The following is a 133,817-nucleotide window of genomic DNA, read 5'->3' on the forward strand; positions in this document are numbered from 1 at the left end:
GCAGCAGCAGCAGCAGCAGCAACAACAACAACAGCAGCAGCAATATGGCAGGGCTGGGTACGAAGGCGGCATGGGTGGACCCCAGGGATACGAAGGAGCGGGCTACCACCAGCAGGCCCGCGGAGGGTATTCTGCCGGTCCGATGGACGGTGGAAATGGGGGGTACGAGCAGCAGCAGCAGCAGCAGCAGCAGTGGCAGCAGCAAAAGCCCAACCGGCGGCGCGAGAGTGCCATTTTCAACGGCGGCATGATGAACACGAATCAGCAAGCGGCGCGGAGTGGGCTCCGTGAGGAGACACGATTCTAGAGGCAAGGGATGAAACGACACGACACGAACGGCCGAGCCAAGCGACGCGCATGACGGGACTGGCTTGACGCCTCTTTCCGTCTTCCTCTCTCTCTCTCTCTCTCTCTCTCTCTCTCTCTCTATCGATACCTACCGGCGCAACGAAGCCGGCTCCCGAGTTATGACGATTATACCCCAGCATCGACTGTCGACAGGTGAAGAAGATGTAACCAGACGGAGGGGACGTGCCAGGGGTGGCGAGGATGACGGCATGAGGCTATTTTGTTTTCTTCTCTTCTCCTATGTGAGCAAGCCATGGGGGGGATTTTTGTATAGTTACGTGATGCAGGGCTTGGATCCGGCGTCCCTTCTCTTCTACGCAGCACGGCGTTGATGGCGTCTTTCACTCATGGCGGGCTAGGCACGGAGTTACCATTTCTTTTTTGTTTCTTGGTTTTTTTTTTTTTTTTTTTTTTGCAGCGCGCAGATGTCAAGAATGAACGCTAGCTCTGACTGGAGTGATGCCGTGACTGCTTTTGCTGTATGCTAGGTAGTTCAAGAGAGCTCCTTCACTTCAGCAAGCACTCGCCTGGCCCACTGAAGGCCTACAGCAGACCGACTATGTGACAGCGAGGTGCTCCCTCATTTGTAGCAGGCGATGCAGTGTCGACCCCTGGTAAGGACCGAAGGAAGGACCACGTGGTCATGACCATCTGGTGAGGTAGGGAAGGACCACCTGGTGAGGTAGGGAAGGACCACCTGGTGAGGGACCACCGAAGGAAGGACCTCCGAAGCAAGGACAGCAGGAAGGAAGGATGATGACATAAGCAAGGCAACGTCGGCGGTTGCAGCCGCCATGTCCGTCCCAAGGCGTCCCAAGGCGTCCCAAGGCGTCCAAAGGCCCAACACACCAAGCAACGTCGGCATTATCAAACGCCGCTCCTCCGTTCTCCGTCTGCCGACGTTCCCTTCATTCCATCGCATCCCCATCAAAACTGCCTCGCCGAACACTACATTTCCCTATGCCTCCAACGAGCTTGAAGCCCCCTCGTTCGTCCTTCTGCATCTAGACGGCACGTCAGGGTGACCGTCGCCTCGCCGGCTCTACGGCGGCCCGCTCTCACCCCTTCCTCTCCTTGCACCACGCATACAGATCCCACCATGGCCGGCGAAACAAACCCCGCGGCCACCGTTGTCGATCCCGCCCTCCGCAGCGCCCCGACGTCATCGATCGTGACCCCCTCCGATGGCAGCACCGAAGCAGCAGCAGCAGCAGCAGCAGCAGCAGCAGCGGCCGCCGCCCTGTCTGCTGGCTACCGAGCAGCACCTCTTCACCAGCAGCCGAGCCGAGACGGAACCCCGGCGTCCCACGCCTCCGAAGACGAACATGATGACCACGAGCACGAGCACGAGCACGACCGCGACCGCGACCACGAGCATGACCACCACAGCCAACAGCACGCCGACGAGACGAAGCGGCCGCGCGCCTGCGAGGCCTGCCGCGGCCTCAAGGTGCGCTGCGTGCCCGACGCCGCCGCTCCCGAGGGGCCCTGCGCGCGCTGTCGCAAGGCGCGCCGCGCGTGCATCGTGACGGTGCCGACGCGCAAGAGGGCCAAGAAGACGGACAGCCGCGTCGCCGAGCTCGAGAAGAAGATTGACGCCCTGACGGCGAGCCTGCATGCGCGGACAGCCGGCGAGACGGGCATCGGCACAGGTGGTGCGGCGGCCACGCCGCCGGACGCGAGCCTGCGGAGAGAGCCTTCTGAGCCTTCTGCTGTGCCTGCGGCGGTGGGCGAGGCCGAGCCGCCGAGGCTGTACACGCCGAGAGCCGAACGGGGCGCCACGGCTGGCGTCAAGAGGAAGCTCGGCGATCGCGACGCCGCTGTGCCGCTGCTCGAGGCGGCGAGGTCCGGCCCGCCGCCGATACGCATCGACACCAGCTACGACGATGTCATCGACCGAGGGATCCTCTCGCTGGAGAAGGCGACGGCCCTCTTCGCGCGGTACAACGACAAGATGGTGGGGCACCTGCCAGCCGTCCTGTTCCCGCCCGCCATGACGGTCGGCGAGCTGCGGTCCACCAAGCCCGTGCTGTTCCTGGCCGTGCTGGCGGCGGCGTCGAGCGAGACGTCGGCCCTGCAGCGGCAGCTCGTGCGCGAGACGATGCAGGTGCTCGCCGAAAAGGTCGTCATCACGGGCGAGAAGAGCCTCGAGCTCGTGCAGGCCCTGCAGCTCACCACCATCTGGTACTGGCCGCCCGAGCACTACGAGGAGCTCAAGTTCTACCAGCTCGTGCACATGGCCGCCGTCATGGCCATCGACATTGGCCTCGGCAAGCGCTCCGCCGCGCCCCAGGGCATTACGCCCTACGGCGTCTACGGCGTCTACGCCTACCGCCACGCCCAGCACCGCCGGACCCAGCTGCCCGACCCCCAGTCTCTCGAGGCGCGCCGCGCTTGGCTGGCCTGTTACTATCTCTCGAGCAACACGGCCATGGCCCTGCATCGCCCGCTGCTCCTCCGCTGGACAAAGTTCATGGCCGACAGCATGGAGATCCTGCGCACCGCGCCCGACGCGGCGCCGACGGACAAGTACTTTTGCGGTCTCGTCGACACGCATCGCGTGTCCGAGGATGTCGCCGCCCAGTTTGCGACGGCCGAGCCTGAGGATACGATCAATGTTCGCGATCCCGGCATCACGTTTTCCCTGAGGAGGTTAAAGCGTGATCTCGATACGTCGTACAACATGCTGCCTCCTGATCTTCATCAAAGTACGTCTCTCCGTCTCTTTTTCTTTCTTTTTTTTTCTTACTCTCTTTCTCTCCTTTTCCTTCTTCAGACCTCCTTGCTGACCCTTCTAGCCACGCTAACCATATCATACCATGTCGTCAAGATTTACATGCACGAGATGATCATCAATGTCTGCTCGTCACCCGCAGCCAGGACGAACCACCCTGCGGAAATCTCCCTCCAAGACATCGCTGCGACGTCACCGCTGTCCGGGCTGCATCCCCTCCACGTCAACGCCTACTCGGCCTGCCTCGCCTCCTGCCACGCCATCTTCGACACGTTTCTCGCCACCGACGTAGCCACCCTCCGCTGCCTGCCCGTCTTCAACCTCGTCCGCATCTCGTACGCCCTCGTCGTCCTCATCAAAATGTTCTTCTGCGCCGTCGCCCCCGGTAGCGAGCTCGCCGGCATCATGGGACGCGACGACATGAAGGTCCATACCTACGTGAACCAGATCCTCGAGCACTTCCGAGCGGCGGCCGCCGACGACGGGAGCCGCCCCGCGAGCAAGTTCCTCGTCGTCCTCGTCATGCTGCGCAGTTGGTTTCTCAAGCAAGAACGCCAAGTCAGTCATGCCATGCCCGGCGGGCCTTCGCAAGAATCGTCATCTTCATCGTCCGCCGCTGCCGCCGGGCCCCCCAACTCCGCTGAGGACCCAAAGCGCTTCATGGCCAATGGCAACCAGCCCTTTGAGACTCTCGATCAGCAGCAGCAGCAGCAACAGCAACAGCAACAGCGGCAGCATATAGCCCACCTCGCTGCCAACACGCCCCTCCATCTCCTCTCCGAAATAGCCACGAATGACCGCCACCGCGTTCCTTCGACGGACAGCACCCCAACACCCCTCTCGACCGGCACCAGCAGTGCAAACGGCAATGGCAACGGCCACATGGCGTGGCCTCCCCCGAGCGCCCCACAGCCACCGTACATCTACGACCCCGGCTCCGGCACCGGCACCGGCTCCACATCCACCTCGACCGCTGCTCCGCCCTACCCGCCCCAAGACTTTGGCCCTCCCTACCCCGATCCAATCCACAACCTCTCCTTTGAAGAGCTGGCCTACAGCCTCGGCATTACCGGCCCCGTCAACTTCCCCATCCAGCCGTGGCCCCCCGCCTTCTCCTCCTCCTCCTCCCTCGGTCCCCACGCGGACACGAGCATGGCCGAAGACCCCGCCAGCGCCGAGGCCTGCGTGCGCTATGCCCTCGCCATTGACCCGTGGGTCGGCCAATTTGGCGACGTCCTCGATGGCGTGCGCGCGGGCGGAGGCGCGGACGGCGCACGCGTGCCTGCCGGTGGAGGTCCTGGTGGCAGCGGTGGCTGGGCGGGACCGGCGCAGCAGTTCCAGATGTGATTCTACAGTTTTTTTTTTCTTTTCCTTTTTGTGTGTGTGTGTGTGCTCGTCTACATACCCCCTTTTTGTTTTTGTCTTTCGTGTCGGGTCCATGGGCGGAGTTTCGGTCGGCTTTCATGGTCATTCCTTTTTTCCAATCCTCGGCGTCCATTCTTCCGGAACTGTGCACGAAAACCCTCTTCTTCCTCCCGCGTCGAGGTTCGGCACGATGCGCGCCCCCCAAATGCACTAGCCTCTCTCCTCCGCGGCATGGTTTGCACTTGTTCGTCTTCTCGCGACATGGATCAACGCTGGACATGGCCCCGAACACTGAGACGGCAGGAGGAACGGAATTGCATTTCTTCCCTGTCCATCATGTCACTGGACAAAGGCATCCCTTTTCCAGAAGAAGCGTTCTGCACAGGGTGGAGAGGGGGGGGGAAACCCGCTGTTTCATGTATATTTTTATCTCGGGGCGTACAGGGGATGGGATCGGCGGTCGGACGGACGGGCATCAGGACAACGGTTTGGAAGCACAGCAGAAGAAGCGCGGTCGGTGCGGATGGCGTTTATTTTGTTCCTTTCGACAACGACGATCGGTCGAAACATGTACGAATTTGTTCCTAGTTAGAGCGCCGTGTGTCTGGTTATGTGTGTCAATACGAACAGACGCTGCCGTGGCTTTTGTGACTTGTCAATGTGAGACTTGTATTGATTGAGTCGCTATACTCTCTCCCAAGTCTGTCAAACAATGCTCTTGAGCTCGGTTGCGTTCCCCATGGAATACACATCGGCTCAATCGCCAGCCTCCATCAATTTCATCGTGTCCTTCGACAGGTGGATCACCCCCATCTGGTCTTGGCCGCCTGCCCCCTGGTCCTTCAGACTCTTCGTTTGATACATTCTCGTGACACGGCCTTGCACCTCGTCTTCGTCCTCGAGCCCTCTCTGCAAAAGCCACACCATGTATCCATATTCGTACCAGTCCAATTTTGGAGTCCAGTTACAGGTAATATGATAGCCGCTGCCGATCCGTTCCCGCGCTCGTAATAACAATGAACCATGTCTGCCTTGGCATCGCGTCCTGCTCTGCCTCCCCAAGCTGCTCTACCCATAGAGCCCTAGTCCACGCAAGTCTGCAAAAACCAGTGACCAGCGTTCCGTGCTGAAAGGTACATAGCCGTCTAATCTGACGTCAAAACGCCCGCACCTGTCATTCAAATCAAGCAATCAATCTGGCGCAACTCCTGACATGTATGAAATGTCGCCGCTGTTGGTAAGAGGGGGTATTGGTGAAGGAGGAAATCGTAAAAGTGAGACGTCGTGAAGGGGGGTAGGTGGCGGGTGCGTGGCATACGGCATTCCTACCCATGCAATGTACATGTACCATGAGTTTTTGTGACATATTCAGCGCCGCTGAAGTCCCTTCAGTCCATGTAGAAGTCTCCCTTGAGAATACGCTCCTGGAAAGCGTCGGGTTTCTTTCGCTGGGGCTCAGGAGCCTTGGGCTTCATGGCGGCGGCCTGCGCGGGCGGGGCGGGCATGTCAGACACAGATTTGGCGCGGTCGTGCATGGCGCTGCCGTTGCCACGGGGTGGCGAGGTGGACGCAGTCGAGCCAAAGGAGAATGACGGTCGGGGGCCCTGGACAGAGCTCTCAGCTCGCGACTTGAGTTGCTCGGACCAGTTAAATCCTTGATCTGCCAAAAAGAAGAATTGTTAGTCCAGGATCAATCGAGTGGTGCATTGCTTGCCAGGGATATGATCATGTCTTTCGGCATGCGCAGTCGTTGAGGTCCGCCCCCTGCAACGGGTGCAGGTGGACGACGACGAGCTGGTGCGGTTGACGTTGTGGGAATCGCACCTGTTCTCGTCGAGGGAACTCGGGGGTTCACACTGCTTCGTCTGCCGCTCATGGTAGACATTTGATGAAGGGGAGCATTGGAGGGGACAGATGTTGATGCAGATGGGTGATTACCATTTGGCGCTGAGGGGCTTCCGCCACCCGGACGAACATTGCGCATGGCGGGGGCCCCAAAGCTCATACGGCGGGCGAAAGGGGTGGTGGGGGGAGCGCGTACGACCTCCTCTTCGTCAATGGCGTTCTCGTCAAACGAGTCAGAGTTGGTCGACATGCTGCCTCGTCGAAAGCCGGTGAAGGGGCTGGGGTTGGTGGGCGAGGTGCCAGCCAGGCCGATACCCGTGGTGGCAACAGAGAGACGTCGTCGCTGGGCCTCACTGTTCTGATAGTTTTGGCCGACCGAGGTCGAGTTGCTGCGGAAAAGGCCAGCCAGGGCCTGCTGGGTGACTGAGCCGCGGCGTCGGTGGTTCATGTCGGCGTTGTTGTTGGCGTTGTCGTTTGACATGATGGCGGTTGAGGTGTATGGCGAATTGTCTATTTGTAGTTTGGCAGCGTTGCACTATTCGGTGGTGGGTTGGTGGTGCTGAATGGTGTGAGGAGGAACAGAAATCGAAAGACGAGTCGTTCGAGGGGGGTCGAAGGGGTGTAACGGGTAGGTGGAACGTGGGGTTTTATATCGGAGTGGGAAACGGACTGATTGGGTAACACCCCGCAGAGCCGGTGGTGGAGGGTAGGATGGTGGGTGGCTTGTGATGGCACGGGCACAATGCACGAGTCGAGCGAGGAGGTGCTGGCAAGGACAGTGTGGTGCGTGGCCTGATGCTGATCCCGAACGGGGTTTGATCAAGGGGCTTTCCGTCGAAGGCTTTGTGCGGCGAGAGATCGACAAGCCAGCACTGAGGACGATTGGGGGTTTTGATGAAAGTGACGTCGGGGCGCTGCGATTCGAGACAGGGGGACGGCCAGAAAATGCAAATGAATCGAGAGCGATGCAGCGATTGAGGGAAAAAAGGATGGGGATCAGAATACGGACGAGGGTGGCCCTTGAGCAGAAGGGAATTGATTGTCAGGGTGCGGTATGTGGCAGTGTGGGGGAGGAGCCGTAAGGGGGCGAATCCAATCTGTTGGCGAGACACGGGTTGGTGTTGGCTGGGACGTGGTTGTTGGTGTATCTCGTTTGTTTGTCCGATGGTGATTTTCTGTCGTAGGGAGCGGCACCTTTTTTTTTCTTGTTCTTTCTTTCTTGTCGATGAGGATGGAGATGGGTAGGTTGCTAGAACGATGGAGATGAGGAGAAGAAGATGGAGTGACGGACGGAGAAGAAGGAGGAGGAAGAGGAGTGGGGATGAAGAGCAGATGGGAGAGATGGGGGGAGGGGCACAACGAGTTGGTGAGCAGAAGCAGCCGCCGTGGACCACGGACGGAAGTGGTGATAGACTTGAGCTTTCCCTTGTTGGCGGTAGGTAGGCCAGGTAGGTTCGTCTGCGGGAGGAGGGATGTTGGGGAGGGGGTGGGGGGCCCTTTCCGCGCAGCCCGCCGTAGAGTAGTGGGTAGGTACTGCTGCAAGGCAAGCGACAGCAGGCAGCCACCAGCCAGCAGCTAAGAGCCAGCAACCAACACAGGACTGGAGTGGGGAGTGAGCATCTGTCGGGGCTGGGATCTGGGATTGCTCGGAACGCTGAAGCACAGACAGGGCAGGACAGAAGCTCTGCGCAAGCGCATCCGCGGCATCCACGGCAGGTGTCTCTGGGCCCCTCTAGCACCTCCCCCCGGGCAGGGCGTGGGCCACAGCGACCAATCAACAGTGCACGCCACCTTGAAACGCTATCCTGGGGCAGGTGCTTTCGACGACGGATCTGGTCTGTGCTTCAACTTAGCGTGCCACCAACACGGCTGGCGACGTCACCCAATCGCACTATTTTGCGGGGTAACTACACGTACCTCCAGCGTTGGGAAAGCACCAAGAAGCCCACCCGCCTGCACCGTCAGTCTCGAGAGAGAGCGACAACGAATCTCCACCACCTTCTTTGGGGTTCCAACCCAGCAGGTTGCCCCACGATTGGTCCTCTCTGCGTTGAGATGCATCTGTCCCGACCACCTCCTCTTACCATGTTGCAGTCGGACCCCTGGCAATGCACCATCATGAACTCAACCCAAGCGTGACGCACAAGCAAGCCTCCATCCACCATCTGACGCGGACCCATTTTCGCTTGAAGTTGCATTGATGCGCGTCGAGTCAAGGTGACAGGCAACAACAAAGCCAGTCAGGAGTTTTGGTAGGCTATACGCTGTATTACTCTCAATGCGTGGACACGGTCGCTCGTCTGCCGTCTTCTAGCAGCTTGCAACCCCCTGTTCCATACTTCCGATTCGACCATGCTGTTCATTCGTTATCAACATGTCAGTCGATGGTCCATCGTATCGAGGAATGATTCGAGCACATCAGTTCTCTAGCAAGCCTAGGTGGTTCGGCCCCAGAACGGCCGAGGCAAGTCACACTCCGAATCCCCGCCTCTAAGGTTTTCAAATCCCCATTATTTGTTCTGTCGATGAAACAAGAAACATGAAGCGGCCATCGTTCTTTGTACAACTGACACGTTTTAAGGCCCAGATGGTACCGCTCCCCTCCATCATCACCAGGTGTCGAGCACCGTTGCCAAGTACCACTGAACTCTCTTTGCCAGTCTTCCACCCAGCTGCGCCGCATGCAGAAAACAAAAACACCGTATCTGCCAAGGAATCCACCCGTCGCGACTCGTACGCTGCAGCTATCGGCGCTGAATTGGCCTGCAGGCGCCCCCTCAGCCCAGTCCATGCGCACTGCATATGCATATCTTCCAGTCGCTTAGATCTCTCCCAACGTCGTATCCTTTCACCGTTCTCATTCTCTGGCTTGTCGACCCTCACAGCGCGCTCGCTTCATGGGCAACTACGAAGGAAAATAACCCGTACGCAGCATTGCCTTGCAGGTAGCTTGGTAGTACCTCTCAACCTTTCTGGCGGCTTCGGCGAACAATGCTTGTGGAGGTCCCCCTTCTCCAGGAAGTCACGGCAGCCTCAACCGAACTGTAGTCTCCATCCGCCTGCATCACCTCAAGCTCAGACAGACCCCGCGCCACCCACCCTTCCACCTCCGTGCAGACACTTCCAGTGGATTTACTGTAATTTCCAACGTCAAGTACTATCATTAGCTTCTGACTCGTCAGACCAACACATGGAGATGACAAGCGTCCTAGGACGCGCCTATCTCGTCTTTACCCCGCACACAGACGGAGCATATCTCTACGCACAAATAGCACCACCTTCGTCAGCTGCTCCCTGCTAGCTCCCTGTCTGCACCAACTCCACAAGCCCCTAGCGCCACGATAGCCAAGCTCTCCAAGCGTGCGGCTTATGCCACTGCCAAGCTGCACGAGCTACTATAAGAACAGAAGGGACTTTGCAAGCAAATGGGCCACGTGACGATACAGGGTCCTGGACATGCAGTGATGCAGGGATTGTGATTTGAACTAGGTGATTGTGGTACACGATCCAAGAAATTAGCGGGCCCTCACATCAGGACGACCGAGAGGAGCTCATTCAGCCAGCTCGCGTGGAATGAGTCGACTCGAGAGGAGCCATGTTGCGTGCGTCTCAGGTGCATACGTGATTCGCTATTCTTGTTGAGGTAGACTCGATTGCTTATTAAAACACGAGCTGTGGAAACGTAAGCTGTGAGTGTGGATCAAGTTGCTTCCTGAGATCATTGATTGACCTTTCAACGCCCCGGTGCAAGGCGGGACTGGCAAGGCGGAGCGTGACCTGCACACTTCATCTTGATACCACGAACGAGCAAGACGGTCCGACAACCAACTTCATTGAACAGATGCTTGGTTAACCTATGGGTAGCGACGCAAGAGAATCGATAGCGAAATACACGATAGGCCAGACCATCCATCTCGATGTGATATGAAATCCACAGTTGCCGATTGGGAAACCTGCGAGGCAAACGCAAGTCCGTGTCTTGCATGCGCCGCGGTGATCTTCCTACCGTCCGTCTGCAGGGTACTCTTGCTGTTTATACTCCTGCTGGCTATATACCTGCGGTGGCATGAACCCGGCGTTTTGTTGCTGCGTCGGCATCATCTGGAACCCTCCGCTTTGCTGGTAATTTTTCTGCTCCTTGCTTGCCCCCAGAAACGGGAAGAATTTGTAAGGATGCACAACCGACACGAGCCCAATGGAGAGGAGTATCATGGCGCCGTCGAGACCCAGGAAGAGGGGCTCGTTGCGCAAGACTTCAAAGGAAATGGATGGGATTTGTTCAGTGATCCTGCACAAGAGGAAGGGTGATTAGCATGGATGGAGTGGTCTTGACACTTCGGGCCGAGGCTCACCTGTACGCGCAACGGATGATGATGGCGATGTAAGCCACGACGAGGCAATACACAAAGATGCGCACCCTCTTGGCTTCCTTCTCCGTGGCCGTTGCCCGCGACGTCGCTATGCCGAGCCTGGTGCCGTCTGCGTTGAGAACCTCTGGTTCGGGCGCCTGGTTTTCAAGCAGTGTCGGACCGGTTTTGAGCGCTTTCTTCCGCCTTGCTGTGTAGATGAGCATCAGGCTGCCGCAGACGAGCATATTGACTACTTGGAAAACGACGCCGCCGATCACGAGCTTCTCGCCAAGACTGGCGATCGTCTCATTGCCCTCGCCTGCGGCGCTCGCAGCAGTAGCGCCACCGCCGATGACCTGGATGAAGATGGAGAAGAAGTCGGTGCCGACAAAGACCCAGGGGTACAGCGACGGCCGGAGGAGCGACCACTGCTGACCGTACCATATGACGAGGCTCTTGAAGGTGACGGAGATGGCGGCGGCGACGAGGGTCGGTGCCAGCAGGATGGTCAGGAAGTTGATGGCGAAGGCGCTGAACGACCACGGGTTAACCGCGAGACGGGTACGCGCCCAGTACCCGGCGACCTCGAAGGCTGTGCCTAGTCCTAGCCATATGAGGTACGACCAGGTCCTAGCACGGCAACCAAAGTAGATCTGAATGAGAAGACAGATGGCAAAGGCTATTCCGAAAAAGTAGGCTGCGCCGCTGGAAAGCTTTGCGCCGTAGATTGTGGCTTCTACGGGGCACAGGTCTGAGAGCTCGTCACACGAGCTGTATGTCGGGATGAATGTATCGTTGCTTGCCATGATTTTCGATGAAGCTCGACAGCGTGGTCGACGGGACAAGGTGTTGGAAACCAGATAACGAAAACAGGAGGGGAAACCAGATCAGAAGTGTGTTGTAGGACACCTGGTGCAAGAAGGGTAACGATAGGGAGCCGATATGAGAATGAGTTCCTCAGCAGCACATCAGTGATCATCAGCTTGAAGATTCATCCCATAATATGACACCACACATGTCTGTTCGGAGTGGAGTAGGCATTTGACGTGGATCCCTGGCCTGTCGTCTCTGTCTGCCTTGCCGTCAGGAGGAGTCGCCCAGCCTTCAGCCTCCTGTCGCAAGACCCGTACGAGGCATCCAAGCCATCCAAGCATGCGAGGAATCTAAAGGCGGCGTCAAACAACCAATAGCACACTCCTGTGGACTCAATCGCCTTCGATAAACATGTGGAAAGGGGTCAATAAGCTTGGTGCGTCGTCATCCCGCCTATGGCTCTGCCGTGTCTGATCCCCTGTAGAGTGGGCCGCCCGAGCTTCGGGGTTCAAAAATTGCCCGTCCCAAGACTTCGGTTCTTGTAACGCCAAGACCGTTCATCACCGATGACGGCCGATGGCGGAGTCAACGTCGGCGGCCTCATTGCTGTGAACTAATCAATCGATCGCTGGTCCCAGGGGTCGACTTTTCTTCCTTATTCGCGACGACAGGTTCTTCACTGTCACTTTTGGTACGGAGGCGGAAGTTTTTTAACATCCGTCGCCCACCCCGCCAACCACCAGGTCTCACACGTCTTGCCCAGCCCCGCTCCTCGGGACACATCAATACTGAATCCGGAGCCCTGATTTTGTGTCTTGGCATCTGTCTGGCATCAGGAATGAGCGACACGGACGGTGAGAATGACGCCGACGCTGGTTCGAACCAGGGGCCGCCATCAAGCCGCCGAAAGGTCGCCTGCAGTCAATGTCGGCAACGAAAGGTCAAGTGTGACCGCGAGCACCCCTGTCTTGCGTGTTTGACGGTAAGCAAGAATACGATCAATTCAACCCCATGTTTTTGCTTGGTGACACTAATAATCTCGTGGCAGACTGGTCGGGATTGTACCGTTCCCCCTGCCCCGGGTCCGCGACGGCCCAGAAGGCAGAACAACCATGTGCTCCGTGCAAAACTCGAGAGCCTCGAGTCGCTCCTTCAGCAATGTATCGAGTCCCAACGCACAGATGTTGAAAAGCAGGCTCCCGAATCGGCCGGTCCAGTTGACCTTCCCCCAACGGCGCCTCAACCTACAGAGAGCGACGACGAGGCGAAACAGCCGAAGGGTTACCTCGTGCAGACACGTAGTGGCGGCGTTGAATTCCGCAGTGGGAAAATTTCCTCACTCGTCTTTCATGATGTAAGTTGGCTTTCTGCTCGGCACACCATTAGGCTCACGCAAGGTGCCAGTTGCAAACGATCAAAGCTGTCCTCCAGGTCGAGGCCGAACAGGGCGCGTGGTTACCGTTCTTTCCATCGCAGACATCCAGTCAACTCAGTGGTGGCACACTGACAGTGAGAGAATGTATACCGACGCCTAACGAGGTCGTTTTGCTCTGGGGCATCTTTCTCGACAGGGTCGACCCCGTCACAAAAATCATCCATGTCCCGACATTCAGCGCCCGAATCGTCGACGCCGCCGCCAACTTTGGCAAGATGGCTCTGCAGATGCAGGCCCTCATTTTCTCTCTTTTCCTAGTTGCCTCCGGCTCCTTGTCTCGGCAGGAACATCACAATCTCTTAGGAAGAACTAAGAGTGACACCATGGCTACGCTGAGCCGGGGCTTCAAAGCGACAATGACGCAGCTTAACTATGTCAGAAAATACAATTCTGAGGTTCTGAGGGCCCTCATATTCTACTCGGTAAGCTCACCTGAGACACTCGACGCTGGGAAAAAGACATGCGGGGCATCTGCACTAAACATCATCTCTGTCATCAGCTCGCGCGGCAGGGCGCTCAGCGACGGTCTTGCGACCCATGGGTTCTGCATGGCCTCATCGTCAACATTGCCTACAGTCTCGGTCTTCACATTGATGGCGAAGGTACAGGCCTCTCGCCTTTTGAGAGTGAAATGCGGAGGCGCCTGTGGTGGCAGGTGGTGGAACTCGATGTTAAGCACACAGTAGCTGCGGGCGTTGGGACGTTTCTCATGCGGAAACTCTCAAGCACCAAGCTCCCCTCGAATCTCGATGACCGCGAACTCGACCCCGACATGGTTACGCTTCCCCAAAACCACATCGGACCGACTGGCATGAGCTTTTGTCTGACAGCGTATGAACGCTGCTTCTGGATGGCCGGCAAGCTGCAGCAGAACGAAATCAACCTCATCGATGAGCTAATCTTTTCCGACCCCACCCGAGAAGTGGACGAGACGGCTACCAAAAAGCGTAGTGACACGCGAGACTGGGTTCTTGATCTTATGGCCACATCAGCACGAGACCTGGGACCCATGGCGCGGCAGCGATGCCCAGATATGAGCAACCCCTTACATGCTATGATCACGCAAACAATGGCAAGCCTAGAAAGTATATTACTGGCACTGATCATGCCTATACAAGAGACGCCCGAATGGGGAACTGAGGTTCACGGGCCAGCAGATAACCTCTTCCGCATCAGTGTGGTGGCCCTCGAGTTTGCTCAACGTGAACAGCAGGACTTTGGGCATCGCTTTCTCTGGTACGCAAATATTAGTTTCACGCTGGATGGACTGTTCTATGTTATCGCCCAGCTACAAGAGCGCGTGTCCGGTTCACTGGCTGATAGAGCATGGGCGTGCATCGAGAAGGCATATGGATACCACGAGGAACTGTGGGATCTGGAGGATAAGGAGACTATGATGCTGGGCAACCTAGTTATTGCTGCTTGGGATGCGCGACAGACACACTTTGTCCGTAGACGGATACCCTTGCCGGAGCCGCACTTTGTGACGACTTTACGGGAAACGGTGATGATGATGAAGGTGCAGGCAATGAGTCTGCTGGCGGACGTTTAAGGATGTCATGGCACTGTTCACCGCCAGTAAAATGAAGAATTGGGCCCGCACGACATTGGGCCCAAAGCCAAGGGCTATTATCACAAGGGCATCAGCTCGTATATGAGGACTCCCAGCCTAGTTATGCGTAATTGACCACCGGGCCCAACAGGGAGACAAGCATGCATTTTTATCATCGGACCCAGGATCTTTTTCACAATAAATACATCAGTCTCCAATTGCATTTGCCCTCTTCGGTAATTTAACACCCGTGTGAAACCAAGACGGTGGTACATGGCATGCTTTTTTGACTGTTCAACAGATTCGCTGGTGTTGGGACAAACATTGGATGGAGTGTAGCATAGATATTTCAATGATCTTCTAACGTTGGATATTGGCCTCCCTTGAATTCGAGTCGCAGCAACTTTTAGCCAATGTCGTCAAACATCATAACAAGCTTCGGGTGTAGAGCCTCTGCAAACACCTACGTTAACGATAAGAACTCTCTTCATACGAGATAAAGGTAGAGTCTGTTCAATAGGTCTATCGGTCTACAACATGTAAGACTTGCAGAGGAACGCTGCCAAACAATGCAATGGACGGTTGGATTGAGGTGCAAAAATAAGACAGTGAAAAGGAAGCTCCTCAAACGAGGTACGTCAGGAATTGAGCCCAACGGGGGGCTCGAACCCCCAACCTTGAGATTAAGAGTCTCACGCTCTACCGATTGAGCTAGCCGGGCAGGCAGGTTGCTTTGTGTTGGCTGTCGAGCTCGAATGGTGGATACAGATAGTCTGCGACATTTCATGATCGAAGGACAGCGAATCGGAATTCTCAAATCAATCCAAACTATAGATGGCTTATGATTTAAGGAGGCATAAGGCTTGCTACCACAGTTACCGATTGTTAATTGCGCAAAGCTTCCTTTCTCACATGTTTTGCTCGACTCCCTACGCGTCACATCGCAAGACACCCGCATGCCAGGCTACTTTGGGCTACACGGGTGTATGAAAATAAAAAGTCTGTCCCCGTAAATTTCGCAAGCGTCTATGAAAAAGGCCCAAGAACGAGAGCTGCATTCGCTCATAGAGATGCGTCAAAACAAAATCTACTCGTCGACATTGGGGTCAAACTCGGGAACAGCATCACCAGCTGCCTCGCCAAGCTTGCCTGCAAACTCATCATCCAACTTTGGTCCAACTCCGCCGCTGAAAGCTCCAAGCATAGTTTGGCGCAACCCTTCGTTAGGCCAGCTGAGCCATCCGACGAGCGGGCTCTTGTAGAACGAGCCTGAGAAGTTCTCGACGCCGCCAATGTCGGCGTCGTTGGCAAAGCGGAAGCAGTGAGTGCCGGCACTGTCCTTGTGGTAGACCATCTGCGGGCTCGTACCGTCGGCAGGGAACTCATTCGATGCACCGCCGTAGCCGCCGTGGCAAGATGGCGCAACACGTACAATAGTGTCTCCGCGTGCGAAGACGACTACGTTTTCCCAGTCGTGACGGTGACCGCCCGCAAACGACCGCTGACCGACTGGTCCTTTTCAAAGTAATACTCGTACCTACTATTGTCAGTTGTGTTTCAAGAAGGGGCACGTTCGTAGAAAAAGGTGTAGCCTTACATGATAGCGCAGACGCCGTTGTTGCAGCGGCGCCGGGAGTAAACATTGCTGTTCTCGAGCTGAGGAGGGTCGCGGCAGTCACCTTGAGGAGTGCCGGTGGCGCCCTTGCCAGGGTTGGTGTTACCGTCAGGGTCAATGGCCGCCGTGTTGTAGCAGCCGTCTGTATCAAAGTCAAGAATTGGCTGGAACTTGTTCTCGATCTCGTCGGCGTTTCCTGGGAGGGCGGTGATAATGTCACGCCTCAGAATGGGCGCAGGAGAAGCATTGACGGCTGACAGGGCGCCAAGTAGGGCGGCTGTTGAGAAGAAAGTGTGCTGCATATTGTATATTGTAGGTGGGTTATGATAGGGATGTTGGTGTTGTTCAAGTCTGGAAACAGGAGTGAAGAGGATGTCTGTGTTGGATCTTAATTGGAAACTTGTAACAGCGGCGGCATGCTACTTATAGCTTTTTGAACCGATGATGGGAGGTCTGTCCGCATGTCAATTCCAGCTATTGGTGCCTGACATCGTGTCTGTCTACGTACTCTCTACCCATGACGATAGTCAGACAACCTTTGGATGAGCGTTGGTTCTGGTACCCTGCTTGTGTGTACAGCTAGCCTAATTGTCTCCTCCCCGCACCTATTACTCTATCCCTTCGTCTGCCACTACCTCCAATGTGTTTCCGTAACCTCACGATCAGAACGAACCTCATACTATCATGAGATTCCCCCCATACATGCCTTGACAGGCGCACATGGGTGAAAGTGCCTTCATCGAGATGCTTACGAGGATGATGTCAAGATGATCCACATTCAGGCCGGCGTCGAAAATGACCCACGATGAAGGCTGAGGCCGTAAAAATCAAGGCACACAACCCGTTTTCTCCTTGTCTCAGTGATTGTCGCACACGAGACCTCCACCTTCTGCCGCGTGGGGGCGTTTGGAGGAATGAGCGCGGGACGCGCCGATCCCCCTTAACTGAGAAGCCCGAATTAGGCACCCGAGGTAACGTGAGTGGCCATGAATGGACGCTTGGCCATCTCAGTGTCCGGGTGAGCTGCCGATCAACACTGGAAAGGGGTCAGGTCTTGGACCGAAGGATCATGGTTTGGACGGTGCCGATCGTGTAGGAATTGGTTTCTACGCGAAGGAATTAAACCCACGTCATTCGAACTCGGCTTTTGATAAACTGACGTTGCCAAGGCTCATCTCTAGAAAGCATTCGAAGCTGAATTGTCGAGTCTGATCAGCATCATGCCCTACAACCAAACCAACAAGGCGACCATGTGGCAAGGGCACATAGCCCACGCTAGGTTAACAGGTAGAGCTTCCTGGAGTAGGACCTCTCAGGTTACCGAACCGTGAAAAAGCTTGCTGTAAAACAAAACCTAATAAAACAAGATATGGTCGGCGAACTGCCAAGACTACCGCCCGCACCTCCCACCCCTAGCCTGGAGTATTTCACGATGGCGTTGTAGAAGTGAAACCGAAGGATCGAAAGGCAAGCTAGTGACGCGGAGACTTCGGGTGGCATCTATGAAATACTACGGTAGATCGCGTCAAAATGCCTCTAGCAGCTTGGTTGATGTCTAACAAGCCTGGAGATACGGTGCATGCTACCTCAAGCTCTTGCTTTCAAAGGCTCATTGATCCTATATCGTGGTAAGACCTGCATAGACGAACACTGATTACACCAAAAATAGGCATCAGGCCGCTCGGTCCAACACACATGCAGATCTTCGTGGCGGACGATCGGTTTAGTCAAGTGACACTGCGATATCGATGCATTTTCGATCCCTGGGGGCGTGAGGTGAGGGCGGAGACGTGATGCGGCTCGAATTATGCTCAGCAGGCACTCATTGATACTCGAAGAGGACTCGAAGAGGACGGTCAGACGTCATTTCACCTTGAAAGAGCCGATTTCGGGGCCATTCATTGAGATGCAAAGTTCTCTCTTGGAGGATATTCAGTTGTGAACCTGCATGCAGTCCTTCCGTCCTTGCGATGAGGATTTTGCTTTGGATCCTGTGAATCCTTCAATTAGCTTACCTACCTAGCCTTCCCGGCACTTGGACAGCCGGCGGGTATCCGGACCCATAGCGCTCCGTCAAAGTCTGCCGATCATGACGAAGACCCATGCTCCTTTTGATTGTCGTGTGCTCAAGGTCCCTATGCATTCCTTACCTCGGACCCGAACTGGAGGTGTATGCCCACTCACCTGTTCAGCAAGATGTGACACCACGGAGTCGAGGCGATTGGTCAGAGATGCTCAAAAGTCTTCCTCGTGATGTACTCTTGGCTCCTAAATTGACTAAATACTCAGGAATTCGGTCAGTAATATTGGCAGCTGGCAATCACGGTATTCCAGTACTTCAGTAGTAGTATTCAATCAATTACTAGCGCTGCTGAGGCTGCGGATACGTGCGGGAGAGATAGATGCCAGTGCATCGAGTGCATCAAAAAGCGAATAGAGTGGAGGGTCAAACGAGGAAAAAGGGATCGGAAAGCAGGCCTTAAGAATGAATTCCAATCGTTGGAGTCAACTATTCTCGAATGTGAGGCAAAGTGACAGACACACTTCCACAAGAGCCCCGGCTACCATTCGCGGGGAAGGCTTTCTGCTAACTGCAGCACTTGACCATCCAAAGTGAAAATCGCTTAAGCCTATTTCACGAACATCATTGATCAACCAGGCTACATGGGTGGCTATCAATCGTATTTATCATTATTGCCATCTCTAAAATCTATATCATGCCAAGCAAATCTATGCACAACCGAGCGTCACCCTCAATGAACGCTTCGCAGGGGTCCCTCTACGTGCAGTGAACAAAGCCATCGTCGTGAGTGTGGCACGAAGCATCGGCGGTGGTGGTACCGCTGGCATCGCTGGCGGCAGTAGTAGTCGGAGCAGCGGTGCTGGTGGCGGCGGCGGTGTCAATGATGGGCTTCTCGCCGGGGCAGCCGACGCCGGGGACGGCAATGTCATAGGCATAGGCCTCAATGGCGAAGTACTGAAGGGTGTCGCTGTCAATGATGGAGAGTTCAGGCTCAGTGGCGGCAAGCTTGAGGGCCTCGGCGTAGTCCTCAGCGTAGTGGTCAATGATGCCGTCGCTGATGCCGGGCAGGTGGAAGGCGCGGTGCAGAAGGTCGGTGGCCCAGTAGGTGTTGAGCTTGGACTCGGCCACGGTATAACCTCCACCGCAGAGAGCGGCAAGAGGGCGGCGGATCTCGTAGGAGAGGTCGCAGATGACCGTCTCCTGGGTAGCATTCGAGCCGCGCCAGTGGCCGGCCCAGCCATCCTGGGTAGCGCAGTTACGATCAGGGTCGTCGCAGCGGAAGAGCATCTCGGACTTGTCAGTCGAGACGACCTTGGAGTACCAGCCGATGGGGCCGGCGACGGACTGGTTGCCGAAGAACTTCGTCGCCAGCTCAGACTTGGGGTTGTGGAGAAGATGATCGCGGGCGTGAGCCGCAATGGTCATGGTCTCGGCGAGAGCAGCCTCAAGCTGATTACGCAGGGTGATGTTGCAAGACTGGTGGATGGGGAAGCTGGCCTTCCAGCCTTCAGCCCAGTTGTAGGTGGAGCTGGTAGGGCCGGCAGGGGCAGTGTCCACTGTGACGGTGACACTGGTCTCAGCAGCGCGTGCCACGGGAGAGGCAGCGGCGAGAGGGAGGAGCAGCAGGGCTGCGGTCTGGAGAGAAAGCATCTTGGCGAGAAGTCTGGTGACGGCGGGTCCCGAAGATTGGAGATCGTGGAAGAGTTTGGGCTCAGGTTGACAAGATCTGAGGTTGACCACGAGAAGATGAGCTGTGCTGAGGAACTTGACTGAGCTTGAGCTTCAACACTACCACTCACCACAGAAGCCTCAGAGCTCAAGTCTTTATAGTCCTTGTCAGCTTGATATCTCGGTCTTTTCCGTCGCCTGTTCAACAAGGGCCAGTCAAAGTCTGCACGCCAACGAGCAACACCCCACGCTTTGTGACGACATGACAAGAGGCCACCCCGGCAGAGTCTCCGGATTACGGCGTGGCGGCCATGAGGCGACAGTCGATTCTTTCCTAGACTGGCACTTGAGCGGTGAAAAACGGTCCAGCCAGCAAAGGTCGTCCAATGCTGCGCTGCTACCGAGGCGATGCCAAGGCAAGCGTCACCTTGATGACCTGTTAAGCTTGAATTAAGCACCGCTTCTAGTGGCTTACACCCCACCCCGTTCAGGGATCTGGCTATACGGACTAACGGCTTCGGGTATGATGCGGTGGTTGGGGTCGTGGTTGAACGGGGTGGCGCCGGCCATCCGGGTTCTCAGGACCATCGGACTCGGGGATAAGTGGGGTTTTTCGGTGGGCCCGATGCCGGCCATCAAGGTCCTCGCCGGAAATCCCTCGCTCGACTCCAGCCGACAGACCCTTCACCAGGGTCACGATGGTTCAGGTAGGAACATGTCGTGACTTTTTCGAGTCCGCAAGCGTGGTTGCAGCTGTGAAACTCTCTGCTGAGGTGGATCGAGGGAAGCCCTTCTCGGCTGTCGACTTCAGCCGGCACAACAAAGTACCCGATTTTGCTCAAAAAAAAACGCTTGTTTCTTCGCTGTAATACTGCTTCGTTCCTATTCCCTCGTATTAATATCGTCAAGAGATCTTCAGGACATCTAGTCATTCTCGCTCATCCAAAAGTCTCAATCGCGACACTGCTCGAGTGATGACTTCTAATCGAGACGCCGGAGCCTGTATTGTACTCTTTTATTAGCTACATTCAGTTCTGCGAACAGTGCTCATGTGAAGACGGGGGCGGGGGATTAGCGACACCTTTTCATAACGTTAACCAACGGTCGAAGCCAGCATTCTACTTCGCCACGGACAGGAGTAAATCGAGGCTTCACGAGACCAGGAAGACTTAACAGTCGCAATGGAAGATGAAAGAGATGACTGGGAGGCCAGTGAAAGTGAGGGGCAGTGCCTGTTCAAATAGTAGAAACCAATACAAGCCACATCATCACTGCATGGCCTGACATGCCTCCTGCATGAGTCTATCTTTGGGAAGACGGAACGGGATGTACTCTCCCTTTCAAGTGCATGATTGTTTCAAATCACAGGACTCTTACATTGACAACCAGAGCCACCCCAGGGGTAAGCGGATCATCGGTCTCAGGGGTAATGCGCCACGAGGCTATAAATCGCTGAGAGGCCTTCTTGAGATTGGTCCATCCTTCACCCGACGTTGATAATGCGACGGCATGGTTATGCCACGTTTGTGCGCACTTGGGTGCTGGGCGGTGATCGTCTTGGAAGGCCGGCCAATGTCGCGCTTATCAGGTTTCGAAAATCCTTCCACTAACGTGCAGAATAGCTTGTCCTGGTTGCGAAGACATGCCGGATCCAGCGTCCTTTTGGTCTGAAGGCTATTTGAGTATTCGAAGAAGATTCGAGGAGGAGTGGAGTATTGATCCGAGATCGATATACTGCTCACATTGTAGCTATTGTTTTCTTACCCAGTCCTTTAGGCAGATAATTCCACTTTATGGTTCTCACACCGTGCTCGGCAGTGATTGTACCATGATCTTGATTGCGCGGAGAACCATGAGCTGTATCACATCTTTTATATATGCCTACTGATTTTCATCACAATGAATAATGTCTGCCAGTGTCAGTAAGTGTCATTGGTGTTTAGTAATCTTCTTGATGGTAGTGGATTGCGGTACCCCGCACCACGAAGGTTCAGTAATGTAAATCTTGCGATCTGTATATATTTATAAGCTGTCTGCGTTCTCCTCACAATCACTGAGTCTGCAACTCACTGCTCCCTCGATTATGTTGTCGTGGGCCTACGTGATCACCGACATAGACCACCCCCATATCGGTTCAAGAGGTGATTCGAATGACTTTTGATTGCTTACGCCTTTCTGGTTGAAGAAACGCATATAGGCTTCGTCTAGAAGGTCAATGCTCGCAACCCCAATGCTCGATGGATGTCACGAGCCCTAATACACATTGGACCGCTTCAGAAACCCTGAGTTGCTACATTTATGGCCTCTGAACGTACTATAGCTCCGAGGGTCGCCTCCGTGGCCAAGCAGGAACCCTCAGATAGGGAGTAGGCATCTGTTGAAAGCCCTTCACATCTGTGCTTCTAGTCAATTTGAGCATCCAGTTCTTTCAATGTCTGCCATCATACCAAGCTAAGTTCAAGAGAGTAAGATAACCTGTATTTATGCAGCGAGCAACAGGAGCGTGTTCATTTGAGGTCCTCACGGCATGCTATATACACAGTGCTTGCAGAAGGTCCTACTCCCCCGCTTCTTATCATTTCGGTCTCAAGTAACCATCGCGCCATGTAAGAGCACTCTCGCTCGTGAGGGGCTGGAACTGCTCTATCAGAAGGAGCGACATCAGACCAATGGACCGGTTCGTCGAAGTGAAAATCAGTTTCGTAAAACGGAAGCTGATTGACGGGATATCAGTCGGATCAGACGACTTGAGGCGGACGTAGCTAAGGCGAAAATTTTGGGCTGCATGTGGGCAATTGCGCACACATACTACCTGGGGCCGCAGCAGTTGGGCATGCCAAAGCGGGGACCCAGAGGGCAAAAGCGCCGTATTAGGCATGGATATTGCGGTCTCCTATTTCGGTGGTCGTTCATAGAAGGCCATTCTGGAATACATTGCGGTTGGTATCATCGTTGACAAGTCCAAGAACGCCGGCTTCATAGTTCTCAGTCATGTATTCACCGACTCCAGGGAGATCCTCGATGACCTTTTTGCCGAACTTTCTAATCTCTACAACGGGGCCAATATAAGAGTGCTTGAAGATCTGTGGACTGTTTAAGTACCGCCAGAAGCAGTGACCCCCCGCCTGGCCCTGAAGCGTCGAAGAGTGCCTTTGTTGTCTTTGATCCAGAGAGGATCAGCCTTGTAGACGGCCTCGCCCTTAAGAACCTCGAAAGCACTTGCGACGAGAGTCTTTCCTTAGTGTTAAAGAGAAAATTCGTAACAAGGCTCTGAGGGGGAGTTTTGGGGGGGGGGGGTCATTAAGGATGTCACGAATCTAGCTGTTCGGGCCCGGACGGCGCTCCGCACATTCCACTTGCAGACTCATGGGTCTACTAGTCGCAGTCAGGCTCAGTTCCATTGCCTTCCCAGTAACAGGCTCGGGATTGATATTTGCATCTTGACCAGTAGCATTGACGAGGGCATGCATGAGGCGCAACATGTTGGGCTTGTTGGTCCACGAGTCGTCGCGGGAGCTAATCTCGAGCAAGCCATATAGCTTCGTGCAGAAACCTACCGGCCGGCCGCCGGATGCAGCCCCGCTCATGCTTGTCGGTCGTCATCTGCTACCTTGATATATAGCCCTATCATCGAAGCACGGCGGTGCTTTTTCAGCGCCAGTACGATAGACGTGAACTTTGTACCCATCCACACCGGCTTCGCGTACACCTCTGGCACCACTAGCACCCAGTACGCGCAAGTCCAGGCTACCTCAGCATACTCTACCACTACCAGCTTCGGTAAGAGCACGTATCCAACCATACATCTATCCCATATCTTCCCAGGCATGCAGAAACACGACCTCGACGGTTCAGCGGTCGCCGAAGAACGTTCCGGCCACGTCGTGTAACTTATGTTGGACGAATATATTGCTGCCAATGTGACGTGCGTCATTGAATACGGCAACATCGTCCCAACAATGCGTTGCGCTTCTTGGTGCATCACCCCTCAATCGCCGACGAGTTTAATGCAGACGGACGCGCGTGGATGTTGGCACGTACACATCTCGCGCACTGCTGCCGCCGCCTGCATCGCTCTCGAGATGTAACGTGAGCCCTGGGACTGAAGCCTTGTACCAGCTTCAAGGCCGACTTGGGCCAGCAAAGACTGTGTCATAAAGGAACATGGCATGTGCTCCTAACAACAGAACTACTTATTATGGAGCATAATTGTGCTGCAATTCATTATCTCTTATGGCCGAGAAGGCCAGTGTGTTGCTAAACCTGGCTACGCCATGTAACGCAAGCTCGGCATTCGCGTGCTCCTGACACCTGGGTCTCCGCCGACGAATTCGAAGCTCCAAACAATCCTCGTCGCACATCGCACGTGGACCCCAAGTATAATTCAGATTAAAACGGCTCTTTGACTAAGGGGTGTTTCAACTCCGTACATCCGTACTCCGCTTTGGAGCGCAAGTGAACACGATACGCTGATGCCTACCCGAGTAAGCCGGCATCCCTGCGTCACCCAAGAGTCGCTGATTACAGCGGCAGTGGTCATGCCGTTGTGCAGTACAATTGCCTCTTGCTGACCTGTTCTATTCAATACGCCTTGCATTTTATGGCGATCAAGCATCCAGGGCAATGCGGGAAGACGTTCATCGACCTTTCTTGGCATTTGAAACTTCAGATGACTCGAATCCTCATGATCATTTAATGGGCCCGTGCCCTCACTGATATTCATTCATCTGGACTGCTTCCCGTTGACAATATGCTCGTCGTCTTGTCTGGGCCCTCTTCATTCCATCTCATTGATCTCACAAGACCCTGGTGGTCACTTGCTTCGTTGTGGCCCCTTTTTAACTTTCATCTTCGTCCGGTTACGTGATTCATTCACTTGTCAATTATTCACTTCACAATGTTGTCCTCAATTGCTCTCGCTTCAGCCATCCTGGCCACCACCGTCTCGGGCCACGGCAACCTCGTCACACCTCCTCCTCGTGTTCCTGGCCCAGCCATGGTGGCAGCCTGCGGCCAGCAGAACGTTGACTCTGTGCTGGCGGACTCCGGCATCCCACTAGAGAACTTCCGCAATGTCCCCGCAACCTGTAGGTTCTTAATTAATTGTTCTAGTGGCTCAGGAAGAAGAATAACACCGCAGGCCAACTCGATTTGTGTCGCGGCGCCACATTCGCAGACAATACGGACCGTGTTCAGACGTTCGCCGCCGGTCAGGTCGTACCGATCACGGCCGAGATTCCTATCCCCCACGAGGGACCCTGCAATGTTTCCCTTGTCGACATAGCATCCAACACCGTTATTGGTCTACCTCTCATCTTGTTCCAGAGCTACGCAGACGAGAATCTCGCTCAGCTCCCTCCAAACAACACGGCGTTCGAAGTCACTATTCCTCAGCTGCAGCCTGGGCAGTGCACACAAGCAGGCGAGTGCACGATGCAGTGGTTCTGGTTCGGTACCAACGCTCAGCAGACGTATGAGAGCTGCGTCGACTTTGTGTTGGCTTGAGTTTCGTAGGAGGAAAAGGCTATTGCAATTGTATTGTATAACTCAAAGATATTCATACCCTGGTCATGTGCTAGTGCGGAAAAGATGCTGCTAGATTGTACACATGGAAGATTAGCTAACGAACGAGCGAACAACATCGGACCCATCTGTCACTTGCTAGACTCTTGCCGCCGGATTTTCACCGCAATTGCACTCTAACATTCTTTACATGAAAAAAAAAATATGTTATGCTATCCAATTGTTGCTTTGTCACGAATGTACCAAATCCTGAATTGTCATGAACAGCGCACTCTTTACTACTGTCCAATATCAACCCTCTCTCATTGTCCAAAACAGCTGGTGTGGCCGTTTACAGCCCAATCGAAGCAATCAGTCGAGACAGGATACCGCCGAGCTCGGCAATAACGGTAGAAAGGCCAGTAATGCCAACGGCAAGGCTAGCCCTCGCAGCCTTGGCAGCCTCACCGAAGGTCGTCAGAGGTGTGACGAAGGGCTGGATGGCCGCCTTAACAGCATCGACCTCGCTCTGAATAGCGCTCTTGAGGGCAGGAGTAAGGTCCGTGGCGGTCAGACGCACAGTGGCGCCGATATCGCGGAGGATACGCTGCGCAGCAGCAATGGCATCACGAACTTCGTTGATTTGAGCCTGAGTGAGATCCTTGAGATCCCCGCCGATGGCACCACCGGCGCCTGTGGTCCCCTTAACAATGTCATCGGTGGCCTTCTTCAGTGCGTCGGCGATGCCCTGGATGTTGGTCTTTAGAACAACCTCAACCTGGGCTTCCACATTGTTCTTAACCTCGGCGACGGCATCCTCTGTGATGGCAAGGTCAGTCATCTCTCAAGCTTCAAGAACAATTTTTTACCTACGGATAGCCTGGATGTTGCCCTTTGTGGCGCTATCGAGCGTCGCGACAGCATTCTTCACGGTACCAATCGCCGTGTTCTGGCGGGCCTGCAGAGCAGGTGCAGCCGAAGCGAAAGAGACGAGAGAGAGGATGCTAAGGAACTTCATTTTGAGTAAAGATTTTGGATGGAGCCTGGGAATAGATTGAGATGGTGTTATTGATCTTCGGTGTACGGCTGTGGGAGAGAGATGTGTGAGTGCTGATTCTGCTTAAAGGGGTTTCTGGGGGGGTCGAGGACGCAATATATATACACGAGATGAAGGCCATGTCGCCTCGTCCTTGTCTACATGCTACCTCCAAATCCAACATCTCAAGTCCATTCCACTATGCACAAGCACGCACATTCCGTTTTCGTGCCACGGGACTGTCATGATCCGGCTCTGCTGAACGTCAAGAGGACCGGTCATCATCAAGACCTGAGAATGATCCAGACCTGATCTCAATATGACACGCGAATCATCAGCCACGCTTCGCGGGTGGCTTCCTGTAGAGCAGCCCAAAGGCGCCAAGCTTTGAAATTCAGGAAGAAAAGCCCTGGGCCTAGATTCGGAACGACGAGGAGGCCGCGCGACGGACACGCACTACGTGCTTCCCAAGGGGTGTGTCAGTTTTGAGTTGCGGGGCCGTTGTCTGGTGTTCCAGTTGACGCTCAGCTTGACCAGGCATCTTGAGAGGCATGTTCTCGGTATCTTCCGCATCAGACATATTGCATCAGGCCTTGTTTGTTTCCCAAGGGTTGACCCTCAGTCTGCCGGCGGTGAACTTGTTCGTGACATGTTGAGCACAATGTCTCTGACCAAGCATCATTCCACCAGTCAAAGCCACGCTGTCACGAGGACTTGGGCAAAGCACGATCTTCACGAACGCCTGTCAGATGTGTCTAGGCCCGTGGCAAGGCTGATGAAAGTGGCTTGTGGTTGTTGAGACACTAGAGCATCCCCGCCCGCGACCCGCGACTAGAGTCATGGATGAAAACGGGAGGTCTAGGCTCGATCGTGCATTCATGTCTCATCTGCCTCGCTCGTTCCGTGCCACCTGCGGCCTGCCGTTGAGACTCGTGGAGATGGAAATGAGGAACTGAGGAGCCCAGCGCAACTGGCTGACCGCCACCGTATCGATGCTTGGGCCTCCTCTCGATCTAGCTCGCGAGGTTGACATCGCGGGCAAGCCCGATCCGCGCTACCTCCGCAAGCGGCCGCTGTCAAAGCCATTCACGACTGAAGCCATGCCCGCGCTCATTCCGCCACCTGATTGCAGTGTGTTCGTCGAGGTTTGACAGAGGGGATGCATGGGAGGGACATGTCTCAGCCAGAGCGCGCCGAGAACCTCTTGTTGCGAAGATCGAGAACTTGCTAAGGAGCTCCGTCACCTTGGCAATCCTCGGCCCTCGTCGAGAACACACGGCAACCCGGGCCCAGGCGAGGTTTGAGAGCACGTAAGATATCTTCATGGGTGGAGATCTCGGTCCTGCGGCTAGAGAATTGTAGCCAAGCACTCTACGTCTTAGGCATCCATCAATGGTCGCCACCCACAGCGCCCCGTCACAAGGTCCGGATGGTTCGTTCTCCCTCGAATGCGAGCAATGCTATTGTCATCAGCGTTCCAGGCCCCTATCAGTCATTCTCATGTTCGCATGACGGTAGGTCGACTTGAACTTTGGTGATCGTGAGACCCTGGCAGCCAGGTGAGGAGTGCTTCGGCACGAAGCCATTGGCCATGCCCATGCTCTACGGTGTTCTTCGATATGGAAGATCTGACGCTGGCAAATGAACGTTCCTCCTCTCAAATGTGCAGTCTCTCGATTGCCACGATGAGCACGGAGATCCAGTCCAATGACAGAGGAGGCGCTGAATGTCCGAGCCTGTCGCAGACATTCCTTCGCAAGACAACCCCATGTTGATCAAATGCCGTCTTGAAGATTCTCTCTTCTCGCTCCGCTTTGGAGATCGACAATCACTCGAGCAGCACTTGGCTCAATCCTCAGATGACGCCTCACACTTGTCTGACGTGGGTGAAGAAGTGTCTACATAGTGGCGTGCAACAAGCTTCAACGGCAGACGCCATGGCAACCTCGTAAAGTGTCGTGATAGGTCTTCAAATCATTTTCTAATGGTTCACGGCATGTTCGCTCCGGCTCGAATGCTCCGTTGGCGAAACTTGCGCTTACCGATCAGCCAGGTCATTGCCAAGCATCGACAAAGACGTCTTCAATCAGTCGTAGTATTTCGTAAAGTAATGGGTGCGTGACATCGTTTTCGTGCCTCCATTCTTCCCTCTGCCGAGACGCCAGTGCTGTCATGAGGATTCTGGCGTCGCCACCACTTGTTCCACCTTCTTCACACGTTTCCCCTCAAGACCTCCCATAACGCCAGCAGCAATCGAGACGCCAAAGGCCGAGCAGAGGAACAGAGGCACAGCCCACTGCGGCCGCGTATGTCTGTTGTAACCCCACATGAACCCTGATAGCACAGCCTGGAAGACGGTGTTCATGACGTTCAATCCAATGATGGTTGCCAGCTTCCACAGCGCCGTCGGCGACGCGCGCAGCCCGGAGTAGGGCGCATCCGGGATAGACCGGGCGGGATGGGGTACCACCGCCAGTGCACCGCCCTTGGAGAGCCAATCGTCGACTTCGTCGGGCCCGAGATCGCCGGGGAGCTCCTGCGAGCCGGGCAGGCGAAACCACGAGCGGTAGGAGGCGGCGAGGCGGCGCAGGGCCAAGGGGTCGTGGGCGAAGTGATGTTGGATGAGGCGCCAGGCGTCGCGGGCGCGCTGGGGCGCCAGGCCAAAGGCCATGACGCAGAAGAGGGCGTTCAGAATCTGGGAGTCGATCTCTATCCATATGCGGCGCGGCGAGTTGATGTCGTTGCAAGTCGGGTGGCACATGGCGGGTGCGGCGTTGCAGAGCAGCAAGAAGATCATGCCGCCCCACGCCACAACGTTGAGACAGTAGATTATGATGATGACTTTGACCAGCGTCATGTCGCGCAGCCAGGCGGTCGCCGTCTGCATCATGGTCGGTGGTGGTCGTCGCGAGCCAGATGGTCTGCCGGGCTCAGTTACGGCTGGCTGCAGGGCCTCGTAGGCTGTGTTCTCTTGCCATGGTAGCAGCTCGCTTGGTTTCTGATTCGTCGTCATAGCAGCTGTCTTGTTGGCATTCTGATCGGTCTTCTTTCTACTCGGATTGGGGGGCGCTGGGTACAGCTCTCGTCGTCGGTATTGTGGTTGGTGTTGCAATTGCGTAGGTACACGCGGCTTGGGCCTCTGTTGGCTGGGCAAGTGGCGATCAACTCAAAGTCATACCTTTATGCAGATTGCGGGCGTCACCCGTCTTAAACGATATTTCAGGAGTCGAATCAGCAGGGTTCATGTGATGACCAGCTTTCAAACGCCCCTCGGGCTTGGCCGTCTACTCCAACGCGTACACACTCGCATTCCTCGTACCCCTCGGTCCCCAGCCAGATTAACTCACAGGGATAGATGCGCGGGGTGGCCATAGCGTCGAATTACGACTCGCTAGAACCGAGAGTGAGCGACGGGGCGCCCGAGGAAGCGAGAGTGCGGGTAGCGTACGAGTGAGAGTGCGCGGCACTTGAAGGTCTAGCCAGGGCCAGGGCCGCCGGCCAGCGGTGCAAGTAACCTAGCCCTCTATGTTGCTGGACGCTTTCGAGGCTGCTGGGAGCTGACCATCTGTTCTCTTGGTGGTATCTTGACAACGTCAATGCTTTGCGATAGATCCCACAGCGGAAAACTATTTACGTTCTACATTACCTTCATTCTGTCAAGCAGTCGTTCTGGATACCAGCCCCTCGGGATACTAACGTATTTATATGTCTTGTTCTACATGGGCCTCCGTCTATCGATTGGTTCTCGTGTTGGTCTGTAGTCGTTTTGGTGTGTAGTTGCGCGCTCTACCAAAATCAATTCGGCCCTTAAACGCATGGCCTATTGAAATTTTAATTTCTTCCACACGGAGTACGAGCTCATATAAAAGACACTGATGTCTGAGGGCGGGTTTAAGTCAAGAACATGTATATCGTATGAGTGTTCGCGCGGCATTCTCGGGGCGTCAGCATAGAATGAATGGGACGGACGGCCGTGCTGGTAGGTGAATGACCTACCCCCCTGATTGTGAGTCTGCCTCAGCCCAGCGTCAACTGCCCAGCACCCAGAAGGCCCGCCTGGGAGCAAATCACGAGATCGTTGATCATTCAGTCTCGTGGAGAGATGCAAATCATGAGCATTCAGACTGCCCTAAGGTGTAGGCATCTCGCAATGCCTGCCTCTTGAGGCTAATACATCGGGTGGAAACACATTCTACTGTCTTTGCCGGTCACGCTGATCACCAACGACGAAGACTGACCAGCATCAGCCGAAAATTATAATCCAGGGTGGTGTCAAACCCTCAATCTGGCGCTTACAGGCCCAACGGCCAAACGGCCACGTTGATGGCGCAGGGTGTCATTCGGCTTAGAGTTTTACCTACTATCCGCGAGCCTGAAATCGCGGCGTCTAACCCCTGAGTTGCGCCGGAGCAGGACCACTGAAAATGAAAGGCGAAAAGGCGTGCACCAGCTCAATGTCCGCCTGAAGCAATCCGATGCACGTTGTTTGTGTTGAGGGAGACGACCGAGCCGCGTCGTCGTCGGTCTCGCCAGCATGGAAACAAGCGCACAAACCTTAACTGCTCGGCTTCTTTGACGGCTATTAATTGTTGAAAATCCCATGATTCATCCTCCTGCACATTTGCTGGTGTGCCCCTCTGCCAGGATCGCCAAGATCGTCTGCTTACCGCTCCTCGTTCTCTCGCGATCACTTCACCTTTCGCGCTGCATCCTTGGCAGGACAAGATGCTTGCGGCGTCAGGGCTGCTTAAGCCGATACTTCCGGTCGCGATACTTCTGGCATGCTTTTGGTGGGGTTTCCAGTTATTTCAATGGAGTACTGTAAGCCTTTGCTCAACGAATCCATATCTATTACAGTCATGTGTGAGCGACGGTCGATGGTCTGGGTACTGAAACTGATCCTCGCCCACAGGTGACGGCACCTCCATCTAGCACACGACATCCCGCGAATGATCATACCGCTGCAGCACGCCCAGATCGGCCACTGATCCTGTACGCCTATGCAGAATCCACTACGGCGCGTGAGAACCTTGGTTTCTTCCTCCGCAAAGGTCTTCACGATGCGGCCGACTTTGTATTCATCTTCAATGGCGAGACGAATGCCTCCCAACTCGTGCCCGATGCATCCAACATTGAGATCGTCGAGCGCTCCAACACGTGTTTTGACCTCGGTGCCTACGGGGAGGTCCTACGGAAAGACGACCTCTGGACAAAATACAAGCGCTTCATTCTGCTGAATGCTAGCATACGGGGGCCATTTCTGCCGACGTGGAGCTCGAGCTGCTGGTCGGATCTGTTCCTCGACAGGCTGACTGCGAAGAAGAAGGTATGGAAACCCTCACGTCCGAATGCAGAAACCTGGCGTACTGATGGCCATGCAGCTCATTGGCATGACGTTGAATTGCCAACCGAGAATGCACATTCAGTCCATGATCATGGCCACCGACAAGATTGGCATGTATAACTTGCTCGACCCAATCCTCGCGGCCTCAGCTTCTGTTGCCGATCAATTCGGCACTGCAGATGATCCTATAGGGCTGAGCGGCTGCTATCCCGACTGGAACGCCGCTGTACATGCAGAGGTAGGCACCACAAGCCTCATCACCTCCGCAGGGTATGAAGTTGATGCCCTCATGACGGCGTTGCATTCGGAAAGGAGCGCAGAGGAATACTGCAAGGCCCATCCTGATTCGGGCGACTTGTTATGGGACAAGAAGTACTTCGGGGGTAACATACATCCCTACGAGACAGTCTTTGCCAAGACAAACAGGAACGTTGACAAGGAGTTTATGGCAGCCTTGACGGAGTTTCACCTGCGGTCGGAGATCACGAGCTACACAGCATGTAGTTCATGATTTTTGCCGATGAATTTTGACATACAACTTCCATGATCCATGAGAAAGCCAGTACACCAAGACGAGTTGATCTTCGTTGGCAGCTTGAGATTACTTATTTTACCGTGCAACGCTGCTTTCGTTGTTGTCACAAAGATGACCGAGGCACCTGATTGCCCCATTCGCTCAAGGGAGACAATGGGCCAGCCAAGGCTGGTGTAGTAGCCATTTTCGGCGACAAAGAAACGGAGGCAGGTTGCCACCAGCCTCGAAGACCTTGACTATCGGTATACAATAGCTTTGTGGTCGAGGTCTTTCGTGGTCAAACGTGAGAGAGTGATGCCCTTTATTCCGTATGTGAAAGGCCCGAGGACGGCAAAGCACATCAGAAGTGGAAAACAAACAGTGACTATTCACCTTTGAGGCCTATCATCACCCTTCTCCTTAAATGCCAACACTGACGATCACAATCACCATTTGATACCTAAAGGCACTTCCTTTTTTTCTCGTATCAATACAACGCTGCTTGCCTTTTTGCCAGCTCACTTCATCACCATTTCATCATAATTCTCCAGGGGCTCGATAGTAATGGAGACGACTCACCAATACACAGCAGCCAAAGACAGATGCGTCGACTTTCAGCTTTTTCCACAGCTTCCATCAGAAATTAGAAACATGGTATGGGAATGCGCATACTTTCACGAATCCCCAAGAGTGTTTGAGTGGCGTTCGCAGTACCATCTTGAAAGCGAGGAGCCCCTTTCCTTTTGCCTTTCAATTCGCTGCATCTCTCCCTCGGTGGCCACCCAGCCCAAAGTTCAACAAGCTTGCTTCAGCGCACGTCAGGTTGCTGGGAGGCACCTGCGAGAACTTAGAATACCAGCGGCCTGTGAATCAGTCATAGGCTCCGAGGAGAAGTCTCCAAACGACACCTCGTGCGCTGAGATTCCATGGAAATACGACCCACAGGGATCGATGACTCGCTTGTTCGACATATCGAGGGATCTTATCTTCTTGCGGGAGTCGACGTTGTGTGCAATGGGCAGACTGGCAGCCCCTCCAGTGTCGGGGCTGCAAAATATCCAGCGACAACCTCTTCATGACACCGTTAGACTCGAAGCAATAAGCATGAGCGAGGCACCTCTCGTCGCGGTCGAGATCCCGAAGTCATGGCACACGTATGGAGAAGACGATCTATGGGTTCCCATTCTGACCACTCTACGTGGAGCGTTCAAGGGTTTGAAGAGAATCTACTTTGTAGCATCCGAGACGTTTAATATCTCTTTCTGGAGAGACTTAGACTTGTCTTCGTGTCTATCATCCTGTCCCAGGCTCCTTTCTCAGGCGTATCTTCGATGCCCAGATACTACGCCAAGTCGATGCGGCGATCTAGCAGGTATCGACCATCAGAGTCTGGATGAGAGGCTCGGCAGGGCCAAACACTGCGTCTTCGGGGATGGAGAGGGTATTCAAATGTCTATCTTGATTCCTTTGGAGCGCGGAGATGGCTCGTTGGATTGGGTAGGGTGGAATTCTGGTGACGGCAACGTCGAACAACCAGAGGCCCCTCGAAGGGGATTCTCGGAACCAGAATCACGAACGAGGTTTGCGAGTGGCTCGAAACCCGAATATACATTGTAGATAGAAATATTGCAGTGATGAATATAGATAAAATATCAACAGAAATCTGATACCAACATGATCGTCAGAGTTCTGCCGATCCTTTGTGCGGGAGCTTATATTCCCGACTAGGTGGTGAAACATGGGTTCTTGATCTGCCCACAGCCAATCCAGAGACGTGCTGGCTCCGTGGAAGAGTGAATTGTGTCGGGGCTCAGCACAGGATCGGTGCGTAATACGCGCATATGTGAGGACTATGCAGTCAGCTTACCACAGGACGACACTGCAAAACGCTTGGCAGAGCTAGCTGCATTCAAGAATGAAGGTTCCCCGCGATCTTAAACTTTCTAGTGGTCTGGGACACTCCTGATCTCATTTACCTAGAGGTATAAAAGAAAAAAGCCACTGGCGTCATCTCGGTGGTTTCTCTGTTATTTGCGCTTCCTGTCGAATTTTGTACGATCTATACAACAGAGTTTCAGGCACTCAATCAACAGCTTCGCTATCTAACCACGAGATCTTTACTTCTTTGGAAGATGGGAGGAGTGGCTAAACAAGTACCAGATGGCCTGACGGAGGTGGACATCATCATTGCCGGAGGTACGCATTCTCTCATGTTCAAGATGACACTCGCTAACGAACTAGGTGGTACCGCCGGCTGCGTCGTCGCCTCAAGACTCAGCGATGCAGACCCAAGTCTGTCCATTCTCGTTGTCGAGTGTGGCCAGGATAAGCGCGATGACCCCACGGTCATCCACCCGATCTTTTCCTTTGGCCACATGGCCCCAGGCGGCAAGACGATGCTGAACTATCCGTCAATCAAGGAACCACGGACCGCCGACAGAGTCATCAACACAGCAACTGCCAGTCTCCTCGGTGGCGGGTCGGCAATCAACATGTCGACCTACCAGAGGCCGCAAAGGTTCGATTACGACTCCTGGAAGATGCCTGGTTGGTCCACGGATGAGCTGCTGCCATTCATGAAGAAGGCGAGATTACAAGTGTCCTTCCGCTTTTGGGACCAACATGGCTTACAAAAGGCAGATTGAGTCATATCACGGCCAGGGCTCCTCAGACACCCATGGGTATGACGGGCCTCTTGAAGTCACCAGCCCAGCATTCACCGTCACCAAGACGCAAAATGACTTCATCCAGGCAGCGAACCAGGTTGGGTACCCTGAAGTCAAGGATCTGCAGGACTTTGACTCCTGCAACGGTGTCCAGCGCAATTTGGCATATATCGGAAAGGACGGCAAACGCCAGGACGCAGCGCATAACTACTTGTATCCCCGGCTCGACGACGGAAAGCACCCTAACCTGCACGTTCTTGTAGAGCATCAGGTCTCACGGATCCTGTTCGAAGGCACGGCAGCATCTGGGGTCGAGATTCGTCCAAACCCACTCTTCCAACCTGACGGCAGTATGCAGACCATCAAGGCACGGAAGCTGGTGATCGCAGCTTCTGGTGCCATGGCGACGCCCTTGCTTCTCGAAAGATCCGGGCTCGGTGATCCGGAAATCCTAAGCAAGGTCGGAGTCGATGTTGTCGCTGACCTCCCTGGTGTGGGCACAAACTACCAAGACCATCAGCTGTCCATCTACGCTTACTACACCGGCTTGACGCCGGAAGAGACTGGCGACGCTCTGTTCGGGGGCCGAATCGATGTTGCTGAGGCCATTCAAGCAAAGGCGCCAATCCTCGGATGGCATCTCGCCGATTCAGTCTGCAAGGTCCGCCCGACGGACCAAGAAGTCGCAAGCCTGGGCTCCGAATTCCAGGAGGCGTGGGATAGGGACTTCAAGCCCAACAAGGAGAAGCCGATCGCTGTGTTCATCCCAGTAAACAGGTAAATCTACATACACTACAGCTATTGCATGTCATATTCTTAACACGCAGCAGTTACCCCGGTTTCCCTGAGGGGCTACCTGTTGGTCAATACTTTGGTGTCTCGACGTGGCCCACGTACCCCTATTCACGAGGTCAGGTGCACATTGCCAGCCCCAGCCTCGACGATGCTGTCGACTTCCGCCCTGGTTTTCTCACAGACGATCACGACATTGATCTGAAGAAGTCGATGTGGGCGTACAAGAAGCAGCGTGAGCTAATGAGACGCACGAAGTTGTACAGGGGCGAGGTTCAGAGCGCGCACCCCCCTTTCCCCGCCGGGTCAGCAGCTGCATGTGCGCAGATCGACGAGCCACTGCAAGATGCAGAGAACATAGTCTACTCGGCAGAGGATGATGCCGTCCTCGAGAAGCACATCCGCGAGAATATTGGAGGGTGCTGGCATCAGATGGGTACTTGTAAGATGTCGGCGCGTGAGAAACGTGGCGTCGTAGACGCATCGCTCAACGTGTATGGCGTTCAGAGGTTGAAGATCGCCGACCTGAGCATTGCGCCGGAGAATCTGGCGGCGAACTTGGCTAACACGGCTTTCGTGATTGGAGAGAAGGCAGCAAGTCTCATCATTGCGGAGCTCGGGCTATGAGGTGCATCTGAAGTCGATGCATAGATAGATTAGCAAATGAGAAAAGCGTGGGTCTATGTATCTATCTAAGGCCATCTGCATGGCGTGTGCAGGGGAGCCAGCATGCAATCAATACTGCCTGTTGTGCGCCTGGCTCGAGCCCTCACGCATTGGCCAGGGCTGATGTGCTTCGGGCTTTGTGCTAAGTCGCTGGCTCCGTTGGTGGGTTGTCTCTGAAAAAATGGAAGACGTTTTTCCCTTTCGAAACAAAACCCTCGAGCGAGACCCGGTGGTAGCAAGCGGCGTGACGATCCCTTCATAAGAACGTCACGCAACCAGCTCAACATAACCTTCGAATACAGCGTCTTTGGTCGAAGAATGATACGATTGCTGCTGTTAAAATCCGTCCAAAACTCCATCCCAGGTATCTCGTGTTCTCGCTTCCAATCCTTATTTAAACGCCAACAGTATGGCTGAACACCTTGGCCGCCAGCTGCGTGAGCAGCCTGGCGCGATCTGCCTGCGGCAAGTCCTGTACGTGGAACAAAGAAGAAGTCAGCAAAGAAAGCCCAGCGATGAGACCCTCGCCCGAGTAACGCATTTGGCTGGAGAAAGAGAGAGGCTGACAAGTTTTTGCACGGCCCAATGACTTCGCTTCACCCAATCGACACATCCACGCTCGCACTGACCTGGAAAACAGCATAGACACTCTTCCCCTTGGTGTCGCGGATGGCGCCCAGCCTGTTCCCGGCTACCGCCCCGGCGAGCAAACCCGGTACATTGGCAACGATGAAGCCCAGCGCACCGCCGCTCGCGCCGCCGACCATGCTCCAGAAGGTGCCGGTCGGGCGGTTCGTACCGTCGCCCTCAGCCATGCCCTCCTCGCGCAGCATCTCCTCAAAGACGTCGCCGAACTGCGCCTCTTCGGTCTTCTGCCGCTCCTCGCTGCTGCCGGCCGCGCCATTCTTGCCGGTGAAGTAGTTCCACGCCCAGGAGTAAGCGTTTTGCGCGTTGGCGCCGCCGGCCTGGGGCGGGACCTCCTCGTCAAATTCGTCCGAATCGAACGGGTCGGCGCCGGCGGCGGGAGCCTTGCGCCCGGACGACGCGCCGAAGATCTTTCGCTGGGCGTCGTATTCGCGGCGTCGCGAAGGATCGGAAAGCGTGTAGTAGGCGTCGTTGACGATCTGGAACTTGCGCGTGCGGGATGCTCGTTCGGGCGAGTCGGAGGGGACGCGATCGGGATGTGTCTTCAGAGCGGCTCTGTGATGGGGGTGGTTAGCGCAAAGGCCGAGTTACGAGGATGGAGTTATGCATGTCGCTCACTTCTTGTAGGCGTCACGGATCTGTTGTGTCGTTGCCGACTCCTGGATCTCCAGGATGGCATCTGGGGCACGTCAGCACACATCCGGCTCTGGCCATGGCGGGGTGGTCCTAGTCGCATACAGTAGTTGGGAGGGGGGCCAGAAGAGGCCATCGTGCTCTTTGTCCCTGTGTCTCGAGTAATAATTCGAAACTTCAGGTTGCAAAAGGTTATCCTGGAGTGGTGAAGTATAGGATCAAAGGCGTAGAAAGACTGGAGGAGAGTCTCAAGTTGGTGAGGTAGGCATGAACGTACCCAGGCATCTAGGTAGCGAAGACCATCCCCCCCGCCAAGAAACCAAACCAACGTCATTGTGGCGGAACTCAAGAAACGCCACACAAAGATGACACGTGGGGCGTAAGATAAGCCGCGATAAGTGGGGCTTGTCGAACGCTCTCCTCCGTCACACCTTGAGGAAGATAAGGAATTCAAATGCCTACTAAGGTATCTTGGAATAACTGACATGGCCCGCCCAAAAACACAACATGCTGTCCAGCACCAGGCTTTCCCATCCTTCTCACTCTCTCGTGCTCTTGAGCTGAAACTCGTACACGCTTCCACACACTCCCAAGGTCATTCAAAGAAAATAAAAACAATCCACACATTGTGCGCATGCCTCGAGTCCCATTACTCCGGCTTCCAATTCAGTCGTCGCCGCCCAAAAGGTATCATGTCGCGTTGCAGTGGCTAGTAGAAAAGCAAGCTCGCTGTGACTGCCTCACGTTTCGTCTCCAATCAGTCCGTGTTCTTCTCTTTGTTCTCATATTCTGGAGCTCCTGGCAATAGCAAGGGCTCCGTACTCCGGGTCATCTCAAGTCGAGCTAGGTTCCTCTATCAAAGGAACACATCTCCTCGCTGTGGTGGCATCGGTCCTACGTCGTCCGCTTGAGCGCTAAACGCAACTGGATTTCGAAGCCTTTTGGCCTTGTGAATGGCAATGAGCATATCAATTAGATACTCAGCATCTGCATGTAGGGCCTCGAGCTCCTCAGGTGTGCAGCCACGTGTCTTGCCGTCAGGGCCAGGTTGCCTATAGGCGGCGAAAACAACGCCACGATCGACCTCTGACCGTGGTTCCATCGAGGCGCAGGTAGTTGTGGACAGCTTTCGTGAAAAGCCTGCGTGGAATGCATGGCCGTATCCGCGCGAGAATTCGCCTTCTCTTGCATCAGCGCTGCGGTATTCGATCCAGCTTTCGTGGCGCAGAATCTTAGCGTGGACTGCAGCGGAAATGCGAAAGGGGCTGGCCACTTTGGATAGTCCATAGGCCGCAAGTAGCCGGCCCGTCATTCCGGCTGCGGTTTCCACGACAGTGCCCTCCATGGAGTCAAGCAACGAGCTCCTGGCGCTGCTGGGCCTGGAAGAGGAAGCTGACTCGCAGCCCGAGGTAGGCGTCGATGCAGCTGCAGATGTATAATGAACCTTCTCAGGCCAGAGATTGACAATGTACACGAGGTCAAACTTGTGCTTAGCTGCAATCTTCGCGATCTGCACAGCACCATGAGCGGCAGCGTCTGCGAGAGGGTTTATGACACTGGCTGTTGAGGATCGCTTCGACATGGGTGTCGTAGCACGAACGGATGTTATCGTTTTTGTCGACGGCCTGCGCAGATACGGTGTCATCTCAGGAGTCGTAGGCTCGTCGGCGCTCAGATCCTCTTCGGCGATATCATCGTCGCTCAGGTCGAAGAAATCCTTGACATCCCCGCCTTTGAGTACACTCTTTGGCTGATTGATGGTTTGCGTAGACGCCAAGACGACGTGTGACTGTGCTCTTCGCAATTCTGCAGCTTTTCTTTCCTTGCGGCGACGGAGGGGTGCGAACATGCTTCTCTTGTCAGCCACACCGAGATCAGGCTCTTGGCCAAGGGGGTCTGACAACGCTTTGATCTCTGGCGATGCTGCTGGTGTTGGAGGATTAAGCGGACGAAGGCTGGGCGTGGAACCGCTTTGAGCTTGCTGCCGGTGGTGAAACTTCAAGTCATCCTCATGGTCAGACGCGGGCGGCGTATCAGCCCGCGAGGGCAAGATGACAGAGCTGTGGCGATGCTCGAGGTGACGCTGTCCCACGGAGTTGGCCGTGGTGGGTGAGCAGGAAGGCGAAGTCGGCAGGTCTGATGAGATGGTTGTGGTATCCTTGGGTGGGAGAGGAAACTTGAACTCCTTGAGTTGAGAGGCATGCAGATTCTTTCTGCGGAGTATCAGGGACATGTGGTGAGCGGGAGGGTTGTTCAGGTCTCCTGTGCTGGCGGTACTGAAAGTGGAGGAGTGCATAGACATGCGCTCGGAGCGGGCTTCAGGCAAGCTACTTGCGCGGCTGTCGTGACGTTCGGCTGGCGTCGACTCATCTCGAGCAACCATGCGCTCGCCTTTTCCCTTGGGTCGCAGAAACGACGGCTGAGGGAAGCTGACGTTGTCCAGCTGCGTAGGCTGGACGTCGACAGCAGGCTCGATGCGGTCCGTGGAAAGGTTTGTTCCTGTGGAAGAGTTCTTTCGTTTAGAGAATAGCCTCTCCAGGCGGTCGAGGCCGTTTGGCATGGTCGTCAACGTCCCAAGAATTTCCTCGTACAAAAGTCGTCGACGTTTCAAAGAGTGGTATCAACTAGTTGAAGCTCGATTGAGGTTCACCAGCGAAGGGCACTGGCAACTCAAAAGCGGTTTGGTGATTTTCGGCGTCTTGGGTGTGAGACGAACCAAGAGAGGCGGTGGCAAGACTGATTCCGCAGAGAGGCTCTCTTCGGGTTGTTGAGTGCCAGTATTTGTTCGTACGTCGCAAGGAAGTGGTGCGTGGTCTCCAGGGGGGGGGGGGGGGCTCGTGGGTATCCAAGGGGCGTACCAGGGAGTTTCTGCTGAAGCGATCGAAATGATGAACGAGGAATAGTTCGGTTGTACTGCGGCCACGGGAAGTCACAAGGGTGAATTCGCTGGGCGGCCGGGAGTCTGGTGGAGGGAGGTAAGGAGAGAGGGTGCAATGAGACAAGTGAGGACGATTGTCTCGAGAGATGCTGTATGCCAGACACGCGTGAGGGGCGAATCAGGAACGATGCGACACAGCGACCCGATGAAGGGACGAGAGGCGTCGAGACAATTACACAAGTCGACGGCTCTGGTCTCGGCGTGGTGCGAGTCGAGCGTGAAGGATTCGGCTTTGTGGTGGTTTGTGGCTGCTCTTGTGATGTTGGTGTTGTAAGCCAAGCAGCGTGGTGCAGGCGTCGTCGCCTGGCTTTGCGAGAGACGTGACGTGTTGCGGATTCGGTTACAAAATTCCGAGCGCGGTCGCAAGGAGATTAATGGCAGCTGTGGCGGCTAGCCAGATCCGAGTGTCGAAACAAATAAAAGCCTGAATGTGGTAGAGACGACGCGGCAGAGCCACAACAGCTTTCGGTGCAGGGCGTCGAGATGGGACGGACACGGGGCCGGGCAGTAGCAGGCGGAGGGGCGGGATGGTGGTGTGACGGGACTGGCGTGAAAAATACGGCAGAAGCAGCAGGAACAGTTGAAACAGCAGGGACAACAGGGACAGCAGAAGGGGCGATACATGTACCAACAGCAGCACGACAACGGGTCAACGGGTCAGGTGCAACAGAAGGAAGGCGCGTTCCGATGGGCGCGACTGCCACCCTCGAGCCTCTTAAGAGTTTCGTCAGATCTGTCGAGGAAGTGACGAGCAAGATGGGGTGCTGGAGCTCAAAATGGCAAGAGGGGGGCCCTGATCCTGGCACCCACACACAGTGTCTGCTGGAGTACCCGAGTCCCCCCAAGGCTTACACGTCTCTAGCAACGCAGCAAGTCTCGGCCTGTCGATGTGACAGGACAACAATAGCTGATGAAAAGACTCGACCGCGTCTGTCTGTTTCTCGGTCTAGCCGTTGGCTGTACTTACTTTGCTCGCTTACGGGCGCCAGAAGCATCAAGCGGGCCGGGTTGAGCTGGGCTGGACGCCGGTGCTGAGCCGGTGCAGCTACACCTGCAGGTGATAGAAAACAGAACCGACCCGGCTCCTGCCTCAAGGCTACGACTATGACCCATCATCGCCCTTGCTCCTTCTCACGTTTCCCCAATGAGAGGCTCCACTGCGGTCGTCATATCCACACTGTAAGGTACCTTTTCCAAGCTGGTACCTCTGGTGCTTTCAGGGGCCTGAAGCAGGTAACCGGCAGGGATCACAGTGCCCTGAGCGCGCAGGCGAACGGGCCTGATCCTCCTCCACTTTGTATTTCATTAGGTTCTCGTCGTCGTCTCATGCTCCACCACTGGGCCCTCGACTTCACAGTCTGCTTCCTTTTTCCTCTATCGTTCACAACGAGCATTTTTCAACCTTGAGCTGCTGCAAATATGACAAGTTACAGAATCCGAGGGCCATGACGAGCGAACACACGCAAGAACCTTGCCTCCCCTCCTGATCCTCGCAGGATACACAGTTCTCTGGGATCATCGGATACCCTGCCGCGTTCGAGCAGATTCGACACTGGATCCCCTCCCTCGCTCGCTGGGGTTTCCTTCGATGGTTGGTTCGGGGGAACTGAGTGACCATTGCTGTCTCGTCGATCGAGTCGAGGAGCGTGGTGGAATTGCTCCCTTTCCCTGGCTGATCTTCGCCTTTGCTCCGCGAGCACAGACAAAGAACCACATGTCTGTCATATACCCTCACCTGGCGGGTAGGGGGGGGGCCTGGCGTTGTGCCATTCACAATGCTCTCGCCTTATGAGGCCCGGCCAGTCGTGCCCTGGCTTGGTTGGCGGCGCACTATTACGGGTGGGCTGGTCGGGCGGCGCAGACAATGCAAACGAGGGCCTCGATATGGTCTGTATTACATCGTTCTGCTTTCTCCCCGTCTCCAGGAGCACTGTGCGACGCTGGTTGGTGCCGTCGCCCAATCCCTTCTCCCTCGATGCGTCATGGGGCATTGTTGGAGAGACTGCCTCGACACCAGTCTCAGACAGTAGCTGAAGCGCCTCCATCTATTGCTGGTCTACTGCAGCTAGATCCAGAACCTGTCCGCAGCCATTGATTACTTGCCACGACTCAGAGCTCCGAACCCATTTGGGTCTATGGGAAGGGGGAGGGATGTGTGTTAACCTGGCGCGCAGCGAGTATAGGGAAAAGGAATGCCCACTATTGTCGTGCTCCAAGAAACACTTCGAGGTCGCCTAGACCTACTGTAGGAGCATACACTACTCTGTCAGGGATCATGATGCAACTCCCAGCGCACGGCCTATTGCTTCTCCACCAATTTGCGGGCTCGGTCTTCCCTCTGGCTGGCCAGAGCCCGAAACCAACGTCCGTCCACGCAGAATAACCCTGGCGTTCTTCCGATTCTAAAGTTCACCACGACGATTCGACACGTCGCAAAGCCTTCTTCGTGGTGGCCACAGTTCGTTGATCTCATTGTCAAACCCTATATCGGCCCAGTGCGGTGCCTGTGAACGTTGGCATGAATGACCTGCGACAATCGTCGATGTGACACCGGGGCGGGCCATGCCTTCACTTCACGTCCAATTCCCCAGGCCAGACTTCTACGTGGCGGCGAGCCGACCTTCTGCGGGCTCGACAACACGACTTCTTCCAGCTCGCTTTTCTGTTCCACGGCCTTGGCCTCCAATCGCGGAAGCGGGCATTGCTTACCCGCGAAGAATTCTCTGCCTCTGTTGGAGCCAACGATGCATGTCAATTCGCCTCCTGATCAGCTGCTTGGACGGTTGAAAAAGCAAGTGTTAGTGCTGGAAAACTCTGGAAACGTCGTAGAAAGCAACAGGTGCGCCTTGTTTTCTTCTCCCTGGCGGTCACCCAGGGACCTTGGGAGCAAAACCATCTGCGACCTCTTCGCATTTCAATTCGCCCTCGCCAGTAGACTGGCCTGGTTTCTCCTTGCGTCATGTCTCACGCCAGGCGGACATCGCGAGAATAGCACGAGGCCGAACCCGAGCCTAGCCAGTGCGCACTCGATGCTAGTCCATGGCCAAACGCACGACCTCCCGTTGCGGCCTGCGCCACTTAGCTTACGTCCTGAATAGGCCTTCCCCAGCCGTCGAGTCGACAGCGGCTCTGTCAAACGTAAATGCGGTCAGCGTTCGCTTCGGTGGATAGCAGACGCATCGAGTTGATGCGCGATATCTGCACATGCAGCACTTCTTACTCATCGGTCACATTTTCAACCCGTTCGGACCACAGGCCCCAGAGCTTGGGCCTCGCGGTGCTGCCAGGGCCCGGCACGCGGGGTTGCTGGTATCGGTCCCCGGTACCCCAGCAACCTGGCCAGCCACTGACCTCCGATCACTACGCCGAACACCCACCCACTCGCGTCGTGTCAAGAAAAAAAAAAAGCAATGTCTATCTGCTAGCGGTCCTCATCCCTCGCCAACATGGATGGCGTGAAGCATGACTCGACAGGAACCCTGGTCGTTTTGTCATTTGGACCGACTAAATCCTGAGTTTCGTCACTTATCACCCCCGCGACTACGGTGTAGAGTACGCGAGCCCGAAATGTTGGGGGGCGGTATCGCAAGACGCGCCATAACAGTCGATGCTGCCGGATCTACCGTGAGATCCTGCAGTGTTACATCGACGATAGACGCGCATGGTTGCAATCGGCTGATCCCTTAGCAACGTTGAGCATCCTCTGACTGAGGTGCGTCGTGTCCTGGCCCAGTACAGGAAGGAAGAGGACAGACCAGCAGCAGATGAGTATCAACATGTGGGTTGCTTTTGGGTTCACTCTCTGATGCTATGGTATGCACTGAGCCGGAACCCATCAACCAGTCACCCGACGCATCCAACGATCAACTGAACCGCCGCCGTGATGGGGGTCCTATCTTGCATGTCGACAGTTCGCTCTCGCAGATTCGTGGTGGAGTCAAACTGCCAGGGCACGGGAGAGGGGCACAGTCGTGATGCCCATTGGGCCTGCAGTCGAGAGTGTCCCTCTTGTGATACCGCTCCAGCCAGTTTCATCTAGATTTGAGAAGATAGCGTCTTCACAGCTAGAGATATCTCACGCTGGATTGCCATACCGCATCAGGAGGAGACGGGAACTTGTCCGGGAACTTGTCCCACGCCGGCGCGACGCAGCAATGTCGCCATCCGACGTCGCTGAACCGCCATGCCATGTACTCGGAAAGCGGGTTAGGCGCACGTTGAGCGAAATCACGCGAACCGCCACAGGCGCAACATGATTTTGATCCTGCTTCCCATGTATCGCGCCGTTCGTCGGAAGGTTCGTCGTGACCCCCATGTTTAACTTGAGACTACCGCTTCACGTTGTTGACGTCTTCTACGGCTTGGTTTGCACCACGGGCATTATCCCATGTCTCAGCGCCGCAACATTTTCTTCACTGTGCACTTCGAGACTGAGCAGCAACGCCAATCTTGCAAGTGCGTGGAGTCGGTGCTCCTTGCGTTCAATCCCCACGAATAGTGAAAGTCTTGGCGCAGATGCCGACGCCCTTGCATGGTCTTGATCTGCGAGTGCAGGATCGCGGATAAAAAGATCCTAAGCTCCGTTAGCTACAACAATCAGGCTACGCGAGAGCACCGAGGTTCCGGGCGGCGCCTGGGTCGAGTAGGCTCTCTTCGGGTGCCTGCATCTGGCAGTCCCTGACGTCGGACTTGTGATCCCAAGCCGTGGTGGGACTGTGGTCATCGACTAAACGTGTAGAGGTGGCACTGTACTCGTTCGAATCTATTACTCCGGTCTCGTTCGCTTCTGCTTGGTCATTACTGGCTGCCGCGTCCGCCACCGAGTTTCGATCTCTCACTTTTGTGCTGCCCCCTTTTCACTGATCACGGGCATCGTATCGTCTCGTCTCACAATCCGGCTTCTCCAGAGATCAAAAGCTGAGCAGACGCGGATGAAGAGAGTACGACAACGCCGGGATTGACTTTCTTCTGTCGTCCTTGTAGTGGGTATCCTCCACGTTGCGGTCCCTGAGTCGACATGTTTCTCACCACATGGCGACAGGGCTTTCACGCGATCAGCCATCAGGAGCAAGCCTCTGTTTCGCCGTGAATAACGCATGATTCTCCAAGCACAAGGTGTTTGTGAAAAGTTGATGAAGACTGAGCAAGGTCAGGGTACGGCCCCGGATGGGGACCAAGAAGTGTCGTGGACACTATTGCTTCTGCAGGCATTCATTTGCCCCCGTCTCAGCCACCGAGCCAACACGAGAGCCAGTAGATGACGGTGCACCAATTTGTTTCTTCGAGCTTCCTGAAGCGGCATCGCCAGCTTTCGAAGCCCTTCATTCGCAGGTTCACAGTCAGGAGACAGGGCCATGTCGTGTGTGACGCCTTGCCCGCGTCCGATCAGTGGCGTGTTTCCAAGCCAGCATCAATAGGAACGGAATAGGATGCGCCCGTCTTCGCAGTGGCCGTAGCTTGACAACTGGATAGATCACCAAGTTGAGCCATTTCAACACGCATCAGGTGGTTGGTCGGAGAAGCAGCAGGTGTGTGAGCAGCACAGGCGTTGCTTTACGCCGTTGATCTCAAAACCAGCCGCAACCTTGTTGGCAATCGACATGGTGCTTGCTTTCGGGGGCTGGGTGTGCATTGCAAGCTCTGACATGATTGTTGCTCATGGGTCCGCCCACCTCAATACGAGATCTACTGTTTTGAGACCGGTTTCCGCTCCTTGCCGGGAGCTTGTACGGCCCCCTTGGGCAGAGGGGTGTCTTGCCTTTGTGTTTCTTTGGTAGGGGATGAACAAAAGTGGTGGAGATGACATCAGTTGGTGGGTGGGCAAAACGATGTGCTTGTCGTGGCGGGATACGTCAAGGGTCGTCTTCAAGAGGTCAGCCCGGTCTCAGAGCGGTCAACGAATGGCACGCTCACTAGTCCCAGAGGCGCTCTATTTCTTCTACATGTTAGCGCCTGAGTGCATGTGGCCACTGGTTGGAGCACGCGAAACAGTCAAGCTCCGCTGGCAGCCGAACAATTACCCCGTGGGAGCTTTCGTCACGCCATGCTCATTTCGAGAGCACTCAATGGCGTGTTACGCCCTGCGAGAAATCATCTGAGCCTGCTTTACTTCGTTGAGGGGCTCAGGAAAAGAAGAATGAACTCGCCCACATGTCGTCCCGGTCGTAGTGTGCTCGAGACTCGTGCCAGTATCTCAGGAGCTTATCTGCATCATTGATGCGGCCAGGCCTCGTCAGAACACGAGCGGTTTCTCATGAGAAGTCATCAAGATACATGGTCCAACTTGTCAGCCTCATGAACTGGGCTGCGGCTCCCTCGCGTTCGGTTCGGTTCGGGAACCTAACAGAAATGACCATACTGACCGAGCCAAGGTCTAAATGGTAGAGTATGATGTTGTTTTCCTGCCTACATTTTTGTTTTGTCTATCGTACCAACATGGGCAAGGAAGCTAGGTGGACGTCCCGTGTCGTGGAAAGGTCTTACGATAAGAGATGGGTATTGACCTGGCCAGAAGACGGCAGCATCTCGAGGACAACAAAGCGATGATCAATTGAATCTTCACTCAATCTTGCAGCAACATACTTTCAAAGTAGTGCACCCGCGGGTATTAGTCTCAATGTCATTAGCTTTCGCCATGGCACAAGTGTGTGACGGCTGGCATTGGGAACCAAAAAATGCAGATGGCATATGATGAGGTCTTCGCCTATCGCAGGATTAACACCAATTGATGCGACATTGAAGAATCGCCAAATCGGTGTTTCGATTCTAAATATGGACGTTGGGCCTTTGTTGGCTGTTCATTCTACTTCTGCGAACTCGCTGTTGGGCAAAAGTCGCCGCAGGCAGAAGAAGTCTCCGAGCCCCTAGGTACATATGGAGGAGGGTCAGCCATGGATGGAGTTCGCGAAGAGAGAGATTTACCACTTCGTAAAACCTTCGCTTACATGAACTTCAGGTTAAACATGTCCCATGATATCCTCATCGTTGGTGCCACTGGCAACCAGGGCAGATCAGTTATTGAAGCTCTCGTCGCATCAGCCCCGTCAAACCCCCCTCATCGCATCCTCGCCCTCACGAGGTCGACAACATCACCCAAGGCTCAGGCTCTCAAGTCAGCATTTCCGAGCATAATCCTTGTGCGGGGCGATACGCAAGATCCGGGTCCAATCTTTGCTGCCCATCCAACCATTTCCAGCGTGTTCCTCGTCACCACCCCGCCCAACGACGAAGGGCAAGCTCTGCCACTGATCGAGGCAGCCGTCGCGGCGGACACAAACGTAGACCACTTCGTCTTCACGAGTGTCGACCGCGGCGGCGATATAGCAAGCTGGTCGACTCCGACCGACATTCCTCACTTTGCGGCCAAGCACCGCATCGAGCTGCGACTCCGCGAGGCGTGTGACCACGCCGGGGTAAGGTGGACTATCCTCCGTCCCACAGGGTTCATGGACACGTACAACCCTGGCTTCTTCGGTGCTTTCATGGCGACGCTATGGCGAGAGGGGATGCCAGCCGATCGACGGATGCAACTCGTCAGCACCCGAGACATTGGAATGTTTGCCGCCAGGGCGCTGATGGAGCCTGACGCCTGGACAGGCAAAGCGGTCGCGCTGGCTGGGGATGAGATCAGTTTCCATGAGCTGCAAGAGGTGTTTCGGAAGGCGGTTGGCGAGGAGTTGCCACTGACATATTCTGTGCTCGCGTGGCCGGTGCTGTGGTGGGTGAAGGATGCAGAGAAGAGCTTTGCGTGGTTCAGGACAGCCGGCTACGCGGCGGATTTGGCGAGGTTGCGAGAGCAGGAGCCGAGGTTGCAGACATTCAAGTTGTGGCTTCGGGAATCTAGTCAGTGGAAGAAAGGCATCGAGCTGGAATGATGGTATTAGTACAGCAAGTGTTGGATGAACGTCAGGTGGTGGCAATGTGATGATAACTTGAAGCCAGGTGTACGTCTTGCAAATTTGGAAAGGCCGAGTGTGAGACGTAGAGAGCCGCACAATATGTAGACAAGATGACTAGATATAACCAAGATTAGCTGTCAGCTACCACTCTGCGATCACCTCACTACCATTTTGATATAGGGTTCATTGGGTCTTTTTGCTTTCCGTTCCGAAGACGCCTGGCAGTTTTGGAACGCTGCGTAAGATGCGCATCTATCTTATTTGCCGTGTGTTCGTTCGATGCTCGCAAAACGCCCATGTTCAGCCGAGACTGCGGTACTATCATGGCTTGGAGGTCTCCGCGTCAACATCGACGTCACCAAACAGGTACATAAAAGCGTTGTGGACTTCGTCAGTAAGATCGCTCGCCTGTAGGCTCCGTCCCTTCTTTGCAAAGGCTCGTCGCGAGCATTCCTAAGGAACAGTCAGTTTGACACTCCTTTCCGTGCTCGGGCTTCGAGTGCAAGCGGCACGTACTCTGGTGATTGCACTTCCTCCAAATGCTGCAAGTCCGACTAGCTCGTCCTCAGCTAGTGTAGCATCGCCTCGATCCCAGAGGCCTTCAAGATATGCGTGCCTCCACCCCAGGAACGTAGCGATAGCCCCCGTTAGTGTATCGCCTTGTCCGCCGCTGCGCTTCTTGCCACCTTGGAGATCAACGACAAGCGTTGTCTTGCCGTTCGAGATATAATCATTGGCTCCCTTCTGGATGATGGTCACGCCATCAAGTCCCCTGGCCAGAGCCTCCACCTTGCCAGTCTCGCCGCCTTCAGACGTGACTTTGTCCTCATCGACACCGAGTGCTTTACACAGCCGTGAGAACTCGACTACGTTGGGCGTCAGCACTGCCTTCGCATAACCACGCACGAGGCTAGGATCCTTTTGCACGACCAGAAGCGCGTCAGCATCCAGGATGATAGGAATGTCCCGCTCGCGCGCGGCACGCACAACTCGTGCCACTGTTGCCTGCATCAGCGGATCGCGGCCGAGGCCTGGTCCGATGACGAGCACGTGGAGTCGAGGCAATATGTCGGCCACGCTTGAAGCAATACGTTCCGGGTCAGTCTCGGCGTTCTTCTTGCTAGTGTCAGTCGAGGAGCGCGTGTCTGCGGATGCGGCGGGCGACTGGCGCATCAACGGATGAACCATGAGGTTGGGCGAGTAGGTCTTGATGACGGCGGCGGCGGCCGGTGTGCAAATGACGTGAGACTGCCGAGGGGTTAGCCGACAAGTAATCGAGATGTAGAGCCGATAGGCAAGAAAGAGAAAGGCACCATATCGCATCCTAAGCGAGCGCTGGCCATGGCCGAGAAATACGGCGCGCCGGTATAGTCTTCGCTGCCTCCCAGGACGCCGACGCGGCCGAGCTGTCCTGTCCATGTCCACTGTCAGTGCTGATGCGATCGGTCTTGCGAAGAAGGAAAGCATACCCTTGTGGAAGTGATCCAGCATCGGTGGAATCATGCGCTGCACGCGAGCGAGGGTTTCCTTTGTAGCGGCAGACATATCTGACGCGTCTGCGGGCATGCCTCGAGTCGGTGGTTCGGACGAATGGGTGATGGAGGCGGGGAAAGGAAATGGATGGTGGATGAAGCGACCTCGGATAAAGCGGTGCCCTGGTGTTCCAATCAGGCAGTTACACTGTCATAAGCAAGATCATCTGAAGTATGAATTTCAACAAATGAAGGCAAGACGGAAGAAAGGGTTTGAAGAAGGCAAGCGCAGCTCGGGTGGAAAGCAATGATGTCACGACGATGCAACGGTGCGCCGGACACAAAGGCCCGATGGGCGAATACGACAGAAAAGTACAGCTCCAATACTAAAACGGGCTACAGACGGAACAGAGATCAGCTGTTCAAGGACAAAAGGAATCGAGGGCGTTAATTGAGTCTTGAGCTCTATTTTACAGTGGTTCGACTGGAGAATCGCGCCCCAGATCGCTTCCCCAGGTGCTTCTCCCAGCCCGGTGCACCCTTCGAATCGTCCTCCCGCTTCTACGGAAAAACAGAAATCACTTCGGTATAGACAGCTTCTCCCCCGTGCACCATGTCGGACCGTTATTACACCACGAGTGGCCGCTTAACCGAGGAAGCTCTTGACGAACGTCTGGGTGACGTCCTTGAGCCTGGCCTCGAGGTCCTTGCTGAGGGCGCCCTCCTTGTCGATGGTCGCCAGGAGGTCAGCCTCGTTGGTCTTGAGGTGGTTGAGGAAGTCAGACTCCCACTGGAGGATCTTGTCGACAGGAATGTTGTCGATGTGGCCGTTAACACCAGCGTAGATGATGGGGACCATCTCGTTGACGCCAAGAGGAGAGTACTGCTTCTGCTTGAGGAGCTCGGTCAACTGTGGTGGGATTAGCATACGTTTCCGTTCACACAGGGACTGAGCAAAAACTTACACGCTCACCACGGGCAAGGGTCTGCTTGGTGGCGGCGTCCGAGTCGGAACCGAAACGGGCAAAGGCGGCGACCTCACGGTACTGGGCCAGGAAGAGCTTGAGCGAGCCAGCGACTTGCTTCATGGCCTTGAGCTGGGCAGCGGAACCGACACGCGAGACGGAAAGACCGACGTTGATGGCGGGACGGATACCCTTGTAGAACAGCTCAGCCTCGAGGAAGATCTGGCCGTCAGTGATAGAAATGACGTTGGTGGGAATGTAGGCCGAGACGTCACCACCCTGGGTCTCGATGATGGGCAGAGCAGTCATGGAGCCACCGCCGAGCTTCTTGTTCATCTTGGCGGCACGCTCGAGAAGACGAGAGTGGAGGTAGAAGACGTCACCGGGGTAGGCCTCACGTCCGGGGGGACGGCGGAGAAGAAGAGACATCTGGCGGTAAGCGACGGCCTGCTTCGAGAGATCGTCGTAGATGATCAGAGAGTGCATGCCATTGTCCCTAAAATATTCCGCGATAGCCGCTTTGAGGAGTTTAGCTGTTGTTCAATGCATAGGAATGTTGAAGACTTACCACCAGTGAAAGGAGCGATGTACTGGAGAGGGGCGGCCTCGGAGGCGGTGGCGGCGACGACAATGGAGTACTTCATGGCGTCATTCTCCTCGAGGGTCTTGACGAGCTGAGAAACGGTGGAACGCTTCTGGCCGACGGCGACGTAGACGCAGTAGAGCTTCTTCTCCTCGTCGTTGGAGTTGTTCCAACGCTTCTGGTTGAGCATAGCGTCCAGGGCGACAGCAGTCTTACCGGTCTGGCGATCACCGATAATCAGCTCACGCTGGCCACGACCAATGGGAACCATGGCGTCGATGGACTTCAGACCAGTCTGCACGGGCTGGTTGACGGACTGGCGAGGCAGAATGCCGGGGGCCTTGAGCTGGGCACGGCGCTTCCCGCTGGCGTTGAGGGGACCCTTGCCATCGATGGGGTTGCCGAGAGCGTCGACGACACGGCCGAGCAGCTCGAGGCCGACGGGGACCTCAACCTGGTATGTATTAGCAACTGTTGTTGGGCTGTAAAGAAATGATTGATACTTACGATCTCGCCGGTACGCTTGACAGTCTCACCCTCCTTGACGAGACGGTCGGAACCGAAAAGCACGACACCGACCTGGCCAGCCTCGAGGTTCATGCACATGCCCTTGACGCCAGAGGCGAACCTAGAAATGAGTTAAATGGCGGTGCGAAATTGATCGTGAGATGGATGAACGTACTCGACAAGCTCCTCAGCCTGGACGTTGGCCATACCGTGCACACGGGCGATACCATCACTAAGAGGAAAATTTCGTCAGCGAAACAGTTCGGCGATGCACTTCGTCGCAAAGAGTTCCTGGAGGTTCCGGAGTGCGGTAGACACTAGGAAGTCCTCCAACTACCCTTTGCTGATTGGTGCTCGGGCCAGACGTACCCAACGGAAAGGACACGGCCAGTCTCGGCAAGGTTGGACTCCTCCTGGACGCCACGGATGCGCTGCTCGAGAATCGAAGAGACCTCGGTCGGCGCGGCCTTGGCCTCAGCGTAGGTTCGGACTTGGATCGCGGCGTTGATGGCGGGTGCGGCATTTCGAGTCTGGGCGGTTGAAAATCAAGTTAGCCGAAGCCCCGAAAATGCTGTGGTGTCGCCCCCAACGACAAGGACAACACGGTGTCAAGGGAGCTCATGAAAAGCTTGCCCACGACGCCGCGACCGGCTTCAAGACCCCAATTGAGCTTTCAAAGAACTCGTGGATGACTTCCGACACGGCCGACCATGTTTTTCGATGGATTGGAGATGGTTTTCGGGCTAAGGGGAGGACGACTTACGGCACCGACTCTGCCGGCGGCAGAGACCGCACCGACGGCGCGCGTCGACTGGCGGAGGGCGTTGCGGAACATATTAGGAGGATCGTCGACGCTGTCTAGATCGAGGGAGAATCAATTGCAACAGGTGCAATTGAGTTTGAGGGGAGATTGGGGGTGTTGATGGTGCCTTTGCAGGAGTGCAAATGGAGTCTTTTTTGGAGGAAGACCCGGCAGAGGGAAAAGGTGAGAGGGAGATGGAGCAGGAAAGGATCGAGTGGAGTGGGAGCTGGCTGAACCGGCCAATCAGCAGGTATCCGCGAAGTTTTACCTCAGTCAGCCCGGAAACTCCCTAACAATTCTCATTTAGGCGTGGTCCTGCCCTTCCCGATGGGTGCCTTGGAAGCCTGATCACCTAGCCAGCCTCGTCTCTCAGCGACGTTATGGCCTAAACTCTGACCGTTGGAGGTCGTGATGCCTCGGACTTTCTTTTACTAGATTTGTTCCTTCGCTTCAATGTCTTTTTTCTTCGTGAATCGCCAGGCCAGAGCGGCGATGCCCTTCTCACTGCTTGAGGCCACTCGTTGCCTGCCCGACCGAACGCCCGACCTCGGGCACCGGATCGGATTATGCTCAGCCCCGAGCACTCAAGCTACTCAAACTGCACCGTTGGCCTGAAACCCTTAGGTTGCCCTCAACCTGCCTGACTTCCCAGGCTCCCTTATCACGGCTCTCTCAACGACGGCTCGAGCTTTCGACTAGGACATCGTGGGTCCTCAGTCGTGTTCGGCTTGGTCAAGGATTTTGGGAGATTGACCTTAAATAGGTTCATCTTGATCACGGAGATAAACATGCACGTGGTGAAAGGTCTGAATATTGTGTGTTGTGTGAGCTGTACATGTTCAGCTACATCTCACGATCACGGCTTCCCAATAATGTATTTCGTTCATATGCAGAACCTCAAAAAACAAATTCGTTTATTGAAAAGCTACTCATCCTTTGACGCCACGATTTTTCCATCTTTCCCGCGGTTCATAACAATCAGACGTGGAAGTGAGCGCGTGGACACATAAGGAGATACTGGTGAATGAACAGCGCAGACAGCAGTATCTTGCGAGTAGCATTCACAGTATGCTGTCGCCATGTCAGACATGTGTAGTCCGCAGAAATTAAGCATATGTGGTCCAGGATCCGGAGGACAAACACTGAGGCAGCGCGATGCCTCCACATTGTCAACCCCAACACATAATGCATGTGCGAATGACCTACGCCATATCACAGTGAAGTCGATGATGAGCTTCAATTGACGACGGCGCAGCACCATTGAAGCCACTTCGCGCATCGAAGGATAGACGCACATGGCCATTCGCCGATGATGCTCTGATGTCAAGGTGGTAAATGCTTCCCAGACGAGATGCAGGTCTACAGAGAACCCCTTGGAAAGTGGCAGGAACCAAATCTTTACAGCACAGTCGACAAGCCACTTTCGGACTGTATTGGGCCAATTCGCATTTCACATCACTCTACGCACTGGGACTGCAAGCAGGGTGGAAGCCGGCATTACGCCGGTCGGTCTCTGAGGCCGTAGCTTGTGACGATTACTCGTAAATCAAGCTTGATGAAGTTGCTGCAAGCAGCGGGAAATACACGCCGGTAAGCCCTTTTCCTTTTCGCCCGTGACCCAGAATCCGTTAAGCCATCCCATAAAAAGTGTCATTGTCCATTTGCGCATTTACCGGACAATGCCGTCGAAGCGCTGCTTGAACCACCTGACGGTCTCCTCACGCTTGATCTTGTGGTTGGAGCCGATCTTGGCCTTGCAGCGCCTGCGGGTGGCGACGCGCTCACCCTTGCGGGTCATGCAGGCGTAGAAGTCCATGCCGTAGATACCGATGGAGGGGTCGTACTTGATGCCGAGATCGATGTGCTCAGAGATACCGAAGCCGAAGTTGCCGGTCTCGGAGAAGTTGCGCTTGCGGAGCTCGTACTCCTTGACCTTGAGGCCACGCTCGAGGATCTCCTCAGCCTGTAGACATACCGGTTAGCGACAATTGTGTGCACGAATGTGCGACAGTTGGAAGAAAGGCATACCTTGGGGCCACGGACGGTGACGTGGACAGCAATCTTCTCGTTACGACGGATACCGAAGGTACGGACGGTGTAGCGAGCCTTGCCTATTGATAGTTGTCAGATTCATGCGCACACTGCTGCTCTCGTCGTGGGTGCCTTACTGTAGACGGGGGTTTGACCAGAAAGCTGCTCAAGCACCTTGGCGGCACGGGTGAGCCTGTCACCAGACTCTCCGACGGAAATGTTGAGGACGAGCTTCTGGAGGTGAAGCTCCCTCATGGGGTTGGCGGCCTTCTCGGACATTTTGGCGGTTGGGGTGGTCGACGGTGGTTGATGGTCGGACTTGTCGTGGGCGCTGATCACTGGGCGTGAAGTTGCTGGCAAAAAGTTCGGGAACTTGAGAGTCGTTCGAAATTCAAGAGGGTTTTGCAGCCCCAAAGCCCTTGCGCCCAGGGTGGGCGACGACCCCACTGTGGAGGGGCCCGAAGTGGACTAGTGCACCAGCTGGTGATTGTTACTGCCGGCTGTCAGCACTTCGAGCTCACGTTTGCCCCACCAGCAGCCTGTCGGAGCTTCAGCCTTCTGTCTGTCTTCAGCCTCCCGAGGGAAATTTCCCAACTCTCATTGGAAGCCATATCCACCCACCCTTGACCTCCAACGAGCTCCGCGAAAGCAAAGCACTTGAAGGTCGCAGACGTCACCCGACATCTGCACGCAAAGAACCATTTTTTGAACCTCTTGAGAAGCTGCACTCGCGGCAACTCGCTTTCCAACCGCAACCATGGCGAACAAACAGGGCAAGATGGTGAGTGGTCTTCCCCCACCGACTTCCTTTGAAGCTCGAGGTTGACAATGTAGGCTGACTTGACACGATCTCTCTTTAGGCCGGCTACGTACGTACCCCCCGACGGTGCAAGGCTCCATGAGCATCCTTTCGAAGTCGCGATCGAGACCTACTGACGCCATGCTAGATCAACTACCGGATGAGAGTCACTCTGAACGACGGTCGCCAGATGACCGGTCAGATGCTTGCATTTGACAAGGTCCGCAACTCCGTCCTCCACCGCTTCCCCTGTAGCTCCCGCTGATGACATGACAGCACATGAACCTCGTCCTCGCCGACACGGAAGAGTTCCGACGCGTCAAGCGCAAGCAGAACAAGCCCTCCGCGCCTGGCGCGAGCGGCTCTGGCCAGACTGTCGAGTCGGAGGAGAAGAGGACTTTGGGCCTTACGATTGTCCGAGGCGCTCAGATCGTCTCGCTGTCGGTCGAGTCGGAGCCTCCTGCGGACCCTAGCGCTCGCCTGGGCAAGAGCGCAACCGGCGGCATCGCATCTACTCTCAGTGCTGGCCCTGGCGTTGCCCGCCCTGCTGGTCGCGGCGCTGCTGTGCCGCCGTCATTGGCAGTAAGTTTCGACGTCTCTCACTTCTACTACAATCGCTGATTTGTTTTTTAGGGACCTGCTGCTGGTGTTGGTGGTGGCGCGCCTCCCCCTGGCTTCCCCGGATTCCCTGGCGGTGCTCCTCCTTTTGCCGGACGTGGAGGTAAGTCCTCATCATTCCAGATGGCTCGCCCTCATCCCGCTCACACCTACTCAGCCCCTCCCCCGGGTTTCCCTGGTGGATTCCCCCCTGGATTCCCTCCTCAGGGTGGCGCATTCCCTCCCCAAGGCTTCCCTCCCGGTCCTCCTGGCGGCGGTCCTCCTGGCTTCAACCCTCCGCCTCGGAGGTAATACGTGAGTGTCGCTGACAGGAGGGTCGGGCGTTTGTACGCTCGCGTCAGATTTATGATGACCATTGGCGTTTGGGGATATTGAAGAATACCATGACGGATGGACAAAAACGCGAATCTGTAGAGGAGCGGCTCAACCTTGGAAGGCTGGGTAAATGAACATGATTTCCGCGCCATGACTGACTGAAAATTGCGTGGTTATGGTCCTCGAGCTTTGGGCGTTGTCATGTTCGTGGTGATGAGCTGGGGTGATATGTGACACGGTGCAGGGTAATGCATTGGCCGTTGCTGCGTTAAAAGCCATCCAAATGTGCTTCGTCGTGGCCTTTTTCGTAGACCAGGAAATGACCCTAAGCTTGGTAACAGACTAATTCAAGGCTCTTGCAAACGATCACCTCTCAAGGAATCCTGGTTCTGAGGCTTGCGTGGTCCTCGCTCCTCGTCGCCTACTGGGCAGTGGTTTCACCTGAGTGATATGGTTTCATGAGTGCGTGTCTGAAGCTCTGCTGCATCTTGAGGTGTTTGTAGCTTTGACATGCTAGTCTTTTATTTAAGCCGCCATTGAGTCACTTAGACTTTGACTTGTGACTGCTGGTTAGTACGGTGTCGGACAAAGATGAATACGTTGGTTGCTTTCGATAATTACCTATTTGGTGAACGTCCACATTTTGAGCATCTCCTGTTCATATCAACTTGCGCGAGCAATGATTCGAAGGAACCCCAAATAGAACAAAAAAAAACACGTTGTCTTGGTATGACTTCATCTACATGGAAGGTTGCTAAGTATTGTCTCGACCAAGATGTGCATCTGCTGATTCCGCTCGTGAACGCAGTGCTGTCACTTTGTTGACACTCATTTTCATGCCTTCGGTGCACATATTGTGAATTAAGAATCTCACAACAACTCATGTCATTCTTTAAAATACGAAACAACAACAATTCATAGCTTCAAGATATACCATATGCGGCCATTGAGTCCAGGATTCGCAATGAACGGCAGTACGAAGCCGTTGTATCGTCCCCTATGTCCTCTGACACTGCCTTCAGCAAAGGGCACGTGACGTCCATCTTATCCCCGGATGGACGCTATCTCCGTTGAACCGCAAAAACTCAACGCACGCACCTCCACGAATTGCAGCGCAGCGGTTCCGATCCAAGCTCCGACTCGGAAAGTCAAGCTCCCCAACAAGAAGAACGTCCATTTCCAACCTCAATCTCCCAACCCAAATCCCCAGGTCGTCCGCGTCGACCTCGCCAACATCACGACTGACCGATTGAACGACTTGCCGCTCCCTCCGACCAAACGATTACAATGGCTGCTTTCATCAAGGCTGTCAATGCCAAGATCCGGGCGAACCCGGCACTGAACTACTTCTGCTCTACGCGTACGTTGGGACATTTTCTTGAGTTGGTGTACCTCGCATCGCCGGGTGAAGGACGAGGCCAGGAGATGCGATTGTCATTGGAATGAACGCGATCGATCCATCACTGGCGTTTCTGCTGCTGCTGCTGCTGTTGAGGTGCCCCTGCCTGTGGTTGGCATATCCGGAGGATCCTCATGCGGCTCCGATCGCGCCTTTAAGTTGCGAATGCGACGAGCTTTCTGAAGAAGACGCATATCAGAAGAGCAAGCACTGATGCCTGGGTCTAGATTTCTGGGGTCCTGCCTCCAACTTTGGTATCCCCGTGGCCGCCGTTCTCGACACCCAAAAGTCTCCCGACCTGTGAGTCCCCCTGCCTGGATCGCCTGCAAATCGTGTCTACGACTGTGAATCTTGACTAAACGTAGACTTTGTACAGGATCTCGGGCCAGATGACGGGCGCTCTTGTCATCTACTCCGCCACCTTCATGCGCTACTCGCTCGCCGTCTCACCAAAGAACTACCTCCTGTTCGCGTGCCACTTTGTCAACGAGTGCTCGCAGCTGACGCAGGGCTACCGATACCTGTCATGGCACAAGTGGGGAGGCAAGGAAGCTGCCGCTGCCGCGGGAGGCAACGTCAAGGAGACGGCCGAGGCGATCAAGGACAAGGCCGTGGCTGTCGAGGCCAAGGTCGAGGGCAAGGTCAAGGAGGCCCTGGGCAAATAGATATATACCCCTTTTTGCCTCCTTACCATGAACGAAGGACGAGCGTACTGAACAGATGCGGCTACTGCGGTCTACCTAATACGGGGGTCCGCACAGGATCGATCCGCGTGGGGTGTGGGGGAGAGGGACAGAGAGACCAGCCGCGAAATGGCTTGCGGCAGATGGGCTTGCGGACGCGCTGCAGCCCCGATATCTGGGGCACAAGGGAGAGGCTTGAGATGGACAAATGAGGGATCGAGCTGGATGATCGCAGAAAGGGCACATTGGACAGCATGGGGGGGAGAGAGTGCCATCATGTATTATCACCTCTGACATTACCTCTGCTCGTAGAAATCCTATCTGCCTGGCATGACATACAATGTAGAATGAGGCGTGCCCATCATTCATCATCGAGGACGTGGTCCTTGGCAACACTTTTGTTGGTCTTGTCGGGATATTGCTTTGGGGGAAGTCGGATCCATCTGGACAGGGTGGTGGCTTGGACTGCCGATCTGAGATTAGGATGGAGCGAGCGGCCTACAAGCTGCCGCAGGTCAAGCTGTGGCCCGGAGCAAGGATGAATATCAGACAGTCACCGACCGTGCCAACCCCCACCTGCCTTCGTTGCACGAAACGAAACGGCGGATCTCGCAAGCTCATCGAGCGGGCAAAATCTCGGCTCGCTATTTCGGGCCATTGGCACCTCGAAACGAGAGTTCGGGGGCAAGGCCCGAAGACATGCTTCGTTTCACTGTCACGAGCCAAACAGCAACCTTATCCACCGCGCTACCCAAAGATAGACGTCGCCACATAATCACACCGAAACCCAAGGGGGGTGGGCAGCTCAGGGCCCTTCGGTAACCCCCCACCGAAGTGGACGAGAGGGCGGTACGGCTTGGCGCGCGTTTGCTCGAAAAAGCCACGAACCATCTTGGGGGTGTCGTCGACTCACACACGGACGACGGACGGGTTGCAAATGCCTGTTCTAACCTTGGATATCCGCACAGCCAGGAGTCATACTCACGGGAATAAAACACTCGTGTAACATGACCGAATTAGCCCAGCGTCCCCACCCTGGCTTGAGAGACCATTGGGGGGTAGTGGTGAAAGAAAGTCATCTCTCATTCACGTATCTGCAGCGGACGAGCGGCTATGGCGTCGTCACGGCTCTGCCGAGGTCGGCGGCGGAAGAATTACAGCGACGTAACGGTGTGCTCCTCACCCTGACTAACGAGACAATGACCTGGGGGTCGGGCCAATCGACGTGCGGCGACAGGGCCGGCGTGGGAGGACGGTGGTTTATCCCGCACCCTGAGCCATCTGACGAAGGCCCTTCGTGGAGGTTTGGCGGGCTCCGGTTTCGACGCGACCGGTGATGAGAGAGGGGTTTAGCAACAACAATGAACAATCAGAAATCAAAAGTCCGATGGCAGAAAACAGCGCAGCGTCTTGAAAGGTACGTACCTTATCGAAAAGGTGGGAGGCTGCGACGGACACAAGAAAGGGCAAAAGAGAAAACGGCGGTACGAAACGGTCGTGGGCCCTCCTCCGTCGTGAATCACCTCCCGCCCGGGACTGGCGATGGCGATGGAGGTCGACAACATTGGACCATGATGGATGTCCCGGCCGGCTTCATCCTCCGCCGAAAGAGGCATCTAATTCTCGGTCCAACACGGAAAACTGGAGGCATCTCCCGTGTTGACAGGGCCTGGCACCGGGCGGACGAGAAGCACATCGGAGCAACACGGAAGGGCAAGCATCGGCTTGACGACCGACAGGCTGGCAGCGTGGGAGAGCAGCCCACACCCCGCATTTCAGCAGGCCGCAGGGCGAAAATAGTCAGGAACAGGACTATCGCGTCGAGTTCTCCCGAGTCGTCGTCTTCGACCTGTTCGCTGCTCATGAGCCTCTCTCTCTGAATGGATGCTTTCCCCAGACCCGACCCCGGGAAGGCGGGAGAGCACGCAAGCACGCGACAGGTAAAGCCGTCTTATCCTCGGTACCGAGGGATTGTTGCTTGGGGTATTCTCTTGGATCCCGCGATCTGGATGCACGATCTCGTCCGGGGTTCGTCGTGGTTTAGTTTTGCATGTGCCGACATTTGCCTGCCCTCACGCACCCTCAGATGTGGCAGTAAGTGCCCATTTCGATGGAGGAGAGCTGTGTCGTGCCACACTCCGTTTGCGCTAGGTGACCGTTTTCCTACGTCCTTCCGTTTAGGTCGTGCAACCGACTTGATTGTCATGTTGTGTTCAGCCTTTTGTGCTGATTGACTCAACAATCTCGCAAGAGCCAAAAGCTGTTTGTCAATGGGGCCAGCAATAGAGTGGTGAGCTTCGTGATCAGTGCACTGTGGTTGGCCAATGGCCGGCGCGGGGCAGTCTCATTTGTTCCATGTGCTGGCGGCATGTGTCTTGTCTCATCATCACCAGCAGCAGCAGCAGCAGCATAAGCCCGAGACTTTAGAGTCTGGGCGAGGCTCAGATCTTTGCCAAGAAGCTCTGAGAGCAGAGGGAATGCGTTAATTGACTCGCGCTCTCGTCGCCATGGGCAGAACTGTAGAAGGGCGCACAGAAGAAAAAAAAATAGAGACGGCAGCGGTCAGCAGAAAGGGGGGGTGGGTGTTTGCGTGGAGATGGACCGTGGCTTGGACTCGATGGCGGGACAACCTTCTTTCTTGCCATCGAGCTGGCGCTTCACACCAGGGAGCTTGAGCTTGGACACGGACGCCATCTCAACACCAGTACCAGCACTAACACTGGGCCGGGCAGTGCCAGCAGGTCCCCTGGGCCTTGCTGGGGCACAATCACCGTCGACGGACTGTTTCCAGTGACAGCTGCAAGTGCATGCACGGGCGGGCGGTATCTCCCCCTGGCCTCTCCAGTTCGAGTTGAGATGAGGTGAGGATCAATCGAAGGGCAGGGAGGGGGCGGGCTGGTTCACGTTGCAGGTGCGTGTCGACATGTCCTGCCCGTCCGCAGGCCCCTCCACTCCACCGCCAGCCAACCCAAAGATAGGTACTCTGGTACATGGTGATACGGTTCAAGTTTACGGTGTCGACGAGGTGCCCTGGGAAAGAACCATCCATCCCAACGTTGCGCTCGCACTGCACTGGCTTGGGAAGGGGGCGTCAACAGGACGCAGAGGAGAAGTACCTCGGAACGAACGAGAGTCGTGCTTTCCTCTACTGGTGCCTATCTACCTACCTACACGCAACGGGCTCGGGCTCCTCAGGATCGTACAAGAGAGCCCCTCATTCCTCGTTCTCTTGCTGCTTTTCTTCCTTTCCGACTCCCATCTACTCTCCTCCAAAACCTACGCCCCTCCACCCCGCGTCGTCCACACCCACCACTTTGACGTCTTGCTCCTCGTCAGCGCTTCTGCCCTTGACGCATACTAATTACTCCTCATCCTTTCTATTGGCATCGATAAGAAGCAGTCCTATTATTTCGTCTTTCGAAATCGTATACGGTCTTGGATCACGACTCGACGTCGTGTCGCCCTCGTTGCTTTCCATCGACACTGTCTCTACGCCGTGATAACTCGGGCCGAGCTACACTCCTGGATCTCTTATCGGCGACTTGACAGCGCGTCTCCACCACCCGCCACCACCACCACCGGTTCGACCTAGGTCTTCGGTGCACCAGCAAGCTCCAGGTCCGCGTCTAGCTCTCTGGTTCCAGCAAGGCGGGCATCCAACCCCCACCATCGACCACCGATCCCCCCTGCAAGAAGGCCCCGGCACCCAGTCCAGCCCAGACCTCCCCCCCCCCTGCTCCCCTGCATCACTTGTGACGGTGTGACCCCGCCGAGGTCGATCTCACATTCTCCGGCCGTCCCTCTCTCGACCGTCGCCGCCAGCAGAAAGTAGCGAGCTCTCTTCTCCTGGTCTTCAAAACCACGCTCCTCGCCCGCCTCAGACCTTCTACTCCCCCCCCTCCGACCTCTTCGCTCCAACCTTCTCGCACTTGCGAACCCGGAATTTCATCTATTCCACCCCTCACAGCCCTCGAAATGGCGCAGACCGCCGTGACATTTAGCGATGTCTTCGACGACAGCGATGGCGACGTCCCCAAGGGTCAGAGCATCCACCACATTCGCGCCAACTCGAGCATCATGCAATTGAAGAAGATTCTTGGTGAGTCACCCTCCTCAAAAAAACCACACCATGCCCATGAAGAATGCTTTGCTGACTTGTGGCCTTTTCGCCGTCTGACAGTGGCCAACCGTGGTGAAATTCGTAAGTCTTTGCCCTGACTTGATCTGCCCCTCCCCCGCGCCACAGGCACTAACTGTGAACAGCTATCAGGGTATGTCGATCTACTGATCAGAGGCAATCACGCATTGTACGAACGGACCTGCTTACACGAAGTTCTCTTTCAGATCTTTAGAACCGTAAGTCAACATCTGCGGAATCGTCTCAGACATTTGCTCACTATGCATAGGCTCATGAGCTTTCACTGCACACCATTGCTGTCTTCAGTTATGAGGACCGTCTCAGCATGCACAGGCAAAGTAATCACCCCTCTGAGGCCCCGAAACCTCACTGTTTTCACCGCGACTAACGAGCGCTCACAGAGGCCGACGAGGCGTACGTCATTGGCAAGCGTGGCCAGTACACCCCCGTCGGAGCCTACCTCGCCGGCGACGAGATCATCAAGATCGCGGTTGAGCACGGCGCGCAAATGATCCACCCTGGTTTGTCTGCCCACTCTCAAATTCTTTGCAATTCGCTCTGACCCGCTGTGCAGGCTACGGTTTCCTCTCCGAGAACGCCGGGTTCGCTCGCAATGTCGAGAAAGCTGGTCTTATCGTACGTACACCAATCTCCACCCAAACCTGTGAGACCCGCCGAAGCTAACCTGTTCACTCACACAGTTCATTGGTCCCTCTCCCGATGTCATCGACTCGCTCGGCGACAAGGTGTCTGCTCGCAAGCTCGCCATCGCCGCCGATGTCCCCGTCGTTCCTGGTACCGAGGGTGCCGTAGCAACCTTCGAGGAGGTCAAGACCTTCACCGATCAATATGGCTTCCCCATCATCATCAAGGCTGCCTACGGCGGTGGTGGTCGTGGCATGCGTGTCGTTCGCGAGCAGGAGAGCCTGAAGGAGTCTTTCGAGCGAGCTACCTCCGAGGCCAAGTCCGCTTTCGGCAACGGAACCGTCTTTGTCGAGCGCTTCCTCGACAAGCCCAAGCACATCGAGGTTCAGCTGCTTGGTGACAACCATGGCAACATTGTCCACCTGTACGAGCGTGACTGCTCGGTCCAGCGCCGCCACCAGAAGGTCGTCGAGATTGCTCCCGCCAAGGACCTCCCCGTTGAGACCCGCGACGCCATCCTGGCTGACGCCGTCAAGCTGGCCAAGTCGGTCAACTACCGCAACGCCGGTACCGCTGAGTTCCTTGTCGACCAGCAGAACCGCTACTACTTCATCGAGATCAACCCCCGTATCCAGGTTGAGCACACCATCACCGAGGAGATCACTGGCATCGACATTGTCGCCGCTCAGATCCAGATCGCCGCCGGCGCCACCCTGGAGCAGCTCGGTCTCACCCAGGACCGCATCTCCACCCGCGGCTTTGCCATTCAGTGCCGTATCACCACCGAGGACCCGGCCAAGGGATTCCAGCCCGATACTGGCAAGCTCGAGGTGTACCGCTCTGCCGGTGGCAACGGTGTCCGTCTCGATGGTGGCAACGGTTTTGCCGGCGCCGTCATCACTCCCTACTACGACTCCATGTTGGTCAAGTGCACTTGCCAAGGTTCCACATACGAGATTGCGCGCAGGAAGATGCTGCGTGCCCTGGTCGAGTTCCGCATCCGTGGTGTCAAGACCAATATTCCCTTCCTGGCCTCTCTCCTCACTCACCCCACCTTCATTGACGGCAACTGCTGGACTACCTTCATTGATGACACTCCTCAGCTCTTCGACCTTGTCGGCAGCCAGAACCGTGCTCAGAAGCTTCTGAGCTACCTTGGTGACATCGCCGTCAACGGCAGCAGAATCAAGGGCCAGGTTGGCGAGCCCAAGTTCAAGGGTGACATTATCCAGCCTATTCTCCTCAACCCCGACGGCTCCAAGCTTGACACCTCTGCCCCCGCCACCAAGGGCTGGAGGCAGATTCTTCTTGACCAGGGCCCCAAGGCCTTTGCCAAGGCTGTCCGCGAGTACAAGGGCTGCCTGCTCATGGACACCACCTGGCGTGATGCCCACCAGTCTCTGCTGGCCACTCGCGTCCGCACTGTCGATCTCCTGAACATTGCCCACGAGACCAGCCATGCTCTCTCCAACCTCTACTCGCTTGAGTGCTGGGGTGGTGCCACCTTTGATGTGGCCATGCGCTTCCTCTACGAGGACCCTTGGGACAGGCTGCGCCGCATGAGGAAGCTCGTGCCCAACATCCCCTTCCAAATGTTGCTTCGCGGTGCCAACGGTGTCGCCTACTCTTCTCTTCCCGACAATGCCATCGAGCAGTTTGTCGACCAGGCCAAGAAGTGCGGTGTTGACATCTTCCGCGTCTTCGACGCTCTCAACGACGTCAGCCAGATCGAGGTTGGTGTCAAGGCCGTTCATAAGGCTGGTGGTGTTGTTGAAGCTGTGGCTTGCTACTCAGGAGACAGTGAGTTTCCCCTTCCCGCCTGACTGTTGTATCACACCTGCTGACATTTCTCACCACAGTGCTGGTATGTACCTTTTCTTTTTTCGTTCTTGCATTTTTCTTTCTCGGTGTTAGGTCTCCCTCGGGATCTGAACGTCTCTTTTCCTACATTAGCTACTCCAAAGCTGCTGTGCCGGGAATATGGTCTTCTCTTTCTGTCCTCCCCCTGACTCCCATAACATTTCCTCCCTCTCACCTCTCCCCCTCATCTCCATCACCACTCAAGCTATCTCACGACTCACGTTCAACACCCCGGATTGTCTGTCTTTTCTTGTTTTGCCGCATTGCCCATCGCCTCAAGCTTTTCTTCGATTTCTCTGCTCCAAGCTGCTTAAAGGAAACTGCGAAACCCTCGTCGGGGTCATCAGAACACGCGGCAAGGAGCGACACGATGAAAACCTCGCTGGACGCCTGTATCACTGCAGCATATGCGACTAGACCAGCAAAACGCACCAGATGCTGAACGCTCACCTGGCAACGAAGAAGCACCTCAGTAAGGTGGCGGAGTCGAGCGGCTAGCTTGACTTTGATCTTCGGTCTCTTGACTTTTTCAAACTACTGTTCCGCTATCCTCTTGTCGCGGGTCACTTTATTCACCCTACTGGTTCGGTGCTAACTCACGCTTCATCTAGAACCCCAACAAGAAGTACAACCTGCAGTACTACCTTGATCTTGTTGACAAGCTCGTTGCCCTTGACATTCATGTCCTCGGCATCAAGGACATGGCTGGAGTTCTCAAGCCCCATGCGGCTACTCTGCTCATCGGTGCCATCCGCGAGAAATACCCTGACCTTCCCATCCACGTCCACACCCACGACTCGGCCGGTACCGGTGTCGCTTCGATGGTCGCTTGCGCCAAGGCTGGCGCCGATGCTGTTGATGCCGCCACCGACAGTCTGTCAGGCATGACCTCGCAGCCCAGCATCAATGCCATCCTCGCCTCCCTTGAGGGCAGTGACCTCGACCCTGGCCTGAACCCTGCCCACGTTCGCGCCCTTGACACCTACTGGTCTCAGCTTCGTCTCCTGTACTCCCCCTTCGAGGCCCACCTTGCTGGCCCCGATCCCGAGGTGTACGAGCACGAGATCCCCGGCGGTCAACTCACCAACATGATGTTCCAGGCCCAGCAGCTTGGCCTCGGCACTCAGTGGGCCGAGACCAAGAAGGCCTACGAGCACGCCAACGACCTTCTCGGCGACATTGTCAAGGTGACGCCCACCTCCAAGGTTGTCGGTGATCTTGCGCAGTTCATGGTCTCGAACAAACTCTCTCCCGAGGATGTCAAGGCTCGCGCCGGCGAGCTCGATTTCCCTGGCTCCGTGCTTGAGTTCCTCGAAGGCATGATGGGTCAGCCGTTCGGCGGTTTCCCCGAGCCGCTCCGCTCCGATGCTCTGCGTGGTCGCCGAAAGCTTGACGCTCGTCCTGGTCTGTCCCTGGAGCCTGTGGACTTTGTCAAGGTCAAGCGCGAGCTGGGTAAGAAGTTTGGCGGTCCCGTCACGGAGACGGACATTGCGTCCTACGTCATGTACCCCAAGGTCTTCGAAGACTACAAGAAGTTTGTCCAGAGGTTCGGAGACCTGTCCGTTCTGCCTACCAAGTACTTCCTGTCGAAGCCAGAGATTGGCGAGGAATTCCACGTCGAGCTGGAGAAGGGCAAGGTCCTCATCCTCAAGCTGCTCGCAGTTGGGCCCCTCAGCGAGAACACTGGCCAGCGTGAGGTGTTCTACGAGATGAACGGTGAGGTCCGCCAGGTCACTGTCGACGACAACAAGGCCTCGGTTGAGAACGTCACGCGCCCCAAGGCCGACCTCAGCGACTCAAGCCAGGTTGGCGCGCCCATGGCTGGTGTGCTAGTCGAGCTGCGTGTCAAGGAGGGCTCGGATGTCAAGAAGGGTGACCCTATTGCTGTGCTTAGCGCCATGAAGATGGTAAGTCTCTACTCTCTAAGCAACAGACCGAACCAAATGCTAACAATCATTTTAAGGAAATGGTCATTTCGGCGCCGCACAACGGCCAGGTTTCCAGCCTGCAGGTCAAGGAGGGCGACTCTGTCGATGGTTCCGACCTGGTTTGCAAGATTGTCAAGGCGTAGACTGGAGTTTCTTGGACTATGATGGAGGGCAAGGTTTCAAATTGATTTTCAGCGTGGTTTGTGCGCGGACACGGGGGAGGACGGTTTAACGAGATTTCAATGTCCCGGTGCGCAGTCTGGGTGGCTGCGTAGTACTACTGAATACCTAAAAAACGCTATTCAACCTTTACGACGCTGTTTCGGTGCTCTGTGTATTCATGTCATCATGTATGGTGTTGTGCCTGGTATTTTCCTGACTGGTGTGGCAGATGACTCGTTCATCATGTCGATGTATTGTACTTTGTACTGACATGGTGGTCCGGCTGTGTTTTGTATGCAATCGATTTATACCTGACTGCACACGCGCACCATCAGCATCCCAACAGCCTCCCAGACGTCCAAAAAAAGGGCCATGCTGATATTGGGGTTTCATCATTGCAGGCCCGTAGAAGACCAAACTAGATGGAGGCATGCTCTCTAAAGCACCCTGTTTGCAGCCAGGAGACTGCATGTTATCGAACGAGCCCTCCTTCCAACACCAGTGGTAGACTGTTTGAGGGACAAATCCACAGACAGTCTGAAACGAGAGAAAAATGTCTCAACTCCAGCTTAATTTAGCTAGTCGTAGTCTATGATCCTCATGATCCGACGCCGCTTTGCCCTTGTCCTTGGTAATCGTACACACACAGGCCGTTTCCCTCCCTCTGACACGCGCAACATGACGGGGTCTACTCTTCCATCTTGTCGTCGTCCTTCTTGTCATCCTCGTCGTCGTCGTCGCCCTCGAGGGCCTTCTTCGCTAACCGCTCGGCCTCCTCGAGCAGGGTCTTGGGGACGGCCTCGTGGCGTCCCTTGGTGGGGCCGTCGACGTCGCTGATCCAGCTCATCTCGAGCTCAAACTCCTTGTCCTTGTTGTCGTCGTGGGCGACGTAGATGATGCGGGCGGCCTCCTTGACGGCCTGCTCAAGGGAGATGCCATCGCCGGCGAGGTCGAGCTTCTCGAGCTCGGCCTTGGCGGCCTGACGGCCCTTGCCGGTGGCGGCGCCGTAGTAGCCCCAGTAGAGGCCCGAGGGCTCAATCATGTAGAGACCAGGGCCGCCGTGCTTCTGGTTGGGCTTGACACCGCCGGGGCCGGCGGCGGGGCCGGAACCGACCTCGCCGTCGACGGGCAGCGGGGTCGAAGGGTCAAAGCCGGCGACAATGGCGGTGATGCCAAAGGGCCGCACGGAGGAGTAGAGGGTGTAGGCCTGCAGATAGCCGCCCATGCGGCTGGCGAGGTCGGCGACGGGGATGGGCGTCTTGAACGTGTCGCGCCAGGAGCGGGCCTCGTCGCGGGCGCGGTCGGCAAAGTGGCGGCCGTCGGGGACCATGCCCGAGTAGACGACGCCGAGGTGGCGGTCGACGGTGGCAATGCGCGTGTTGGCATTGGGCTTCCAGAGCTTCGACGTGACGACCTTTTCGACGGCGAGTACGACGCCGCCGTTGGCCCGGATGCCGAGCGAGGTGCCGCCGTTCTCGACCGCCTTGACGGCGTACTCGACCTGGAAGTTGCGGCCGTCGGGGGAGAAGATGGAGTTGGAGAGATCGTAGCCTGTGCCTATGGAGGTCTAGAGAGAGAGAGAGGGTTGAGGCGTCAGCATACACATGTTGTTGTCATTGTCGTCGCCGGGACGGCGTGGGGCCCAATCCTCATGGCGAGGGTTCATGATGGATAGATATGATGCTGTGTGGTGGAGAGAACGAGGCAGGAGAACGGGACGTACCATCTTGGCTGATGTATGAGGGTTGTTCTGCTAGAGATGAGGAGGATGCGAATTCGAAGTGTCGAGTCGCTCGTCGAGGTCGATGAAGAAGGGCTCGTCGTGGTGAGGTGGATTGGCTGAGTCTTTGGTCGTGATGGGGGGAGCTTTGGAGAGCTTCGTTTCCTTTGGAGTGCAGTCGTAGGCCATCCCCGTCACAGCTCAGCTCAGCAGGCAGCCTGGGGGATGCGTGTTGCTCCACCCAGAACCGCGAGGCTGGCTTGCTGGCTGGCCAGTGGGTGACGGGTGGTGCCCGCTGGCTTTGATGCCCAGCCGTGCTATCCTGGGTTCAATAGTGATTATCTAATATTCAAGATCTTGGCAGCACTGCTCCTCCGTAGGCTGCCCGCCTTCTTTCCCTTGCACATTGCACAGAGAGTCATCGATCGTAGTTCGTCTGACAGCCGAGTCGGTGTGCCTCGGTCTCCACTCTCCACCCGGCCGGGCCTGCATCTCGAATTGTGTGCCTGCCTCGTGGGAAGGGGGGCTAGGCTAGAGGTCGACTGTCTGATACACGATCCATGATTCCATGCTGCTCGTGATTGCGTTCAGATGGCAGTGATGTTGCCATTCCTTTGGTTTGCAGTCACTCTGCCTTTACCTGGATATTCTCTAGACACTCAGATAGACGCCAACTACCGTGCCGAGCGAGAAAAACGGCGGTGAAGAATGATGGCGCTGATGCTAAACTGTTGAGCCCGACCGTCACCTACCACCACCGCAGATGTGCAGCTCTAGACCAAATGACGAGAAATACCCTCACGCTTCTGAAACATATCCCATCATCCATGTCCACCTGCTACCCCTCTTCCCGTTCCCCTCCTCCTTTCGTGTCTGTCCCTTTCCATTCCCTACCTCATACGCAGATGTGGCCCGCCGCTCGCCGCCCGTGGACCACAGATGGAGACCCGTGATCATCGTGTCACGGGTCGATTGGACGTAATGCTGCGTTGTGAACCAGACGCATGAATCTTCCAAGAGACAGGGAAACCGACCGGGAGGTGGCCATTCATGCTTCTTCTCACCTCACAAATGTCCTGTCTTCTCCTTTTCCCCCTTTCTCCTTCTGTGGCCTTGCACTCGCACTCTGAATGCTTCTTCAAGAGCAATTCCCATGATTCACCGATCCAGGCGCCCTAAACCCCCTCCTCCACCAAACCCGGCCAAAGGTGTGGCAGCCATGGTGTCGTTAGGTCGTAACGGCAGGAACCAGCCTACCACACCCCCCGGCCCAATGGTCTTGCCCTGGCGTGGGTTCAGGTAGATATGTCGTCGTCGTTCTTGCCGCCATTCCTGGGTCTTTCTAGTGCTTTGGTGCTATGGTGCTCTGGTGCTCGGTGCGTCATGAGTCGGCCCCTCCTTCTCAATTTCCTCTCTACAGGGGGCCCGCTGTTGCCTCATGTTCCGTCACATTGATGAGCCTCGAGACCACCATATATCTAAGCCCCGACCGTCTGACAGAATCCCTCTTCTTCTTTTTCCCTCTCCCTCCAACAAACATCGTCCTTCTTGCTTCTTCTTGCTCCATCCTCCCATTTGCTGCGACAATACTGGCGACGACTCTGGCGACGATTGATACGACACTGACCCCCCCCCCCCCGGTTCCCCAACACGACACGACACGACGCAGACTGCATCCCATCCCTCCACGGCATCCCCACCTCCGGGTGCCCCTCGTCTGACCCCCGGTCCCGTTCTTCGCTCCCAACCTGACCACCATCAACCCGATCTTGTGACTGGCAAACTAAATATACTTGCGCCCAAAGCCTCTTTGTTTCCCTCATCTCCAATCTTCTTTCCTAGGAAACTGGACTTGTTGCTATTCTCCTTCTCGTTCGACTCGCTTTCTCATAAAAGTCGCTTCTCGCTGTGTCCGTCCATCGAACGCTTTGCACACCCGTTTCCTTCTCGTTCCGCCACACGCTCCCGAACACCGCTCCCACTTCGAGACACTCACCCTGGCCCTCTCGAGCTCAAGTACACCTACCATAGCCAATATAAACTCAAGTTTGTTTGCTGCTCTGTGCTCCTTGGCCGATCTCCGACCACGACACTAGCCCCACTCTCTCGTGTCGCTTGCCATATCACATCACGATCGGCAGACTCTCATAGCCTGTCGAACCTCGGGGAGAATAGCCTGTCACGGCACGCCGAACCCAAGAATTGGACACCGGCCCTCCAGCTTACAGTACGCATGCCTGCAGTCGAGACAACCGAGCCCGGAAGATATTCTAACAACTTTAGGAAGATGGTTTCTTTCCCGCCCAACATGCAGGCCAACGACGACTTGTCAGCCCTCTTCTCCCGCAACCTGACCTTCAACCCTGAGCTGCAGTCTCATGTTCAGGCTCAGGCTCAGGCTCAGGCTCAGGCTCAAGCCCAGTCCATGGTCCCCAAGTCTATGGTCGATGAGCCCCAGCAAGCTACGCAGGACCGCACCACCGAGGCCTCTAAGTCGACCCCTGAGCCCATCGTTTACTCTATCTCTCAGCACTACATACATTCGTATCACATCCCCCAAGAACCAGCCGAGCCTCAGCAACAGCCGGTGCAAGTCCAAGAGCCACAGCGGCGCTCTTCTGAGCCGCCTCAGTCCGATCAGCTCACCCCCGAGTTTGTGCTGGCCCAGCACGGTGTCAACCCTGCAGTTCTATCTCCCTCTCAGATCCAACTGTTCCGCATCTCCGAGACGCCCCAACAGGAGCGTCTGGTCGAGCTCTGGCGCGTTGCCCCGCCCACTAGCAACGACGACAACCCCGCTCTCGCTTGGACGAGCACCACGGTCGAGCAGGAAGAGCTCTGGGCTCGACTCCGCTACGAACGCATGATCGAGGCCGAGAGGCAGACAGCTGTCATGAGCCTCGACGGCACGGCGGTCCAGTCCCAGAGCTCTGACGGCCGCTGGCTGGCCACCAACATCAGCCAGAACGTTGAGCCGTACATGATGTCGGGCTACGAGGAGCTCATGAGACGAGAGAATGAGCGTCAAGATTCGAAGCCCAAGGATGTCTACTCGCCCTACGGCTCGTCGGTCGGTGGTTACAGCCAGGCCACCGATCCCGTTTACAAGAGCACGGGCCAGGACTGGTCGCGGCTGCAGCAGGAGCAACAGCTGCAGATGCAAATGGAGAACCAGTACGGCTCGTACCAGCAGCAGCAGTTTGGCGGGCCGGTCGGTAATGTCGAGGCCATGGATGTCATGTGAGGTCGGCGGTAGGAAGCTCTACGAGATGAGAGCATGTACATAGTATACCACTGTCCAGAACTTGCCCGGCGCACGCCGGTATGGTGGTCTTTTTTCTTTTGTCTTATGAATGGCATGGTCTGGAATTGGCGCAGACGAACCAGGACAGTCAGAATGGCTATGAAAATCATACTTGGGCGTTGGCAAGCACAGAGATTTGAAGAGTCAGAACGGAGAACAGGATCACTCCATTTACTTTTAATAGCACCTCCCCTCAGCTGGCTTCACTCGTCAGTGGTGTTGACTTGCTGCTAGATGAATTGCGCGTTGCCGTGTTGCCGTGGCGCTGAGAGCCTGGGCTATGATGGTTGAAGATGGTAGAGGGTGTCTAGATTCCCTTTGTGGAAGTTGAAAACTGCCTGGCAGAATCAGTCAAGCTCGTAGCAGGTCCGAGGTGGGTTAACGGCCATGGCGAGCAAGCTCTGTGCGTTAACTAAGACTGTCTCGAGCAGGGAGGTCTTGCCACGGTTTTCCTTGAAAGATGGCAATACTCTTTTTGGGGAGGACAGAGTCGGTGCTCGAAAACGAAAGCAGATCATCGGCAGACGGTCAGGTCTGACGGACGACCTACGAATCTCCCCTATTGTATGAAATAAGAACCCAACACCCCCCTCCCCTGCGCCCTGCTGTACATCACTACATGGTATATTGCTATCCTCCCCTTTGTCCTCAGCCTGAGGCGCCCCCGCCGCGGGTCCCCTTTGATCGACGGCAGCCATTCCAGTTGCACCCCTCCCATCCGAGGCATGGAATGCGCTGGGGAGTGAGTGGCGTGTTAGACGGGGAACTGGTGCGACAATAGCAAAGAGGACCAGGCACTTTAGTCACAGTTCACTTGCTGAGACAGCGTCGAGGCAGGCAAAGTAATACTGTCAGAGAGCTTTGCACATGTATATTTTCTTTCAGTGTTTGACTTTTTCGTGGCCCCAATGACCAGATCATGTTGCAGACGGCGCTGCCGGCCGCATCCTAGGTTTGTCTCGTCACGGGTGTCTCTGCCTCTGCTTCACTCCTTTTTTCTTTCTCTTTTGTATTCACCTGCATCATCGACAACCTGTCAAACTCCTTCACTACCGACGTCAGGCCAAGGAAGGCCCAATGCGCGCCATGAACCGCAAGTAGGTGCCTAGGACGGCAACCGGCATGTCCGCTCACCGCTTGCTCTTCTTCCGCCTGTTGACCTTGGCGCCGGCCTGGGCGCCCGATGACTTGGCCTTGCCGAGCGAGTCGGTCGACTTGTCGAGCAGCTCAAAGTCCTCGGCGGCCGAGTCGGTGCCGGGCGTGTCGTGGACGGGGTCATTGTCCGAGTCGACGTCGACGAGGTCGAGGTCCTCGGCGGCGGGCTTCTTGCCGAGCGCGCGTCCGACGGTGCTGTTGAAGGCCCAGACGGGGAGGCGAACGACGGCCGTGTCGAAGAAGGTGGGTTCTTTGAGCTCGGTGGGCTATCATCTCTCGTTAGTTTTTTTTTTCTTTCTGGATCCCAATTTGGAAAAAGGGGGCAATTGTGAGAATAGGGGCTGAACTCACGTCGAGAAGGAACTGCTCGAGGTTGCCCTCCTCGTCGTGCTCCTCGAGGTACACGTTGCCGCTGTGATCGACGACGAGGACCTTGCCGTTCTCGGCAATGACGCGCTTGCGGGGTCCGACGGGGCGGTCGCCCTGCGTCTCGCGCGGCGTGGCGGTGCCGCTGCCAGCGCTGCGCTTGACCTTTGTGGTGCCCTTTTCCTTGCGGGCGGCCTTCTCCTCGAAGCGGCGCTGGCGGCGGTTGACAGGGAGGGCGGCCTGCTGCTGCTCGTCGTCGTCGGCAGGGGGAGGGGAGGGCGAGGCGTAGTCGATGCCGGGGACGTCGAGGTTGTCACCCCAAGCCTGGTCGCGGGCGAACTTGATGTAGCGCTCGATAAAGTCCTTGTGGCGGCGGTGGTTCATGTAGAGGGCGAGGTAGTGGATGGCGCCGCCGGCGAAGAAGAAGACGCCGAACAGGGCGGTGCCGAGACCGGGGCGGTAGCGGTCGTAGTAGTAGTTTGTGCCCTTCCAGGCGGGGAAGCCGTTCCGGAGGAAGTGGTCGTAGCGGTCACGCTCGGGCCCGCTGAGGATGTTGCGGACGAGACTGAGGCGCGACTGGCGCTCCTCGGCGACCTTGACGGCGGCGCGGATCTCCTTCTGGCTCGGCGGCTTGTTGATGTTGACGCCGGGGATGAAGGTGCCGGCCTTCTTGGCGGCGATGCGCTCAGCCTTGAGCTTCTGCGCGACCTTGTCGGGGTGAAGGGAGCGCGTAATCTTGCGGAAGGCCTTGCTAATGTCTTCGATCGAGGCCGAGGGCTTGATGCCGAGAAGGTCGTAGAAGCTCTGGTCGGGGTCTTCCATGTGAGCGCGCAGCTCGTCACGGATGCGGAAGATTTCACGATCTGCAGGAAGAGAGGGGGAACAAGATCAGCTTCAGGGGTCAATGGCAAGGAGAGTGGGGGGGAGACAGGAGGAGGACACGGTACAAACCTTCCTTGCTCCAGGCGGCAGCCACAGTCACCAAGCCCAAGAGGCCGAACAACAGGGTCATGAACTTCATCGTGGCGATGTAGTACGTGAGGGTCCGTCAAGAGTTGTGTTCGAAGCAGACTGAACGGCGGCGAAGAGAAAATTGTCAGCGAAGCCTTTTCATGCAGTAAAGGGAGGCGAACATTTTCTGGCGGAGCAGCTCCCAGGTGAGGGATGTTGCTCGTAAGGGAGGGCGTGTCCTCCTGAGGGGGAGAAGAAATGCCGTGCTATGAACGCAGGGTCAGCTTGGCCAATTGGTGTTTTCGACTCGACTCACAAGACGGAAGGGCAGCCAGTCCCGTCGATGGGCTTCAGGCGGAGAAAAAAGTTGTTGTCTGTCGTCGACGTGGGACGCCAGGTGGTCTCTTTGGGGGGGGGGAGAATGGAGAAGGGAGCACGGGCAAAGGTAACTTCTTGATCCAGATGCGACATGGACCCTGGCGGCAGCAGGAGCACTGCACCAGCGCAACAGTGGCAGGGGTCACCATCTCCTCCGCTTGCCCTATTTGGGGTCTGGTCCGATCTGTCCATCTGCTGGGTACCTGAGTACCTAACTGCCTTAAGGTAAGGTGCCTAGGTAGAGTATAAGGGAGTGTCGAGATAGAGTTATGCGGGTATTGTCATACCCGATTGAGGCAGTACCCGATAGATGCATGTTCTTTGGCCTCAAGATGGACGAGGTCTCGTCTTCGCCGTTCGCTTCCTTCCTTCCTTATATAAAAGGAAATCATCTCTCTCTTGATCCTTATAATTCCTAGCCCCAAAAACTGTGGTGATTTGCTTCTTTATCCTTCAGTCATAATAACAATTATGATGGCTCGAGAAGACACGAACGCAGCGGACCTCCCACGAAACGGAAATCACAACTAGTGAACTTAACGAATGGACATGGTCCTCTGCTCAACTCCCCTGTGTTGCTGTTTTATTTCGCTCACAGACTTGCTGTTCAAAACACGGGTATCTCAAGCAATATGGCAGTCTTACTATGGAACAAAGAGCTGGTCAAGTCCAGTCTCACTGTGAAAACACGGGGCTCAAACTCGACCGTCTTCGTTACGACCACACAAACATAGACATTGTTCGATACAAGTCATCTTCAAAGGCATCTCTACTGGTTATAAGCTCCGGTCATTGTGTGGTCGAGTCTCTCTCTCTCTTTCCCTCTCTTGGCCACACCAACATCCACTTTCCGCTGGAACCACACCAGCCTAAGACTCAACCGTGCTTCTTCACATCATCGCATGCTACCTGACTTACCATATCTCTTTTTCTGTGTATTGAACATTCCCAATCCCGCAGGTCCGGGCAAGCGTCTCAAAAGTGAATTTTCACCTCAGAAGAAGTTGACACCAACCACACCCGTACGCGTTTTCACAACCCACACAAGCTACACAAATGCCGGGCGCCCAGCTTTGCCCGTTTCATCGGCCCGCGCCTAGCTGCTACTGCTCCTCAAGAGTTTGTCAGTGCATTGAAAGGATCCGCCTTGCAAGAGCAGGCCTGAGTGCCCGCTTTACAACTTGCCCAGGCTGTGTGGCCATGGCCAACGCCAACCAGCGTCACAGCCAGGTATCAACGGGCATTCAGGGGCTGGAGAGCATGGACTCCAACAGTCTTGAGCGGGCACTCTCCCGATTCCGGATGTTTTTGCAGTCAGACCTGCGTGGCACTAGAGGTTTAATCCATCCCACTGTCGCGCGCCTTGTGCATTTTGATCGCAGGGCCGAGCGGAGTTTTGATATCTGGATGAACTGGATTTTTGACCACTTGGGCCTGGAGCCCAGTCAGATCAGGATGGATGTCAACTCTGGCTATCTCATCGTCAACAACAGAGTTGTCGCCCCTCCTCCTGTTAGACTGACAAGTGCAGAAATCGACCGTCTCGAGCACGAGCTGAAGGCCCGCATCGGAAACGCTCGTTGTGAGGAACGCCGCGAGCAGCGGGACCGCCGTCCCGCGGTTGCTCCAGAGAGCTTCCCGTCACTTGAGAGGGCGGTCAATGACCCTCCTCCAGCCACGCGTAGCTTGCCCAATCCGTACTCAAGCCGTCAAGCGCCTGTTCATATTCGCGCCGAGTCAAGTATGACATCTTTCCATCGAGGACCCAGGGGTAGGTATGAGTTCGAAGACGACACTGACGAATGTCCCCCTCTACGGGGAAGCGTTGGGGCAGCGGCGGGTGCTCGTCCGCCACCGAGACCGCAGGTGTCCCGCCGCTCGAATCAGGTTGAACATCAGGGGGTACAGCTTGGTAGCTCCCTCAATAGGTCTGAGGGCCGGCCGGCGCCAGTCAACCCATCACGCACTGGGTCTGCAGCTCGAAGTCGGCCCCAGGCGTCGACTCGGGAGGACTTCAGTCCCTATCGACCGGAAAACCGCGGTGCTACTCCTCAGCCTGTGCCTGGCAATGGCAATGGCAATGGCACCGGCACGACATATGCTCATGAACATGGTGAGTCCGTCTCGGCTCGACCCCAGTCGCGCTTTCTCTCTGCAGAACGATCCCAGCCAACAAGCGCACCGGGATTTCTTCCATATCGTCCCGAGTACCGCGTTGTGACTCCAGAGCCCAGGATGGGCCATCCTGTGGGCACTACTTACCGTCTAGAGCATGAGGAGTCACTTGATCCCCAGCCCATGTCGCAGTTCGGAGTGGGGTCGGGAGATAACTTTAGGCCGGAGGCTTCGCACCGAGTTCGTGGAAGCGGCCGCGGCGAGAGAGAGGCTGGTTCTCCCCGCCGTTCCCGCGACGAAGCAAGTGTTCGATCGCGGGAATGAGGCCTGTAGTGGAATGCATGGTAAGCACGATGCCGACTGGAGACTGGATGGTGGCGAGGTATTTTCGTTTATGTATCGAGTTGCTAGTAGGTTCGGGTGTCGTTCTCATCTTTTGCGGCTGTAGACGGGTTCGGGCAAAAGATAGCACTGATGCGGGAGGATGGTACACCAGAAGGAACGCATGATCATGTAGGTCGAGGTATGACGGCAAGCATTTCTTTCTAGTGTGAGCACCTTGCACGTCAATCTCAATCAAATCTTGGTATTCGGTTGTTGGCTGTTGGCCCTCGCTCTAGACTCCCCAACGCACGACAGATAGACCTACTGCCTCTTTGTCGCCTCATAGTTCTGCCGCCAGTTCTTCCAGTCCATGGCCATGTCGATATCACCCGCCTTCTTCTTCTTGTTCGACTTGCGCCCCTTCTTCTCCGGCTTGCGCTCGAGCTTGGCAAACTCGGCCTCGACAGCTGGCCGGCTCGCCTTGTCGGCGATGAACAGCGTCGATCCGACAATCAGGCTCGCGGCAGCCGCGGCCTTGGCGTGGTCGTTCATCTCGCTGGCCGCAGCCTCGGCATGAATATCTTTCAGCAGCTGCAGCGTGGCTTCGGCGTCCACCTTGACCGTCTTCTTCTGCTTCTTGTTCGCCGCCCGCGCCTTCTTGAGCTGCTTCTGGTACTCCTTTGTGAGCTCCAGCGAGCGGTCGGACAGCGACTTGACCGTCGTCGTGCGGATCAGCTGGACGAGGGGCAGCAGAGCGGCGATGGCGACGGGGCTGCCGGCCTCGGAGCGGATGTAAATATCCAGCAGCGAGAGGACGCGGCGCTTGAAGTTGATGACGGACTCCTTGGCCGCCTTGCGCTCCTTCTTCTTGCTGGGCTTGGTCTTGATGCGGTCCTTGAAGACGGCCGACAGCTTCTCGTCGAGGGCGAGCATTTCGGAATCGGTCATGTCGGCGTCCGAGTCGGACGCGTCGGCGTCCTTGTCGAGGCGGTGGCTGTTGAGAATCTTGCCGAGGGCGTCGTCGATGGCCTCGAGGTTTTTGGCTTCCTCTGCGTCTTCGTCTTCGGCCGCCTCGTCCTCCGAGTCGGCATCGGACCCGTCTTCGCCCTCCTTCTCCTCGCTCGTGTCGTCGGCGGCGTTGAGGGTGACAAACTCGACGTCAGAATCGATTTCCAGTTCCGAGTCGTCGTCCACGTTGATCTCTTCCACGTCATCATCTTCATCGTCCTCATCATCCTCGTCCTCGTCGTCTTCTTCCTCAAAATCTTCCAGGTCAACGTCGTCGTTCTCAATGTCGAACAATGACTGCTGGCCCTTGGCGTTCTCATCCGCCGACAAGACATCGAGCAGGAGCTCCAGCGCCTTGGACGTCACGCGGCTGGAAAAGCATCCAAAGACCTGCTGCGAGATCTGCCGCAGCAGCACGGAATCCTGCGACACCATGGAGAGGAGAATCTCGATGAGAAACTCGGCCGCCTCGTCCTCGTCCGTCTTCATCCGCGACTGGTAGTCCCGGAGGTCGTCAAGAAGTTGCAACGCGTCAGGCTCGGCGTTGTAGAGCTGGAAGATGGCGATCGCGTAGAGGAGCGAGAGGCCCTTGGCCACGTTCATCTCGTCCGAGGCACCGTCGGCGGCGGGCTTGGCCGAGGCGGTTTGCAGCAGGGCCTTGAGCTTCTTACGCGCGTCAGCGACGGCCTTCTTCAGCTTGGCGTCCATCTGGATGTAGTCGGGGCTGATGGCCTCAATGGCGGTGCAGAGATACGTCGTGTCCTCGGCCTTCTTGGACAGGTTCGCAAACGCCGACTGGAGGCGGTTCCGGCTCAGATCCTTGACGAACTCGGACGCATTTTCAGGGACCCAGATCGGCGGCGCGTACGCCAGGGAGGTGAGCTCCTGGAGAGCCGCCTCGGGCGCAGCCGTGGCCATCTTGAAGAGATACTCGACGTAGGCGCGCAGCTCGACCTTGACCTTGTCCATGTCCTTTCCGGTGGTGCACGACTTGATGACGGGAGCGCTCAGCACGCCAACGACATCATCCGCCGCCTCCGGCTTGATGCGCTGGAGGACCGTCTCGATCGTCTTGGCGCCCGTCCTGACATCAAAGTTGTAAACGCCGTTGTTGGTGGTCAAGTTTTCGATTATGATGCTCGTGAACTCGGGGGATCGCTGGGCCGCCTGGGCGACGGTGCGCAGGGTGGCGCAGGCGGCGCGGTGGAGGTAGCGACCCTCGCTCGCGGCCTGGTTCATGAGGCAGGTCATGAGGTTCTTGCTGAAAATGTGGGGGAGGAAACTTTCGAGGGTCGATTCGTTGCCCTCGAGGGGGTGCATCAACAGCGTCTGCAGGACGACGAAGCCACGCAGCTTCTGGCCATCGGATGCGCTCTTGATGAACAGGTTGTCTGTCGATCGTCAGCCCGGTCTCCCAATCTACGGTCCTTAGCGTCGGCAGGACTCACCATCGACAGCACGCCTCCAAAAGGCGACAAAGTCGGTGACGGCGCCTTTGCTGACGTAGTAGCCGAGCAGGTAGGGCCAGACAAAGTGCAGCTGGTGCGACCAGTTGGCCGTCTTCTTCTTCGTCTTCGCAGCGCTCTCCTCCTCGGCTTCCTCGCCCGACACGCTGTCTTTGAGAATGGCCGGCAGGTTGGGCAGGACCTTGGGATCCAGTGGGTTCTCGACGCCCTGGCCGTCGAGCTCGGGGTGCGTCTCGAGCGCCGCCAGCCAGATGCCCACACCTTCGGGGGTCTTGGTCCACTTGGCGGCCTTGAGCTTCTGGATGATGGAGGCGACAACATCAGCCTTGAGCTTGGGCACCGCCTGCATGACGACCCAGCCGCAGTGCGACCGCAGCCAGACCTTCTTGTCGGCAAGGTCCAGCAGCTGCTGCAGAATGTTATCCCACTTGTCGAGGTCGTCGTCCATGAAGCCCGCGCGCACGAAGCAGTCGAGCCCGAACAGCTTGCCAAAGTAAAAGTCCCTCTCTTCCTGTCCCGTCATGTGTCCCGTCGGCTTGGTCCGCTCGTGGAGAATGTCCAGGACCTTGTCGAAGGTCAGGCCGGGGTATCGGGAGGCGCCCAATGCGTCGCCACCAAAGAGCTGGCGCAGAATTTCGGTGATGACGAGGCTGTAGCCGAGACGGGCGCCGGCGCGACCGCTCGCGAGGCCGCGGAAGAGGCGCCAGTCGAGGTGGCGCTTGAGGACGTCCTCGGGGACTCCATCACCGTCGAGCAGGCTGGCGATGACAGTCTCGGCAGCGGCCACTCGCTCGTCAGAGTCTTCGCTTCCCAGGAGCTCGTAGAGCCTGGCCTCGCGCACGCGGTCGGCGCCGGCGGACTTTTCGACGAAAAGCTTCTTGTCGTAGAGGTCTTCAGGGTCGCCGCTCTTGGTGCGCTTCGTGGCTCGCTCCGACTCCTTGAGAGCCTCGCGCTCGGCGCGCTTGCGTTTCGCCGAAGCTGTCTTCGTCATAATTTCGTCGGAAGAAGTCTCGATTGGCCAGGATCTGGTGATCGGGATCAATTGAATAGCGGCGACTTGGGCAACTTGTGAAGCGCATCACCAAAAAAATGTCAGCGAGAAAAGTTCTGCCGGTTGTGACCGCCTCAAACATTGGAGCGGCCGCCCCGCGATTTCCCCCCACTGTTAGCCGCGCCTAAGGTGGGGTGTCGTTTCGGTCAACATCACGACCACCATCAAGTGTATCGTCGATCATGACAACTTTCCATGTTGCAAACCTGTGTAGTTGGCTCTTCTACAGGCTTGGCTTCCAAGCGTGGCTCACAACCTTGGTCATGTTGGGGGCATGCGCCCCAAGATATACGGAGTACTTTTCGTCATGAGAGAGATTCTGGCTGGAAGAACTACTCAGCTGACTGAACGAATGATTGTTCCTCACTGCAAGTACCATATTCAAGCAACTATTTGCTTTCCCCAACATGAACACGGATCTTGCCATGAAAATTATGCTTTGAGAGATCTGGGGACACACAAGCGTGTTGGTCCAGCATGCCAACAACCAGCCCGGCCGGTGGATTCGTTTCCCGCAACGCCAGCCCTGAGCATGTTCGTCTCTTCTAGTCAGTACCAGAGTCAGCGGCGTCGCCGATCCGAGGATCTCTGGCGTTTCAGTCGTGTAGTACTAGGCTCTTGCGAGGTCGACACGTGGTATCCTGACTATGTGTCCAACGGCGAGGAGGTCGACGCCATCTATCCCTCGACGGCAGACTACCTCGAACAGGCCTCTGGGTACTATAGCTACTCGCCCGGTCTCGTCTACCCTGACGCGTACGAGACTGCTGGCATCTTCGCCGTGGACGGCAGCTCAGCCAGTGTGACGGTAGTCTTCACGTCAACCCGGCTCCAGTACCCTGGAGGCGGCCCGACGTCCCTCCTGACCGCAAACTCTTTGATGTCTCCCTGGCTATGCAGGAAAGCACCATTCGTCACTAGGAGGATCATCATCTCTCTCAGCGCCTTCTCCGCCAACCCAACACATAGGTGCTGCTCGTGATTTCCCATTACCAAGCTCGCCGAAAAGACGCGCTACCTCTTCCGGCTCATCAACGCTACCCGCGAGACGGCCACGCGCACGTTTGACTACTTTGGCGAGACGACGACAAGTAATACTGCGTAATATCAATCAAACCTTTCAAGAAACAAAAAAACATGGAGGTCTTGTGATTTAGTGATCAAACACTGATTCTGGTGTTGATCATAAGACTTTCTAATTTTTTGACCTTCGGACCTCATAAACGGTGTTTTCATCTGTAGCCTCATTATAATTAATTCTCCTATAAAAGTGGATAACGGTCAGTCATAATGACAAGATCTGAAACGATAATTGCCGTTGTATACTACATGGTTTGTCATTTAAGGTAGTGTATCAAACATAATACTGCATCAATATTCAGACAGGAAAAGTCAAAACTATAATGTGATCATGCTCTGGTCAAAGAATACAAGTTCGGATCAAGTAAGCTTTCCCACACAAGATGTTGACGGACAAAAGAATATTGGATAAATTATCAAGACAACGAAGCAGCTGCAACACAAGTTTTACAACCCCAAATACGTCTGGTCTCTATCAAGACTGGACAAACAAAGCCATGTTCTTAATACCCCGAAGAATACGAATGCTGCTTCTCTCCTCCCATCACCAAGCCCAGAGCCGGTACATACCAGCAGTCGGCATCAAACCACTACGACCACGCATCGACCATATCTCGCGCAAAACAAGAACCACCAGTGTCACCAAACTTGAGTTGCGCACATGAATCAACGTGGCAGCTTTCTGCTGCTGTATGATTCACCTACACCATCCAGTAGACGTGAGACGTGTGTTCGCCTGTCAACAACGACGACACCACCAGGTAGCCAGAGACCACCCGTCGTGCCACACCGAAACATCACGCTATCGCGTCGATCATGCTCGCAGCCAATGGACCTCGTGCTGGCGTCTCTTTCGACGGCTCACAAGCAAAGCCGCTCACACCCCCATCCCATTACCACACAAGTCATCTCGGTGACGAGCTCGGTATCTCCCGAAGATTGTGGCCAAGTTTGTTTCTGCATCAACAAAGAGACGCAGAGTCCCTTGCCGCGCGCAATGCCGTAATCGTTGTTATCGTCATAACGATGATCTGGTCTCTGAACAAAATGAACCCCGAGCTCGAGCTCAAACCATTCATCTCGGCTCATTTTCCAACCGTCGATGTCAACATGAAAATCTCAGGGGTTGTACCGACGAACAAGCCCCCACAGCACGGCGTCCTGACTTTCACAGGGTTGGAAACGGTTCCCTTTTGGAAGTGAGATTGGACGCCCCCGTAGTCGACCACGATGGAGCCCCCTGGAGCCCCTGGAGCTGGCAAGCCTGCTGTCAACCCCGACTCTGGCACGCGGGTGGCGCCACGTAATCATCTCAGGGTCTCGACAGGTAGCGCAGCCCGGTGGCATTCGCGCTTGAGGCGCAAAAAAGTGAACTACGGGATATAGAGGAAAGGGGAAAGAGACGCCGGATAATCTGGCGCGGAATGCCACCACAGCGGTTGTGGCACAGGCCTTGAAAAGGAGACGTTACGGTGGCCAGTTACGCCAGTGTTAATGGCCGACTGTGCCCGCGTGACGAACGTTCCTTGCAAAGATTAAGCTCGCCACTCAAAGAGCTGCCGGGATGTTACGGTGTCATTTACGTAGAATTCCGTAGGGGAGGAAAGCGCCGTGGCGATGCGATCTCGCCTCCAGAGAACCCGACAAGCGCCAGGCACACCCGCTTCTACCGCCAAAGCGCTGAGACACAGACGCCATGTGGCTACGGCAGGCTGGGGACCCAGATGAATGGAGCCGACATCTACGGATATCGCGCGCTGGAATGCGTCGCGGTTCGCTTACGGCATATACACCCCTCAAACCACATTCCCGAGAAGGGTCCCGTGTTCAGGGCCCAGAAAGCTTGGCAGGCACCAAGTACATAACATGGGACGCCCATGATTCAGATCGTACGGCTGCTTCATAGGGTGAGGCAGGGGCAGAGCTTCAGTGTTGGAATGCGGGAAGACGCCGTCAGGTCTTGGGGACGAGGATCGTGTGATTACAATGACGTCGCGACACCTTGCTGCAAAGGATATCATCAAGCTGTGGTACCACGTTCCTATGCTCGGGCCGAAGACCCCGGGTGTAAGAGCCATAGAGTGAATCAGGCTGATAGTGGCGTCCTATTCGTGATCAATTGTTCGTCTACAAGGCGCAGCCTGCTTAAATCTCATGGCTTGAGGATGCACTGCATCGGAGTCAAGCGTGAAAAGACTGTGCGGTTCGGACCACAATCTTGGCGTAAGTTCCCGCTGGCCAGTCTCTTGTTTCCTAGGTCATATGCCGAATACACAACATGCGCCGGCTTGTATTCCGGAAACCATGGGTATAGCTCGGTCAAGCCACGCTTCTGAGCACTTGGGACATGCCTGGCACCGGTTCTTTCGTGGATGAAGTTGAGGGCTAGTACAGCTGACGTGCTCAGAGTTGAGACTTCTGTCCGGCGTCGGCACCCAACTCTTCAGTCCACGGACAGGTCCCGCTACGCCAACCTTGGAATGTTCTGAGCTGTCTGTAGGCACCAGGGTTATGCCTTGCAGACACCCATTCCCTGCAACAAAATTGGCTCGAGCCATCTCGCAGCATTGCTCATTTAAGGAGTTAGCCTTGATGTGCCTTGACATTGCGAAGACTTTGGACAACTCGCCCAGCCATCTTCGATCTGGGCCGTGATCGCGCATGCCAGTCTCCATGGTAGTAGCATCACGAACGGAGATTACCGCCGAACTGAGGTTTTGGCAATGGCGGGTGTTGAACACTGGCATCTTTGTACCAAGGCCGCCAACCTCCTCCGCCTTGTGGCGGGTGTGAAAGTGGTGTAATAGTTCGCCAATTCCCAAGAATTCGGGAAGCCGTTGTCGAAGGACTCCAGCGGGTTAAATGGATCGCACACGTGACCTCGCGGGTGTGCAGGGGTCGCGGCGCGTAGCTGTGATTGTTTACATGGATCGCGTCACTTTTCTTTGTTTACTCCGCACTCTGCTCTGTGATCCCCTCATAATCAGCCCCTCCTCGAGGTCAGCCCCCGTCACACCATCGCACCGCAGCAAGCTTACCAAAGGATTGCACATGACCATTGAGCCGGGGTTCGGTGAAGAACGCATTGCTGCGACATGTTTGGATGCACCTAGGTTCTAGGATTCGGCAGACAAGTTTGCTTTATCCTGTTGCAAATATGCTTTCCCTCAAACCTCGGGAGGGGGGACCCATCAGCCACCCGGAATTCAGAGAACAGCGTGGAAGACTTGGAAAGGTGAGGCCATGTTCCACATTCCGCATTCTGATGGGGGGAAACCCGCTGCTCTGGATGGCAATTCTCGAGCACGGCTGCGGCCCCTTTCATCCCGACTGTAGCAGAAGCTTGCAGCTTGGTCAAACTCAAGTGTCCAAGCACGACAGGCTAGCTCTGCACAGCGGACGAGGCGATTGGGTGCGTCTATTGGCCAGATGTCTTACCGCCCAGTAGTCCGATGCAGCGTCCAGTCATCGCGAAGCAGGTGCACAGTAGATGTCGATGGGATGCAAAGAACAGGAGGGGAGGCAATGGCCCGCATCTCATGCGTTGGCAGCGCCTCCCATTGACCTCTAAGAAGCTCAAAGGGCTGAGCTGGCCACCCATGATACGGACGAGCTAGTGCGAAGTAAACAAAGAGACAGAAGCGAGAGCGAAAAAAAAAGCAAAGCAACAACCGCGGCCTGGATGGGAAACCGGTTTGTCGTGTCTGCGCATGAAAAATCGATGCTACGCCGTCACCCTTTGTGTTTTGGGACCATGCAGATGGTTCGGTTGAAAGGGCAAAGTGGCATGGCAGAAACTGGGCACGCAGAGCAGGATCTCGATATGGGACACGCGGTGCAGGAGGTTGATGGAGTCGGTGACGATCTGTCTATGCTGATGCTCCGGATGACGTCGATGAAAAGCGCGGACCTAGGTTGGGGGATCTGAGGGTTGGGTGAGGGATCGAGCAGGGCCGCTTATTCGGGCCCCACGCTCGGTTCAGACCAAGACTGTATGCCTTGGAAACCTCAGTCAGGCGTTGCGTAAACTGTCGGCATTGATTCAGGGCTGGCCATTGTGACTTGCTACCGGACGTGTCGTGGCCCGGCGGCTGCAGGCAATAGTTGGGTTTCTAGGATGCGCTAAATGGGTTCTCCCCTTGAGAAGGGAGACGCACCCAAGGGAGTAGGGACCTGGTATACACGATCAGCAAAATCTCCGGACGGGTCGAGGGTCTGGTCTCGGGCGACCTCGAACTTTCGCCGCACCATCTTGGCAGAAAGGCGATTCGTCAGCTGGAGGCCGATGGCGGCTGTAACCTGAACATTTTGACGAGCGAATATCATCATTTGATTCTTTAGTGGGGCCCAGACGAAGACCTGTGGTGATGGGGGCAACCGTCGATGTGTCGACAATGGTGAGTCGAGCGCGCGCGTGCACATGTCTGGGACCCAAGGGAACACAACCGGAGTAGCCGTCAAAGACGAAGCTCGCTTTGGCAAACAGCATACAATAGGCGTATTCAGGACGAGTAGCGAGCGGCCAACTGGGTCCGAATTTAGTCAATGAGACAGCTTCCAGCTGAATGGCGGTCGCGTTGCGCCATCGAGAGGGAAGATCCCTCACGATTCGGGCTGACGAGAGGTTGACGCTTGCCCAAACTGGCCTGGTATGGGTTTGAGAGGGAGACGAAGTTCACCACTCTCAGGTCGTGCCCAGGAAACTAGAGGACCAATAGCAAGCTGTGAGAGCCCAGAACAGATTTCATCGCCGCGGGGATCGCGTTCGAGATGGATCTTCAAAGGTGGTATCTTTTGCGCGCAGCTCGCCGAGCAACCAGGCTAGAGCCAAATGGTGAGTGGTGCGCACAGACAGGGTTGGCGGCCTGATATCAACAGGGTAATTGATCAGCGACAACTCGTAAGCGAGCTGGTCCCCTGATGTGCGTCGTGCTGGAGCTTTGGTAGTGGGGGAGCTCTTCAAGAAACATGTTTCTTTAGCGTTGCACCGACTCTCAGTCTGACTACAGGTTCGCCCTGTCAAAGGGAGCATCTTCCAGATTTTCTAGGCAGACCAGTACGGCTCTCGGATGGGTCTTACGATTCGGGGTTTAGATGAGGGTAGAGCGAGTACCATGTAGGCTGTTCGAGGCTCTAAGCCCCGTCTTCAAGGAGGTTATGCTGTTACTCTATTCGAGGATCACGGGCTTCTGGGGGTCCCTGGGCCTGTGACTCTGCAGTTCGCTGTCACACCCGCTCCTCAGCCAGCCGGGCAGCATCCTGCAGTAAGCCCCCCGCCCAGTGCTAGGGCTGCGCCGCACTCGGAACCGCCGTCTGAGATGAGATGCCATGAATGAGTGAGGGGGAGTGAGGCAAGGCAGACCAATGGCGATAGCGAAATGGCCAATCCTCGAGTGACTGTCCTTCTTTTCGAAGACCTTGATGCACCGGAAGCCGGCCGTTTCGGTATGAAGAACGCCGTGGCCGTGAACTGCTGACGATGACTGAAAACCACGTGGATCCAGAGCAGCGATTGCGGCGATGGATTGTGTGGAGATTTAGCCAGCGTTCTTTCATGAGCTCTCGAAGTGTCTTGCTTAGACGGCATCTCTGTCTCGGGTGTTTGTGCACCTCGCGGACATGAGCTCTCGGCTCCCTATCCACAGATAGGGAGAGGCTGCGCTGGAGAGAAATTTCCCGGGCTCGGTTGAGAATTTGACGCTGCACCCGCACAGCTTGCCCGATCCAAGACCAAGGTCCGTGGACGACAGCTGCCAGATACGGCATGCGTGAGACGAGGGAGGGTTGCGTTGGGACGATCTTCACTCAATTGGCAACCCGCCTGGACGTCGTAGAATTCTCCCGAGCCTCCCCCCCGCGGTCACCGACGCCAACCAACGAGCCAGAGAAAGCCTGTAACAGGTGGAGGTGCTGGGTCGAATTGGCGACCCACGGACTTAATGACCTCTTTACTCGTCCCATCAATTCATCGGGTCGTCTGCCTGGGCGTCCCGTCCCTTTCAAGAGAAGCTCTCTCGTGATCTGTACTCCGCAGTCTCGAATCGGAATTGGTGTGAAACACCAAAGTGGTACTGCAAGGGTTGTTTTGTGTCAAAGAGCCAGCCGCTCATGCTGCCATTACAGGGCCCAGGGCTCAAGAGGATGAATGGCCAGGCCCGGCCGTTGGAGGACCAGACCCGCTGCGGTCCCTGAGGACATGGAAAGGATTGAAATGATGGAGAGGCCTGTCAGTGTCCCCGAATGTGGAGGAGGTCTCGTCGGTCGGCACGTCTGTCCGCCAGGGAGAGGGGAATAGAGTGAAAAAAAAATGAAGAACCGAGCCAAGGCTATTGAGACCCCATATGACGACGGCATGATGGGAAAGTGCGGTGCGCGACGAGCAAGCGCATGGTTTGTTTGTTTGGTCTCACACCCACGTCGACCAGACGTCAGACAAGCTGGAGAAGGAGGAGGAACCCACAGACAGGAGGCGTTCGTGCTGTTCGATCCCGCCTGCCTTGCCGCTCCCGTTGTTATGCAGGAGCAGGAGGATCCAGTGCAGGAAATCCAGGTGCAAGTCTGCTGCAAGTGTTACGAGTGCAGCTGGGCACAGGCGTCCTGGGTAGGTGCAAGTCTACCATCCCAACGCCTATACACGCGGGCAGCTGCAGCGGAGTGGAGAGGTCATGGGAGCTCCTGCCTTGCGACTGGTGCCTTTAGTGGCCATCTGCAGCAACTTTCATCGGGCTGCAGGGACACTGCTGCATGGCATTGGAGCATGAGCGAGCAAGCATGAGAAGCATGAACATGCTTTGTGCGTTGTGCCTTGCTTGATCTGCTTGTTCCTTCCTCCGCTTGCCTGCTCCCCCTGTTCAGTTGTGATGTGATCTGCCTTGTTTTGTTTTGATGTTGTCCGTTTCCGGACACTGTCAAGGAAAGACACACAAAGACCAAGGTGGACAGCAACGTCAAAGGTGCGCAACTCGATCGATAGGCCACCTCGAACAAAGGGTGCTACTCAAGATTGCTTTCAAGATTGCGGTTCCAAGTCTGCAGCCTCGCTCTACGTCATGCTCCCTTCGGTCCCTTTGGGCGGTCCCTTCGATTGACTTGGCTGCTCAGGGAGGGAGGAGAAATTACTTGTCTGGAAACTGACAGTGGTCCTCGCCCAATGCTACGACACAGCCAGCTGGCAGCGGCACACATGCACCGATCGGACGACGCACGGCCCCGCGCTATTCGTCGGAGTGCAACCATTTGACACCGTCCGTTTGTCTGGCATGTCGGCACAGCTGGCATGCGTGCGTTATGCCGTACTCTGCCTATCCATGCTTTGAAACTGAAGAGAAAAAACGGCCTTAAATTAGGTGGAGGAGAAAAAAAAAGGGAAGCTCCCCATGCAGTGGGTTTCTACACGGCCGAACGAATCTCCAGGGACCGCCCCGTCTTCTAGCCGACCCAACGGTTAGGAATGTAGTTAAAAGTGTCGTCGAGGAAAAGGGGATTACCCTGTCGTCACACTCATTCGCGTGTGCCGTCCCCCGTCAGCATCCACCATGATGACCTCAAAGGAGTGAATGGCCGTCAAAGTGGACGGGATGACGGGCTGCCGGTTGCCCTGTGCGAGAAAACGGGGCGGGGGTAGGGCCCGGCAGTGGTTGATGGTAAGGCGACGCATAGGTGACGAGGTAAGGTGAAGTGTGGTGAGGATGAGAAGCTGGGGCCCTGTCACAGATGTTCAGTTGGTCTGGTGGGCGTCGACTCACCGCTCCTTCCTAGGGGGGGAGGAGGGCATGGACTGGGAGCCCGGACTGGGAGCCCACGGGAGCGTGCTCGTCAAATCCCTCTCGCACCCTTCTCTCCCCCCGTCCTTCTAATATCCACCAGGAAACCGCAGGCCTGGTTGCTGTGGAAAAGCGCTGGCGCCCTGAACCTGGACTGCCCGTTGCCAGCCCGGCGCCAGTGGACACTGACTGTCGCCAGTGAGTGGCTCGGTGGAGGAGAGCAAGGGCAGCGCCGAGCGTGAGCGGCCACACCAGCGCTTGTGAGCGCAAGGGCAGGCGTCCTTGACAGTGGGAGTGGAGACGCCGTCCAGCCAGCCACGACGCCCCAAATCGCCTCGCTGACGGGACCCCTGTAAATGCTCATCCGAATTGGGGACCGGTAGCGGGCCTGCCAGGGCTGAGCTGCTGATGCCCATGCCAGGAAGTGACTTGGACCGCAGCCGCCGACGGCTGGCGTCAGGAAAGATAACGGCCCCACTTGTCACCCTGTGCGAGAGGTCAGACAGTCGGCCAGACGGGCCTGTCGACAACCACCCCCCCCCCCCCCCCACGAAACCGAGCAAAGGGAGGAAAGAACGAGCTACCCACGCTACCACGATCGCCCCTGACAACCTTTAGCCCAGGAGCGCTTTCCCACCCGCCCATACCCGTACTGCCCTGGCCGGTGCATGGCAGGACCCGGACGCTGAACCTGGCAACTGGCAAGTGGGAAACTGAACCCGTTCTTGGACTGGGGACTGGGACTGGGACTGGGACTGGGCATGCACGCGAGACTCCTCCTGCGGGCTCTACAGCAACGGCACGGAAACCAGACACCAGAACCATCTCCATCCTGGTCTGCTGGCTCTATGGGCCGTCTCACAAAAACCTCAGCTGCCCCCCTCCACTTGCCTTGAATTCCTTCCTCACCTCCCCGTGAGCTTCACTCTCTCCCGCCATCCTCCTAGTCACACCTCACGACCGTCGACAAGGAAGGACTCCTGATCCGCCCATCCAGTCCATCATCACCCGGACTCGACCCCCATTCCCCCACCAGTGGCCGCCCGTCCTTGTCTTACGGCCAACCTTCGCCTGCCCCTCGACCTCTATCGACAAGAACAGACGTCTCCTTTGGTGGAACAGCTCGTCTGTGCCTTCGACATTTCGATAGAAGGAGCAAGGCATTGTGGCATCTTTGACACTCGGTCGAATTAAATCTCGGCCATCGAGATCCTGACATTCGCTTCACCCCTCAACCCAGCTCCATCGGCGAGTCTCCATCCTCCAATGCGAGCAGCTTGCACGGCACGAAGTACGGACTCGAGCACGACAGCGACATCGACCCTCGATTTCTCCCGCTGTTGATCAGTCTGGCCTCGTCAGATCGAACTATCGAACCTCCTCCACCCATCCGTGCCCCGACCCGACCGGCCAGCCGACCGACCGACTCGATTGATGATCCTAGCACGAGCAAGGAGGGCCACAGCATCTTAGGAAGAGAAGTTGCAGCATTCACTTACTGTGACCTCTTATCTTAACGCTCTGCACTCTTTCACGTCACGACATACCGAATATCGTCTTGGACCTGGCGCCCTGTTCCTCATCATCCGTCCTCACCCGTCGTACCGACTTGTTTTCTAGCTTGTCGACAGCATAGACCAGCCCCTCATTACCGCCCACAACAGCCATGATGGAGGACTCTTCGCCGCTCGCCACTATGCACCGCCCAGTGCCGCCCCCTTGGGGTTCGAATGACCTGTTCCGTTCCAACGACATGTTCCGTTCCAACGACATGTTCCGCTCTCACACCCATTCCCACCTTTCAGCCATGACCAGTGGTGCCAGCAGCATGAGCCTCCGCGAGCGTCTGCACAAGCCGAACCCCGACTACTTCAACGTGAAGGACGTTCGAGGTTCGTCACCTGCCGCGAGCCTGGCTGCTGACCTGTCACAAAACTTCCGTCTCGATGCGGACGCCAGGTGCGTACTCATAATTATGGTTCATCGCAATGGACACGCTAACCACGAGTAGCCCACCCTTCCCGACGCCTCGTCGTGCTCTCTTCACATCATCGAGCATGTCCATGTTCGGAGTCGCTGACGACTCACGACGTAAGTGCCTCTCGGTTCGGCGCCTCGGTCATCTCAGTTTAGGCTAACGTACTGAAAGACTATGTGACGACCCCGCCTCTGGCCTCGTCCTCTCCTGGACACCTGCACGAGTCTATGGACATCTCTCCTCTCCCGCACAAAACCCCCTTCTGCTCACAGATCGAGGTCACATCACCAACTCCGTTGTCGACGCCCACGGAAATTGACACTGATGACGAGATGATGCTCGACTCTCCGGCACCCATCACACGCCAGGTTCTGCTGGAGCCTCCCAAACCCATGACTATGGGTATGGGCATGGGACAGGAGTGAGTTGTTCGCTAGATGTCGTGCATTACCCCGCTGACTCGCATGCTCAGGCGCAGAAAAGTCGCCCCTCGCCGCCCCTCGCTCACACGTATGAAGGGCTTCTCGACCTGTGGCGTCACTGGCCGGGCCAATACCCTGACAGATAACCAGCTCCCCACTTTCCGCTTCGGGGCCGGTGAAAGTCGCCTCAATCACATGAGCTCTGCGCTTTCACTTGGCGAGTGTTTCGAGTCTGCATCCCCTCCCCAAGAGAGGCGTCCCCAGACCGCCAACAGCCCCACGGCGGCAGTCCCCGGAGCTCTGCGCTCTCGGGCCCAATTCGCTGGCATGGGCAGCCGGAACGGACCCTGCGGCAGCGGCCACAGCAGACGCCCCTCCAACCCTTTCATGCGCCCCCGCAAGCAGTTCCGCCGCTCCCTGAGCATGTTTGAGCACCCGGCTGATATCATGAAGCCCAAGGCCGAAGACAGCTCGTCTACTGTCGCTACCGAGTTACAGTCTGTCTCCGATGTCGAGAGTGTGCCCGAAGCCGTTCTGCCGCACTACGCCGCGGAAGACCCTTCCGACGCGATCCCGAGAATCTCCAAGGAGACGATGGTGGACGTGCTTGATGGCAAGTACAGCGAGCACTATGACCAGAAGATGATCATTGACTGCCGCTTCGAGTACGAGTACGATGGTGGCCACATTGATGGCGCTGTCAACTACAACAGCAAAGATCTCTTGGCGTCTCACCTGTTCAGGACTCCTATGAAGGGACGGTCACTATTGATCTTTCACTGCGAGTACTCGGCTCACCGTGCACCTCTGATGGCTCGCCACGTTCGGTCCGAGGACCGCCTCGCGAATGTAGAGCACTACCCCAGACTTACCTATCCCGATGTATACATCCTCGAGGGCGGATACAGCGGCTTCTTCGACTCGCACCGCGCGCGCTGCTACCCTCCCAACTATGTCGAGATGTCTGATGAGAACCACCAGCGCACTTGTGAGCGCGAGCTCGGCCGTCTCAAGAATGGCCGCAAGGGCCTCGGCCGCGCGCAAACCTTCGCCTTTGGGCAGCGTGAGTCTTGTGTCGATCAGTCACCTACCGCTCCTCCTGTCTCGAGACCTCGTCTCACGATCCGCCAAGATCCGATTGCCATGATTGGAAACTCCCCTATCCTGGGTGAACGTTCGTACGCTCACTCGAGGCGGATGGCTTCATACTAAGCCACCACAATCTGCGCTCCTTCGTCTGCAGTACGAACGGAGTCGCTCGTCTCTGCCAAGCAGATGGGTCACCTCACTCTCCCAATCGGCTTGAGCGACGTTTTTTCCGTCGAGCTCCCTATATTCCTCGGGACGGTGTGAAGAGCCGTTTCCGAGCGAACCCTTAATAGGGCATATTACCAGCAGCCTGAACCGTGTTCATACCGCCTCTTCTCCCTGCACATACTGGCCCTCGTTCGTTCTGCTCGTTCGCGTTTTGACAGTCTTCCATCGCGGCTAGCAAAAGAAGCGTTGCCTGATTGCGTTCGAAATGATCACCCTACGCTAATTAAGACTCTTTCATGAGCACTTTGCCGGCACTAGACGCATTGGCATACTGTCCTCGGCATCTGCATTGCCTCCTTGCTAAGGAGTCCATTTTTGGATCCGGAATCTGCGATTGGCTCCTCGTCGTGTTCACGCATCTTCTGCTTTTCTTCTTCTTCTTTGTCTCTATTACCGACGGTCGACACCGATTCAAAGGTGGAGCGAACATCTTCGACGCTTGATCCAGTCGCGGCTTTCAACTCGCGACGTTCGCGTCTCTTGGCCAGGAATCTCCTGCCAACCTCTGCAAGAGGTTTTGAGTTGTTTACTCCTAACCACGGGCTACTCCTAGCAGCCCTTCTCGACCTGGTCGACCCATGATACCACACACATCTCGCATCCTCTGCTGGATGCGAACGTCCCACGACGCTTATTCCTTAACGACATCTCACAAGAAACAAAAAACAACAATGACAAACCCTCAGGTCGTACCCGCCTCCATTGGCGCGAGATCGACATTCGACGTTGGTATACACCAACGTACAGTGCAGAGTCTGACCCAGCAAGGGGCAAATATGAAGGAATGCGGTTTTGGTCTGGCATGTCACCTTCCCTTTAGGCTGCTGACCCTGGTGGATAAGACCACTGGCTACTCGCAACCTATTTTTGCTCTGTCAAGCAAGGGCAGAGACGCCCTTGCCTTTTTCCTGTACAATACTTCTGTGGCAATTGGTGTCATGGGATGACGGTCTACGGATCACTTGACGAGCTGGCCATCACTCTGTATTGAATTGAGGAACTATCGCATAACCAGGAGTGCTTGCCGCGATGTGATACTGTGACTTGTGACCTACGCGAACAACGAGTGGCATGTTGTGTCATTCAATTAATGCATAGGCCAGTCAGACCAAGAAGTCTATCCACCGGGCACTTTAAGGATTGGTACCCTGCTCGCTATGAATAACATGCATGCTCGATCACAGAGATCTTACCCCAAGCGGCGTCCAAGACCCGTTGACAATACTCAAGGCGTGAATTGTCTACTATCCCCGAGGGTATGTATGGCAAACGTTATCGCCGGATGCGGAAAGGCAATCCACGATATATATCGCCACGGGGGTCCACTCCTCCATAGCCAGCGCGCGTTGGTCGGGGTCGGGGGAGATCTTATTGACCCCATGTCTCAGCTGCCGAGGCGGGTCGATTCAGATGCAGGATCACAGCGAACTTACACGACGCCACCGTTCCATGCACCAACACGCAAAATAATTCACAACTAGAAATGCAAGTGCTTAGACGTGAATTTGCGCGTTAAGGCCCAAGGTGGCGTGCGTCTTGTGTCCTTGCACACACGCCCAAAGTAGCGCCGAGTACTGCCGCGTCCAAATGCGGTTTTATTTTGCGTCAGAGCAATGTGTCCGCGACGTGAGAGTAAGAAAGCCCATGCATTGTTTCCCATTGGCAAAAATGAAGCACATGTGCAATGAGGAGGAAAAGAAAAACACCGATTCTTGGGGGGGAAGGTTATTATCCACACCCCGCCCACTCCCTTTTTTTAAGATTCACCCCTTATTGAACGCCGTTCGGGGCTGATGCATTAGGATCTTGGCCCCCCCCTCCCTTCCCTTCTCCCAAAACGCCGCGTGCTATGATCCAGCGGGGGTCGCTTACTGCTAGGCCATTCACCCCCGCGTACTCAGTGCTTAGTACCTAGGTAGGTAGGCACCACTGGAGGAACAAACTATGCTGTTGCGGGTGGTAGCGTAAAGTCCCACTCGCGAAAGGCCTCGCGAAAAGCGTCGACGTCGGCCTTTTCCTCGTTCTCAGTCTGGGCGCAGTCCTGCCAGACGAAGCGGTCCTCCAGGCCAAGGAGCTTGGCAACGACGCGGCGAGGGTACTGGAGATCGAAGCGCGGCGCGTCGGGCCCGTCGGGCAGCGGCATGACGAGACACGTGCCCTTGATACGGTCGTCGCCATTGTCGGCCCACAGCCAGAGGCGGAAGAAGTCGCCGGCGGCCTGCTGGCTCTCGAGCGTCGGCAGGTCGCGGGCCTCGAGGGCCGGGTACTTGCTGTTTTCGGCCTCGACACGGAAACCGGCTTCGACGAGGCCCCTCTGCACGAGGTCGGCCGGCACGGGGTGGAACTGCCAGTGGCTGTGGATGTTGCGGCCGCGGCTGATCTCCCACGTGATGGCGCCGAGCTTGTGGCCGGACTGGGCGGCGACCATGGCCTGGAGGGACTCGCGGAAGCGCGTCATCTCGTCGAGGGTCCGCTGCGCATCGGCTGCCGAGTAGCTCTCGGCGCTCGTGCTCGCGATGGTCGGGGTGTGCGCCATGGGCGTGATGATGATGTGGCCGGGGAAGTTGATGCCGTGCTCGGTGAACGTCGTTGGCTTGGCGAGCGGCCCCTTGGCGGTAGCAAGGTAGCTGTCTTCGCCAATGGTGGCCACCATGTGGAGGGAGAGATTCGGGTTGGACAGGCAGAAGAAGCAGCGCTCCGGACCGGGAGGCGGCGAGCGGTTGCGTCCGCGCTTTCCGCGGTGACGCTTGCCGTCGTGGCTATCGGCGAAACGGCTGTAGGGGGCGTCGTCTAGGGGCTTCCGCTTCGGTGCCCTGGCGGCGAACGGCGAGGCCGTAGTGCCGGCAGGTTGGTCGAGCGATGTCGAACCCAGAGATAGGGTGAATGCATACATGGCCTTTGCTTTGGTTGCGTTGCCGTAGGGTGCCATGGAGATGAACCGGGTCACCGGGCGCTCTTCAGAGCCTTCCTTGGGCATGTGGAAGAAGGGCTCACGCTCGTAGAAGAATTCGGCAGGCGACGCCGTAAAGTGGTAACGAGGTCGCAACGCGTCGCAGAGGTCTGCGACTTCCTGTGTGCTGGTGATGAGGGCCTGGTTCTCGGGGATAAGGGCGGTCTTGGATCCGGTCCAGACGCCGGCAGGCCAGACGGTTGTCAGCAGGATATCGGCTTGGCCCGCGCCTTTGAGCGTCTTCGCGTCGTGACCTGTGTGAAAGGGAAGGTGCTGTTCCTTAGATGTGCCCCCCAAAATCTCCGGATCGAGGTTTCCGCCGAGCGCCACGATACGAACACCATCTGTAGTCTTGGTGACGCTGCGCTTGCCGAGGAAGTGTAGGTTTTCGCATATCTCCTCGTTGGCCTCGATCTTGGCAACGATGGCAGCGGGAAGGGCGGATGTGCCGACAGTGAAATAGGTCGGAAGAGGCACAGCAATCTCGCCGTTGAGTAGGGAAGCTGCGGTTTCATCGTCAGATTCGGCAAAGAGGTTGCCGGAAATGATGGCGAAGTCGAACTTGTTCTTGGAGTGCAAGGTGGCAGCCTTCGTGAAGGCAGGCTTGAGCGCGCCGTTGAGGGCACCAAACACGAGTCTAAAGGTCGTCAATACTGCTCATGAAAGAACGAAGAGGGGATTCCGATGGAGCAAGGGAGGTACTGACACCTTCGGAGCAGCCATATTGCCTGGCTCTGGGGGGGTTTCCTGCTGTGATTGTCGTGGCTGTCGGCAGGTTGTTCATGGGGGGGTCGACGAGGTGAAAACCAATTGACGTCGATGGGGTCAGGCTTCGCTTCTCAGAGCTGTGTTGCGACGGCACGTTCATTGGCTGCAGCCCACTGCAACCCGGAATTTTAGCTTTATCGCACCTCGGCCTTATCGAAGTCTCTCTTATCAGCTTATCAGCAGAGATCAACCCAAATTTTTTGTCCAAGACGACCGAAACGGCGGGGACCCTCGAGTTCGCGATCCAGAGGCGACGTGAGCACGCCAACGTCCTCGCAAGTCAGTCTCGACACCGACCTGCTTCCTCCCCCAGTAATACCGCCACCATGCCTGCGGTATCATCGGGCAGGATCACAAAAGCCCGCAAGGGCAAGAACCTGACTCCCCATCAGAAGAACCACCGATGGGAGTCCTTCAGCACCAAGATTGGCAAGCTGCACAGTCTCGATCCCCTCCGAAAAGTGCGACGACACGACCTCGAAACCGAAGACCTCGAGAGCACTACATCCTACTTTCGTACCGGCATCGAGCGATGGAATGAACTCAACATTGCCAAGGACTTCATCTCTTTCAAGCGAGAGACTCTGTCCCTCACAGAAACACTGGCCTCGATCCTGCATCACGAGGACAGGATCTTTGCTTCGCTGTCCCACTACATTTCCAACCAGGAGAAGGAGTCCTTGGAGCCTCTTCTCGACCTCCTGACGGCGTTCGCCCACGATCTCGGAACCCGCTTCGAGAAGTACTATGCCCGATCGCTAGACCTCATCGTTGCCATTGCCGGCAAGCCACAGCCTGTGGAGGTTGTCGAATTCACATTCGCTGCCCTCGCATTCCTTTTCAAATACCTCTCACGCTTAATCGTCCCTGACATCCGACCTACCTACAACGTTCTTGCACCCCTCTTCGGCAAGACCCGACACCCGCCCTACATTGCCCGGTTCGCCGCCGAGGCCACCAGCTTCCTCATCAAGAAGGCCGCGGCGCCCGCGAATCGAGAGACGGCCCTGGTCGACATTATTCAACATGCTCGAGACGATCTGCTCAGCATGTCGGGTGAAAGGCAATTTCAGTTGTATCAGGACGGCCTCATGACCATGTTTGCTGAGGCCATCAAGGGCACCGGCCAGACCATGCACTCGACTGGTCCCGTCATCTTCAAGGCCCTCCTCCGTGCCGTGCCCGAGTACGAGCTCAACCTGGCGCAAAACACACCCTGGACCGATGTCATCTGTGGCGTTCTCACCAGTGTAATTCATCACACAACCCCCGACACGTTCCCACCCATGCTCGAGGCCATCCAGGCCGAAGCGGATTACGCGCTGGAGCAAAAGGTACAGGATCAGCCCTGGAGGTTTGTGCCACTGATCAGGATCATCGCAACCGCCGCGGGCGTGCGCAGTGGAGAGCGAGTCAACAACTGGTCAGCCCTCGTGCGGACTCTGGTCACCATGCTCGACCTGACTGCCAAGCGTGGACCCGAGATTTCTCCTGCCGACAGTAGTCTCGTGTGGAAGCACGTGGTCGCCAATGCTGCCGTGGTCTGGCACGCCGCTCCGATGGATGCCCTCTTCTCGCAAATTAATGATTTCATGAACGCGATGCAGAGGGACCCCTTGATGCGGTGGTTCATCCCATTCTGCGCCTACTTTTCAGAGTTGGATCCCCAGCGGTTCCGCAGCTTGTTCCGCGATCCCTTCAAGAAGTTCATCAACAGCCACTGGTCTGATGGACACAATGATGACGAACTGTGCATCTTCCTACCGAAGATGGTCAAGGCGCACAGCTTGCCGGCCCCTGGTGATAAGGAAACCCTCATGTTGCCCCAGACATGGGAGGGCCAGATTGTGGAAAAGTTCGAGCGTCTGGAGGCCTCGCCCTTTCCTGAGCGTGGAACTTATGACAAGGACCCGCAGACGTGGAGAGACAGGTGTCTTCCGAAATACTCGATACTGTTGGATCTTCTTGACAGCACCACTGTCCGCCCTTTCGCCACGGCTAAGCTAGCCGATCTGCTCCTCCGAAAGCTCAAGCTCGCGCTGAGGCCTACATCGACTCTGGCGTCCGACGAAGTCCACTTCAGTGTCAGCCAGGGTTTCCTCGCGTACCTTCGCATGTGCAAGGTGGCTGGTCCCGTGGATCCTGGCCTAAAACCCCTGCTTCGAGCAGCGCTGCCAAGGTTTAGCAAATCCATCGGGTTCCTCGAGGCCTATCTTGCCTACCAGCAAGCTACCAAAGACCAGCCGTCGACCGAGCGCCGAGACAGCAGCAGCAGCAGTGAGGGTTCAGGAACCGAAACGAACCCGGTTGTCAAAGCGCTCATCGAGAACCTGTCATCGCCATCTCATGACCTACGACTCGCCACCTTGAGGATCCTCGGGCAGCTCGATTCGACTCCCGATGAGCTCTGCTGCCTGGAGGTCATGACCGACATCGAAAGCTCCCCCCTTGAGCTAGCGACCCTCCGAAATCTCGCCATGTACATCCGCAAACTCGGCCAGACCTATGCTTCACTAACCGAGGGCTCGTGGCTCCGCCAAGCTATCCCATCCTTCATGTTTGGCATGATGACTCTCAAGCTCACACCGCTCTGGAACGATGCGACATCCGCCATGAAGCAGATTGGGGAGACCAAGGAAGGCGAAGAGGCACTCCTTGCTCTAGCCCTTGACTGGCTCGACGTGCCTTCCACAAGAGGTTCCGGTCCAGGTGGCCCCCCCGCAGCCCATCGTCGCGCTGCGCTCACCGACTTTGACTGTACCAACCTGCAGCATCTCGTAAGCCAAGCCGACGAGATTCACCAGACGGCGGAGAATGCCCTTGATCTCATGCTCGAGTCCTTTGATAAGCAACAACAAACTGTCGACACGCGCCCGGCAAATGCCCGTTCTCAGGCGCTGAAAGTCCTTGCCGCCATGCCTGCCCTTGCTGAGAAGCGCTCTCGCAAGCTGGTGCCGTATTTCCTGTCGTGGGCCGCCGAGCCCGAAGTCTCCAGCGACAATCAGGCCTCTTCCGAAGAGGAGGACAAAGAGCATGCCTCCGGTGCCGAAACGTGGTCTTTCTACGACCGCAAGGGCATGCTCGGCGTTTTCGATCAGTTCATCAACCCGCGGTCCCTCTATGAGAGCGAGAGGGTGTACCGGGCGCTGCTTCATCTGATGGAGAACGGTGATATAGAGGTGCAAAAGTCAGCTCTCAAGGCCATTCTTGCATGGAAGCAAGCAGGTGTCCGCGCCTACCAGGAGAACCTCGAGTACCTCTTGGACGAGGCAAGATTCAAGAACGAGCTGACTGTTCTCATGCAAGGCGAGCAGTCGATCAAGACTGAGCATCGGGCTGAGTTGATGCCTGTCCTCCTGAGACTGCTTTACGGCAGGACGATTTCTAAGAAGGGCGCCGCAAGTGGGCGGCACGGCTTGCAGGCTACACGTCTCGCGGTGTTGAGAAACTTATCTCCTGAAGACTTGGGTGGTTTCTTAAACATTGCCGTCGGCAAGTTGAAGGGAGTTTCTGTCATTGATGAGTCTGGTCTCCGTGACAATGTCCTCGATGGAGAGATCATGCCACCGCGGAAGCAGGTCGGTTTCCTCAACATGATGCTCCCCCTCATCAACGAACTCGGAACCGATGTTGAACCCTACATCGAAACGATTCTTAACGCCGTTCTCTACTGCCTCATTAATGCCTGCCGCAAGCTGCATGACTTGGCTGCCGAAGTTGAGACCGAATCGGATGAGGAAGACAAGGAGGCCACGCATGAGTCGCTCCTCAAGGTTGTTCGCACTACCGGCCTCAAGTGCCTCATCTCCCTCTTCCGCAATGCGCCCGAATACGCTTGGGATCGTTACTCCGAGCCCATTGTTGCCGAGATCGTTACACCCAGAGTCGCGAATCTTCCGCTTGAAAACACTCAAGGTGTTTCTGGACTTTTGCAACTTCTCTCCATCTGGTCTCAGCTTCCCAAGTCGGCTCTCTTCCTCGGAATCAACAAGGACATCCTGCCCAAGATCATCGAGTGCGTCTCGGTTGCAAAGAGCAAAGACGAGGTCAAGGTCTTCTGCCTGGGCATTGTCCGTAACCTCATCAAGCTTTCCAAAGCCTCGCCCACCGAGTCGGAGTTCAACGAGCTCATCTACGCAGAACTGCTCGGCCCCAACGTTGACTTCCTGCTGAAGCACATTACTGTTGCTTTGAAAGCAGAGACGACCGGCGGTGCCCTTCTCGACGCATGCCTCGAAACTGTCGTTGAGATCTCGCCTCTCGTGGAAACATCGGAGAACGTCCACGAGGTCTTGCAAATCTCAATCTTCCTCCTCAACCAGCCCGCCAGAAAGGTCAACCCTCGAGCCAAGGGTCAAATTCTGCTCATCTTGGAGCAATTCGTGACGCTGCACGAAGCCAACGGCGTCGATCTCGGACCCACAAGCGATCTCTTCACAACCATCTTTGAGACTGTGTCTGCGCTGTTCAGCTACTTCAAAGACAAGGAAAATAGGGAATCCCTATGCCGACTCCTCATCATCTTGTCCAAACAGGACACCGCCCTCGACCAGGTGGCTGGCATTTGCAGTGCCATCAACGCCTTTGTGCCCGAGCGAATCGAGGAGCCCGACTACGACCAGCGCCTGCAGGGGTTCAACCAAGTGTCTGGCAAGACCGACGCATTCAACGCCAGGCAATGGCTTCCTCTGCTTCACAACCTCGTGTACTTCATTCGAGAAGACGAAGAATTCGGCATCTTGACTTCCAACTCGGCCGACGGACTACGTACCTTCATCCAGGAAGTGGCTTCGACAGAAGATGTGGTGCCGAGGGAAGCATTCTACTCTCACATGTCCAAGATTGTCCTGCCAGCACTGTACTCCGGCGCCCGCGAGTCTTCTTCAACTGTTAGGCGAGAGACTCTGCGTGTCTTTGGCTTCCTTGTTTCACAGATGCCGACATGGGAGTCGGTTGCTGACCTCAAGGGTCTTCTGAACGAGGACGACGAGGAACCTTCTGAGCCAGCTTTCTTCTTCAACATCCTGAGTCCCGCCACATCGCGACAGATGGAGGCTCTCGAGATCCTAGTCGCTGCCAACGAAGCCCACGAGTTCAGCAGTCAAAACCTTTACCACTTCTTCATCCCGATTCTGGAGCACTTCATCTTTGGTCGAGCCGAAGGTGCCGATGATCACGGCCTCGGAGCCCAGGCTTCGCTCACAATCGGCACTCTCGTTGCGTCTCTCGACTGGAAGCACTACCGCGTTGTGCTGCAGCGATACATAGGCTTTGTCGAATCGAAGCCCGAGCAGCAGAAGCACATCATCCGTCTCCTCGCCAAGGTTGCCGATGCTCTAGTACTTGCTTCGGCGACAAGAGATGGAGAAGCAATGCAAGTTGATGACGCGGAGAGCAAAGCCGCCCAGAAGCGTCTTGCTCTCACTATGCCTCGCGAGAACCTTGCCAAGGATTTGACCAACAACTTCTTGCCGTCTATGATCAAGTACCTTCACCAAAAAGACGACTCGGAAGTCAGTTATCGTGTACCTGTCGGTATCATCATCGTCAAGCTCATGAAGCTCCTGCCTCAACAGCAGATGAGCCAACGGTTGGCTGGTGTCCTCACCGACATCTGCCACATTCTGCGAAGCAAGAACTGGGAATCTCGAGACTTGGCCCGCGACACGTTGGTCGAGATTGCGAGCATCCTTGGTGCCCCATACTTTGGTTTCATTCTGAAGGAACTGCGCGGCGCGCTGAAGCGAGGCTACCAGCTGCACGTTCTGTCCTACACCATGCATTCCATGCTTCTGAAGGTCATTCCCGAGTTTGAGCAGGGCGACATTGACTACTGTCTCCCGTCGATTGTCACGGTCATCATTGATGATATCTTTGGTGTTACAGGTCAGGAGAAGGACGCAGAGGGCTACATCAGCCAGCTGAAGGAAGTCAAGGCCAGCAAGAGTCAAGATTCGATGGAGCTCATTGCCAAGACTGCGTCCGTGAGCCGCCTGACGGACCTTATCCACCCTCTCCGATCGCTCCTATTGCAAAAGGTCAACCTCAAGATGGTCCGCAAGATCGACAGTCTCCTGATGCGCGTCACGACTGGCCTTCTGCAGAACCCCGCCGCCGAAAGCCGCGACACGCTCGTATTCTGCTACGAAGTTGTGCAGGATGTCTACAAGAGCCAGAAGCCCGAAGCCGAAGCCAAGATTGACCCGAGGCTCAAGAAATACCTGTACCAGAAGGGTGTCAGGAAGAGCGATCGGGAGGCCAACACCAAACACACGTACAAACTCGTCAAATTTGCGCTTGACATTCTTCGCGCCGTCTGGAAGAAGTACGATAGCCTGCGTAACGAAACGAACATCAGTGGTTTCGTGCCGATTCTTGGTGACGCGGTCGTCGTGGGAGAGGATGATGTCAAGATTGCCGCGTTCAAGCTGCTCAATGCCCTGTCCAAGGTGCCGTTCAGCACGGATGATGCTACTGGTCTTTACAAGGTCGCGACAAAGGAGGCTACAAAAGCCATCTCACTCTCGCCGACGACAACCTCTGAGCTCTCCCAGTCGGCGCTGAAGCTGTTGTCCGTTGTGCTTCGGGACCGACGCGATGTCGTGGTCAAGGACGCTGCTGTTGACATGCTTCTGAGCAAGGTCAAGGAGGACCTCACGGAGCCTTTGTACCGCCACATCACGTTCAACTTCTTGCGGTCTGTCCTCGACCGCAAGATTGAGACCGCAAACGTCTATGACACTCTGGACCATGTCGGCACGGTCATGATCACCAACGACGACAAGGACACCCGTGACCTGGCACGCGGCGCCTTCTTCCAGTTCCTAAGGGAGTACCCCCAGAAGAAGGCCCGATGGGCGAAGCAGCTTAACTTTGTGGTCGCCAACCTTAAGTACGACAGAGAGGGCGGCAGGCTGTCCGTCATGGAGATTGTCCATCTCCTGCTGAAGAAGTCTTCCGACGACTTTGTTCAAGAGATCGCTGCGACCTGCTTCCTGCCTCTCATCTTCGTCGTCGCCAACGACGACTCGGAAAAGTGTCGTCTGGCAGCTGGCGAGCTTGTCAAGGAGATCTTCCGCCGCGCCGACAAGGAGCGCATGCGCAACTTCGTGACGCTTCTCCGTTCCTGGCTCGAGCAGGACGACAACCCAGCCGTCTTGAGTCTCGCTATTCAGGCGTTTGGTTTCTTCTTCGAAGCCAGGGAGCCGTCTGAGAAGGACAAGAAGGAGCTCAAGCTCGTCGTCGAAAAGGTCGCCGGCATCGTGGGTGACGGAGACATCCGTGTGGCGCCCGAGGACCTGGTCAACAATGCGCTGCACGTCGCGCAGGTCCTGTCCCAGACATACCCAGAGGAGATTCTCTCGGCCGACTCAGCCGAACTATGGGCTGATCTCCGTGGCTGCATGGCGCACCCCGAACCGTCGGTCAAGCTGAGCGCTGTCAAACTTCTCAGCTCGTTCCTCACAGACTTTGCCGGCGAGGCAGCAGAGGCAGGCGAGGCGCTCAAGGGCTCGTACGGCATGGAGCTCGAGAGCGACGACGTCGAGGATCTCGTCAGCTTGGCGCTCGGCACGCTGCGGGCGCCCGAGATCGAAGAGGCCTTCGCCAACGAGGTGACGCAGATCCTCATCTTCCTCGGTCCCCGTCTCCAAGCGCGGACGCGCGACGAGGGCCCGACGGCCGAGGCGCTGGCGGAAGGTGATGAGGAAGAGGCCGAGGACTCGCGGCTCGAGCAGCGCGGCAAGGACCTGCAGTACCTCTTCTGGAAGCTGTCGTCGATCCTGCGGCAGGACGTCAAGTCAACGTCGATGGGCATGGTGCCCAAGGTGGTGGCGATGGAGGTGCTCGAGACGGTGTGCCGACGGGTGCCGGACGAGAACCTGGCGCCGTCGCTCAAGACGATCCTGTTCCCGCTGCAGGCCATCACGGACCCGCACGCGTCGACGCCGTTTTCGCTGGACGAGGGCTTCAAGACCAAGCACGACGCCCTCAAGACGCGCGCCCAGATCCTCATGGACGCGCTGCAGAAGAAATTTGGCACGGCCGAGTACACCAAACAGCTGCTCGCCATCCGCGAGGAGGTCAAGGCGCGCAGGCAGGCGCGCTCGAGCAAGCGCAAGATCGAGGCCGTGGCGCACCCGGAGAAGTACAGCCGCGACAAGAGGAAGAAGACGGAGAAGAAGAAGATGCGGAACAAGGTCAAGGGGCAGGAGTTCAAGGCATACCGGCAGGCGTACAAGTCGTGGTGATCTGTTCCCGGGTTCCTCGCTGGCGCCTCTGCCGTCGCTGACATGATTTTTTGCATCGGAAAGGCGTTGGAGGTTTTGAAAAAAAAGAATGCACATCGCATTGCTAGTTTCTTAGGTGTTCTACATGGTAGAGATAAGCTGTACCTGTTAATGCAAAGATGTTTTGCATGAATGATTCGCTTCGTCGCAAGTGATCGCTGATGGACACCACGCGGGCCTTCCGCAGCGTCCCCTCTATGGAATCATAGCCTTGGCTAAGGGGTGTGATGTTTAGTTACAAGATTCTTTACAAGATGTTGGTACAATGATGCGCTCGGCATCCCTCTGCTGCTCCTACTCATACAATCATGTCCCGACGTTCCTGGGTCCTGATCACGCGCCGCAACTACGCTGGTGCACCGGCGCCAGGCTCACTGGCCAGCCATCTTGACGTCGCCCTTGTTGTCCTCCACGTCGTCCTCCCAGAATTCGATATCGCCGTCCTCGCCGAGGGTGCCCTTCTTGACGAGCTGGCCCTTCTCGCGCATGAGGTCCTCGACGGTGATGTTGCGCTCGCCAAAGATCTTGAGGTGATCGCTGATGACGTGGCGGTTGCGGCAGCCGGGACAGGTGACGAGGACGGAGCCGCGGTGGTAGCCCTGCTTGGAGATGTTGTGGGTGGACTGCGTGTTGCAAGGGGTGCAGGTGAAGGTGAGGCGGTAGTGAGGTTGGGACTCGACGCGAGACTTGGGCGGGGTTTCGGACGGTGTCGAGGCTTCCGAGGATGCTTCTGAGGGCGTCGAGACTTCGGGTGTCGCAGGCTTCTTCTGAGGCGGTCGAGGAATGCTGTGGGCGAAGCGCTGGGAGAGTAGGGGCGCGATGCGAGGTTGTTGGGATCTGGTGATGGCTCTGGGGATGGTTCTTGCTGCTGCCCGGGCTGTTCTTGGCCTGGCGGCGTGGAGAACGCTGGAGAGGAAAAGGGCTGTCGCTGAGCGGGATGCCATTGTGATGCGTCTGTCCCGAGCTCTGTCTCGAGGTCGAGCTCTGTCGGAGGTCGAGGCTCTATCGATGTATCTTTAATGATTCAGGGTCAGATTGAGTGGCCAGACTCGATGCCAAATGCGGCAGGAGCAGAAAGGACGGATGGCTTGGTTGAGATATAGGCGACCTCGAACATGTCGTCACTGGCGGCTCCGTGGTGGAATGGATTTTTCTCGTATCGGAAAATCGGTCTCTAAGGGTTCCGACCACCAATTAACGCGTCGCGTCAGTAGGACATCGTCAATGACTGGCTCGTGCGGTTTGCATGGGGTCTCTCTTCTCTATTATTGGCCAGGGTGGAAGGCTCCATCCAAGATCTGGGCCCTCAACCTCGTGGCACTGGCACTTGACTTCAGCCTTGTATCCGCCTGCCTGGTCGCTCTCCGTCTGGTCTTGCGGCTTGACCTCGTTCAGCCTGCTCTCTCGTCTTCTGTCACAGCAAGAGAGCTGATGCATATATGCTGCTTGCTTTTCATCCTCTTCGACTCACACACACACACAGAAAGTATTTTTTGTCCTTGCAGCCCCCAGATCTCCGCCGCCCGCGTTCCAGCAAGGCCACCGATTACGCTACGATCGATCGAGTACCCCGCGGCCACCCTCGACAAACATTCTTCGGAATAGTAACCTCTCCGCTCGCTCTTCCGACACCGCTTCGCAAGGCTCTTCCTCTCTGTCTCCCACGCATTTCATAGCCGAAGATACCGACGCATAGACCGCTTACACAATACATCCACCCAAACTCCCGCCCTCTGCTGCCGCCCACCTCGGCCTGAGCTGTCGGCAAGATGATTTCAGGACGTGGGGGAGGAGGCCCGGCTCAAAAGTCTGGCCGGATCCGACCTCCTCGCCGCATGGTCAAGGTATGACTTCTTCCTGTATCTTCTTCCAAGAGGCCTCGTGAGACGACGTGCGTGGGAACTTGTACGCCTGTCTACAGACTGAATGGCCCGTGTTTCCGTGCTTGCCTGCTCTCCGCATGGCTCCTTCCCTCATGCGTTGGCCTGCCTCATCTTCTGGTCTGCAGCCACGGAACAGTTCAGACAAACACTCCTCGTCCTCACTCTTCCAATATTCGTACCTCCTCGGCCTTCTCAGCCTCCCGCTGCCACCGCTGCCTACCCTCTCCCCTCGTCTGACCCTTACTGCCTCAAGTGTAGCGCCTTGAGGTCCTACGGTTGATTCACCCTCCGCCACCCATTTACCCCTTGGACCAAACTTGAACATGTCGAGAAAATCTGCTGACGAGCTTCTTCAATCTTGGCAGCCCATGGTCGGACGTGGAGGTGATCCCAACGACATCGAGGCTCCCTGGCAGACTCTCAAGGAGGCCATGCTCGACATCCACAACAAGAACTGCAGCACTCTCGCTTTCGAACAACTTTACCGTGCGTCTTACAAGATTGTCCTCAATAAGAAAGGCGATCTGCTCTACGATCGAGTACGAGAATTCGAAACAGCCTACTTTGCCGACCATGTCATCCCCGCCATAGAGAAACTCGTCACGGCAAACCTCATCAGCATCGCCATGGGCAAATCCAACTCGTCCGTCAACGAGCGGCGCCAGATGAGCGAGCACTTTTTGCGCAACCTCAGGGTGTCATGGGAGGACCACAATACATCGATGAACATGGTCGCCGACATTCTGATGTACCTCGACCGAGGTTACAGTCAGGATTCGCGCCGGCCTTCCATCTACACCAGCTGCATCGGTCTGTACCGTGATCGCATTCTACGCGCGAGCCTCAACGACAATGCCGACTATACCATTTTCGATATCCTCAACTCGGTCGTGCTCGACCTCGTCAACATGGAGAGGGACGGGGAGGTCATCGACCGCTACATGATCAAGAACAGTGTTAAAATGCTCGACTCCCTGTATGAGGACGATAATGAGAACATCAACCAGAAGCTCTACACGACAACATTTGAGCCTGTCTTCCTCCAGTCCACGGCCGCATACTACGCCAAAGAGTGTCAGAGGCTCCTCGATGAGGGCGACGCCAGCGTTTGGCTGCCACAAACCGAACGACGATTGTCTGAGGAGGTTGATCGATGCGAGACGACTCTTCACAGAGATACCAAGGAGCAGTGCATCAAGATTGTGGAGGCCGAGCTGATATCGCGCCACCTTGACGAGTTTCTGGCGCTCGAGGCTAGCGGGCTCAAGGCTATGCTCGATCATAATCGAATCCAGGAGCTGTCTATTCTGTTTGGGTTGGTGGCTCGAGTCGACGAGACGAAAGCATCTATGAAGGCTATTCTCTCTAGTCGAGTTGTGGAACTGGGTCTCGAGATCGAACAGAACGTCAAGAATACCGATTTTTCCGCCCCTGCTCCTGCGGGTGACGGTGAGGAGGCTGCCGATGGCGCGGACAAGAGCAAGGCGCCAGCGGCTCCCTCCGTCTCCGCACAACAGACGGCTGCCGCGATCAAATGGGTCAACGATGTCCTGCAGCTCAAGGACAAGTTCGACAACATTTGGCGCCAGGCCTTCCATGAGGACCTTGTCCTGCAGACAGTGCTCACTAAAAGCTTTTCCGACTTCATCAATGTCTTTGCGCGAGCCTCGGAATATGTGTCGCTCTTCATTGACGACAACCTACGCCGCGGCATCCGAGGCAAAACGGACGAGGAGATCCACGTCATCATGGATAAGGCCATCATCCTGATCCATTACCTCCAGGACCGCGACATGTTTGAGCGATACTACCAAAAGCACCTGGCGAAGCGGTTACTCCACAGCAAATCGGAAAGTCACGAGGCCGAGAAGGAGATGATCTCTCGCATGAAGAGCAAGCTCGGTAACCAGTTCACGGCCAAATTTGAGGGCATGCTTCGCGACATGGACACGTCAAAGGAGACAACCGCCGGCTACCGAGATCACATTCGCTCTTTGGGAGATGTCGAGCGCCCACAGGCCGAACTCGGCATTAATATTCTGACGAGCAACAGCTGGCCGCCAGAGGTCATGGGTCGCAGCGCACCACTCGCCGGTGGCACCGAATGCGTCTACCCCGAGGAAATCACAAGGCTGCAGGAAAGCCTGACCAAGTACTATCTCACAAATCGCAGCGGTCGCAAGCTCAGCTGGGTCGGTACGGCCGGTAATGCAGACATTCGCTGCGTGTTCCCCGCCATGGCAGGTGGCAAGGGGCCTCTGGCCCGCGAGCGCAAATACGAACTCAACGTTTCCACGTTTGGCATGGTGATCATCATGCTCTTCAACGATGTCGACGACCGATCCCTGACGGCTCAGGAAATCCAAGCACAGACCAACATTCCGACGCCCGACCTCATGAGAACCCTCACCTCACTTTCAATCGCGCCCAAGGCCCGCGTCCTTCTCAAGGAGCCTGCTAGTCGCCGGATTGAAATGACGGACACTTTCAAGTTCAATGCATCGTTCGTCAGCAAGACGGTTCGCATCAAGGCCCCCATCATCAACGCCGTCTCCAAGGTTGAAGACGACAGCGAGCGCAAGCAGACGGAGGAGAAGAACGCACAGTCCCGCGCTCACATTATCGACGCGGCCATTGTGCGTACGATGAAGTATGTAGCCCTGGCTCTATTTGACATGGCATGTTCGCTGATATGATTACAGGCAACGGAAAGAGCTTGGCCACTCGCAACTCATATCCGAGGTGGTCACTCAGCTGGTCGGTCGGTTCAGCCCTGAGGTCAGCGTTGTCAAGAAGCGGATCGAGGACTTGATAGTGCGGGAGTACCTGGAGCGCGTAGAGGACGCTGATGTGCCAACGTACCGATATCTCGCATGAGCGGTGTTCAAAGCGATGGGCACGAAGCGAGGGGCCCGAGTCAGTACGTGAGGGAACGAAGGACACGAGATATGGTCATGACTGCATCCACCAGGCGATAAGGTGACATGGCATTTCGTTTGCATGGCGTTTGGTTGAGAGGCGTTTGGTCGTTACCCTGCAGGTCAATCTTCATGTATGGGGGCGAGATGGGTTTGCTTTGGGACGTGATCAACTTGGTCGACTGGGTTTCCAGCAAAAGTTCCGTGTGTGTGGTTGCGGGAGGGGGTTTAAAGAGAGGTCATGTCCTGCCATGCCATGTCATGATAAGCGAGTGGTTTTACAGGACAGCTGGTCGACATAACTGATCGAGACGAGGAAAAGAACTTGTCATGGTAGACAGGTGCGTAGCAGCCCTTACGGCCACATCATTCACATCGAAATGCATTGGGTTGTTCCAGTGATGGATTCAATTGTGTATACGTCGGGCATGGAGTTCACACTCACTCTGAGAAGACCACATTCTTTCTATTCTCCCAACTATTCTCTAACCGAAATTCTTCGCATACCCCCTTGCTCAGACATCTATGCTCACAGTCAGTCAGAAGTGCAAGCCAAAACAACCAAAGACTTTCAGGACACAAATGACAAGTACCAAACCTCAGTCTCAGCCCTTAGAGCTGCGCCGCCGCATGGAACCTGCTCAATATCTCCTCAGCCGCCTCGGCGTCAGCGTCCATGAAGCGCTCCGTCCTGTCGCTGAGCAGGATCCAGTCGTTGCATTCGCGGCGACACATGACGCAGCGCACATCCGGCACGCGGACGTTGGCCGTGAGGACGATGCGCAGACAGCACCGCGCGCAGAGGTGGTGCTTCATCTCCGGGCACAGCAGCGCCGGGCGGCACAGCTTCTGGGTGTCGTCGTAGGCCTCGTCGCAGACGGTGCAGCTGGGCGCCTTCTGTCCCTCGTGGCCCCGCGCCTGTGCTTCGCCGCCGGGCTCGTCTCGCATGGCGAGCACCTGCTGGACGGTCAGGCTCCTCCTGTCGAGCATCAGCCAGGCGTGGTCGAGGCGCAGGGAGAGTTCCGCGAAGACGGCGGCGCGCCTGCGCTTGAAGACGTCAATCTTCTTCTGGACGGTGCGGATGCGTCTGTTGAGCAGGTCGTGGACGAGCGTCGGCACGGGCGACTCGAAGGGGCAGTCAAAGGTGATGTACATGATGGACCAGATGTCGTCGAGGGCGCCGGGGATTTGCGGCTGCTGGCCCGCGGGGAAGCCCGGGATCGGGGCCCGCCCGGCGGCGCGGTTGTGGTCGACGAGGGTGAAGAGCACGCGGGCGACGAGGGCGACCTGCTCGTTCGACAGGCCAGAGTCGTAGCTGATCCACGCGAGGGCCGGGTACAGGATCTGGGCGAGGCCGCGCACGAACATGGCGTACTTGCCGTGGTCCCAGTCGTCGACGGGCTCGGCGCTCTCGATGCGGCTGTACCGCGCGTGCTCAATGGCCGTCGGCCCCTCGATCAGTGTGCGGTTAACCTCGTGCTCGAGCTGCGCCACGCACTGCGCGAACCTGTTGTCCTCGTCCGGGTGCGCCCAGTGCTTGACGCGCTCCTCGGGCGCCAGGCAGAGCCGCCTCCACCTGTCGTTGGTCGTTTCGCTCCAGGCCTTGTCCCTTTCCGAGTCGAGCTCGTGGCCTTCGTCGTCTCGCATGAAGCACCGCATCACAACGTCCGGGTAGGACTCGGCAATGACGCCCACGTCAATGAACCGGAGCAGGCGCCCGAGGTTCGACGCCTCGGCGAACTGTGCCTGGTTGGAATGACAGGTGCAGTGCCACGAGTCCACGCCATAGTGTCCGTCATCTTCACGGCAGAAGTGCGAGTAAATCAGCCCTGCAATCCGATCGGCGCTGGGCATCTCGACGTATATCTGCCAGTCCAGGTTCTGGTGAAACAACACTGTCAGCGAAACCAACACAAGATTCAACACACCTTCGAGGTACTGGTCAAAGGCGATCATGGCCTGCCCACGCTCAAAATCATCAGCAATTTGCGCAATAGGGCGTTTGTACGACCAGGTGCTGTCGGGAGCCCGAGGATAGTCGGGGATGCGAAGGCAGACGGGGCAGTGGTGGTTGGGGATATTCTCACGCCTTAGTTCCATCGTGTTGAGGTCTTTGCAGCTGAACTGGGGTTCGCCGCACTCGACGACCATCTCGCAGACGTGCGCTTCATAGGCTTCGTTAGGCCGGCTCGCACTGTTCGAGAAGTCAACGTAGCACGTCAGAGTGTATGGTTCCATCACGATGTTCGACCCATACCGCGCAGGCTTCTCGCCCACAAACCGGCGCTTTGGGGAGCCCTCTTCGTCGGGGTCAGGCCCTAGAGCTCCTGTCTCTGTTTTGGGACAGGTGTATCGTCTCTGAATTTTGATGCACATGATGTTCTTGTTTGGTCTGTTTGGTTAGTTGAGGCTATTGTTGCTGGTTCACTCAAAACAAGCGATAGCCGTCAAGGCTTCACAAGGCGAGAGACTCGTATTTGTATCGCTCACACCATTTAGCTTAGAAGCGGTTAGAACGAAACAATTGGTTTGTCGGCTAACTTCAGATCAAACACTGTGATTGAAAGCGGTTGATGAATGATGTACTGGGCAGACCCAGAGCTACTCATACGTGACAAAGAGAATGCACTCGTCAAGATCAAGAACAGGAAAGGTGCCCAACACAGAGCTTGAGCTATCTCGCCGGCTTCAATTCTCACAGGCACCTATCTTGTCCATGTCTGGATACTTTCATTCAACGTGCCCATTCCTTAACGTTCCTACTTGGATGTGTGAGCCAAGCATGCGTATTGTTTCGGGATCGAATACCATGTGCTATCAAGGGGCCAAGGTTTTGTCAAAAAATCAAATCCGTGTTCAAGATGTGTGCATATGTGTACATTCCCCATTCGTAAACCCAGACTTCAATAACCAAGCCACAAGAGCAAATGAATGTCACTATGAGAGTTCTCTGTACACTTGTGAATCAAATACCCGCTATGTCAGGCACAACGTCAAAGAATGACTCCGAAATAGGATGCCCTACTGCATGCTCGAATATCTTCAATCAAGTAATGTGTCATATAATCTTGAACGCCAAACATTGCCTGTAGTATAGTATCCATGAGTCTGGTTCGCATGGTGAGACTACCTCTTTTCTCGGCCGTCATGTTACTCGTAAACCCCCATCATTGGCGTAAAACCCCACAAAGCAAACCCGTACATTACGCCGAAGTAGAAAAGATAACACCACTCACGACAAAGAAGTCACAAGTCCCGTGTGGACAGTGGTAGCAGCCCCAGCCTGTATAACCAATGCAGGCCCGTGGCCCAACCACGCATTGAATCCTTCACGACTCTCCTGATCTCGTCCTGGAAACGCGTCCCAGACACTATTCGTTGTGTCTGCATAATGTGAATGAACACCCGAAAGCTTGTCCGAAACATCTGCTGGCGATGGTGGGAAGCGTCTTCTTAGTGAACAAAACCAAAAGTACAACCCTTCGCATAACTCCCGCACACGAACCTCGTAGTCTCCTCGATGTGGCTCGCACTGGACAGTGCCATCGCCTAGCATACCCCACCAAGTGTGGCGCCATCGCAAGGACACGAGTAGAAGTCCGATATTTTGTAGGAGACGGTTTAGATCTGCGTCTGACAGCTGATTGGCGTTGTGGCATCGTGTCTGGATATGAGTGTATGCTTCGACTTCAACTTTGCGTGCAATGATGCGGGCCAAATGGGCAGCGCAGACAAGGTATTTTTCTTCATGAGCAGCCTCGGGATCGATGTTTCGACCGCTCAAAGGGTCTTGTTTCGCGTGTCGATGAGGCAAAGGAACGTACGAATATGTGGCCCGGCTCGGCATGTTGCCCAATGCCAACAGCAGTGCAACCTTATCGTCCTTGGTGCTGACTTGACAGTCGGTGATCATTGAAGTCCAGTTGTCTAATCTCGGCCTGTCTTGAAACAGCTCCTTGTCGATAAACGCGCTCATGTTCGGCTCGTAGCCCTTTTGCAAATAAAGGTCGCGGAGCCTTGATAAATAGTTTCGACACTGATCCAATCGAAGGACATACATCGATCGTCCGCCCTGACTGACCCTTAGGTCAAAACGACCTGCGACGCTTTGAAGTGTTCGGATTACTTCGTTCAGAGGGAACTCCTTTGGAAGCGGTTTACAGATGCGTTTACTTCCATCTGTTGAAACATGGTGTATGGCACGCTGCGCTGCAGACTGGTCAGGTCTTTACGATCATGGCTGATTCGAGACAACTTACAAATATAGTTGAGAGCGCCAGAGCTCACAATGTCGTCAAAGTACGCTCTGAAGCAAGGGCCTGGTCGCTTAGAGGCATGTTTCACACAGTTGACACAGGATGAATTCGGAGATTCCATGGGTCTTATGCACTGAGATATGGTTAGCGATGTTCCACGTAGGGTCGCTCTTAGGATTGCAAGAACTCACTCCCTGCTTTTTTTGTTTGCAAGCAATGCAAATTGACCTGTCAGTCCGCGTCTTTTTGGCGGACTCGCGTGCTGGTGTCTTCATGGGGCCATTTCGTTTACCTCGAACTCCTCCTGAAGTAGTGGATCTCGGTAGAGGTAACGAGGCGGCTGAGACAATCCTACTCGACCGGAACATCTCAGGCGCCGCAGGAGAGTGAGACTGAGTAGGGCTGTTTTGAGTTATGTACTGATGCAAGGCCTGCGAAGGCGATCTTCCTGGAATTGCTATGGGCTCGCTACCGGTCGAGAAGGGTCTAGGTCGTTGCGACTCAGAGGGTCTTCTCCTCGTTCGTGGAGGTACTGTCAAGAGAGATTGGTGACTTCTTGGGGGAGCTGGCGAGTCGATCCATAATGCTTGCGTTTCAAGCAGTGGCTCGGCAAAGTTGTGATTCGACGCAGAGGTGGGATAGTGATCCAGGGGGTGAGCATTGGAGGACGGAACGCTGCCGAAGTCATGCTCCAACACATCACCATACGGCTCGGGCGCAGGCCATGCAAGCAATGGTTCCTGTGTACCGGAGTAGTTTGTGTGTGCCCCTGTGGGGTTGATGTCGCCAAACCCAATGAAATTGGTGTGCGCGCCAACATGGGCGTCGTGGGTCAACTGGGATTGCCATTGTTGGAAATAGTCTTGGCCGGCGTCTTCAGTTGGGGATACCTGACTCTGGGCGATTCCAGCCGACAGAGCACTCTCCCTGGGGAAGATGCCCTGTATGTTGTACGGAACCGCACCTGGTGGCGGATCGTACAAGGGGGTCCTCGAGTGGCCGAACCGGGGCTTCACGGAGGTCTTGGGGGAAGTGGTAGTGAGCTGCCCACCAAGATAGGGGCTACTGGTGGCGGGCGAGGGCCGCGGGCCGCCGAGCGGTCCCGGAGCGCTCGCAGGAAATACATTGTTCGAGTAGCCGGCGCTGGTCGCGGGGGTAACGAGACTGGTTTGTGGACGGTCAAAGTCAAAGCTATCATTTGCTGAGCCGCAGCTGTGGGCAATCGACGCTGTGTCATCGTAACCACTGGCGTTACTGTCACGACTCTGGGTTCGGACGAGTCTCGCTCCGTAGGCCCCATGAACGGGGAAAACAGGCTGTCTCTCGGGATTGAAGGATTCGTCTAAAGAACCAGCCGCCGAGGAGTATGGGGATTGTAAGGCGGCCTGATAAACATTGTTGTCGAGGTCCTGGTAGAATTCACTTTGGGGAGTGTCAGTTTCTTGATGAGACAACCGTGCAGTGCAGACTAGGTCCAGAGCGAGAATTCAGCAGAGTCAACGTACTTGATCAAGATGGATGGAGTCCTCGGGTCTGTTCGCTGCCCGACACCATGTCCAGACGGCACAAAGGTGTGCGTTGAGCCAAAGTCTGAGGGTGACGAGAATGGTGGGAAGGGCAAGGAAGGCTCGCCGCTTCGGTGACTAGTCACGTTCGGCGAGTAGGCCCCGTAAGGGTATGATTGATTGCCTCTCCCAGTTGAGCAGGCGAGGTTGGGATCCCGAGGCACGGGGTTCTCTGGCGGGCCTTGTGGAAGCCTACCTGCCATTGCTGAGGGTGGTCGACAAAATGAGAACAAGATGGGGACAATGATGAAGCTATAGTGGCGAAGTGAAACTTGAACAAGTCCCCATGATCTTTCGGGAAAGTCTCATGCCGGGGGCGGGCTGTGAAGAGAGAGTGTTGGTTTCAATAACATGGCGATGGGGCGGTGCCAGCTGATGTCTTGTACCATGAGCCAAGCCCAAGGTGGACATGAGCACTGCTGAAAAGCCGGAGCCGCATCATGTTTCTGCGTATACATGCGTCAGGGAAGACGTCAGGCCTTGCCAAGGCAGACTGAGCAGAGTGAACAGAAGGCGAGGCGAAACGTCGCGGGCGAATGCTGAGAGGCAAGTGGTAGCTCGAGTCGGCTTTCCCGACTTCGGTGACCGTGCTGAGAGCTAGGCAGGTGCGAATCCGGCCGTTGCGACTGCCCCGTTGAATGATCAGGCAATTCTTACACGGTGTGCGGAGCATACGAAGGCCGGACCCTGTGCGCATCTTCCCCATCGAGCGTCAGGCGGCCATACCCCACATCACTCGGGGGAAGGCACGTCACTGGAAGGAGGGTCGGGGGGAGGGGCCGCCATATGTCTGCGGAAGGCACATCTCAGTGTGAGGCGGACCGAACGAACTTGAGTCACATTGCCAACCATCATCTTGACACTTTCTTCATCAAGGCTCTCAGCATTGGCGTTCAACCTTGTCACAACCATCATCTTCGTCTGCTGCACCGCATCCCTCCGCTCCCCTCCAAGAACTGGCTTGCGAACCCTCTCAACGAATCAATCGTCAATGTGCATGCAAACGGCCACCCGATTTCCTGGTTGAAGCACCTTCTCATTGCCCAGCTTGCACGGCACCTCGCCCGGAACGCTCCCCATTGGGCCATCACTTCCAGGCATCCACGTCCACGAGACCTCGCCTGCATAACATCGCCTTGAGCCAAAAACCGCCTTGTTATCGTCCTGTAGACTTCAGGAGTTCGCCGGCCTGCGGCCATGCATATTCTGGTGCGCGGCCCGTCCTTCTGTTTTTGACTGCCGAATCTACCCTTCGCGCTTCAAATATCGCGCGCTCCTCGCCCCCCCCGGATAGCTACCTGAGCACGTCCAGCGTCCCGTTGCGACTCAGCCGAGCCGTGCTCAACGCAGCGCCGCCCGAAGCTGCCCTTTCCGTCCCCCAAGCCGCCAAGCTAACACACATACAGATAGTCAACGATGACGGGCCTCCTTCGGCCTCATCGCCCTATTTTGCGCCCTTCCTCGCCGCGCTCCACGCCGCTGGTCACACCACCGTTGTCGTCATCCCTGATCGCCCTCTGTCCTGGATCGCAAAGGCCCACCCCGTGGGGAAGACGTTGACAGCGACGCCTTATCTTCCCATGGTCTCCGCTCATGAAGAGCGCCGACCAGCCGACGGCTCTTACGATCCCACCAAGCATTGGCTTCTCGTCGATGGCCCGCCCGCCAGCTGCGTCCAGCTCGGTCTCTTCCACACTGGGTCAGGCTCCGCCTTTGACCTTGTTATCTCCGGCCCCAACCATGGGCGAAACTCGGGCGCGCTGCACACATTGAGCAGCGGCACTGTCGGTGGTGCTCTCGAGGCTGCTCTTTGTGGCCGCCGGGCGATCGCCCTGAGCTTTGGCAGCAAGGAGGTGCAGCCCGACAGGCGTACTGCCGACGCCTGCTTGCGGTCGTGCGCACTCGTCGAGGAGCTAGCACGTGAATGGGCGCCGGGCGTCGAGCTATACAGCGTCAACGTGCCCATGGTTGACAGCGTGACAACGTGTCCCGCTCGCTACACCAAGGTGGCAGCGAACCGTTGGAGCAAAGGGAGCCTGTTCGCGCCAGAGGAGAGCCAGGAGGATGCCAAGGGGACACTTCGATTCAGGTGGGCTCCCGACCTGGCTGACGTGCATCGCTCCGCGGGGGTCAGTAAGGCAGGGGAGGATTTATGGTGCTCTCTGAATGAGAGCATCAGTGTGACGCCGCTCAAAGCTGACTTTGCCGTTGCTCCGACGCAGGGAGAGGCACCGCAAGGATTACTGTTGCGGTAGAAGTTTGATTATAATTTCTTTCATAGACGCACGAGCGTGATTTACACGCTAGATTAGACTTTGATAGATTCCGCCAGACAGGCAGGCTGACCAGGTTTGGATCAAGGTGCATTAGAAGAATAGATGCGCTGGGCGCTTGACATTTCTACTTCTACATGCGTGAGTCGCATCTTTTTCTCTTTTCCCCATCTACTTGGAAACGCATCCGTTGGCGCTGTCCTCGATGAAGACGCCAGCGTAGATGAGACCCTCATTGAGGGGGCTCTCCTGGAAGCCCGAGTTGACAACGTCGTCTGTGCCAGTGGGCTTCTTGAGGATACCGACGTGGTACTGGCCCTCGCCGGCAAGGTTCGCAGGGAAGGCGCCCTTGCCGGAGGGAGCCAGGGGCTTGTCGCCCTCGGAGTAGAGGACACCGATGGTGCTGGGAAGAACGTTTAGCAGAAAGGACGGAAGGGGGAGGGAAAGGCTGGGGCACGACATACTTGGCGTTAAAGTCGAGGGTCAGGCCAAAGTTCTGCCAGACGCCGTCGAGGACGGGCGTCGACCAGAGCAGGGCGTTGTTGCGGTCGAGGAGCTTCCAGGTGTTGGCGGGCAGCTCGGGCTGGCCGATGATGGTGCCGGTCTGGAAGTTGAACTGGTTGGCGTCAAAGGCGGCCGTCTCGTGCCAGACGTTGAGGTACTCGTGCGACTCGTTGAAGCGGCGCTGGGCGTCGGTCTGGACGCTGAAGTGCAGCGTCTTGACGCCGACGCTGCCGGGGCTGCCGCTGCCCGTGTCGTTGGCGAACTGCAGCTCGGCGCGGCGGAAGCCCAGCTGCGTCATGAAGATGGACTCGTCGCTGATGGTCACCTCGACGGGCCGCGTGTTCTTGGCGGCGTCGAAGCGCGAGGCCGGCGTGATGGTGGGCAGCAGGAGGATCTCGGACCACGTCAGGTTGTTGCCCTTGACAAAGTTGGGGTTGAAGGGGTTGAAGCCCCCGCCGCCGGCCGTGTCAAAGCCCTGGACCGTGGCCGTCTGGGGCACCCGGCCGTCAAAGACGATGGGGCAGGTCACGGCGGCCTGTCGGCACTTGGTGACGGGCTTGGCGAAGGAGGACGCCACCAGGGCGGAGAGAACGGTGAGGACGGAAGGAAGCATGATGATGATGATGATGCTGATGATGCAGATATTTCTGTTGAGAACCAAAAATAAGTGTTGATGAGTGTAAAGACTGTGTGGTTTTGAAAAGAATGAAGTATGAAGAACACGAAATGAAGACGACTGCGAATGACGAGACTGACGATCCCTTCAAGGTAGACCAGACACAAGGACGGGCACCGGCCATCCTTTTGTACCCGATAGTTGGCAACCCACGAGCCATGGTCCACGGGGCATGGGCGACGCGCCCGTGATGTTGCTGATCCAACGTCCAGGGATCACCGAAGGTTCCGGTTCAATGGTCCCCTAATTAAAGACGGCGACTCAGGCACCGAACTGGTTCATTGGCAAAGCTCGCGTTCGGTAGGCTGGGTGAATAGGCAGGCCCCACGGCATCCCCGGCCGAGGGGTAAACCTTATTGTGAAAAAGGGTTCTAGTGCACATCATCTGTAACGTCTTGATTGCATGATGGCAGAGGGCGCATGGTGGTTCGCGTCCGTCTCGTGTGGGCGGACGGCACGACGTTCGGGACAGGTGCGAAGTCTGGATGGGGCGGGCGACTCGGTCGTCATCGCTGGAAGTGGTAACGGCACTGCAAGATAGAAAACCGATCCCGAGTAAGATGAGACGAAGGGGCTGAGCTTATTCGGTACATTGCGGTTCGCACGATTTGGGGGCGGGCAGCGTTTGAGGTTGACGCGCTTCGGCGTGGGACGAGTCAGTACAGGGGGTTAGCTTGCTGTACCTGGGCGTTTGACGTTTGACAAGTGCCGATGGAGGTTGATGAGCACTCTCCCACTGGCGCCTTGGCACACCGTGATAGCTTCGTCCGGTTGATTTGACCCCAGCGACGTAAGGGCAGGTCAGGTGTTTGTCATGATGTTGCCAAGAGGCACAATCACCTTGGGCCGCTGAGGTAATGGGCACTCGCCATCTCGGTGTAGGCATTACACCTGACTGGCTCACATGTCGAATTCGGTGAGTCGGCGAGTGAGTACCACGTACGTTCATCATGCCGCTTGGCCCAAAGAGGTAAACGAGACGTTGAACGCGGCCCCGCCCGAGCTTCCTCCTGCCGCCGAATCAAGGGACGCATGTCCTGTTCGTGCCCGCCATCTTGACGATACGAAATACGACCACCATGGCCATATGCAGCCTTGCCGGTGAACTGCGGGCCAATTGCACTGCATGTCTGATGCCGTAGTCTCAGCTGGCGCTCGCCAGCGCCGACCATCTGGCTTTCAGAGTCAATCTGTCCTCGCAACAGGAGGGCCTCAGTCCGCAGGTGGGCATGAGGAAGAAGACTTCGGCCGAGACTGGGCACTATAAAAAGGGCGGTTGCTCTGTGTTGTTGTTGTCGTGTTGAAGCCGTTTCTCTATCGATATCTCATCCTCGAGTTCTGAGCCATCCCTCCTATTTGCTTTGGAGATTGGTCTTGTACGTGATCACGCCTCTGCCCTCAGAAGAAACCGCCCAACCATAGTCTTCCTAAGACCGCACATCATGTCATCCTCTCGCAAGACCGAGGACGTTGCCCATGTGCCGCCCACCCTCTCGGACCTCCACTGCTTCACCGAGACGGAGGGCGTCATCACGACCACCATGTTCGACATACCCGGGTACCGCGTCGTCCGCACCCTCGGCGCCGTTTACGGCCTCACCGTCCGTTCCCGCAACTGGGCCGCCGGCCTCGGCATGGTCCTCAAGTCCATCGCCGGCGGCGAGCTGCGCTGGTTCACCACGATGCTCTACAGCTGCCGCAACGACGCCATCTCGCGCGTCGTCACCGAGACCAAGTCGAGGGGCGGCAACGCCGTCGTTGCGCTGCGGTTCGATGCCGGGGAGCTGGGCGGCTTCGCCCAGGTCTGCGCGTACGGGACGGCCTGTGTCGTGGAGAAGATTGAAGACCACAAGGGGGTGGCGCCGCAGTTGGAGGCGTGAAACTGATGGTTGCTGGCCGAGGTCGGAACGGAGAGAGGAGAAGTAGCCTGGGATGAAGCCTGGGAAAGAGGGCAGGAGAAGAAGCCGGCAAAGAGGGAACAGAAAGCTGCACAGCAACTTCTCATTTGCATGGTCATGTTTGCGATAGATACCAATCTCTCATTTTGATCGCTCAGTCGATTCTGTTAGACTCGTCTTCAGCTTTTTGTCATAAAATCGTTATTGTGCTGCCCGGCCAGACAAAGCCTCATCGGCCGCGGCCGGAGCATGCCCATATGAAAGGGTTGAAAATGTCCACCAACGCCAGCCCCGTGATAAAGACAGATAGAGCTTCTTGCCTCTTGCCCCTTGCCCCTTGACCCTGCAAGCCAGATGTGCATGTCAAATGCACATCCAAGCGAGATGCACTCTAGCCGAGGTGCCCATCTAGATGAACATCTTGGCCATGCCCCCAATGGTGTCCCCCCACCCCAAGTCCTTCTCGACCGTCTTCTTCTCCCACGCCATGCCATTGCCCATGCCGCGCTGAATGTTGATCTTGGCGCCCTGGCCACCGCCGCCGCCGCCGCCGAACGACCCGCTCGCCATGCGCACCGCCTCGCCGACGGCGCCGAAGCTGTCGCCGCCCGCGGCCCGCGCGCCCATGCCAATCATGCGCTCGACGCTCGGCGGCAGCCGCAGGCCGAACTTGGCCAGCAGCGCCGTCAGGAAGCCGCCCGTGAGGAGCGGCATCAGCACCAGCATGACGACCTTGCCCGGGTTCTCCTTGAGCAGGCGCATGAGGTCGCGCCAGAGCCGCTTGACCGTCTTCTTGGCCTTGTGGAGGAAGCCGCCGCGCGGCGACCGTTTGTAGTACGAGGGGCGGCCTGCGCTGCGTTAGTCTTTTCTTTCTTTCACATCTGAACAGCAGCAAATCGGGGCCACGACTGCGACGGGACGAGGGGCCAAAGGAGAGGAAGAAGGGGGTAACTCGGGGAGACGTACTGAATCCGAAAAAGGAGGAGCGGCTGGCGTTCGGCTGCCCGAAGAAGCTCGACCGCGAGCTGCTGTGCTTCTGGTAATTGTCGCCGCCGAACAGCGAGGCCGCGAAGCCCTTGTCCTGGTGCTTGCGCGAGCTGGAGCGGCTGCGCGACCGGTCGCGACGCTTCGAGGACTTGGGGTGCGACGAGTGGCGGCGCGAGTGCGACGAGCGCCTGGAGATGACGCTGCCGCCGTCAAAGTCGAAGAAGCCCATGGCGGCGATCGACTTGCGTAGTTTCTCGTCCGTTTGTCCGTTGTCTGTATGTGTCTATGTTCGTTGCGTTGCGATGCGAGGCGCGTGTTCGACAGAGTGGTGCTTTGTTCGGGGACGAGCGCACTTGGGCCTTTGGCTTTGGGAGGTGGCTGGTCAGAGCTCTTGGGAGCTACCTGATCGAGGAAGGAAGCTCAGATTCCCTTTTTGAACTCCCACGTCTCGGCAGGTACGGATAGCGCGCAATCGACTTCTCTCTCTGATGAGGCTCTCCCAACGAACCTATCGCGGGGCCTTGTCTTGTCAATGTGCGTAGGAAATGCAATGCAAGAAATGCTGCGTCTTGTCCTTGTCTTGCCCGCGGTGCAATGCGAACGGGGGGGCGAGAAGAACACGAGGGGATTGGGTCGGGGCGTGTGGCAAGCTGCGTCCGGGTCTCACCGCTGGGGGCGCTCCTCAGAGGGACCCCCAAAAACTGGACATGTCGACGGCGAAATGCATGAGGTTGGGGGTAGACCCAGCTTGCCAGGCCCCGCGCCTGGGCTCCCAAACAGGCCTGGCGTGAGGCGATCCTGGGCGGTGAACTTCAGGGGTCTTCTGGCGAGACGGCGACGGACCGATCCACCAGATCAGACTACGGGATCTTGTAGATGGCTCGATTGCTGTAGTGCTGTAGATGGACCACTTATCAACTCGACGTGCCTTAGTCGATGGGCACACATGCCGCTGGGTCGCGGCCAGACCCAGAACCCAAGACGTCTGGCCAGGTCGGAGAGTCGCATCAAAACACTGGGTGCGTGGCCACAAAACCAGAAATCAAGAAAAATACTAACTCTATACCGTATGACCAGAATGCAGCACCAAAAGCTAACATGATAATTCCGAAGACCCCGAAGACCATGACGAATGCTACTTCTTCTTCTTCCTTCCGCTGGCAACTGGCTTTCTCTTGACAGGAGACGAGTTGGACGACTTCTTACCCCTCGACGCTTCACGGCGCGGATCCGCCGGTTCTTCCTCCACCACAATTTCACTTCGCCTGCCCCTTCGTAGCGGTGGATCTACAATCTGAACCCCGTTGCCGAGGTCGTCGCTCGTGTCCGGGTCGCTCGTCTCGCTCGCCGCCTCACTCGTCTCGTCCGGGCTCGGCCGCCGCGAGCTTCTGCCGCCCCTAGCTGCAGCAGGGGGGCCCGACGACCGCCGAGCCTCGGCCGGACCTGCGAGGTGCCTCCGGGAGGTGGCCCCAGCGCCAGTCAGGTACGGCGCGCGCGAGCTCTCCGATTGAAACATGTGCGGGTCCAGTGAGTGCCGGCTCCTCGAGATGGACGACGAGGACGATGCCGGCGAGAGCCCGGGCGTCCAGGCATCCTCCGCGGGCAGAGCGCCTCTAGAGGAACGCGGCCTTGAGCTGACCGTGTCCGAGACGTGACGGTGAGACGATGGAGGTTGGCTGTAGGCCGCTGGGTTGAAAGGCGACGACCCACGATGGTCTTCCACTGCCCGAGAGGACCGGTGAGACGACGTCGTCGACGACCGGGGCCTGGTCCGAGACGCTGTGGGTGGCGGAAAGAATCCCATGGGCGGCAGAACCTCTCGTCTTGTCGGTGCCTCCGCCGTATTGGCTGGAGAGGGGTGCCGTGGCAAGTTGTCGTCAGACGCAGGGGGTGACTTTTTGCCCTTTTTGCGCGGCGTCGCCTCGAGCTGTGCGAGGGGAATTGCATATCGCTTCTCCTTCTCCTTGCGACGTTTGCGTTCGCTGCCGCTTGCTGACGCATTCGCTCGTCTCGCTGCTGCTGCTGCTGCTGCCGCTGCCGCTGCCGCCGCTTCCTCCTCCTGAATGCGCTTCCGCCTTCGTTCGAGGGCGGCGAGCTCCTCCTTGTTGAGCTTGACCTCTTTCTTGCCGCGGTCTTGGGCACGCTGAATGCGCGCCAGCGCTGATTGCACCAATGCCTCCTCTTCCCTCTCGCGCAGGACCAGCTGTGCCCCCTCGTCGTAGTCGTCGTCGTCGCCGGAAGAAGTAATGTCATCGTCCTGTTCATCTTCAGAGCCTTGATAAGGAAAGCTCCTCCGCGTTGCGCCGGTTCGGTCTCCCAGGTCTACCCCAGTAAAATGCAACGGATCGCTCACGAGCCGCCTGTCATTCGAAGTCAATCCAACGCCCTGTGTATCCGTATCATCGCCCGTGTCTACTTCTTCGACAATCCTTTCTCCGTTTTCCCAGTACCCGCTGTGCGCATCCTCGTGTTCTCCCCTTGTCCTCCGCCTGCGCCGCGATGGTCTTCCCCATGGGGGCGCGAATTTGGGAGCTCGCGGCCGACCATTTAGACCGCCTCCCCGGAAAAAGCCTCATCGATAGGCTTGTCCATGAAAGAAGCGTGGCCGAGAATGACCACGCCAGATGCGCCAATGAGCCACAGGAGCGTCGCAAAGGGCGACGCGAGAAGACCCAGGGGAATGGCGATAACGAGGAGACCGGTGTACAGCTGCGACGTGGTGGCCTTGAAGGTACCGATCTCAAGGTCGCGGCCGTCGAGGCGGCCAATGATGAACATACCGGCGACGACAAAGATGATGTCGAACATGAGCAGCCAGTTGGTGAGCAGAGCGTACAAGCTCAGCATGGCAAAGACGACGGCATAGTTGCTCGAGTAGTGGCTCAGGTTGTAGTTGACACGCGACTGCGCCTCGCCAAAGTTGGCGGGCTTGCTGAGGCGCTTGAAGTCCAGGAAGTCGGAAATAGGACGCAGGTTCGAAAAGCGGCTGCCGACGGTGCCTGTCGACAGGCTGCCGAAGCGTTCCTGGAAGTTGAGGCGCGACGTCAGGGCGTCAAGGGGAATCTGGATGCGGGCCATGGTAGCGGTTGGGTGACGAGACGTTGTTGGTGGTGATGGTGATGGTGATGATGGTGATGATGTTTATTGTTGTCGTTGTGGCAGTGGTCCGGGCGGTGGGAAGCGGTTGCGGGTTTCACGTGTCTGAAGAATGCGATGACAAGGGACGATTCAGTCGCGTTTGGCTGCTTATAAGACCATGTCAGATGTTGTTCTCGCTGGTGCCTATATGCTGCGGCGACAAGGAGAGGGGCAGTGTTTTTTTTTTCGGTAGTAGAAATGGAGACGTCTGCGCAAAGCTTTTTCTGCCACTGATGCCTGGAAAGTAGTCGTGGGCTCGTCGTCAAGAGCGAGGACACGTTACGTACATACCTGTGAGAATCCCAAAGGATGGATGGATTGCGTAACGGCCTGGTAGGCAGAAGGATAGCGTGATGACTAGGTGGTTCGAGGAATGCTAGGTGCAAGAGCAACGCGTTGCCAGAGGATGAGTTCCTGATGCCGATGGTGACAATGTCGGGAAACTTTTTTCTGACGCTGTATTCCGATTCGGATATGGTTCGTGTTCAGGGGTTGGAAAGGGAGATGGACGATTTGCGCCAAGACCCGGCACAAGCTGGTAGGAGCACCCCTGGTCCGAGTGTGTCCGAGTGCCCAACTCTGGGAGTCGCAGGGTGCTGCGAGGTGTCGCCCTCAGAATCCCGTTCAGTGGGCAATGGCGCCCTGGGTGGGGAAGCTGACTCCTTCCTTGGACGGCCGGAAGGTGCGATGCGATGAGGAAGCGATACGTCGCGAGGTACGTACCCTCAAGCTTCGTCACTTCTCCCCGTCCGTGGGAGCAAGTCCGAAGTGATAGGGTGTGAATGTAATCCAACAAAGGTATGAGGATTCTGTCGATTCCCCTCTCTCTCTCTTTCTCTCTCTCTCTCCTCGTCCCCAGGAATGGAGGACCGGCGAGGGTTGCAGAACTCAAAGCCCCTCCGTCCGACGCAGGGTTGCAGAGATTTTTGTATGAAGGGGTCACCTCGATCGAGCTGGGCGGGCAGCTTTGCTGGCTGCTCTCTCTGCTGGTCACCGATGGATGGGCCCGACCAACCTGCGTGCTCGCTTTGTCCGCTTTGGCTGCTGATTCCTGGCAGGGCGGTCGTCTGGCAGAGACACTTATGCACGGCACTGGCATCCACAGATGACTAGACACTTGGATGGGCCAAATGGGAACCGGCCAAGTCAGAAATGGGGAGCACTGAGAAGCATGGGGGAGACATGGGGCAGGCCAGTAGTTGAGCCTTGGTGACACGAAAAGAGGAGCTCTGTTAGCAACAAAGCTGCTTAGCCTGCTCATGATGCCACGTAAATAGCTGTTGCTGTCCAACTCTTGTGTGTCCATGATGACGATGCAGCCCGACCTGTTCTGTCTGGATCTGAGGCATCCCAACCTCGTTTTTTGAGAAATGAGCCCGAGGCCCGCCCTACTCTGAGCTCGGGGCTGCTGGAGGCCATGAGAGGTGGCACGCAATCCTCCATTGACCACCTGTCCACCTGTCCACCTGTCCACTCTTTCTGCTGCTGCCACTACTACTGGGCCACACTCGTCTTGGGGGTGCCGTCGATGCCCAAAGCAACAAGGGGGCGAAAAATGCTGTCGCAAACCACGCGAGTTATGTCTTCCAGATGCTCATCAGTGCTGTCTGTAAGGTTAATCGATACACCACGAAAAAGCGCGAGCACACGCTCCGAACGGTGCAACGGCTATCATTGCCTGATGCTACTCAACCTGCCTCCGCAAAAAGTAACAACGCGCGAAGCTGAGGTCTGATGAGAAGAGGAGGTGTGGAGGCACCAGTCCCACCTGCTCGTACGTGCAAGGTGGGGTTGGACTTTTGTGACCCGCAGGTTTCCTGATCCGACTCTTACCGAGACTTACCGAACAACGAGCACATCAGTCACCTTGTCCACCGAGAGCTCAACCAAGCTCACCTACGATACCTCCCTAATAATAACCACCTAGGGTTGCCTTAGTTGAGTACCTTACCTAGGTAGGTAGATAGATGTCCATCCACCCACACCCAACCAGAACGAACGCCAACAGCAACACTATCACACACTCCCCGCCTTGCCGCCCCCCTCCCCAAACTGCACACGAGATGATACCCTCCTTGCGTTCTCGCACAATGTCCCTGGCCCAAGGACCCCCAACAGCTGCCCACCCATATGGTCATTTTTCACGGTCAAGGGCAGGGAAAACGAGAACGAAAACCAAAAGGACCCATGGAGTGTGACCAGCTCGACACCTCGCAAGCCGCATATCCTTACCCATCTGGACCATCTGGATCCAGGATCCCTGCCGCCTATTTGGGGCGCCGTGCCTCCCTACTCCAACTGCCAAGTGGCTTCTTGCGTCTCCGAACCGCTAACGCGGCATCCTTCAGGACGCTCATCTCATCTCATCTGTCATCTGCGCCGCCGCCGCCGCCGCCGTGGTCCGTTCGTGTGTTCAGGTGCTCCCCTTGGCTTTCTGGAGGGGGTATGTGGGTGCTGCTGGTCAGGTACAGGAGGCGAGAGGAGGAGGGGTGGTCCGCCAACCCGCTGCCAGCCAACCTGGCCGCCCGCCGAGCGCGAGGCAATGAGACCATCCATCAAACTGTCACGGTCTCCCCCCGGGATTGGATTGGATCGGATTGGACAAACATGCACCCCGCCTCGCATTGTGGCTGCTGCTGTCGTTGCTTCTATCGCTGGTGCTACTCCTTCTGTACAGTCGCCGCTCGAGCTTCTCGATCTGGATACTCCTAGGTTCTTCTCTTCGCCGTGTCCACGGGGACGGAAAGGTCCTTTTCCTCTTCGTCATTCTCTCGAGAGAGGGAAAAAGACGACAGAGCACAAACAGCTGGCCAACGGGCGAACATCCTCTATTGCGGCCCTCGACGGACCAGCTCAGCGCGAAGCAAGCGAACGCCCCCTTCGCCTCCCTTCTGCTCATTGCCCATGACTACTGCTCCTGCTCTGTTCCTCCTGCTACATGTCCTCATCTGTTTGTTCCTCCTCAACCGAAAGCACCTTCCGTCTCTTTCTTTCACACACTGTCCTCACTCCCGCCGAGCCATGGACCTTGACCTCCTCCAGCTTTCCTCGACCCATCTGCTCCCCGCCCTCGTGACGATCAAGTGAGCCGAGCGCGTGCGCCCGCCCGAACTGGATGAATTGATTAATTGATTGAGCCCGACGACTACCTCGCCCAAGTTTCGAATTCACAAGCTCGAACCCGATTTCTCGAGCTCCCAAGACCCTTAGCCTTTCCCTCCCAATTCCAACGAGCGATCCCCAACATTGAAGCTTCAAGCCTCCATCAAGCAAGCGGCTACAGCTCTACGCGACGCGGCGAGACTCTCTCTCTTTCTCTCTCTCAACCCGCACATGGCACCCGGCAGAACTGAGGGCGAAGGTTCGTTACCTGTCATCATCTCCAGACCTTGCACCTCTGCCTTGCATCCTCTTCCAACCCCAGATTCAATCCCCCGACGCCAACGATCCATCGAGGAGTAAGCCAAATGTCGCTGATCGATCCATCTCCGCCTCAAGATCACGGCGCCCTCTTCGCCATGGCACCTCCTCCGATGCACCCCAATAGAGGACCTTCCCAGCTGCAGCAACTGCCTCCTCATCTTCAAGCCCAGGCCCAGGCTCAAGCACAGGCTCAAGCCCAAGCTCAAGCCCAAGCTCAAGCACAGCTCCAAAGCCACGCATCTGCCCCAGGCACAGCGAATGCGCCGGGCGCAATGCCTGGCATGATGCCACAGGGCATGCTGCCAGCAACGGCGCAAGGCCTGAATCCGGCTCAACAATGGTTCGCAGAATTCCTCCCCCCAACCACCACATGACCATTTGCGAGCATGCAGACTGACCTGGGTGGCAAACTCGCAGGGACAAGGTCTCGTTTGCCAATTTTGACTGGTCTCTATACGACTACCATCCAGCCGACGATGGTGGCTTCTGGCAGCTACAGCCTGGGTACCCGCCCTCGGACACCCTTCCCAGCGTGATACCCCTCGCCGTCACCAACCGATCGCCCGTACAGCAACCGAAAGATATTGAGTGGACATGTCTCAGCGCGGCATGCCCCTCCAAGCCGTTTAAGCGCAAGACTGACCTCGACCGCCACTACAAGCAAGCCCATGCAGACGGCATCTCCACACCCGTCGCTGCGCTCGGGCCTCCTCCCCCCGGCGACGATGTGCCTATGACCGGCACCGGCTCCGTGCCGCCACAAGTGCTGGCCTCTAATCCAGCAGCAGCCGCCAGCGCTGTTGGCTCCCCTCCGCCGCAGGACGGCAGCACTAATGGAAAGGATGCGAAAGAAAAGGAGATGTTCCACTGCGACTATGCCGCCTGCCCCCGGCGCACCGAAGGGTTCAGTCGCAAAGACCGTTTCCGGCTGCACCTGCAGGAAACGCACAAGGAAGACGTCAATAAAAAAGGAGGAAAGATTGAAGATTCATGGTTAGACAGCCGTAAGATGTCTGCCAAGTGGTGGCGCTGTACAAAATGTCTCGATCGCATCAAGATCGAAGAGCACGGGTGGGAATGTCCCAAGGACAACCTCAAGTGCGAAACGAGGCGGCGCGAATATCGCGAGAAGATGTAGAGTTATTGGTATCCTGTTCCCGAGGTGGAAATGCAGAAGTATAGGCATTGGTTGCCACCTGGGGCTGGGTATTCGGAGTCCGTTTGCCCACTGGATTGCAGCGCTGATTCCCTGGAAAGTTGTCACGATTGTGGAGGAACCGGACCTCCGGGTTCTGCTTAACATGCGTCACCGGTATCGAGACGGCGTGGTGTATATTCGGGAAAGTCGTGTGTCCTGCTTCAACCTCACCTATATGTCGTGCCACTCCCGACCTCTATCTCGTTTTACGGGAAAGCAGTTGCTCATGCTCGGCACCGTCTCGCTTGTGATTTCCGAATAACCCAGTTGGCAGTAGGCTGGATCAGCACGAGAATCAGGGAGCGGGGACCCAATGACGAAGAGGATGCTATGCAGGCGGATTCGTTGGAGGCCTGAATATAACCACCCTCCCATCAGGCTCCGAGCCTGATCCTCTACCGTCGTCCTCCACACTATATTTCTTATCCAAGGCGACCTGATTTCGTTGGTATCTGTGATCAAACTATCAATAACAGGATCACTATCAGCGGCGACATTGTCTCTGTCATTGCTATTGAACCTGCGTCGGTGCCGGAGCGACTTTCCTTTCTCACCAAAACACCCCAGTACTTCTCTGCTTCGTCAGCTGAGTTTCTTCGAACCCTGGTTGACGCACTCGTCACGTCACTTCCCATTTCCACAATGGCAGAGGTCCTTGGCATTGTCACCGGCAGCATTGCTCTTCTTGAGGTCGCCGGTCGTCTCGGCGGCCGCGTCCTCAAGCTCAAGAAGCTGTTTGATGAGCTCAAGGAGGTGTCAGATACCATCCGCAGCCTGATGGAGCAGGTGGCGGTCGTCGAGCCGATTCTCGGCGAGATGGACGACAACCTCGCCTCCTCGGCCGGCACCTCGTCTTTGACCTGGCCTCTCTTACGAAATGACCCCGCGGCGCTGAAGAGCCTTGAGTACTGCCGCCAGACGAAAGACGAACTGGCGATGCTTGTTGAGGAGCTCTCGAGTGAGATCGCGGCGACGAAGCGCTCAAAGCGATACCGTGCCCGAGCCAAAGTCTATCTGGGGAAGGAAGCCCTCGCTCGATGCGAGCGTAGATTACAGCTGGCGCTAGTTCTCTTGCAGAGCGCGCAGAGCCTTTACACACAGTAAGATTTTTGAAGAAGGCCTGTTAGGAAAGCTGTAGCTGACATGAGCAGAGCGCTGGTAAGAGTTCAGCCTGACGTTATCATGTCGCGCGTGGCAGCCCTGTTTCCGCCTGCGGGCGAGACGCCTCAAGTCGTCGAAGTGGAAGAAGAAGACGAGGTCGTCGACGAAGAAGGCGTCGTGCTCCTACAGAGGGCTCGTCCTCGCAAGCCGGCACAAAAGTGGACAAGCAAGACGCAGACGACTGTATGGTCCTCGCCATATGCACTGTCAGTGCTGGGAAAGTATTCGGTGACGAAGAGTGAGAAGTCATCAACGTTCACCTCAGTCTCATGTATGGCGTACCCGGTCTCTTGATCGTCCCCATCGAGGGTTAAGTTGTTGCTAAAGTTTTGCAGCTTACTGCGCCTCCATCGCCCCTCCAAAATGGCTCGTTGGGAGATGCTGGGATTTCTGTCTCTCCAATGCCAGTAACGGATGGGACTTTGGGTTGAGAACCTACCAAGTCGTGGACTATCGATCGGACGTTTTCAAGTGTATCAACCACGATGATGTCCTTGGCCTACAACGATTATTTGAGACGCGTGCCGCATCGCCCTTCTCTGTTGACCAGTTTGGCCATTCTTTGTTGCAAGTGAGTAGACTACTGTCCCCCGCTTTGCTCAGCAGTAACATGAAATCATGAATTGAAGGTTGCATATATAAACGCCTTTCCTGCTATATTCAGCTTCCTGGTGGTGCATTTCTATCCTCAGGTCGATTCGACTATCATCTCTTTGTACAAACAGATCAAATTTGTAGCAGATTATCGATCGTTGGAGGCTTTCGCTCAAGCTTGCATGCGTCATATAGACTTCGATGACTGGGTTGCGGAACGTGACGAGCCCATTCAGGGCGCCAAATTCCCGCTCGTGGTGCGATGGGACGTGACGGCGTTTGACAAGTTCTTCAGGGACTACCGCTGGCGTCATCCCGGAAAGACACGGCAAGAATGTGTGCTAGACTTGGCCGCCCATGGCTTTGCCGACTATCCTGTTTCCTCCAGCGTTTTCCGCCGTTGTTTCATGGTAGGCAGCGTTGAGTCGATCCAGGCAGCAGAAGCATTGCAGCAAACTGGCCGGCCGCTGCTATCCTTGGCTGCATGGCAGTTCGGCTGGCGGCGGCCGTATGTCGAAAGCTTCTCTCTGAGAGACGAGAACCCGGAGAGGGAAGGGTGGCAAGTGTTGGTAGAGGAAATCATTCGATGCAAGGCGGACCTTCACGCTTCCGGATGGCTCGTTGGGACGGCTTGGAAACCCGCGCCTGCCGCACATCACGGGACGTGGACTGCGATGATGGCTTTCTTGCAAACAATCCACCCATTTCGCAGCAGGAGGCGAGATTCCTTCATGGCAAGGTATCTCATGTTCTGGCTGGAAACATTGACGGCAGCTGGGATCAGTCTCGATGGTTACGGCGCTCGAGAACATGCGATCTGGCGGGCCAGTCAGGGGACAACGAGACGAAGACTGCTGGCTACTGGCTCATACCCGATAGACTTTTGCCACGGGCCTCGGGCGGATGACTGGGCTTTAACAGTCGATCTTGGAGTTGAAGCGTTCGCGGAAGATTTCTGGCGGTTGGTGGAGGGGCCGCTGGAGCTGATGCCAGGAACATGGGTTGAGAGCCTTGAAGCATGGGAATACTACGACGGGTGGCTCTCAGAGCGCGGGGAAGCCTATCGATGGTGGAACGGGGGCGGGCATTAGGCGACGCAGCTTTTAGGAAGCCTAGATGTATACATGTGATGGCCATGTCCCTTTTATTCTTACCTTGGATGAACGAGTCACGGTGCTGTGATGGTGCGTCTGATGCAGGCGGATCTGGTGTGGAGTTTAGATGCTGCTGGGGAACAGCGGCTCCAATCCCCACATACCAGCCCAAGAGTTATTGATACCCCGGATTGGAAGCATCCGACAAAGACAGCCCCTCACCTGCCTATATCTGACCTTACCTGTATAGACGCCTGCGGCAAACTTGTAGAAAGGCTGATCGGCGTGTATCTGCCTTGGACCGCAATGCATCTACGCGACATCGCTGAATCTGAGACCTGATTTGCGCGGCCCCTCCCTTTCTTTCCACCTAGTCACTTGCCTCACCCTTCGCCGCACCTCACCCTTCGCCGCGGTCACGCATGCACCTCGAATCGCGCCAACCTCAGCGTCGCAACCATGTCTGAGCCGAAACCCATACAAGATACACTGGACCGCCGTCACTCTCGCGAATCCTCCATCTCGAGCGCCTCCATCTCGAGCGCCTCCACGACGAG

At 56.3% G+C, this 133,817-nt stretch overlaps 42 protein-coding genes and 1 non-coding gene across 43 annotated transcripts in view; 20 read left to right on the plus strand and 23 right to left on the minus strand.

The window, feature by feature from the left end:
* Positions 1-10: 10 nt before the first annotated feature.
* Positions 11-307, plus strand: D7B24_001426 (uncharacterized protein; the record flags this gene model as incomplete). The annotated part of the gene is made up of 1 exon (XM_028635660.1): positions 11-307. A coding segment is annotated over one exon (297 nt), but the record flags the coding sequence as incomplete, so codon positions are not given.
* Positions 308-1,447: 1,140 nt separating this feature from the next.
* Positions 1,448-4,429, plus strand: D7B24_001427 (uncharacterized protein; the record flags this gene model as incomplete). Its single annotated transcript, XM_028635661.1, has 2 exons — positions 1,448-3,056; positions 3,147-4,429. The coding sequence occupies 2 exons, from the start codon at positions 1,448-1,450 to the stop codon at positions 4,427-4,429; spliced, it is 2,892 nt and encodes a 963-aa protein (XP_028497863.1).
* A 1,406-nt stretch (positions 4,430-5,835) lies between these two features.
* On the minus strand, positions 5,836-6,773 carry D7B24_001428 (uncharacterized protein; the record flags this gene model as incomplete). Its single annotated transcript, XM_028635662.1, has 2 exons — positions 5,836-6,107; positions 6,272-6,773. 2 exons carry the CDS (start codon positions 6,771-6,773, stop codon positions 5,836-5,838), a joined length of 774 nt encoding a protein of 257 aa, XP_028497864.1.
* A 3,521-nt stretch (positions 6,774-10,294) lies between these two features.
* D7B24_001429 (uncharacterized protein) lies at positions 10,295-11,447 on the minus strand (the record flags this gene model as incomplete). The annotated part of the gene is made up of 2 exons (XM_028635663.1): positions 10,295-10,580; positions 10,645-11,447. 2 exons carry the CDS (start codon positions 11,445-11,447, stop codon positions 10,295-10,297), a joined length of 1,089 nt encoding a protein of 362 aa, XP_028497865.1.
* Positions 11,448-12,292: 845 nt separating this feature from the next.
* On the plus strand, positions 12,293-14,441 carry D7B24_001430 (uncharacterized protein; the record flags this gene model as incomplete). The annotated part of the gene is made up of 4 exons (XM_028635664.1): positions 12,293-12,436; positions 12,503-12,808; positions 12,859-13,311; positions 13,389-14,441. 4 exons carry the CDS (start codon positions 12,293-12,295, stop codon positions 14,439-14,441), a joined length of 1,956 nt encoding a protein of 651 aa, XP_028497866.1.
* Positions 14,442-15,089: 648 nt separating this feature from the next.
* Positions 15,090-15,162, minus strand: D7B24_001431. Its single transcript has one exon. It is a non-coding gene; the product is annotated as a tRNA-Lys (tRNA).
* Positions 15,163-15,528: 366 nt separating this feature from the next.
* Positions 15,529-15,795, minus strand: D7B24_001432 (uncharacterized protein; the record flags this gene model as incomplete). Its single annotated transcript, XM_028635665.1, has 1 exon — positions 15,529-15,795. The coding sequence occupies one exon, from the start codon at positions 15,793-15,795 to the stop codon at positions 15,529-15,531; it is 267 nt and encodes an 88-aa protein (XP_028497867.1).
* Positions 15,796-15,899: 104 nt separating this feature from the next.
* On the minus strand, positions 15,900-16,358 carry D7B24_001433 (uncharacterized protein; the record flags this gene model as incomplete). The annotated part of the gene is made up of 2 exons (XM_028635666.1): positions 15,900-15,981; positions 16,039-16,358. 2 exons carry the CDS (start codon positions 16,356-16,358, stop codon positions 15,900-15,902), a joined length of 402 nt encoding a protein of 133 aa, XP_028497868.1.
* A 2,477-nt stretch (positions 16,359-18,835) lies between these two features.
* D7B24_001434 (uncharacterized protein) lies at positions 18,836-19,729 on the minus strand (the record flags this gene model as incomplete). The annotated part of the gene is made up of 1 exon (XM_028635667.1): positions 18,836-19,729. One exon carries the CDS (start codon positions 19,727-19,729, stop codon positions 18,836-18,838), a length of 894 nt encoding a protein of 297 aa, XP_028497869.1.
* A 4,915-nt stretch (positions 19,730-24,644) lies between these two features.
* D7B24_001435 (uncharacterized protein) lies at positions 24,645-25,252 on the plus strand (the record flags this gene model as incomplete). The annotated part of the gene is made up of 2 exons (XM_028635668.1): positions 24,645-24,834; positions 24,888-25,252. The coding sequence occupies 2 exons, from the start codon at positions 24,645-24,647 to the stop codon at positions 25,250-25,252; spliced, it is 555 nt and encodes a 184-aa protein (XP_028497870.1).
* Positions 25,253-25,601: 349 nt separating this feature from the next.
* D7B24_001436 (uncharacterized protein) lies at positions 25,602-26,267 on the minus strand (the record flags this gene model as incomplete). The annotated part of the gene is made up of 2 exons (XM_028635669.1): positions 25,602-26,068; positions 26,123-26,267. The coding sequence occupies 2 exons, from the start codon at positions 26,265-26,267 to the stop codon at positions 25,602-25,604; spliced, it is 612 nt and encodes a 203-aa protein (XP_028497871.1).
* A 2,188-nt stretch (positions 26,268-28,455) lies between these two features.
* Positions 28,456-29,657, minus strand: D7B24_001437 (uncharacterized protein; the record flags this gene model as incomplete). The annotated part of the gene is made up of 2 exons (XM_028635670.1): positions 28,456-29,424; positions 29,586-29,657. 2 exons carry the CDS (start codon positions 29,655-29,657, stop codon positions 28,456-28,458), a joined length of 1,041 nt encoding a protein of 346 aa, XP_028497872.1.
* A 1,353-nt stretch (positions 29,658-31,010) lies between these two features.
* Positions 31,011-32,140, plus strand: D7B24_001438 (uncharacterized protein; the record flags this gene model as incomplete). Its single annotated transcript, XM_028635671.1, has 3 exons — positions 31,011-31,106; positions 31,198-31,611; positions 31,667-32,140. 3 exons carry the CDS (start codon positions 31,011-31,013, stop codon positions 32,138-32,140), a joined length of 984 nt encoding a protein of 327 aa, XP_028497873.1.
* A 2,135-nt stretch (positions 32,141-34,275) lies between these two features.
* D7B24_001439 (uncharacterized protein) lies at positions 34,276-36,228 on the plus strand (the record flags this gene model as incomplete). The annotated part of the gene is made up of 4 exons (XM_028635672.1): positions 34,276-34,339; positions 34,385-34,740; positions 34,784-35,586; positions 35,640-36,228. The coding sequence occupies 4 exons, from the start codon at positions 34,276-34,278 to the stop codon at positions 36,226-36,228; spliced, it is 1,812 nt and encodes a 603-aa protein (XP_028497874.1).
* Positions 36,229-36,661: 433 nt separating this feature from the next.
* Positions 36,662-37,879, minus strand: D7B24_001440 (uncharacterized protein; the record flags this gene model as incomplete). The annotated part of the gene is made up of 5 exons (XM_028635673.1): positions 36,662-36,739; positions 36,897-37,467; positions 37,531-37,591; positions 37,651-37,780; positions 37,823-37,879. 5 exons carry the CDS (start codon positions 37,877-37,879, stop codon positions 36,662-36,664), a joined length of 897 nt encoding a protein of 298 aa, XP_028497875.1.
* Positions 37,880-38,401: 522 nt separating this feature from the next.
* Positions 38,402-40,105, minus strand: D7B24_001441 (uncharacterized protein; the record flags this gene model as incomplete). The annotated part of the gene is made up of 1 exon (XM_028635674.1): positions 38,402-40,105. The coding sequence occupies one exon, from the start codon at positions 40,103-40,105 to the stop codon at positions 38,402-38,404; it is 1,704 nt and encodes a 567-aa protein (XP_028497876.1).
* Positions 40,106-47,445: 7,340 nt separating this feature from the next.
* On the plus strand, positions 47,446-48,357 carry D7B24_001442 (uncharacterized protein; the record flags this gene model as incomplete). Its single annotated transcript, XM_028635675.1, has 1 exon — positions 47,446-48,357. The coding sequence occupies one exon, from the start codon at positions 47,446-47,448 to the stop codon at positions 48,355-48,357; it is 912 nt and encodes a 303-aa protein (XP_028497877.1).
* A 345-nt stretch (positions 48,358-48,702) lies between these two features.
* On the minus strand, positions 48,703-49,947 carry D7B24_001443 (uncharacterized protein; the record flags this gene model as incomplete). The annotated part of the gene is made up of 4 exons (XM_028635676.1): positions 48,703-48,834; positions 48,898-49,629; positions 49,695-49,792; positions 49,851-49,947. The coding sequence occupies 4 exons, from the start codon at positions 49,945-49,947 to the stop codon at positions 48,703-48,705; spliced, it is 1,059 nt and encodes a 352-aa protein (XP_028497878.1).
* A 552-nt stretch (positions 49,948-50,499) lies between these two features.
* Positions 50,500-52,743, minus strand: ATP5A1 (ATP synthase subunit alpha, mitochondrial; the record flags this gene model as incomplete). The annotated part of the gene is made up of 7 exons (XM_028635677.1): positions 50,500-50,763; positions 50,819-51,336; positions 51,387-51,855; positions 51,909-52,029; positions 52,084-52,140; positions 52,278-52,438; positions 52,672-52,743. 7 exons carry the CDS (start codon positions 52,741-52,743, stop codon positions 50,500-50,502), a joined length of 1,662 nt encoding a protein of 553 aa, XP_028497879.1.
* A 1,636-nt stretch (positions 52,744-54,379) lies between these two features.
* RPL11 (60S ribosomal protein L11) lies at positions 54,380-55,020 on the minus strand (the record flags this gene model as incomplete). The annotated part of the gene is made up of 3 exons (XM_028635678.1): positions 54,380-54,673; positions 54,739-54,821; positions 54,879-55,020. The coding sequence occupies 3 exons, from the start codon at positions 55,018-55,020 to the stop codon at positions 54,380-54,382; spliced, it is 519 nt and encodes a 172-aa protein (XP_028497880.1).
* A 478-nt stretch (positions 55,021-55,498) lies between these two features.
* Positions 55,499-56,449, plus strand: D7B24_001446 (uncharacterized protein; the record flags this gene model as incomplete). The annotated part of the gene is made up of 6 exons (XM_028635679.1): positions 55,499-55,522; positions 55,602-55,610; positions 55,689-55,760; positions 55,817-56,122; positions 56,174-56,261; positions 56,316-56,449. 6 exons carry the CDS (start codon positions 55,499-55,501, stop codon positions 56,447-56,449), a joined length of 633 nt encoding a protein of 210 aa, XP_028497881.1.
* Positions 56,450-57,760: 1,311 nt separating this feature from the next.
* Positions 57,761-58,537, plus strand: D7B24_001447 (uncharacterized protein; the record flags this gene model as incomplete). The annotated part of the gene is made up of 3 exons (XM_028635680.1): positions 57,761-57,833; positions 58,100-58,172; positions 58,249-58,537. 3 exons carry the CDS (start codon positions 57,761-57,763, stop codon positions 58,535-58,537), a joined length of 435 nt encoding a protein of 144 aa, XP_028497882.1.
* Positions 58,538-62,530: 3,993 nt separating this feature from the next.
* Positions 62,531-67,269, plus strand: PYC1 (pyruvate carboxylase; the record flags this gene model as incomplete). Its single annotated transcript, XM_028635681.1, has 10 exons — positions 62,531-62,654; positions 62,736-62,756; positions 62,819-62,826; positions 62,900-62,911; positions 62,962-63,031; positions 63,095-63,214; positions 63,268-63,329; positions 63,395-65,116; positions 65,810-67,105; positions 67,162-67,269. 10 exons carry the CDS (start codon positions 62,531-62,533, stop codon positions 67,267-67,269), a joined length of 3,543 nt encoding a protein of 1,180 aa, XP_028497883.1.
* Positions 67,270-67,976: 707 nt separating this feature from the next.
* D7B24_001449 (uncharacterized protein) lies at positions 67,977-68,954 on the minus strand (the record flags this gene model as incomplete). The annotated part of the gene is made up of 2 exons (XM_028635682.1): positions 67,977-68,845; positions 68,891-68,954. 2 exons carry the CDS (start codon positions 68,952-68,954, stop codon positions 67,977-67,979), a joined length of 933 nt encoding a protein of 310 aa, XP_028497884.1.
* A 2,287-nt stretch (positions 68,955-71,241) lies between these two features.
* Positions 71,242-72,252, plus strand: D7B24_001450 (uncharacterized protein; the record flags this gene model as incomplete). Its single annotated transcript, XM_028635683.1, has 1 exon — positions 71,242-72,252. One exon carries the CDS (start codon positions 71,242-71,244, stop codon positions 72,250-72,252), a length of 1,011 nt encoding a protein of 336 aa, XP_028497885.1.
* Positions 72,253-73,442: 1,190 nt separating this feature from the next.
* On the minus strand, positions 73,443-74,854 carry D7B24_001451 (uncharacterized protein; the record flags this gene model as incomplete). The annotated part of the gene is made up of 3 exons (XM_028635684.1): positions 73,443-73,733; positions 73,819-74,696; positions 74,785-74,854. 3 exons carry the CDS (start codon positions 74,852-74,854, stop codon positions 73,443-73,445), a joined length of 1,239 nt encoding a protein of 412 aa, XP_028497886.1.
* A 3,068-nt stretch (positions 74,855-77,922) lies between these two features.
* Positions 77,923-81,066, minus strand: D7B24_001452 (uncharacterized protein; the record flags this gene model as incomplete). The annotated part of the gene is made up of 2 exons (XM_028635685.1): positions 77,923-80,000; positions 80,058-81,066. 2 exons carry the CDS (start codon positions 81,064-81,066, stop codon positions 77,923-77,925), a joined length of 3,087 nt encoding a protein of 1,028 aa, XP_028497887.1.
* A 592-nt stretch (positions 81,067-81,658) lies between these two features.
* On the plus strand, positions 81,659-82,231 carry D7B24_001453 (uncharacterized protein; the record flags this gene model as incomplete). Its single annotated transcript, XM_028635686.1, has 2 exons — positions 81,659-81,934; positions 82,124-82,231. The coding sequence occupies 2 exons, from the start codon at positions 81,659-81,661 to the stop codon at positions 82,229-82,231; spliced, it is 384 nt and encodes a 127-aa protein (XP_028497888.1).
* A 9,407-nt stretch (positions 82,232-91,638) lies between these two features.
* CDC25 (cell division cycle- protein) lies at positions 91,639-93,581 on the plus strand (the record flags this gene model as incomplete). The annotated part of the gene is made up of 4 exons (XM_028635687.1): positions 91,639-91,928; positions 91,981-92,060; positions 92,119-92,368; positions 92,420-93,581. The coding sequence occupies 4 exons, from the start codon at positions 91,639-91,641 to the stop codon at positions 93,579-93,581; spliced, it is 1,782 nt and encodes a 593-aa protein (XP_028497889.1).
* A 2,047-nt stretch (positions 93,582-95,628) lies between these two features.
* Positions 95,629-97,359, minus strand: D7B24_001455 (uncharacterized protein; the record flags this gene model as incomplete). The annotated part of the gene is made up of 2 exons (XM_028635688.1): positions 95,629-97,273; positions 97,343-97,359. The coding sequence occupies 2 exons, from the start codon at positions 97,357-97,359 to the stop codon at positions 95,629-95,631; spliced, it is 1,662 nt and encodes a 553-aa protein (XP_028497890.1).
* Positions 97,360-97,730: 371 nt separating this feature from the next.
* UTP20 (U3 snoRNP protein) lies at positions 97,731-105,653 on the plus strand (the record flags this gene model as incomplete). Its single annotated transcript, XM_028635689.1, has 1 exon — positions 97,731-105,653. The coding sequence occupies one exon, from the start codon at positions 97,731-97,733 to the stop codon at positions 105,651-105,653; it is 7,923 nt and encodes a 2,640-aa protein (XP_028497891.1).
* Positions 105,654-106,063: 410 nt separating this feature from the next.
* D7B24_001457 (uncharacterized protein) lies at positions 106,064-106,636 on the minus strand (the record flags this gene model as incomplete). The annotated part of the gene is made up of 1 exon (XM_028635690.1): positions 106,064-106,636. The coding sequence occupies one exon, from the start codon at positions 106,634-106,636 to the stop codon at positions 106,064-106,066; it is 573 nt and encodes a 190-aa protein (XP_028497892.1).
* Positions 106,637-107,898: 1,262 nt separating this feature from the next.
* On the plus strand, positions 107,899-110,452 carry CUL3 (cullin-3; the record flags this gene model as incomplete). Its single annotated transcript, XM_028635691.1, has 2 exons — positions 107,899-110,225; positions 110,278-110,452. The coding sequence occupies 2 exons, from the start codon at positions 107,899-107,901 to the stop codon at positions 110,450-110,452; spliced, it is 2,502 nt and encodes an 833-aa protein (XP_028497893.1).
* A 653-nt stretch (positions 110,453-111,105) lies between these two features.
* Positions 111,106-116,517, minus strand: D7B24_001459 (uncharacterized protein; the record flags this gene model as incomplete). Its single annotated transcript, XM_028635692.1, has 8 exons — positions 111,106-112,885; positions 113,999-114,025; positions 114,318-114,529; positions 114,575-114,702; positions 114,753-114,882; positions 114,941-115,518; positions 115,714-116,171; positions 116,255-116,517. 8 exons carry the CDS (start codon positions 116,515-116,517, stop codon positions 111,106-111,108), a joined length of 3,576 nt encoding a protein of 1,191 aa, XP_028497894.1.
* A 435-nt stretch (positions 116,518-116,952) lies between these two features.
* On the plus strand, positions 116,953-118,569 carry D7B24_001460 (uncharacterized protein; the record flags this gene model as incomplete). Its single annotated transcript, XM_028635693.1, has 2 exons — positions 116,953-117,064; positions 117,485-118,569. 2 exons carry the CDS (start codon positions 116,953-116,955, stop codon positions 118,567-118,569), a joined length of 1,197 nt encoding a protein of 398 aa, XP_028497895.1.
* A 189-nt stretch (positions 118,570-118,758) lies between these two features.
* On the minus strand, positions 118,759-119,704 carry D7B24_001461 (uncharacterized protein; the record flags this gene model as incomplete). The annotated part of the gene is made up of 2 exons (XM_028635694.1): positions 118,759-118,990; positions 119,052-119,704. 2 exons carry the CDS (start codon positions 119,702-119,704, stop codon positions 118,759-118,761), a joined length of 885 nt encoding a protein of 294 aa, XP_028497896.1.
* A 1,505-nt stretch (positions 119,705-121,209) lies between these two features.
* On the plus strand, positions 121,210-121,647 carry D7B24_001462 (uncharacterized protein; the record flags this gene model as incomplete). The annotated part of the gene is made up of 1 exon (XM_028635695.1): positions 121,210-121,647. The coding sequence occupies one exon, from the start codon at positions 121,210-121,212 to the stop codon at positions 121,645-121,647; it is 438 nt and encodes a 145-aa protein (XP_028497897.1).
* A 426-nt stretch (positions 121,648-122,073) lies between these two features.
* D7B24_001463 (uncharacterized protein) lies at positions 122,074-122,881 on the minus strand (the record flags this gene model as incomplete). The annotated part of the gene is made up of 2 exons (XM_028635696.1): positions 122,074-122,513; positions 122,632-122,881. The coding sequence occupies 2 exons, from the start codon at positions 122,879-122,881 to the stop codon at positions 122,074-122,076; spliced, it is 690 nt and encodes a 229-aa protein (XP_028497898.1).
* Positions 122,882-123,787: 906 nt separating this feature from the next.
* Positions 123,788-125,165, minus strand: D7B24_001464 (uncharacterized protein; the record flags this gene model as incomplete). The annotated part of the gene is made up of 2 exons (XM_028635697.1): positions 123,788-125,038; positions 125,103-125,165. The coding sequence occupies 2 exons, from the start codon at positions 125,163-125,165 to the stop codon at positions 123,788-123,790; spliced, it is 1,314 nt and encodes a 437-aa protein (XP_028497899.1).
* Positions 125,166-125,199: 34 nt separating this feature from the next.
* On the minus strand, positions 125,200-125,730 carry D7B24_001465 (uncharacterized protein; the record flags this gene model as incomplete). Its single annotated transcript, XM_028635698.1, has 1 exon — positions 125,200-125,730. One exon carries the CDS (start codon positions 125,728-125,730, stop codon positions 125,200-125,202), a length of 531 nt encoding a protein of 176 aa, XP_028497900.1.
* Positions 125,731-129,308: 3,578 nt separating this feature from the next.
* On the plus strand, positions 129,309-130,351 carry D7B24_001466 (uncharacterized protein; the record flags this gene model as incomplete). Its single annotated transcript, XM_028635699.1, has 2 exons — positions 129,309-129,553; positions 129,631-130,351. The coding sequence occupies 2 exons, from the start codon at positions 129,309-129,311 to the stop codon at positions 130,349-130,351; spliced, it is 966 nt and encodes a 321-aa protein (XP_028497901.1).
* Positions 130,352-131,053: 702 nt separating this feature from the next.
* Positions 131,054-131,886, plus strand: D7B24_001467 (uncharacterized protein; the record flags this gene model as incomplete). Its single annotated transcript, XM_028635700.1, has 3 exons — positions 131,054-131,511; positions 131,563-131,778; positions 131,838-131,886. 3 exons carry the CDS (start codon positions 131,054-131,056, stop codon positions 131,884-131,886), a joined length of 723 nt encoding a protein of 240 aa, XP_028497902.1.
* A 1,833-nt stretch (positions 131,887-133,719) lies between these two features.
* The window catches only part of D7B24_001468 (uncharacterized protein), a gene marked incomplete at both ends in the record, with an annotated part of 2,823 nt that continues 2,725 nt past the window's right edge, over positions 133,720-133,817 (plus strand). The window contains one exon of the mRNA XM_028635701.1: positions 133,720-133,817. This exon is cut by the window's right edge and continues 2,561 nt beyond it. Within this exon, the coding sequence (XP_028497903.1) occupies positions 133,720-133,817 (98 nt within the window).

The sequence above is a fragment of the Verticillium nonalfalfae genome, assembly GCF_003724135.2.
Source record: "Verticillium nonalfalfae strain VnAa140/NRRL 66861 chromosome Unknown scaffold_13, whole genome shotgun sequence".
NCBI classification, from domain to species: domain Eukaryota; kingdom Fungi; phylum Ascomycota; class Sordariomycetes; order Glomerellales; family Plectosphaerellaceae; genus Verticillium; species Verticillium nonalfalfae.